At 57.1% G+C, this 139,310-nt stretch overlaps 1 protein-coding gene and 1 long non-coding RNA gene across 3 annotated transcripts; one reads left to right on the top strand and one right to left on the bottom strand.

Moving 5' to 3' along the window:
• Nucleotides 1-22,850: 22,850 nt before the first annotated feature.
• On the top strand, nucleotides 22,851-125,971 carry GRM4 (glutamate metabotropic receptor 4). Its single transcript, XM_055406877.2, has 10 exons — nucleotides 22,851-23,369; nucleotides 63,031-63,247; nucleotides 88,105-88,240; nucleotides 91,182-91,336; nucleotides 93,455-93,595; nucleotides 108,132-108,332; nucleotides 108,536-108,672; nucleotides 111,941-112,876; nucleotides 119,514-119,760; nucleotides 125,859-125,971. The coding sequence occupies exons 1-10, from the start codon at nucleotides 22,851-22,853 to the stop codon at nucleotides 125,906-125,908; spliced, it is 2,739 nt and encodes a 912-aa protein (XP_055262852.2). The 3' UTR covers nucleotides 125,909-125,971.
• On the bottom strand, nucleotides 120,161-126,829 carry LOC129543650 (uncharacterized). Of its 2 annotated transcripts, none has more exons than XR_016036042.1 (3): nucleotides 122,557-126,829; nucleotides 121,586-122,442; nucleotides 120,161-121,398 (listed from the first exon to the last, which is right to left on the bottom strand). It is a non-coding gene; the product is annotated as an uncharacterized LOC129543650 (long non-coding RNA). The 2 variants fall into 2 exon arrangements; XR_016036043.1 differs by having other exon boundaries at nucleotides 121,586-123,354; nucleotides 123,476-126,829.
• Between the last annotated feature and the right edge of the window lie 12,481 nt (nucleotides 126,830-139,310).

Genomic DNA, 139,310 nt, shown 5'->3' with positions numbered 1-139,310 from the left:
GGCAACTGAAGGTCTTGCTCATGGCAATGAAGAGCAAAGATCGCACGTGCTGCAACTTGGACCCAACACAGCCACGTAAATAAATAGTTTTTAAAAAGACAAGCAATGATGATCCAACATACCCATAATTGGAGTGCCCAAGGACCAAAAAAACAAAACGATAGAAAAGAACTGAGATCACACAAAACCGTAACTTCCCACAGAGAAAACTTTCCAGGATAAACAATATGAACATGAAAGGGCCTATCAAGTACTTAGAAAAACAGCCCTGGAATGGTCAACTCTGAAAAATTTTGTTAAACCTAGGGAAAAAGAGAAGGGTGTCCTGGTCAAGCTGGTGGTGGGGGTAGGGGCAGGGGGGCATGGTAGTGTTATTCACTCTCCCCATTGTTCTTAATGGCTTTGGGAGGATGTATGGAGAGATTTGGATTTTGGCAGCTGCCGTTATCTTGAGGGAACCTGGAACCCAGCTTGGGTCCTCTTGATGACCTGGCAGAGACCACTGGGAAGTTAAACATGAATTGTCAATTCAGTTCCTGTTACTTTAAAAAAAATTTTGCTTAAGTTGGCCAGAGTCATCTTGTTGCTTGCAACCAAAGGTTCCCAGCTGTAACATGTTTCCTTCCTTCTGGATGAGCTGGATGGCAGAGAGAAACATATGTGAGCTGGAGAGAAAGGTGAAGGAGCTTTGGAGCCCTCATTTCAACCCATTCAGAATTCTGTGTATTTACTGAAATTTTTGCTGCAGAAAAACTGACTCTCACGGAATGAGCACAGCCATGTTGTTAGCGTCCAGATAAAAGGGGGACATACAAACCTGAGAGGCCTCTCACTCCTTTAGGTCACTGCCCCCTCAAGGGCAGTCAATGTTGACTTCTCTCACTACGGTTACTGTGACCTGTCCTTATACTTTGCAGGAATGGAATCACAGAGCCACCCAATATGTATATTTGGTCTGGTTTCTTTTGCTCAATATGACATCTGTGCGTTTCACCCATGTTGTAGATTTAGGATCCATTTTGGAGGTGGAACAGACAGGACTTGCGGATTAATCTGTCCAGTGCCCATGGACAGAGCATATCATCCCTTTGAACTCAGTCCTCTCATCTGTAAAATGGGACTGAAATGCTAATTCACAGCTCTTAGTGTTTTGCTTTCCTCACTGAGCTCCTTCAAAGGGTCTAGAATAGAGCAAGGGTCCCAGGAGCCTTCTCCCTCCTCTCGTCTGAAAGAGTGTAGCTGGGATGTCAGTGGGAAGGTAAGTTGGTGGAGCCACTATGGAAAATAGTCTCACGATTCCTCAGAAAACTAAAAATAGAGTTACCATATGATCCAGCAATCCCACTCCTGGGCATATATCCAGAGAAAACTATAATTCAAAAAGATATGTGCACCCCTCTGTTTACAGCAGCACTACTCACAATATCCTAAACATGGAGACAACCGAAATGTCCGCCGACAGAGGAACGCATAAAGCAGATGTGGCACATATATGCAATGGAATACTATTCAGCCATAGAAGGAAGGAAACAATGCCATTTGCAGCAACATGGATGCAACTAGAGATGATCATGCTAAGTATGTCAGAAAGAGAAAAACAAATACCACGTGATACCACTTATATGTGGAATCTAAAATACAACACGGATGAACTTGTCTACAAGACAGACACAGAATCAGGGGCATAGAGAACAGACTGGTGGTTTCCAAGGGGGAGGGATTTGGGGGAGGGTTGGGGTGGGATTGGGGTTAGCAGATGTGAGCTTTAAATACAGAATGGATAAACAGTAAGTCCTACTGTAGAACACAAGGAACTGTATTCAGTATCCTGTGATAAACCACAATGGAAAAGAATGTATACATAAGTAGAATGCATATATGTGTGTGAGTGGGTATAACTGAATCACTTCATTGTACAGCAGTAATTAACACAGCATTGTAAATCAACTATACTTCAATTAAGAAAAAAAGTCTAGCTGTGGCTGCCAGCACTGAGGCTTGGTGGGGTCCCAGTGGGCACTGCCCACCTCCCACCCTCCCCTCATTGCACTTTCCCATTTGGAAAATCTCTTTGCCTGGGTTTCCCTCTCATCTCTTGGCTCTGTCCTCAGTCCCCGCCGTGGGAGGACGTGGCTGTACTCTCGGTAAACATGCCGGCCCAGTACTGATGCCTGTTGGGGCTGACTTTCAGTTGAGGAAGCCTCAGTTTGCACAGGCTTGTCTAGGGGGCTGGATGCTTGTTCAGCTCCAGGAGTCTCTGTGATGAGCAGGTGGTCTCTGGACCTCTCAGGGCTGTGATGGGGGTGACAGGGCGACCCTGCGCCTGTCATGCCGGCCCCGGCCCCGCGGGATCTGACGCAGCTACAAGGTGCATCCTGGGGTGACCGCACCTGGTGGTCCCACAGGTTCTAGTTTGACTGGTTTGAGGTGCGAACGCACATCAGGAGTTTTGAAAGCTCCCCAGGTGACTCTAATGCGCTATGAAGTTGGCGACCAGGGCCAGGCACACAGTGGGAGCACAGAAATGTTGACCTGGGGAGAGAGGCCACAGCTGGTTGCTAAGGCTGGACAGGGCGGCTTCAGCTGCAGGCTCTCCTCACTGCAGCCCACCCTCCTCCCTCTGCCTTCCTTGAGCCCGGGAATCTAGGACAGCCCTCACCTGATACCTCCTGTCCCTCTGCACTTGGGGAAAATGCCTCCCCCATTCCTCTCTGCTTTCAGCGCAGGTGAGCCCCGCCGCCGCAGGAATCCGAATCTGCGGAGGCGGTGGCCCAGCCAGGAGGGAGCCTCGAAATAGACCCCATCCCCCGCCGCCCCCGCTGCCTCCTCCCAGGATCTGCTCCAGTGAAAAACAGCCCTCTCGATCCGAGTGTTTCTCCAGGCGTTGGAGCGGGGAGGACTCTGAGTCCTGGGGCGGCGTAGACCCGGGCCCAGGTTCGGCTCAGGCGCGCGGACCCTCCGGGGCCGGGCCGGCGCGCAGTGCGGGCGCTCGGCCACCCGGCGGCGCTGCTGGTCCGCGATGCGAGCCGCGTGGCGGCTGAGGCTCCGCGCGCGCTGGTTCGGGAGGATCTCAGGACCCTTCGCGGGCAGGGGCGTCGGGGCTCCTCATCCTGAGGAGGTCGGGCCGGGGTTGCTGGTGCTGCACGCTTCTGCCGGGGCCGCCAGGACAGAAACCCGGCCACCATCTCCGTTCTCCGCATTCTTTTATTTTTTTGGTCTCACATTTCCCACGTGCTTCCTGAGGACTGAACTTTGGGAGGAGGGGCCGGGGGAGGTCAGGACCGTCAATCCATCTCACTGGTCATTCGTCTGTGTGGCCCTCTAGCTGTCTACCCCCAGGCTCTAAACCAGCTTCTTGTTCAGTCGCTCGGTCGTGCCCGACCCCATGCGCTGCAGCACGCCAGGCTTCCCTGTCTTTCACCATCTCCGGAAGTTTGCTCAAACTCATGTCCATCCAACCATCTCATCCTCCGTCGTCCCCTTCTCCTCCTGTCTTCTATCTTTCTCAGCATCAGGGTCTTTTCCAATGAGTCGGCTCTTAGCATTAGGTGGCCAAAGTATTGGAGCTTCAGCTTCAGCATAATTCCTTCCAACGAATATTCAGTTTATTTCCTTTAGGGTTGACTGGTTTGATCTCCTTGCAGTCCAAGGGACTCTCAAGAGTCTTCTCCAACACCACAGACTGAAGAAGTGGGAGCTAGGTAGAAGACCCCCACCCCCAATCTGGGGAACTGGGTGTCCTGGAATTGTGGACCCGGTGTGACAGTTAAGCTGGGCCTTGAAGGTCAGGGTGGTGGTTTCTGGGTGAGAAGAGCAGGTGATTCAGCCACAGAGCTGAAAGGGACCTTGGAGGATGCAAGGTCTCTGGCTGGAGGGAGCCAGGAGCTGCATACATGATCTCACCTGGCCATCTGCTGGGACCACCCTGGTGGGTCACCCTGGTGGGAGTGTCTCCTCCTGATCAGTGGGGAAATGAGGCTGCAGAGGTCAAGGTGCTGACCGTGGCCCCTCTGGTGGTGAGTGTTCAGTTGGAAATGAATGCAGGTGTATTAGGCTCAAGTGGAGAAAGAACTTTAACCACAGAGCATATTAACCGGGTATACGGGCTGGGGTTGGGCTTCCCAGGTAGTGTCTAGTGGTGAAGAACTCTACTGCCAATGCAGGAGATGCAAGAAACGCAGGGTTGATCCCTGGGTCGAGGAGATCCCCTGGAGGAGGACACGGCAACCCACTCCAGTATTCTTACCTGAAGAATCCCATGGACAGAGGAGCCTGGAGGGCTATGGTCATAGGGTCCCAAAAAGCTGGACATGACTGAAGGGACTTAGCACGCACGCACAGGCAGGTCAGCTCTGGTCAGCTCGCGGTCCTGAGCACCCCGGCATGGCCTCCTGGGAACGCAGGGGGCCTCTCCTGCTCCCAGCTTCCACTCTGTGCCCCAGAGGTTTCACCTGCTCTGCTCTCCTCCATACTCACCTCCTGCTCTTGGAGGGGTCTGTCTGCCGTCAGCCGTGGCCTCTGCAGCTGTGGGCAAAGTCTTTGCTCCTGCGAAGGCATTCAGGCTCTGCCAGCAGGTTGGGGACGCAGGGTGGGGTGGAGCCAGTGCTTCAGGAGCCCTGCTCCTCCTGTGACCACTGTGCGCTGGGGCCAGAGAAGCCGTGGGCCGAGCGGCTGTGGGCTCGGAGCCGGCTGTGCAGAACGGGGACAGGACCAGGGGGCAGACTGAGCGCTGAAGGGACGGTGCTGTGCAACCCTGGCCCGTGGCTCCCCCTGTCTGGGCCTCAGCTCCTCATCTGTACCCTCAAGGGCTGGTACAGGTCTCTGAGGTGGGGAGGGCGGGGGGGCGTCCCAGGTCTGGGAGGAAGGTGGGTGGGGGGCAGGTGGAGTGGGGCGGGCGGCGCGGGTCCTCCCGCCTGCCTCCTGCTGGTCTCCCGTGTCTCCCGTTGTGGGGGCCTCAGACCCCACTCCAGCGGGTTGGAGTTCTGTTAATATTTCAGTTGGATGAATGAAAGATTATTTTTCTCCTCCTCCTTCTGATGTCCCAGGCGGGAATTAAAAGCACATCTGACCCAATCAAATGCCATTAAAATGCAGCCCACAGGGATAGGAGATGGTGGGTGGGTGAGGGCTTTTCTTTCTTGGCACCGCTTTGTCCCCCTTGGGGGTCTAGGTGATGGTTGATCTTCGTGGGTACAGGAGGCAAGGGCAAGCTGAGGTGGAGGAAGGCGAGGGGTGGTCAGCTAACCACTGCTGCCTTAGAGGGAACAGAGCCCCCGAGTGTATGGCTCAGCTTTCCTGGATAAGTGAGGGTGTGGGGATGGGCAGGGCAGTGACCTGACCATGACTCCTCCTCTGCCATGAGGTATTTTCCGGGTCAGCTCCGCTGTCCTGGCTCTGCTTGGGGGGTTCTGCGGGCAGCCGGCTATGAGGATGAAAGCCTTGGAGACAGCAGGGGCTTGGGGATCCACCCTCCTTCAGGTGCCACTAACAAGAGGGACTGGGAGTCCTTTCCAGCGTTCTGTCCTGCCCGATGTCTGACTCCACCTTAGGGAGAAAATGCTGGGGCTTCCTTCCCCGCTGCCCAGGCAGTCCCTGAGGAGGGTGGAGGCTGGGGTGTGTGTGTTTGGGGTTGGTGGAGGGGCCTGCCAGGGATTCCCAGCCCTGCTGTAGTAAGCCAGCTGGGCTGTGTGGCCTTTGCCCCAACCCAAGGACCGGGGGCCTGTTTGGAGGACAAGGGAAAGCTTCGATCATAGGGATCCCTTAGACCTGAAAAGCTCTTCTCAGCCCCATCCTTTCCTTTTGTCCCAGAAGAGCCCCGAGTGGCTGCAGCATCGTGATCCATATTTGCTGGAAAAGGGAGCAGAGGCTCAAAGGAGGACAGCGTCATGGGACACGTGCCCTCTAGCGCAGGTGTTTGAGGCAGGGCTGCTCTGTGCATGTGTGATGATCAAGGAGGTTCGGTGGGCGAGAGGGAAGGGATTGGGAGGACGTGGAGAAGGCAGGGTGGCTGGGGGGGTGCAGCCCCCTTCCAGGCTGCCTGCCCCCGCTGCACCGTTCCCTCCCCCGCTTCCTGCCAGGCCCGCTGGGTGGCAGCCCCTCCTGCCCTGACCCCTGGCTGCTCTCCTGACACAGAGCCCTGCCATCAGTGGGAGAAGGCCCTTCACGAATCCCAGGGCGGGGCGGGAGGGGCTTTTCAAATTAATTGTATTTTGACATCCTGGCTGTGACATTCATCCTAATGACACTGGGCTCACAGCTGACAGCCCCCCGGAGGACGTGTGGAACGAGAGGGATGATAAGTAGTTTTAAATTGCAGTGTGGCAAAGAGGCCGGAAAATCCAGAGTCTTAAGAAAAAGGAGGCAGAGGGAGGAGGAGGAGAGAGTGAAAAATCAAGGAGGAGGGAAATTCCCCAGTGGTCCAGTGGCTTAGACTCCACGCTCCCTAAGCAGGGGGTTTGGTCCCTGGTCAGGAAGCTAGATCTCGCATGCCACAGCTAAGAGTGAAGATCCTGCGTGCCGCATCTAAGACCCGGCATAGCCAAATAAATAAAAAAATAGATATTAAAAAATCTGGGAGGAGGAAGCGTCCTTCTCTCTGGGGTGGGGATCAATCATTCGTTTAACAAGTGGACATTTACTGGGCACCCACTGCATGCTTGGCACAGGCTCAGCCTGTGGAAGGTCCGGTGCCCAGTCAGACTGTGTACCCCATTCCTTCACAACCTGGGTGCTCAGCCCTTCCAAAGCCTAATCCTCTTTCAGGGTCTAAGAGATGCTTCCTCTGGGGGCCCTGACCCCCAGGCTTCCCTTCCTGGGCACTGAAGATGTTGGGGTGGCCGCAGAGCACCCCCCTGCACTTTCTCTTCCACGTCCGCTCTCTCTAGCAATCTGGGGCTGACTGTCCCCTCAATCCTTACCCACCTGGTCCGGCTCCTAACAGGTCAGGTCCCCAGCACTTGGGTTTAGTAGAACCGTGTTCAGAACCCGCTCTCTGCTCCCTCTGGTCTCTTTCCTCTTCCTCTATGTCAGGAGTGGAGGTGGTGGGTGGGAGGGTGTAGACAGAGCTGTGCTTTGGACCTTGGAGACTCCTTGGTCCAAATGGGATGATTCCAGGTGCACAGGCCTCGGGGGGCTGAGTGGTTTTGGAATTGAGAGAGATAATATGGCACAAATATGATGTAGTGTGCAACATTCCCAGGGGGCCTGGGGTTAGGACCCCCAAAACAAATATGCTGGCCCGGGTTCCTGAGGTAAAAGAGACTTCTCCCACCGAGGGAGCAAGACAGGGACAATGACTCGATTTCACATCAGGTTTTGCAGCCAAATGAGTATGCTAAAAATTTATGGACAAACTGCTTTACAGAGCCTGTGGGATTTTGGAATTGTGGAAAGGGTTAGCTTTAGCCAGCTCATCAGTCCAAGTCAAAGACCTGAGAAAGTTCTAGGGGGTGTGGGAAGATTCCTGAGGTTGGAGCCATCCCAGCCTCCAAGGGGTGGTCATTCCTTGGCCTGTCTGAGAGCCTGGCCTGGGGGAATTTCCAGGTACCACATGCCCTTGAGGCTCAATATCTCTGTGGGGCAGAGGGGGAGGGCTGGGCTGGCCTGGGAGGCACAGCAGGGATGACTGACCCCAAGATGCTTGACCCAGAGCCTCACCTCTGACCCTAGCTCTCCTGAACCCCGCTGAGCCTGCAGGGTGACTCAGAACTCTCTGCAGAGCCTGGGGCTGGGCCTTCTCTTGTATTCAGCTCTTCATCCCACAAATGACCTGCCAGGGCACAGTGATTGTTTAAATAACACCCCCTCTCCCAGCAGAGACATCTCCATCTCATGGCCTGGTTGAGGGGAAACCAAAATTGAAACCCGTCAGACCTGGTGGGTGAGGCGGTGGCTTAGCCCATTCCATGTGGCAATCATTTCTCAGGTGTTTCAGGTCTGCCAGTCTCTCCACAGGACCCTGCACCCTCAAGCTCACTTTGATCTATTTCAACAAATTCTAAACTTCAGGATTTTCCAAGACAACTGTCATCTTAAAATTTTTTTGGGGGGATATACTATACAGCATGTGGGATCTCAGTTGCCTGATCAGGGATCAAATGTGCACTCCCTGCATTGGCAGGCAGAGTCTTAACCAATGATCAGCGGGGAAGTCCCAAGATTCTTCTGAAATGGAGAGGTCCTAGGGCAGCTTGGTGAGTTTGAATTGCCAACCCAGTGGGTGGGAAAAGGCTGTCAAGGTGTTTTCCCTTGCCAGGGAGGCCAGAGTGAGAGCAGGAAGGACGAGTCTGCTGCAGCAGGAGGGAGTGAGGTCAGACCTCGGGAAGAACTTCCAGATCACACTGTGCAGAACTTTGTGTGATTCTTTCCTCTAGGACTACCTGCCCCTTTCTGTCCCCTCCAAGCTGCCTGTCCTTCAGTGCTGAGATGGTGTCTCCTCTTCCCTAGGGAGGCCTGTGTATGCAGGACTGGTGGATTAGAATGCCCCCCCACCCCCACTGAGGACCCCACCAGTGTCAGTCAAGTCAGCGTCCTTAAAGGTTTCAGAATAAGACCCAACACCAAAACCCAGCATCTTAGAGAGACCGTAGCCCAGCGCGTCATGTCACTGATGGGGAAACCAATGCTCAGAGAGGTTGGGCAGCTCCCCCAGGTCACACAGCCTTAGCACTGGGAATCTGGCCTCCTGCTTTTAGCCCTGTGACCCCTCCCAGTCAGAGCACAGCTCTGAGGAGTGGGACGACTTGCTGAAGCGCAGTTTGGAATTCAGGCCCTTGTGGCTGCCCCAGGCTGGGGCCTTGCTATGCGATGCCTTGAGGTCACTTGGACTCACCCTTCTCCGGGCTCTGTAGTCCCTTTTCTCCAGGAAAGGAGACCCCAAACGACATTCCTCGAGGTGTGCATGAGGGTTTCTGCATGTGTGTCTGAGGGTCTGTGTGTGTGTGTGTGTCTGTGACTGTGTATCTGCATGTGTCACCGTGTCTGTGGCAGGGGTGAGTCTGTGTGTTTGTGTGTGTGTCTGTGTGTCTGTTGTTATAAGTCAGCCATGAGTCAGCATGAAGGAGGTGTCCCTGCTGGACCAGGATGGGGGGTCCCAGGTGAGGGCTGGGTGGCTAACCACACACAGTGAGGCTGGAGACCTGGAAGCCTGGGATGGGCCAGGACGGCTGCCCAGAAGTGCTTGGCTGGGAAACTTCAAACTGGACGAGTCCACAAACTCAGCCATCTGCCAGCCAACAGTGTTTCTTTTTTTAACCCCTGAAAAATATAGCCTGCCCAGCCTTCTGCGACACAGCTGGTGGGGGGTTGGGGGTGGGATAATTATGACCAGAGTGCAGGCAACGCTGAGGGCCAGGGGGTGGGGAGAGCGACTGAGTTCCTTTGGTTCTCAATAAACCACGGCCGTTTATGTTCCGTTTCATTCATTCATTCATTCAACAAAAGGATATTGAGGACTATATTCTATGTCAACAATGGCAGTGGCTTCCATTTCTGGGCACCTAAATACAGGACCAGGTGCCCTGTATCCATTGTTTTATTCCTTCTTCATGATGGCCTTGCCAGTAGGGCCTGGGCACTGGCCTTTGTGGACCTTGAAAGGAATCAGAAAAAAGACTCCCATCTTTTCATCAGACTTAGGCTCGAGACAGGATGTGTCACATGTCAAGCCCAAAGCAGTTTGAACTTGAACCTCCCAGCACCCCTCCCTGGGTGCATAGCATGCCAGCAGTTCCGCTGTGAGGCCAGCATCGTGGTCCTGGCTCTGGGCAGGAGGACCCAGCTATGCCTGGGGCTCGATTGGAACCCACACAGGCGGTTTCCACGGCTATGGCCTCTCCTGGGGTGACTTGAGTTTTCCTCCAAGCCCAGAGCAGTGTATATTTGGCTGGGCTAGAGCTGCCGGACAGCACAAGCTGTGGTGGCTTTAGCTCATTCATGCCTCTCCGAAATGTGTCGGGCCGAGGTGCATGTGGCTGGGTGCAGGCTTCAAGGGCAGGTTGCAGTGCTGCTCTCTGTGTATTTCTGGGACTGGGAATGGGGTGGGAGCTCGGTCAGTGCTGATTGCATTAAAAAAAAAAAAGGCATGAATGAGTCCATGATCTCGGCCCTTCCATCAGAGACTTCAGTCTGACTGGGTAAATGAGACATGTATTTGGGGCTATCACATGCGAGCTTTACAAAGACAGTTCATGCTTTGCCAACATGTATTCATTCACCAGACATTCACTGAGCTTTTGCTACGGGCCAGGCACAGTGCCAGGCCCTGGATGAACCGTGGTGAACAAGATGTGGTTCTGGCCGGGCGGTGTCTGGAATTCTGGAGGAGGGGGTGCCTGAGTGCATCTTTGGGAAGACACAGGGATATTGGATGGGGAACAGGGAGGGTAGACCTGTAGGGCAGGGTCAGGCCCTGCTATTCCCAGGCCCTCCCAGACATTCCCCTGATCTAGAAGAAGAAATCATCTGTGGAAATGAAGGGTGGGGCTGTGGGGGCACTGAGTCCCCCAGGCCTGGGCACACTGGAGCCCAGTGGTACTCTACAGGTCAGCCAGGATGACTGATATGGGGGAGGGAGGAGGCTGGTGAGCCGCTCCCCTCTCTGCACTTCCCCCCCAGCTCCCTGACACTGTGCTTAGCACCCTCCCTGGGACAAGGACAGTCACACACGTCATAGCTCTAATTGAAGACGCTTCTGCAGTCTGGGACGAGATGCTCTTGCAATCCTAAGAGGCTGTAAGGCTCCCTCCTGCTCTTCCTCCCCTGCCTGTCTCTAAGGCCAGCCTTCTGGGGGGATTTTTCACAGCATCCCCCCACCTCCACCACGGGGGAGGAGAACTAGGGCTCCAGCTTCTCCCTGCCTGAGGGTTTCTTCCCCAGGCTCCCTCCTGCCTGCTGGCTGGGCCACCTGTTACACTTTGCAGACCAGTGCTGGACAGAGACCAGTGGGCTGTGGGCCATGGGGTGGGGGTTTTCCTAGGCTGGTGGAGATCTGGGGTGGGGCCAGCCTCAGTAGGAAGGCTCCCCTGAAGGCTGTGTGACCAGGGTCAAATGGAATCCCCGCCCCCTCCCATCCTGTGTCATTTGCTCAAACCAGGAGCAGTGGGGTGTGCGAATGAACATGCCACTTGGGGGCACACGCCACGTGTGCGGTGCAGATGCGTGAGAAGCTGGCCCAGGGTGGGGGGGTCTCAGCGATGCTCCGGGAGGGTGGGAGTGGGGAGCAGTGTGACCCCGGGGCATCACTGTGTTTGTTGGACTTCTCGGGGAGTGCGTCAGGAGGCTCTGTTCCTTGATCCTCGACCTTTAGGGTCGGGAGGGGTCCCTGCTAGGTCCTCCGGGTTGAGGTGCAGACATCCGCCCCCGGGGGGAGGCGGGAGAAGGGGGCTTCCAGAAGAGGGCGCCGCGGGGCGCGGTGGGAGAGGGAGCAGAAGGCGGGGCGGGTGCGGAGGGGCGGCGGGGCGCGGGGTGAGCCCCAGCCTTGCAGCGGAGAGGTGCGGGGTTGGGGGTGGGCCCCAGGCAGCTCCCTCTTTAAAAGGCCGGCGGAAGCCGCGCGCCGGGCCCCCACCGCCGCGCAAACTTGGCGGGCCGGGCCCGCGCCTTCCCGAGCGCGGCCGCGGCCGTGGGCGCGGGGCTGAGCCGCCGCGGCGCCCTCGGCCCTCGTGCTCCCGGAGCCCGCCCCTCTCGCGTCTTCACTGCTCTCCGGTCTCCCGCTCCCTCTCTCGCTCGCTCGCTCTCCAGCGCGCTCTCTCGCTCGCTCTCCTTTTTCTCCTGCTGCCGTGCGGCTGCCGCGGCGCCGCCGGGCGCCCGCATCTCGGCCGGCGGCGCTCGCGGCTCGGCTCCCGCTCCACTGCCTTCCCAGCACGGAGCCCTCGGCCGGACGCCGCTCCCGGAGCCGCTCCCTCTCTCCCTCGCGCTCGGACGCCGGGCTCCGCGGCGGACGGAGCCGAGCCGCCCGCCGCTCCCTAGCTCGCCGGCTCGCTCTCGCCGGAGCAGCAGCCGCCCGCCGCGCGCTCGGAGGCAGCCCGGGCCGGGCGACCGCCAGCTCCTCCCCGCTGCGTCCCGGACTCCGGGCGGCTCCTCGCCGTGCTCGGTCCGCAGCGTCAGAGCCGCCCGCCGCGGCCCGGGCTCCGGCCACCGCGAGCCGCCAGCCTCCGGCCGCCGCCTCCCTGAGCCTCCGAGCGCTCGCCGGCGCGCGGTGAGTTGTGGCCCGCGGGGGACGGGCGGAGGAGACGGCGCCCTCCGGCCTCGGGGGCGCGAGCTGCGGCGGGGACTCCGGGGCTCCGAGTGGTGGCCTCTGGCTGAATCCCGCGCTCGGAGCTGCCCAGAGGAGGGCCGGTGGACCGGAGCTCTCGGGGCTGGAGGACGCGGGACCCGGGGTAGAGGGTCTCCCCTCGGGGCTGGGACCGGGAGTGGGGCAGCTGCTCTTCTGCGGGTCCGGGGGAAAGTGTCCCTGTGCCTGGGGTTGTGCCGGGTTTCCCCGGTTGGGGGGCCGAGCCCGCGCTCAGGTGGGGACGGTGGCGTCAGTGCGCCCCCTCTGCGGAGAGGCAGGGCCGGCGGGGGCAAGGGCCGTTCTGTGCCTCGGTCCCCGCGGTCTCCGGGTGAGAGGACAGCGCCAGCCGTGCGAGCTCCTTCCCGCGGGCCGGCCCCGCGTCCCGCTCCCGTGGCGCCCCAGCGTCGCCTTGGTCTCCGGCCGGCCCCTGGCGCCCGCTGGCGCTCGGCGGAGGCGGGATGGGACGGCACCCCAGGGTCTGGGGTCTCCCTAGAGACCCGGGACTTCGGGGTCAGGTGCTTCTCAGACACTCGGGACCGACCCTCTCTCGGACCCTGATGAACCTTTGCTTCTACGCGACCGCCCGGCGGGCCGCCGGCCGAGTTGTGTGTGTGTGTGTGTGGGTGTTGGGGGGTCCCCTCCGGGGTCGGGCCGAGCGTGTATGTATGTGTTGGGGGCCCCCCCTCCGGGATCGAGCCGAGTGTGTGTGTGTTGGGGGGGTCCCCTTCAGGGTCGAGCCGAGTGTGGGTGTTGGGGGGTCCCCTCCGGGGTCGAGCCGAGTGTGTATGTATGTGCTGGGGGGTCCCCTCCGGGGTCGAGCGGAATGTGTGTGTGTGTTGGGGGGTCCCCTCCGGGGTCGAGCCGAGTTTGTGTGTGTTGGGGGGTCCCCTCCGGGGTCGAGCCGAGTGTGTGTGTGTTGGGGGGTCCCCTCCGGCGTTGGGCTTTCTGATCGCCCTGGAGCTGGAGGCGTCCCCTCCCAGCGCGGGGGCGGGGCTGGAGGTGGAGGCCCGACTGAGCGAGGCGCCCCCGCACCGGGGCGGTCTGAGGCTGTTTGTGCTGAAATGGGGCGGCAGTGGCGGCGCAGGGAGTCCTGCGGCCCAACCTGGGAGCGCCGCTCCCCCAGGCCGCGAGTGACACCCCCGCCTTCAGACTTTCGGCCCTTGTTGGAGGAGGGTCCTTGTTTCTTTCCCCTCTCTGCTCACCCTCCTCGCCCTGGTGCGGGAGAAAGCTGCTCTGCGGGACTGCGCCGGGCTCGCCTAACGGGGTGCCCCCAGCCACGTGTCTCTTGGAGCCTTGGTAAGTCTGCCTGCTCCTCTGTCAGTCTGGCAGAAAGCCCGATGATGGTGGAGGGAGGATCGAGTGTGTTTGTGATCCTCACATTCTTCCCCACTCCATTCTGGGGTGAGGGTGGAGGCTGAGGGCTGCCAGTAGAGGGGCCGGTGGGGGGCTGCTCTGTAGGAGTCTCCATGCGGGGCACCCCGTCCCCACAGCCTCCCTTTGCTGGGCCAGCTCATGGTGGAAGTGAAGAATGTTCTAGTTCCCACCTCCATTCCCCAGGAGACTCCCTGGTCCCCAATTTCTCCCTGGCTCCACTTGGGGTCCTGGGCCTCATGCGCTGGGCGGGCACCTCTGCTCTTTGAAGGCTCAGAGCCTGAGGTGGTGGGAGAACTTCCATGAGAAGGTGAGGACTTGTAGGAGCTTTTCTAGGGCCTCTCCTGATGTTGCAGAGAAGTCCCACAGAACAGTTTGGAGGCCTCTGGGTGTGGTCACCCACCAGTCAGGGCAGGGGGCTTATTTCCTCTTCTGGGGCTAGTGGCAAGGAGGCGACAGTGGGGAGTAGGGATCAGAGTCCCTGCCCCTCCCCTGGGCCCCCAGAGGACCACTCCCAGAGGGCCTTCCCAGCGCCTAGAGTCCTGTCCTTGGGGTGGGTGGAAACTTTGGCAATGGTGCCTCTGAGCCTCTGCCCACCCACCTGTGAATTTGGTGACCATGGTCTTCATCTCCCCCTACCTCTGTCATCCTAGCCCTAAATCTCCCCCTAGCTGTCAACATCTTCACCCCTGTCAGGGACAAAAATATCAAAAAGTTCTCTTCTGAGGTCTGAGTCACTTCTAGGGCTCCCTTCCCAGGGGCATTTGGTTTCAAGAGTCAGAGAGGAGGAAGGCAGTGCTTAACCCAGTGGAGTGCTCTACTGGTGGTGGATTTCTAGGAGAGTGGTGATTGGGATGTTTTTTTGGGGGGGCTTGTAGTACATCCCATTAAACAGGGCCTGAGCTTGCCGAGGATGGGGAGGGCGCGTGCCGGGGGTTGCGCTAGCCTCTTGGCCTCCCCTTCCACCTGCCTCCTCCCCTTGCCTTCCTCTCTGTGGCTTTCTCCTCTCCGAGGCTGGGTGTCTCCAGGAGGGAGTGCCTGGCACAGCGGCAGGCAGGCGGCTGAGATCGGTGAGGGAGCCTTGGCAAGCAAGCCTGTGAGAGAGCAGTGTGCTGGCTGGGAGGGTCGGGGACAGCCCCCACCTGCTTCTTGAGGTGTCCTCTGCCCAGCTTCCGGGGTGCTCAGACACACCCAAATGCACCCCGCTGCAGGGGGACAGCTGGCACGGGATGGTGGGACCAGGACCAGCCTTTATAAAGGCTTCTGAGCTTTATAATTACAGCCCCTAGACATATCCTCTCCCCCAGATCAGCGTGGAGCCAGCAGCCCCTAATTACCCCCTGCCCCAAGACATCTGCCCACCGTAGCTGTCCTCCTCTGCTCAGCCTAGTGCCCCATTTTCCAGTGGGCAGGCCCCGCTGGCAGCCTGGGCAGCTGGGCCTGCTGGCCGCCGGCTGGAAGGTTATCTCACTCCTGCAGAGTGCGGCTGCCTGTGCCACCCAGAGGAGGCGTGGGGGCGCTGGCATCTGGGCGCTGGCCCGGCTCGCTGGGGCTGGCGGAGCTGCTGATGGCCCAGGCTGACCCAAGGGAGGAGGCCGGGGGGGCTTCCCCTGGTGGGCAGTGGGCCCGAGCGGAGGGCATCAGCTTCCGGTGCCTTCTGCCACTGCCCCCCCCCCACCCCTCCAGCCTGGTGCTGGCTCCTGGAAAGAGCAGGGAGGGCTTGTGTCTTGGTCCACTCTGCCCTAGTTAGCAGGGGACTATCAAAAATTAATTTCGAGATCTCACTGCCTTTGGCCCTTGCCGTTGTGCACACTGCCTTGGCTCCTGGGCGCTCTGGTTCTTTCCCTGCTGTGCAGCTTCTGGCTTCCCTCTGTCCTCTGCCCAACCCCAGGCTGCAGCTCTGCCTTCCCAACGCACTTCCTTCTCCTCACCAGGCCTGGAGTCAGGCTCTGGGCGTCTGCCTTGCGCCCACCCTTCTCTTTCTCTGCCTGAGCCTGACTCCTGGAAGGGAGGCTTAGGAACTTAGGGACTTGCTCAGGGAAGGATGCAGCCCGCCCCCCGAGCCTCCAGCCTGCAGGCCTGTCTGAGTTTCTGTTGTCTCCTTGGGAAAAACTGAGCATCACAAGGATAGTGAAAATCACCCCTTAAATTAAAGCTGATGACTTCCTTCAAAATGTTTTATTATCAGCCTCACCATTGAGCAATCTCATGGCAGCAGCGAGGCATAAATATATGTGTACACACGTATATTAAATAAATTGGGGAATGTGGTGCATAATGACATTATCTGGACCCCATTCAATTAAGGCAGATATTATCTGTGGTAATTGGGAAATGCCAGCCTATGATGACGGTCAGGCCATTCTGGGCTGAGCCTGGCTGATGGGCAGGCTGCAGTGTCCCCCTGAGCCTCCCTCTTCTCCTGGACAAAGCCCCAGCCACCTGGGGGCTCTGATGACACCCCCAGAGAACTCAGCTGGCTGCTTGTCCCAGGCTGGGCCACCCGCACAGGGATCAGGAGGTTTGGGTCCCGCCCCGTCCCCCACTCTCAACTTGCCAAGCCGCCACCGTGTCCCCCAGGGGGACAGAAACTAGCCTGTGGACCTGCGTCCTGGCTGGGCCGTGACTTCTAGTAAACACGCTGCATCGCTACATGGTTATTTTTAGATTTGGATATAGAAATAAAGGCTGGGGACTTGACCTGGATTCTGAAGTTTCTGGCGGGTGATCACTGCTCAGATGTCATGGCCCCTTCTTTGTGCCCAGCCTCAGGGTGGCTTAGGGTGGGGAGTCTCCCCCACAACTGTGGTTCTGCTCATGACTGTTCGAGGCAGGAGGAGTTGGACGTGGACTCGCCGAACTCGTGGGCCCGAGCTTCCCAGCGCAGTGCCAGGGTTCGGGAGCGGGGACCGGAAGGAGGAGGAGAGAGGAAGAAACTGCGTTAGCGGGAAGCCCTCAATAGCAGCAGCAGCAAACAAAGACACTTGCCCCTTTGGGCGCTGGGCTAGAAAGCTGGGTCGTCCTGGCAGGAGGAGGTGGGAAGGAGAGGTCAGGGTTTGCATGGAGGTGGGGGTCGCTGCAGTAGAAGACACCGAGTAAGCAGGAGCTGGAGGCTAGCCCCTCTGCCCTGGGAGAGGGGGACGGTCAAGGCTGAGCATTTTCTGGGGCCTTCCCTGGTCCAGTGGTTAAGACTGCACATTTTTAAAGCAGGAGGTGCAGGTTTGATTCCCGGTCAGGAAACTAAGATCCCACATGCTGTGCAGCACGGCCAAAAATATGTTTTTTAAAAAGGCTGGGCATTTTTTGGGCTGAACTGGTGGACCCCAGTGCCAATGAGATATGCTTGCTTAGGCCTCCAACTGATGCAAACTGCTGTGGCCTGAGCAGGTGGCTGGTGTGGAGCCTCTGAGTACAGCAGGCAGGGACTCGGGACAAGAGAAACCAAAGTGGGCCCTGCTTTCTGCATCCATACCATGGCCCACCAGGCCTTGCTTGGTTTTGTGCTTGGAGCCCCCCCAACCTCCTCTCCTGCTTCTCCGCCTTCCTACTGCCCTCCAGTCATACTGACCTCCTTGCTGTTCCTTGAATGATGATTGCTAATTGTATGCCCACCTCAGGGCCTTTGCACTTGTTGTACTCTACCTGGGATGCTTTTCTCTCAGATACATGATTCATGCTCTTCCTGTTTTTAGTCTCTGCTTGAATGCCACCTCCTCTGAGAAGCCTTCCCTGATTATCTTTTCCTTTACAAAGTCCCCGCCCCGCCATTTCCTTTCTTACCTGCCTTGTGTCTCTTCATAAGCCCTTGATCCCCATCTGTGTGTAGATGAATCTGTTGTCTCCCCTGCACCACCACTGGGATGTGGGCTTCACAGGGCAGGTGTCTGTATCTGTTTTCACTCCCAGCATTTCCCCAGTGCCCAGAGCAGAGTCTGGCACACAGCGGGAGCTCAGTACACACTCGATGGCACGTTGTGTAACTGAAGAGTCAGGGATTATGTTTCACACCTGATCATGTAAGCAAGTTGCAAGAATTCAGTGCAAGGTCTGAGTTCCACTCTGTGGACTGAAATGCTGCTGCTGACCCCTGCCCCTTGCCCTGGGTCCCCACTGGTGAGGGTGGCGCTACGCTGGCTTGGGGCAGGGACCTGGCTTTGGTTGTTGATGGAGAATTGCCTGTGTTCTGAGCCTTGAGCCAGGCCCTGGGGATGCAGAGATGAGGGTGATGCTGTCCATGTGGCCCCAGACGTGCTCCCAGGCTCCTGTGCCTGATAACCACGTTCAGAGAGAGGCTTTACAGCATTAATCGTGGAGGAGAAGGGCCCCCGCCCCCTCTGTGGCCTCCTTCTTGCTCTTAGAACATGGCTTAGGCTGGGCAAGTGCCTGCGAGCAGGGCTGCCCTTTCTATTCATCTAGAAATAGATTACCTGGGAGAGGACGGTGGGAAGGGCCCAGGGATCATCCATTCACGTCCCCACACCCAGGTGGGGGACACCAGGCGTGGTGCAGGCTGGGGTGCAGAGGCATCAAGGTGAGGATGACATGGTCCCCCCAGATGTGGTCCAGGTGGGGAGAGGGTTGTGCTGCTGGGGTTTGAGGAAGCTGGCAGAGCATCCCCCTCTCACAGGGACTCAAACAGGTGGAGGTTTGTTGCTGGTGCTGCTGGGATGGAACGGACTTCTGATGACCTGCTCCCAGTGTCTAGGCCTTGTCCATTTGAGAGGAGACTGGCTAACAAACCTCCCATCTGCCCAGCCATTGCAGCTCCCCAGGGGGACAGGAGAGACGGGGGCCTCAGAAGCGGCCTGCAGTGCAGTGGTTTGGGTCCGGACTCCCGTGGAGGTGAGGCTGCGGGCTGTGGAGGAAGGAGGGGCAGCCTCAGATTCTCTCTCACGGTTCCCTGTGGGGAGTGGAGCCAGCCCCTCCTGCCGTGGAAACGTGAGATATGGGCAACGAGGCATCTAAACAGTTCAGGAGGTTCAGTCCCGATCCCACGTATCCATTCACAGTCCCCGAATTTGCCAAGTGCCTGGGCTGGGCCAGGCACTGCAGAGGCCAAAGTGAATCCAGCCCAGGCAGGTGCTGGAGGGAACGGGGAGGTGGGGGGGCAAGCGGAGAGGGAGGGGCCACCTCAGGTCCGGAGGCTCAGGATGGTGGGGAGGGGGTGCTGGGGGCCCAGGGGAGCCTGTGGTACCCTCTCTGGGCCTGGCTGTCCTGGCTCTACCCGCTCAACGCTAGGGGCTGGTCTTCTGGCCTGCAGAGGAGCCAGAAGCCTGAGCGGGTCAGGGAGGAGCAGGGTGGGGAGCCAAGTGAGGGGTCCTTCCCTGTGCCGCTGTCCTTTATTTCATGTTTGGGAGAAGTCTGTTTCTTCTTTTGCTTCGGGAGAAGCAAAAGCAGCTCGGTGAAAACTAAATTGGAGTTTAGTAAATCGCAGCAGCTCTTCTGGTTGTCAGTTTGTGGTTTGTGGTTCTTTCTGGCCCAGGCCCTGGCTGGAGACGAAGGACTGAGGTTAGGTAGGAGAAAAGCCTGGAGTCCTGCTTGGTGAGGCCTGGAAGAGTTGGGGGTGGCCAGTGCCTCAGATGTCTGAGAGACCTATGGGTTGTGGGGTGGCTGCGCTGGAGTGGGGTAGACTGCAACCATCTGCCGAGCACCCACCTCCCGCCCCTTTCACTGAAGAGAATGTTCTGGAAAATGCCCACCGCCCAGTGAACTATTGCTTTACCCTGTGCCCCTCCTCCCTCCCTGCAGAATCTAGCAGGTGCCACGGAAGGAGGTGCTTCAGCTTCAGCGGCTGGGGAGTGGGGAGGGGGAGCGAGACTGAGCGCCCAGAGGAGACTCACCTGGGGGTGGGCGGGTGCACCTGCCATCCTGGTGATTTCACCTGGGGAGGGACCCTTCCAGCTGCCCCAGAGTTGAGCTTTCCTGGCTGTTTTGGACCTGGTGGTGGTGGGGTGGTCTGAGGGCTCCCCCCTCCCCTGCAGAGGGAAGCGCCCAGCCCTGGGGGGGAGGGCGGATCAGCTTGGCTCCCTGCCTCCCCTGCCCACCCCCAGCTTCTGTTCTGCTGGCTCCTTTCACTCACAGGTATTTTTACTTTTCCCTGGTGCCTGTTATGCAGGATCAAAGGAAGGAGGGGAGGCTGACAGAGGCAGTGGTTTGCCCGGGTCTTGGAGGAGCTCAGAAAAGGCAAGGCCTGGTGGGACCGAGGGCTGCAGAGGGCCCACTGCAGGTGGCCGGGGGCCCAGTCGGTGAAAGGTGCCCTGGGGCTTCTGACCGGCTTGGGGCCTCGATTCTCATCTCGCAAATACTTGCCTTTCTCCTCACTGCGGCCTCCTTTCCATGTGTGCCTCCTTTCTCCTGCCTGTGGTGTGTGTGTGTGTGTGTGTGTCTATTTGCTTCTGTTTGGGCTCCGCTCAGCCCAGAGGTGCTCAGGTTTCAAGAAGAAGCCCGTGTTGATCCCTCATGAAGGATCTGGGAGCCTGAGAAGGCCCGACCGGCAGAAGCTGCTGTGCACTGGGTCTCGCAGCCTGAATCTGCCCTGCTGCAGCCTTGCTCACTGCCTGTCCCTATGCCCCAAAGCCCTCTATTGAAATTTTAAAAAGCCACCCCTGACCTCCCAGGATGCCAGAGCTGGGCAGGGCCTGAGAGGCCCCTGGCAGGCCAGCGTGGTGGGGCGGGCCGGGGGTGGGTGCTAGACAAGCTCTGTGTTCCTGGCTGTCTCACCACGCGAGACCAGGTGCCCCAGCTTCATAATCTGCGCAATGGGGCTAAAAATCCCACCTGATTCAGGGATGTGTTACCTGAGACGATGTAGGCAGAGCGCTTGCCCAGGGCCTGGCACACCGCGCTGTGTCGTCCTTTGCTGTTATTTCTCCGTGGGGCACCATTGGCATTTGGACAAGACCGTGTTTCATCATGGACTGTCCCGCCCACGTCCCTGCCTGGATGCAGGCTAGTAGGTGACTCCCTCCCTTCATGGTGATGACTGAAATGCCCCCACAGGGCCAGGATGGCCTCCGGACTGTGTCTTACTCCAGCCCGTCCATTTTACAGATGTTGAAACTGAGGACTCCCTGGGGGACAAACATGGCCTCCAGCAGGGCAGCAGTAGGACTGCAGGGTGGTCTGGGACTCCTGCTCTTTCTTGTCTGAATTGCCTAGAACTGGCCTTGGCAGCCAGCACCCCACACCATCCCTCACTCCCCAGAGCCACCTGGGAGAGACCTCAGATAACTCACACGGAGGTGTGAATGCTCCTGAGGGTCCACACAGGTGTAGCTGCCCCTCGCCTGTATTTTGACAGATCTTCAGCCCTTCCCAGAGCACTGACCCCCAGCTCTAGGTCACTGGGTCCTGGCTTCCTGCTGGCCTCCCTAGGCGCTCTCAGCATGACCAGTGCTGGATTTGAGTCCTCACCCGCCTTGAGTGGGGAGTCACCTGGACCCTCTGGGAGACTGCTTCACCTGCAGAAGGCTGCTGAGGAGAATTACGAGCCCTCCTCTTGGCCTCTGAGGAGCTAATGGAGGGGGCAGCATTTGGATGAGGGGCGAGGTGTGAGGTAAGCGTCCAGGAGGCGCTCGCCAGAGAAGCCCAGGAGCCAAGGCTGGATCCTGGAGGGCGGGCCCCCCATGCTTCCCTGCCCCTTCCAGAGCCCTGGAAGCCTCTGGGGAGGGATGGTGGCTCTGAGCCTCCAACTTGGTCTTCGTGGAGGGACCAGGTCTGCAGAGAAGCCTCCCAACCCAAACACAGGCTCTTTCACACGGCTGGGGAGACCGAGGCACACAGCAGACGAGCGGCTGCTGGTCCTCATTGGACGGACGCACGGGGAGGGGCCTTGAGGTCTCTTGACTCCCGCCCTGACTCCGCTTTCAGCCTTCCTCCCCGGGCCTCCTAAACCGAGGGGAGGGAAGTTGCTGGCACTGAGGGAAGGCTGGGCCCCGGGAAGGAAGCCCTGGGGAAATTAGCCCAGATTAGCAATGAGAATGAGGAAGAGCTGGTGTTCTCTCCTCTCCCCTCGCAGATAAATATTTAATCACAACAACAATAATAATGACGGTCATCATAATAATGTGCACTAGCTCAGGCCAGAACTTGAGCCCGCTCTCAGAGGGAGGAATTGGCGAAGAGAAATGGAGAGATAAAGACCCCTGGGGTGGGGCGGGGGCCCAGCAAGAGAAAAGGAGCCCCTGCTGGGTTGACCCTCTGGCGGGGTAGCAGGGCAGCTGGGGTGGAAATGGAGGGTCCACCCTCCCCAGCTCTGCCAGCCCCAGCTTCTCTTGGCCTTCAGACTGAGCGGCTCCCAGCCTGCCTTCTTCTGAGGCCCTGTTTTCTTTCCTCATCTCTGAGTCTTAAAGGAGCCTGTGTGTGTCTGATTTCAGAACTGGGGGCTGGGCATTGGGTTCCAGGCAGCGTTCTGCTGTTTGCCCCCTGTGTGACTTGGGCCAAGTGCTCTCCTGCTTTGGGCCTCGGTGTTCCCATCTCTGAAATGGGTTGTGTCCAGTGGGCTGGTTTTTGCATGCTTGCTCCTTCCTGTGGGTGCCTGTTGAGAGGAGACCCCTCTTCTTCCTAAGCCTCCGGGGTCCCCTGGGGAGTGTGTTCTCTGAGGCCTCTGGTCTGGCAGCAGTGGGCACCAGGAACCTTCAGACATTACCCAGTTTCTGCCTTAAGTTCTCTCATTTGCACCAAAGTTGAGCGGCAGCGGAGAGGAAGCCAGGTTCAGGAGGTCTGTGGTGTCTTTGACCACAACAACCTCCAGCATCTCCTGCTCCCAGGCTCCTGATGAGAGATGCTAATAGCTAATGTCTTCTCGGGCTTCTCTGATTCTCTCTCTCTTTCTCAGGTTGATAAGAGGAGAGCACTGGAGCTGTTTTCTTCTTGATGCCAAGATCTGCCCAGCTAGGAGCACTCTCCACCTTTCACGGTTATCCAACGAGAACAGGCCTACGGGACGTGGGGACCAAGCCCAGAGCATTGCTGCACCCCAGCTACTCCCTGCTGTCTGAGTGCAGCCTGTTCCACAACTGAGCATTGCTGGGGGCTGTGGAGCACCAGCAGGGTTCCGCCTGTTGGCTGCCCTCAGCCACCCTGCTGCTGAAGCTGCCCTGGAGAGACTCGTGGGGGCCGCTGTGCCCATGCTCATCCAGGCTGTGGGGCCTGGGGCCTGCCAAGGCTAGGAGTGAGGCCTGCCATTCATGGGTCTCTAGGGATTTCCGAGATGCCTGGGAAGAGGGGCTGGGGCTGGTGGTGGGCCCAGCTGCCCCTTTGCCTGCTCCTCAGCCTTTCTGGGCCCTGGGTGCCTTCCTCCCTGGGGAAGCCCAAAGGCCACCCCCACATGAATTCCATCCGCATAGACGGGGACATCACTCTGGGAGGCCTGTTCCCAGTGCACGGCCGGGGCTCGGAGGGCAAGGCCTGCGGAGAACTCAAGAAAGAGAAGGGCATCCACCGGCTGGAGGCCATGCTGTTTGCTCTGGATCGCATCAACAATGACCCGGACCTGCTGCCCAACATCACGCTGGGCGCCCGCATTCTGGACACCTGCTCCAGGGACACCCATGCCCTGGAGCAGTCGCTGACCTTTGTGCAGGCGCTCATCGAGAAGGACGGCACAGAGGTCCGCTGTGGCAGTGGCGGCCCGCCCATCATCACGAAACCTGAGCGCGTGGTGGGCGTCATTGGTGCTTCCGGGAGTTCCGTCTCCATCATGGTAGCCAACATCCTCCGCCTCTTCAAGGTCAGTGACTGCGCAGCTCCTTTCTCCTCTTCTCCTCCTGAATCCCGGGGAGAGAGTGGATTGCCCCCCAATACCCACAGTGGTGTGTGAGAATTTGGGGCTGACCTGCGTGTGGTCAGAGAGCAGGTCCCAGCTCCGTGGTGCTGACCGTGGTGCTGAAACAGCACCTGCTGCAGGCAGCCTTTTGATCAACTCTGCTCCTCTGCGGGGAATTCTGAACCAGGAGGGAAAGGCAGTGCTGCTGAACAACAGGAGGGAGGAGGAGATGGGCGGACAGAGATATAAAAAGACCCCAGACAGATGGATGGACAGAAATATAGGTAGGTAGAAAGGTACACAGGTTAGAAGATAGACTGGAGGTGTGAATGCTGGAGCTTGCCAGGGAGAAAAAGCAAGACTTTCATTTTGACATTGTTTTCCAATAATTGCAATTCCCAAGAAAGATCTGTTTTTTTTTTCTTCTGGGTAGTTGAGAAAGCCCCGTGTGGCCCTCCCGCTCCACCTCAGGATTATAGTTAGAAGATGTGTCCTGGTTTTTTGCATGAGGCATTAGCTCTCAGCCCACAGTGACTGGAGCTGCAGATGGGAAAGGCCTGGAGGAGCGGGTGGTCCTGTCTCTGGTGCCCTGGGTCCCCAATGGAGCTTCCCCGGCTCATTCCTTTCCTTCTGCCCCTCTTCCTCGCACACCTTTCTCCCTTCTGGAGTCCCTCCCTGCCCCCTTCCTGCCGCCCCCCTTCCTCTCTTCCTGGGGCAGGAGCTGCTGATTTGCAATTCAATTGGAGCCAAGTGCTTCGCTAAGCTGCTAAAACAACTGAAAGCTACCGGGTAGAGAGAAAAACATTACAAGCGTTTTACCAATAATTATATGCCCGCTCCTCTCTGGGAGCCTCCTCGTTTGCTGTGTGTGTGTGTGTGAGAGAGAGAGAGAGGGAAAGAGAACAGGGTGAGGAGGAGGAAGGGAGGCGCAAAGGGAGCCTCTGTGCCCCTCCTTCACCCTCACGTCAGATTCTTGGCCTCTGGAGTTGTCTCCTTGTCTCCTCAAAGTCTCCAGAGTTAGGGAGTGGACTGGGAGGCTGCTTGGCCTCATGCAGGGTGGGAAGTGCTGAGGCTGGAGCCCTCTCTCCTGGGCCTTTGCCCAGTCCCATGATGCATTAGTACTTGGGGGCCTTTCTGGGGACGCCGGGGTAGAAGTGGGGTGAGTGGTGTGAGTGTCCCCGTGTTGGCTGTCCTGTCTAGCGGGGCGGGTTGGAACTTTGCCACGGGCTGGTCTGGGCCATGGGTGCTGTGCAGCCCTTGACTTCGGGTCTTCTTCCTGGAGTGCTGGTTTTGCTTAATGATCTGGATGAAAACACTATTTTAATTTAAAAAACAAATGCATCATGAAGGATGCAAAATCACGATGCAGAAGGAGACTTGAAGGAAACTTTGCCTTGGCAGTGGACAGTTTGAGCAGCCCCTGGGGAGCAGTGTTGCCTGTGGTCATTCGTTGGTGGGGTGGGATGGGGACTGGGAACCTGGTCCAGCCCCTCTGCCCAGTTCTGTAGTGAGGAGGACAGACCCAGAGGGGAGAGGGAGCAGGGCTCAGTGGTCCCAGCCCTGGGCCTACTGAGGTTTGGGCCTGCCTGCCCTGGGGTTCGGAGGGGAGGTGATCTGGGCCAGCAGGTGTCATGGAGCAGAGGCCGCCTATCTGAGTGGGCACAACCCCCCGCCTATGAGAAGGCCAGACCACAGGTGGGGCTGCTGCAGTGACTCTGGGTGATTTAGAATGTGTTTTTTAAGGACTTCCTTGGTGGTCCAGTGGCTAAGACTCTGAGCTCCCTATGCAGAAGGCCACAGTTCCATCCCTGGCCAGGGAACTAGATCCCATATGCTACAACTAAGAGTTCGCAAGTTAAAACTGAAGATTCCGGAGGCTGCAAAGATGGAAGATTCCATGTGCTACAGCCCAAACCTGGTGCAGCCAAATGAAATAAAACAGATAAAAATAAATATTAAAAAGCGTTTTGTAAAAATGTTAAAACAATGTGATCAGGCCCTTGGGGCTAGGACATCGGAGAGGGTCCCTCCCCACCGTTTCCCAGAGGAGAGCCAGTACCCACTTTATAGGGAGGTGGGAGAGATCAAAGGAGCTGAGAGGTGTCACTGAACAAAGGGTCTAAGAAGGGCTGCTGTCAGCCATCAGGCCTTGAAGCGGGTTCTGGGAGTCCACTGTGGGAGTGGGCTGCGACTTCTGAGCTGACCCCTCCTAGGATGGAAAGGTCTCGGGTGAGGAGGCCTGGGGCCAAAGGGCCTCACCTGCCAGGGGACCTCGGGTGTTCCTTTTCCCCAGACCATCCGGTCACATGGCAGTGTGACTTTGGTCTCTGTTTTGTCTGCACCTCCTGAGATCACAGGGAGATGAGCAGGTGGGAGTGGGAGTCAGGAGACCCCCAGGCTCACAGAGACTGAGATGGGACCAGGAGGGAGAGGCTTGGGAGAAGGAAGGGGGGACAGAAGGGGGCTCTTGGGAAAGGAAAGTGGGGGAGTAGTGGGGGGGATGGGGAGAGAGCCAGAAGGAGACAGCTGGCTGTGGTCCGAAGTCCCTGGGTCCCTTTTAACAGTATTAATGTTCCAGGCTGGCGACAAGAGGGCTCCTCAGTAATTAAACTGATAGAAATGAGAGGCTGGGCGAGAAACTGAAAAGCCATTTACAGAGACGAAAAGATTGAACTTTTGGGAGGGAGGTCAGGAGCAGAGCCTCGAGCAGGAGAGGGTGTGTGTGGGGCCTTTCAGGACTGGGGAAGCTGCCTGCCAGGTGTCTGTTTCAGAGGGCACTGCCGTGCCCAGCCCGCTCTGCCAAGGCTGTTAGTGGGGCCTGCCGGGAACTCCCCCAGAGGCTGTGGTTACAGCTCTCTCCTTCCTCCACGAGGTAGATTTCTGGTGCACAGCTCAGAGAGGGTGATTTCCTCCTGGGAGAATGCTAATAGGGTTCCATCAAGGCCAGGGTATGAACAAAAGTCACACCTACCAGAGCTTGGAGGGGCAACTTGCGTCCGACAGCAGCGGACACTGAGCCCTGGTTGAATGACAGGCCAGGGCTGGGGGTCAGGTTCCAGACTGCCTCTGCAGAGCCACTGGGCTGGACGTGGGCCTCGAACCTAGGCCTGCATTCGGGATCAGAAGCCCTGACTTTGGGGAGTCGTGGGTCTGACACCTTGACTCCTTCACCCTCCTATTCCCACCCCCTCTTTTATCTCATTTTGGCTCCATTCTCCTAGGACAGGGAATACTGATGGAGGTAAGGACTACATTTTGGAGGAGAGCCTAACCCAGAGGAAGTGGCTTGTGTGGTATGTTGTGGGGACAGCCCAGGTTCTGAAAGCAGTCAGGTCTGGGTTTGAATCTCTGTGCCACCAGAGTTACCGCACCATGTCCACCACATCTAACCACTGTATCAGTCATTTAAACCATAGTATGAACGAGCCAATCCGATCTTTTCCTGAGAGCAATATTTCTGGGAGGAGAAAGAACATAGGAAGTGCCCTGGAAGAAAGCAGCTTTCAAATCCTTGACCCTGTAAGAGCTCAGAAGGATCCAGAAATAATTACATTGAGTCCCTCATTTTTGAAGTGGAGAAGAAAACAACTGAGGCTTGAAGATGGGAATATGAACTAGCATGGTGATTGAGAAATTGGACACTGGAGGGACTTCCCTGGTGGTCCAGTGGCTAAGACTCTGCACCCCTCACGTGGGAACCCAGGTTTGATCCCTGGTTGTGGCACTAGATCCCGAGTGCTGCAACTAAGACCCAGCATAGCCAAATAAGTAAGTAAATAAAAAAAAAGAATCTGGACACTGGGGCCAGACAACTTTTGCCACCTTGTCAAATCGTTTAGCCTGTTTGTGCCTCAATTTCCTCCTTTGTCAAATGGGGGTGATAGTGGTCTCCTCAGCCAGATGTAGGAATTAAGGGTTAATGTCCAGAAAAGACTTGCCTGGTTGGTGCCTGGCACACAGTCAGCCCGCAGGAAATGTCACTGCACAGCTTGTAGCTGGACTTTAAATCAGCATGAGGGACTCTGTCGATGTGGAAGAGGCTGGACTGGGTGGGCAGGGACAGACGGTGACCTTTGAGGCTGATCCTGGAGAGGCCCTACCATCTGCCAGGCCTCGTGCAGTGTGGAGACTGAGTGGCCAACGTAACTTGCAGATAATGAGGGTTTTCCGCTGTCACCAGAGCGGGGCCTGGGCACTAAGGATGGGCTGGAGTGGAGGGAGGGCAGGAAGGGGCCGACAGGAGACAGGGTGGAGGGGATGCCAGCCAGCAGGTGGGGGCAAGTGCCCTGCTTCCTAGGAGAGGCTGGGCCAGGATCACGGATGTCATGCCAGCCTGGCCTGCGAGGGCCTGTCCCTCCTGGGGATGGAAATGCTGTGAGGGTTTGGGGTGCTTGGGCGTCCCAGGTGGCACAGTGGTAAAGAATCTGCTCGCCGACGCAGGAGACGTGGGTTCAACCCCTGAGTTGGGAAGATCCCTTGGAGGAGGAAATGGCAACCCACTCCAGTATTCTTGCCTGGAAAATCCCACGGACTGGGGAGCCTGGTGGGCTGCAGTGCATGGGGTCCCAAAAGAGTCAGACACGACTGAGACACACCACGAGTGTCATGGAGAAAGCTGCCTGCTGGCACTTGGCTGACCAGGCCAGCCAAGGGGAAATGTTGTGGCTCAGATGATACCGATGCTCTGCTGAGGACATGGCTTTTGTGTCTTCAAAGTTTTGCACAAGCAGGAGGAACTTTGGAGAGGGTCCGCCCCCTCCCGCAGCCTGCCTGTCTGCCGTGCAGACAGATTCATCTTTCTAGGGCCTAGGCAGAAACCTTGATGGCACTTTGACCTTCCTGTTTGCTGTCACGCACCCTGAGGGCTCTCCTTTTGAACGTGTCCTGGGGACTGCCCACCACCATTGCCTTTGCTGTCTCACCTGGACCCTGCTGAAACCTCTCTCTCCTCTCCCTGCTTCCAAACAGGTCTTCCCACAGCCAAACCTTTGCTCAGCAGCCAGAATGATCTTGTCAAGGTCAAATCCAACCAGCTCACCCCCCACTTAAACTTTTTCTTGGCTTTGTGTTGCTCTTCGATTAAAATGCAAACTTCCACACTGCTGGCCAGTCTGAGAGGCCCTGTGATACCTGATGCCCTGACCACATCTTTCAGCCTCTGCTGGGTGCACTCTGCACCAGTCCTACTGATTTATGTTCCTTGAAAACACCGTGCTGTTTTCCCACCACAGGGCCTTTGCACCTGCTTTCCCCTCTACAGCGGGACGTTGTAATATCCTCCTACTCTGATGCTGGATCCTTCTTATTCAACCCAAAGTTTAAATGGACTGTCTTCAGAGGAACACCCTCCACCCCCAAGTTATTCTATCTTATTTTCACATCTTCCCCTTCATGACCCTCACCACAGTTTGTAGTCATGTCTGTGTTTCTTTGTTTCCCTGTTTCTCTTGGCTTCTCCTCTGGCCTGCTGCCTGTTTTTGTATGATCCATGAGCTGAGAATGGTTTCCGTGTTTCAGATGGTTGAAAAAAAAAAAAAAAGCAGCAAGTCATGACACAGGAAAATTATGTGAAATTCAAATTTCAGTGTCCGTGAAGTTTTATGGACGCACAGCCGTGCCTGTTCATGTATGCGCTGTCTAGGACTGCTCTTGAGCTATGCCCTCGGAACGGAGTAGATGAGACAGACACCACCAGCTGAGCCCTGCTGGCCTGGAAGCAGCACCTGCAGGACCCCAGTGGAGGCCAGGCCCATGGGGGCCGTCAGGAAATCTTAGCTGAATGGACTCATGGAGAGCGGGGCACACGCAGCCCCCAGGCCTCCCCAGACTCTGCGATGACATCAGGGTGGCCCGGTCTGCAGAGCCTGAGTGAGCCTCTGGCTGTGGGGGTGAGTGTAGCTGAGCTGTCCTTGCTGTGGATCCAGTAACTACCCACTGTTTCCTGGCAGTGCCCGCCACTATGGTGACCCCTGGGCCTCCTAGATGTGTCTGTTGTTTAGTCACTAAGTCATGTTAGACTCTTTGTGACCCTATGGACTGTAGCGTACCAGGCTCTTCTGTCCATGGGCTTCTCCAAGCAAGAATACTGGAGTAGTTGCCATTTCCTTCTCCAGGGGATCTCTTTGACCCAGGGCTCAAACCCAGGTCTCCTGCACTGCAGGCAGATTCTTTAACCCCTGAGCATCCAGGGACACTGCACAGGACACCTGGTTGTGTTTTGTTGTTGTTACTGTTCAGTCACTCAGTTGTGTCCAACTCTGCAACCCCATGGACTGCAGCACGCCAGGCTTCCCTGTCCTTTACCATCTCCTGGAGCTTGCTCAAACTCAGGTCCATTGAGTTGGTGATGCCATCCAACCATCCCATCCTCTGTCGTCCCCTTCTCGTCCTGCTTTCAGTCTTTTCCAGCATCGGGGGCTTTTCCACCCTCCAAATACCTCCAGCTCCTCTATGGAATTCCTTTCGCTTAAGATTTTGTTTCTTATTAAAATGTGAAGAAAGCTGATCACCAAAGAATCGATGCTTTTGAACTGTAGTGTTGGAGAAGACTCTTGAGAGTCCCTTATACTGCAAGGAGATCCAACCAGTCCATTCTAAAGGAGATCAATCCTGGATGTTCATTGGAGGGACTGATGCTAAAGCTGAAGCTACAATACTTTGGCCACCTCATGCGACGAGTTGACTCACTGGAAAAGACTCTGATGCTGGGAAAGGTTGGGGGCGGGAGGAGAAGGGGACGACGGAGAATGAGATGGCTGGATGGCATCACCGACTCTGTGGACATGAGTTTGAGTGAACTCCGGGAGTTGGTGATGGACAGGGAGGCCTGGCTTGCTGTGATTCATGGGGTCACAGAGAGTCGGACACGACTGAGCAACTGAACTGAACTGAACTGAAAATGTAGCTCCATGTCCTACTGTTGGCTGTTATTAGAGATTTGTCCCAAGAAGTCTCGCTCTGCAAATGTGTGAGGAGGGAATGAGGGGTTCTCCTGAAGAGGTTGTTGGGGTACAGTAACCCCAGCAGTCACATGGCACACTTCCTGCATCAGGGTCTGCCCCAGTCCTCACAGCACCTACCCAGGGAAGGCGTGTGGTGTTTATCCTCGTTTTACAGATGCAGGACTAAGGCACAGAAAAGCTGAGCAGCTTCCCTGAGGTCACCGGCTAGTCAGTGGGGGAGCAGGGGAGGAGCCCCGGCGGCTGTGTCTTTTTACCAGTTTTACCTTTCTACTACTGCTCTCCTTTGTCTTGGCCATCAGGTAGGCTTGGTGAGACCTGGCCCCATGCTCACTGTGCAGCCCTTGCTGGGCCTCAGCTTATGCATCTGTAAAGGAGTGTGCTGGTCCTCATCTGGCAGCAGGGATAATGTAGGCAAAGCCTTTAGCAGGTGCTTGGGGGGTGCTGGTGTTGCCAGAGCAGGTTGGATGACACTGACGGGTGAAAGGGTAGGAGGTGTGGGAAGTGACCTGAAGGTCACTTGCTGAGGGTGACCGTCAGGGGCTGTTCCCCTGGGGGGAGGACCAGCCCTCCCTCTGCTGTTACAGACTCTCCTTCCCCCAAACCCTAGGTGTCCCTTTGTGGTGGGAGTCTGGGGAGGGGGCCTCAAGACCCAGGGTCAGGCCCAGGCCTGAACTGAGCGGGGAGCTGGGTGAGGAGAGGGAAAATGCAGCCCCGGGGGGCAGTGCTGACTCCTGGGCTGCCAGTTCTCTCTGTGTTCCCTGAAAGTCCCTCCCCGTGGGTCTGGTGCTGTGGTACAGGGTGCATTGTCCCGGTAGCTCTCAAGCCTGGCGGCTCATCATAGTCACCTGGGAGCACTGGACTCCTGGGCCTCCAGCTGCTGAGGAGCCCTGGGGCCCGGTCTGCACCTGCAGACCTGTTGGGAGGCTCGGCAGGCCGCTGGACAGACCTCTGAGCCGTCCTCCGTGTCCGGTGTTCCTGTCCCGTCTTGCTTCTCTAGGGAGTGCTCCCGCCCACCCTGCAGCCCCCTGGAGCCCGCTTCCTCCCCGTGCACCCTTGGGTTGCAAGCCCTGTCTGAATATGGGAAGTCTGGGGGTGGAAGCAGGATGGTTTCAGCCCTGGTCGCTGGACCGGCAAACAGGCTCATTATGAGGGCTAGAAAGGAGTGGGTGGAGGCTTTTCAGGGCATCTGGGTCGACTTGCTGGAGATGCACTGGGAGGAGGTGAGTGACGCTGTGCACTGGTTTCTGGCTCCCTGTCCCTGATCTGGACCTTGGTTGACCCATGTGGAAGAATCCATTCACTGGGGACTTCCCTGGTGGTCCAGGGTCTAAGACTTCTTGCTCCCAATACAGGGGGCCCGGGTTTGATCCCTGGGCAGGGAACTAGATCCCACATGCCGCAACTAAAGATTCCTCATGCCACAGCTGGAAAAAAAAGATCCTGCCTGCCACAACGAAGAGTGAAGATCCTGAGTGCTGCGGCTAAGACCTGGCGTGGCTAAATAAATAAGTAAATAATGCGTATTTAAAAAAGAATCCACTCACTCATTTATGCATTGATTCACTCACTGAACCTGCACTGAACATCTCCTCCGGGCCTCTCTGCTGGCACAGTGGTCTCCATCTGGCTGCACGTTGGAATCAGCTGGGGAGTGTAAAATACCCAGGTATCCAAGCATCATCGCAGGAATTCAGGTTTAATTGCTATGAGATGGGGCCTGGGCTCCCCAGCTGATACTCACGTGCAACCCAGGTGGAGAACTGCCACGCTAAGCAACTTTATCCACCAGGAAACAAAGCAGATGGGGGCCTGGCCCTTGAGGGTTTCCATGTTTGAAGGGAAGGCAGGCAGTGAACAGGTAAAACACCAAAATGTGTAATTGTCAGAGGGGAGCAGTTCCCTGCAGGACAAAGCCAGGAAGTGGCTGGAGAGCCATGGCAGGTGGGAGTGCCCATTGAGAGAGGATGGCTGGAGGTGAACTTTTTATTCTCTTTAAACTTTTTATTTTGTATTGGGGTATAGCTGATTCACAATGTTGTGATAGTTTCAGATGAACAGCAAAGGGACTCAGCCATTCTCCCCAAACCCTCTCTCCCATCCAGGCTGCCACATATCGTTAAGCAGAGTTCCATGTGCTATACAGTAGGTCCTTGTTGGTTATCCATTTTAAATATAGCAGTCTGGACATGAGGAGGTGGGCTTTTTGAAGAGGGGACATTTGTGCGTAAGCTTGAGTGGAGAGGGTTGTCCCATGGCTACCTGGAGAAAGAGTGGTACAGGGAACAGCAAGTGCAAAGGCCCTGGGGCAAGACTGTGCTTTGTTGTTGACCCAGGAGCTCAAGCAGGAGGACCCAGCAAGCTGGGGGGCAGGGAGGGGAGGACCACGTCCTGTTCCTTCTGTCTACAAAGGGTATTGTGGGGGGGGGCACCAGGACTTTGGTGACCTTGGCAAGTCACTGTTTCTTTCAGGAGTTCAGCTCGCTCACCTGTAGGACAGTAAGGTGCTTCCTGACCAGTCCTTGTGAAGCCGCAGAGGCTATGGGAGGAGACGTGGGGACACAGCCCTCCGTGTGGGAGGCGTGTGCTTCCCCTGGGCTCTCCCTTGCTGCCACTCACTGCCAAGTCCCTGGTACCTCTTCCAACTCCTGCCCCTGCATTTCCGCTCTCCCCACCCACCCCCTGCTGGCCTCAGGAGGAACAGAGCTGGAGACTAGAGGGAGGTGGGTGGGGACCCTCAGGGCAAGTAGCAGTCAGTGGTTCAGGCCTGTGCCCTGGGCCAGATGGCCTGGTTCATCCTCCTGCCCTGCCATTCGTTCCGCGAGAGGTGCCTCTCTGTGCCTGCTCCCTTGTCTATAAGGGGGAGCCCCTTGTTGCCCCCGCCTCATAGGGCCTTGTGAGGGTTACTCGGGGAATACTCAGAAAGTGCTCAGGGCAGTACCTGGCATGGAGACTCTGGATACTAGCTGAGTCCCTGGTCATGAGGGGCAGCCTACAGCAATGGCCTTAGAGGCAGCCACACAGTGGGTCCCTCAGATCCTGGCCCCCAGATCCTTCAGCCTATCTCTGGACCTCACCATCCATCTGTAAAATGGGTAGAGTCACTACCTTTCAGGGTGCAGATGTTGAGTGATAAGAACGGGCAGCTGAAAGCATGGTGGGCGCACAGTAGGGTCAATAGTTTTGTTCTCTTCTGCTGTCAGCATCCAAGGGGCCTTTGGGGGTGTGTGGTCTGAGTCACGGCAGGGTCAGGGCTCTGTGGGGTGGAAGGGCAGGTCACTGGCTTTTAGCTGAGAAATGACTGGTGACTGTACCCAGGTCTCCCCATGAGATGGCCCTGGGGTCCTCCCCCTCTCACACTATTAGGTGAGGGGGATAGTAGGGTGTCTCCAGCTCCTCCCTCAGGGGGAGGGCTGAGGGTCACCTTACCAGAAGCCTTCCACAGCTCAGGGGCCTGCGTCCTGGTCCTGGCTCACTCTGGGCCTGGCTCTGCTGCTGACTCACTGTGTGACCTTGGGTGGTTGGCTGCCCTCTCTGTGAGTCAAGGGTGTGTGATTAAGTGGTCTCTGACCCTGGTCCTTTACCTGGAGCCTTCCCTGCAGGAGCACTCAGCTCACTCCCAGGGTCCAAGCTGCCACCCTGGGCCTTCCTGGATCATGGACCAGGCTTTCCAAAGGCCACCTGTGTGACTATGCCTCGACCAGGCCCTCCTCCTCAAATGCCCTTCTTGAGATCTGATGGGCTGAGTCGAGCTGGACTCCTCCAAGCCCTGACTCAACATCCAAAGACTTTCCTGACCCCCCAAGGACTGAAATCCTGGGGTACACGGGCGGTCTCTCCTGTGGCACTTGTGGGTCTCCCCGAAGTTCACCTGCATGTCGAGGGCAGGATTAGGGTGATTCTCTCTTGGTGATCCCCTCATCCCCAGTGCCTGGCCTGAAGACAGACAGACAAATCAGGGAGCCTGCCAGCGTTGGGACCAGGTGTTGGGGAACTGACACTGCCCCCGGGGCAGGGGCGGGGCTCACCGGACTGGGCTCACCACACACACCCCTGCCCATCCTGGAATGAACTGTGTGCTTTTCAGTTTCCCCCCCCAATTTATTAAACTAGCATTTTTGTGACTGAGAAAATGAAATGAAAAGAAGGCAAATTCTGCTTTATATTCCCATTGACCTTTACGCTTGCCCCTGACTCCGAGGCCCTGGGCGGGATGAGATGCGGGCGGCCGTCGGTCGCTGGGGGAGGGGGCAGGGACGCCCTCAGTCTGAGGCCCTCTTTCTGTGCCTGTGTGCGGCTCTCCGCCGCGTCGTGTGTCTGTCCTTCTGTTTTCCTCCGTGTCCTCCTCCTCTCCCTCCGGGTCCCTTCTGGACTCTCTCTGGCTCTGTCTGGCTCTCTCACCAGGTGACCTGGGGCGGCCTCATTCCGGCGGTGTCGTTCAGGCAGGAGCTGGAAGCGGCTGCCAAGCCCACCTGCTCCTGGCCGCGCCCCCCAGCCTTGCGCCCACCCTGGACGCCCACCCACCTCACGCCCGACCCACGCAGGCTCCCCTCCCCTGACGCAGGGTGCCCCCGACAGAGCTCCAGAAAGTCCCTTGGAAGTAGGCCTGGCCACAGTCAGGGCTCCACTTTGCCGGCCTGCGGGCAACTAGGGCTGCCTCTTGGTGCTTCCCAGGGGAGACCAGGCCAGGCACAGGCGTGGGGGCCTGCTTCTGAAGGGGAATATCCCGGTTCGGCCACAGACTGCTCGGTGACCTTTGGCAGGGCACATAACCTCTCGAGCCTAGTTTCCGGTCTGTGTGATGAGTTGGAAAGCTGTAGAGCGGCCAGTACTGGGCCTTGTACCCAGAGGTGCTGGAGGGACCGTAGCCGTGGTGGGGGGTGCCCTGTGCGCATGCGTGAGGCGAGGCTGGTGGCTCTCCCTGCCCTCCCCCTCCCTCCTCTCCCCTACACCTCCCTCCTCTCCCCTCCCCTCCCCCCTCTTCTCCCCTCTCCCTCCCCCCTCCCTCCTCCCTGGGTGTCGCCTTCTCCCTGCGGTGCCAAGAAGGGCCCCAGGGTGCTCTGCTCAGCGCCGTCCCAGGGCAGGGGCAGTGATAGGGCCACAAGGCCATGACCCAGGGAGATGTAAACCATCACAGCTGAGTTGTCTGGAGGGCCGGAGCCCTGTGAGCCCCATCCCCGCCCGGGGCAGAGCGGGGAGGGCCCCGACGGTCCTTCCTGCCTCCTGTCAGGGCTGCGGAGTCAAAGAGGTGACCTTGTCCTCTGTCCCCCCGCCCCCCACCCCACCCCGGCCTGTGCCAGGACTGCTGGGCAAGTGCCTGCGGTCAGTGCCTTCCCCCACCTTGGGCCGAGCAGCGCCCCCCTCCTCGACCAGGGTCAGGTTCTGGAAGCTGCTGGAGTATCCAGGGTGACCCCCCTCAGAGGGGCAGGAAGACGGCAATGCTTAACCCTTTGGAGTGAATTCAAGTTGGGAGATTTGAGGTTTAGGCCTGGGTGGTGGGGCTCTGAGGGATGTGGCTTTCGGGGTTAGCTCAGTTCAGAGAGAAGACCAGTGGAAAGTGGGGTGCAGGGAAGTGGGATGTCCCCAGCTCGCACAAGAGCCCCGTTTATTTCATTAAAGATGAATGGCATCCTTCATGTGGGTCTGACAGGAAGGGATTTCCCTTTCTCAGCAGGCATCATATATTTTAATAAGGTACTCTTTCAAGCATATGGGAAATTACAGAGAATAAAATAATGAACTGCCCCTGGCTTGGTCAAATATTGATATTTTACTCTAATTGTGTCAAAAGTTTTCCTTTTAAGAAAGAAAAGGTTGCGAATATAATCAGAGGCCCTGGCTTATGCCTCCTCCCACTCCTCTTCTTTCTGCTCAGAGACAGCCCCCAACCTTCTCCTGGATGAGTTGTTTTTAATTCCTTTAGTCCCTGTGCAACTGAAAAAATATATATACATATGTGTGCTCAGTCACTCAGGCGTGTCTGACTCTGCGACCCACGGACTGTAGCCCACCAGGCTCCTTTGTCCTTGGGGATTCTCCAGGCAAGAGCACTGGAGTGGGTAGCATTTTCCTTCTTCAGGCTATCTTCCCAACCCAGGGGTTGAACCCAGGTCTTCCACATTGTGGGTGGATTCTTTACCACCTGAGCCACCAGGGCAGCCTAAGAATACTGGAGTGGGTAGCCTAATTCTTCTCCAGCGGATCTTCCCAACCCAGGAATTGACCGCAGTCTCCTGCATTGCAGGCGGGTTCTTTACCAGTTGAGCTACCAGGGAAGCCCATATATATGTATATATCTCTCCATAAATGATACTTGGCTCTGTTTTGCATGCGGTAGGATGATGGATACAAGATCATACTGTGTGTGTTCTATGGGTAAGTAACGTCACACTGCTCCACGGTTTGCCTGTTTTTAAAAATGTTTGTTTATTTGGCTGTGTCGGGTCTTAGTTGTGTCATGCAGGGTCTTTTGTTGAGGCACAGGGACGCTCTATTGTGGTTTAAGGGCTCTAGGGCACGCAGGCTCAGCTGCCCCATGACGTGTAGGACCTTAGTTCTCTGACCAGGGATCGAACCTGCGTCCCCTGCTTTGGAAGACAGATTCGTAACCACTGGGCCACCAGGGAAGCCCCTCTGAGGTTTGCCTTGCCCTCCTTTGTGCGTAGCTCTCCAGTGTGGCAGTGCACGCTGTCTGCCCCGTGTGGCCGCCTGGGCAAGTCCCCTGACGGTCTCTCTGTGTGACCCTCTTTGCCAGTGTCTGCTTGTGCTCTTGGAGAGTTTCTCGTGGGTCTCACCCAGGAGCGGAATTACAGACTCATGGGCAACATGCCTCTTTTACTCTGCCCTAGGCTGCCACATTGCTCTCCACATTCTGTGCCAGGACACTGGTTTTCCAAACCTGCCTCACCACTGCGATCCCCAGGACCTTGTTAACACAGGTGTTGCCGGGGTATCTGGGCCTGAACCAGCCCTGTAAGGAGACACTCAGGGTGTGGAGTCTTATTTTATCAAGTCCCTGGGGGCTTCCTGGACCTGCATGTAGAGCTGCCCCTCCTGGGTCTGCCGTGTTCTCACTGTGCGACTTTGGGCCAGTTGCTGGATCTCTCTGAGCTGGGGTACCCTCATGTATAAGACGGGGATGACGGTGATGGTGAGGAATCAGTCAGCCTGGCCCTTACCCCTTAGGGTGTGGCCTGTGGTGTGTCTGTGGTGGCCACAGCCCGGCTGCGCTCTGGCTTCATCCAGAGGAGGAGTGTCCCCTCTGACGTCACCTGTGAAGTCATGCTTGGATTCCTTGTTTAACAAACATCAGGGACCCCTGCTTTGTGCAGACTGTGCTATGCTCTAGAAACACGAAGTCTGGGCAGAGAACCCTGAGCTTGGGCATTAAATGGGCAGTGATTCAGTGATAGACACGAGTGCTCTAATGGGGGCGGGCTAGGTGCCCTGAGGGTGGGTGCGAGGGGCCCCTTGACCCGCCTGAGGGGGAGGAATCAGGGAAGGCTTCCTGTAGGAGGACAACTAGCTGAAGCGCACCAGCCAGGAGACAATTAGCTCGGTAGGGGACATGCTGGTGGGAAGGGGAGGGCATTCCAGACAGAGGGATCTGTGTCCAGAGACCTGGTGGGGAGAGTGAGAGGTGGGCGGGGGAGCCTGGTGTGCCTGTGGGGGGTGGCTCTGCTGCCCACCTGGGTGCGGGGCTGGGGCAGACCAGGCACCTGCCTTCCCTGTAGGGGCTGCTCTTGACTGCAGTGGGCGGGGTGGAACGGCCCTTGGTCGCAGCTGAAAGGGGTTTATGGGAAGCCTGAAGTGTGAGGAAATGTTAAGTGCCTTCAAAGTACTTTGATTATTTTAAATTGCTTAAGTGGTTTCTAAGATGGTCCTAAGTACCCTGGTGACACAGACACAAAATCAATTAGGAGAGCACACCACACTCGCAGGGGGAGAGAGCCCCTCCCCTGCCTCCCCTCCCCTCTCCTCGGGCCTGGACCCAGACCCCCTCCTCGCTCCTCCCAGCACCAGACCGGGGTCCCCCGCCCCCAGTGCTGGGCTCCCCTGTGAGTCCTGGCCTCTTTCCCACGCATCTCAGGTGGGGTGAGCGGGGTGGGTAGGGGGAGAGGGGGTGCAGGAGGTCCTGAGAGGGTCTCCTGTAAAGATGCTTCTCTCTCCCTAATGAGCCTCTGTCTGAGGTCCTGAGAGGGTCTCCTGTAAAGATGCTTCTCTCTCCCGAATGAGCCTCTGGCTGCGGGGCACCTGGAGCTCCCTTGGGGTGACCTCCTGGTCAGCGAGGGCATCACTGCGTGAGCGTGTCCAGTCTCCCCTGGGGACCCAAGCTGGACCCCAGCCCCGGTCTCCCCTGGGGGCCACGCCCCTCCCCATGTGCCTTCCAGAGAGCTCTCAGCCTGGGTGTGGCTGCCTTGTCAGCCTATTCCGGGTACCTCTCACCAACGTGCAGGGTATGTGTGCACACGTGTGTTCCCCACCTCCATTTTCACACACCCGCAGCCCCCACTGGGTGAGCTTATGGCGTGTGGCTCCCAGGACTGCCTGCCTGCTTCCCGTCTCCTCAGGCCTGACCCTTGGTAGTTCCTGATCTTGTACTTCTATAAAACAGCCTCGACGGGGGACTTCATGATTGGCCGCTTCGCACATCTCTGTAGGGGGATTGCTACTAATGAGTGCTGGGCCAGAGGGCAAGTGTGTGTGTATCTTCTTGCACTCTTGTCAGCAAGGGGTGAGGGCTGGACTTGGCGGTGCCTGGTGGTAGGAGCATGGCCCCAGAGCCGGCCCTGTGCCTGGTTCTGACTTGACTTCCACACAGCCTCGGGTAGCAGGTTGTGGGAGGCAGGGCCGAGCTGGCCCCTGGCCCCCAGCTCAGGAGCTGCCCGTAGGAGCCAGTGGGCTTTTGTGGCTCGGGGGGCGTGAGGTTCCTGAGCCGCCTCCTCGGCTGTGTCTGCGCACGTGCAGTGGCCCCACTTTACCAGGAGACGTGGCGGGGAAGGCTGGGGTGCTGGGTGGTGGGAAGCAGGAGGCGGGAGGGCCCTGCTTACTTGAAGCGGTTATCCTGGGAGTGACAGGTGTGCAGGTGCTCTCTGGGGGGTGGGTGGAATGGTGGGCATCGCAGGTGGAGCATGGGAGGCAGCACCGGGTGTCCTCTGGGATACTGTGGGCACAGGACATAGGGGTGGGGAGGGTTGCCCAGCAGGACTGCCCAGGGACTGTGACTTTGCTTGATTCCCGCTCAGGATGAAAACCCCTGAAGCCCAAGAAATTCAGCTCTGGGATTGCAATCCAGTGTGGAGGCTGAGGGAGGGGGCAGGCAGGGGGCCATCCCGGCAGGGAGGGGAGATGACCTCACTGGCATCATTTGCTGTGGACACGAGGGATGCACGGGGAGGGAGGCAGGAGCCCTGGGCTCCCAGGGTGGCATTGCTTTGGCAGCCTGTCTTGTCCACCTTGACTCCAGCGTCTGCCGCTGCCAGTCCACTTCTCCTGGACCCCTCCCCAATTCCCCCACCGTGTACAATCTGCCAGCCTCTGCTTCTGATGTTCCTTCAGTCCCTGAAGAATGCTCTGTCCATCTTTTCTTTACATTAAAAAAAATGAGGTATAACTTATACACAGGAAAGTACAAACTTCAAGACACTACTTGATGAGCTTCTATAAATGTATTAATGCATACCTGTATGGCATCAAGATACAGAAAGATTCAGAACATTTTCAATTCTCTAGAACATTCCTCTGAGCCCCTCCCAGTCCATATCCCTCTTTCCCCAAGCCTAATCGATAGCCTGATTTCTAACAGCATAGACTGGTTTTGCTTGGTTTTGAGCTTCACGGAACCAGAATCATACAGCCAGTCTTTTGTTTATGGCTTCTTTCACTCACATTATCTGTGAGATTCCCCCACATAGTCGGGCACATTGGCGGTTCTCTCTTCTTCATTGCTCTGCACTACTCCGCTGTGTCGGAACTATTGCAAACAACAGTTCGCTGTACAATAGCTCAGCATTCATTTACCCGTTCTGCTCCTGCTGGACGTCTGGGCTGAGGCCAGTGTTTGGCTCTTAGGAATAAAACTCTGCTGAACATTTATGTATGTGTCTTTTAGTGGACATAACTGTGCATTTATATTATATTTATAAATGTTGGTGTATATGATTGCTGACTCTTTGGCTGCCTGAATGATTAGATTTAGGAGGAACTGCCAAACATTTCCCCAAAGAGATGATGCCTTCTGGCTACATTTTATTTTGCTTTGGAAATTCCACCTTTGCTTTGAAGGCCCATCTCAAATGCCAGCTCTCCTGACATCCTGATGGATAACAGCACCGGTCACTCGGGTGTCAGCTCTGAAGACGCGTTGTGCCCCTCTTCTCTGTGCTATCTGTAGGGCCTGGAACCTCACAGGTCCTTCATAAGACGAATAGTTGAATTTACATGCCTGCCCCCCTGTCTGGAGTTTCACAAAGGTTATCTGATGTAAGTCATTGGCTGGGAAGTCGGTAATCCTGGCCCTGTTCTACAGGTGAGGAAATTGAGGCTTGTCTGGAAAGCAGGGGAAGCCCGCAGCACTGTCCCCGAAGCCTCTGTTCATTCCACAGCTCTTGGCGGCATGTGTTTGGAATTTCTTGCTCTTTTTCAGCTCGCCCACTTTGATTTCACTCGGCCTCATATTCTAGTCTGGGGGTTGTTGAATTAAATCTCATGGGTGACCTAGTTAGCTTGTGACCCAGCCAGCTCCTGAAGGATCTGTCAGCTTTTCTTCCATCCTGAGTCTGTGCCCTAGAATCAGGGCTTTCCAGGTTGGGATGGGGTGAGAAGGCCAAAGAAACCCACCCGTATGAAATTAAAGCCCTCTTCCGGCATGGCCAACATTTGTACCTTTTCAAAATCCCTTTCCATTGGGTGTGACAATCCCTGAGACTACAGGCTGGTCACCATCACTCGCATTTTCCAAGTGAAAAAACTGGAGCCCAGGGACGTGATGTGACCTGCCTAGAGTTGTCAAGGAACCAGGGGTGAGGGCCTTGACCTTCCAGGCATGTGCTGTAGTGTTGTAGGGGTGGTCTGAGAGCTGATGGAGAATGGGAGTTAGGCTGAGAATCCAGCAAGGCTTGTCGCAGGGCCGCTTTGGGGAGCTGGAAAGGCTCTTTCAGGTCATTGATTTACTAAGTACTCTTTCAGAGCGCTGAAAGCTCTGCTGGGTGTTTCAGGGGCGGATCCCCTGAGGAGCCTGGAGGCCACTGTCCATGGTCCTGAAATTAGACTTGGCTGTTGGGGAGCAGAGGAGGGCAGTCGAGGGGGCCTTGGGGGCGCTGTGGTGTCCCAGGAGGTGTTATCCTGCCAGTTTGGTGGGAGCTGAGCATGTGGCCGGGCAGACGGTGCAGGCGCCTTGATATTTTAATTGAAGCCTGGAGACACGGTTGCTCTCTCTGCTGCGCTAACAATGTACAGAATAAATAATTCAGTGGTGGCTGTGTTGTGCCTGCTGTTCCCACCCATGGGGGTGGCCACACGTGTGCCCAACATGCAAGCTGCCGGGTGAGCCAGGAGCTGCTATTATGGGCCTGTGGCTGGGCCAGAGGTGGCATGTTGCCATTCTAACAGGGCCCTGGTCACCTCTCAGCCCCTGAGAATCGGTTTCCTCCCAGGCAACTCCTGAGGAGAGGTGAGTGGAATGCAGGGCCAACTGCTCCCATGTGCTGCAGTTAAGTGGCACTTAAAGGTCGGTTTGTCCTCAGAGCAGCCTGAAATGGCAGCAACCTGGAGGAAAAGCCCCTCTTAATGGGCATTCTCCCTGGGCTGTGTTTGAACGGGTTCCATTGGATTCAGCAAATATTTATGGAGCTCTAAGTTTATGCAAAGTACTGGAGCAGGTGGTGGGGATGGGAGAGACTGCCAGTGAACAAATCTGGGTCCTTCCTGGATGGAGTGGTAGGACATGCATCTGATTTGTCACAGCTCAAGTTGGAGGTGTGGGAGTGCTGTGGTGGAGCCGCAGGTGAGGGTGTGGGGGGGCTCAGAAGAGGGAGAGGTCAGTTCTGACAGGGCATGCATAGGTGGCTGCCTGGAGGAGGTGTCCTGCAGGCAGAGAGGGAGCCATGATGGTGCTCCAGTGGAAAGGACAGGTATGGTTGGAACTTCAGGTGTGTCTGGTATGGATGCAGCAGGGCTTGTGACCTGGGAGAGGGTCACTGGAGAGAGAGTTGGGAAGGATTAGGAGCCAAGGCCAAGAGTATGGATTTGATCCAGTAGGATGGTGCCTTGGTTTGGGGTTAAAATACTCCTTTGGGTGTAGAGTGGAGGGTTGGTTGCAAGTTAAGATCTGAGGTGGAGAGAGTGGTTAGGAGACCAGTGGAACATTTCAGATCGGAAGTTATGGTGGCTTTAAATGTAGTGTTATTCACTCACTCATTCATTCCGTCATTTACCAGCCAGTGAGTCATATGTTAGACTAGGTTAGGAAAAGAACAGGGAACGAAATCACATGCAATCCTTGCCCACATGGAGCTGACCTTCTAGTAGGGGTGAAAGACAGTAAACAAGCCATAACTCATGTGGCGACAGGTGCCATGGAGGAAAACTGCAGAGGGCCAGAGGTTTTGAGAGTGACGGAGGAGGCGAAGGGCTAGTCTGTATACGGTGGTCAGGGAAGGGGCCTTTGAATATAGACCGAGGCAAGTGAGGAAGGGACCCAGGTGCCTGGCTGGTGTGGGGGTGAAGGGCACGGCCGGGGTCAGGGCCTCGAAGCTGGAGCAGCCCTGGTCCATCTGAGGAATGAGGAGACTTCTTGGAAAGAAGGAGGGTGCTGCTGAGCTGGGTCTGCAGGAGCTCTGGGTCCCGGGACAGAGAGTGACTGTCCACTCCAGGGGCATGAGCAGCCTTTGGAGGGTCTTAAGCAGCAAGTGATGGGATCAGATTTATGGTTTCAGAGGCTGCCGTGTGTGGATTGAACGTGTCGCCGTGTCCGAGGCAGGCACGGAGGAGTTTGTGTGCAACAGCCCTCCCTCCCTTTCTCCCCTCCTGCCAGGGACAATCAGCCTCCAGTCCCCCTCCCCAGAAGGCCCCTGAGGGGGTTTCCTGGAGGCCTGGCAATTCTGCAGAGCCCTGTTCTTCCTGCCCCCTGCCCCACACCCTTGGTCCCCAAACCTGAGCCGTCACAGCTGCGACCCCCAGCCTGCCTGGATGGGCCTGGTCCAGGGCCCTCTCTGAGCCCCAGGCACCATGCGTTGAGCATTGTGGCAAATGTCTCTCTCACGGAGTTGGTGTGAGGTTTAAGTGGGAGAATGTCTGTGGAAGCTGTAGAGGGAAGGCCATGCTTATTACAGATTTCAGAACTGGAGGGCAGAGCAAACGAGAATGGTCCAGGGAGGGCCCAAGAGTAGTTATTTAGGAACCTGTGACTCCAGCCCTGGCTGGAACATACGTGGGTTCAAAGCCTGCAGGGAAGATGTGTTTAGGGAAGCGGATGCTGGACAGACTGCTGAGGAGGTGGAGGGTGCGGGGCGCACCCTAGCCCTGAGGGTGAGGCAGTGACCCCTGATGTCTGTGCCCTAAGCTGGGGACTCAGTCCCATCCTTGCAGGAGGTACTGTCTCAGTTTCCCCTGTACCCTGAGTGCCTTCCAGCCCCTTCCCACCAAAAGGTGGGAGCCAGGAGGGTGTTTCCTCCTGCAGCCTGCTGTGGGCATCAGGAAGGGCAGAGTGGTCCCTGCAGTCAGGCCTGAGCTGACTGGCGGCTTGGGACTCCCCAGTTTCTCTGTGGGGTGGAAGATGGGGAGCGTTAGCAATGCCCCCCAAAATGAAGACACTCCAATGCATACAGCAGGCTCCGTCCCTTTCTGGGACAGTGGTTGAGTTAACTGTCGCTTGTATTTTGGCCCCTGGAGGAGGGCATGGCAACCCACTCTAGTATCCTTGCCTAGAGAATCCCCATGGACAGAGGAGCCTGGCGGGCTACAGTCCATGGGGTCGCAAAGAGTTGGACACAACTGAGTCACTAAGTACCCAGCATGTGTTTTTGGTAGAGAACTGGCAGTGAGGCCCAGACTGGGGGCACATTCATCGCAGGGCTGCTTCTGGGGAAAGCCATCCGATTGCCTTGGGGAGCCGCGGGCCTGCTGAGGTCCTCCAGGCGCTGCTGATAGAGCTGTGAGCAGGGAGACACTGCCTCCCTGGGGCGGGGGTGCGGGGGACTAAAAGAAAGAGCCTGTTTAATTTAATTCTGTGTTTTATTGCTCGTTGGATAAATAACCTTCATTAAGATGGAAGGTGGGGGAAGGACCGGCAAGTTTGATTAATTTCGAGCTGGTTTCTTATTTGTTAATTTTCTCCCAGTTCAGCAGGATTATTAAAACAAATTGTAGATGTTGCTTTCTCCTCCCTGGGCTGGAGGGGAGCTTGGTTCACAGGGGGGACCCTGCCCCCTTTTCTACTACAGTTATTTAGGTACAATTTGGGGTGAGGGACAAGGCTGTCTCCATCTCAAGGTCTCTGGGAAAGGCCCTCGTTTCCTGTTGGGGGTCTTCACGTCCCTCAGCCTCATGGAAGAGCTGGATACAGAGGGAATGGCAGGGGGTGCTGATTAGCCAGGGCACCCCCCCTCCAGCAGGGCCTCCCGGGGTGAGGGGCAGATCTGCCAAGTCCAGCCGCCACCCCCACCCACGGTATTCAGGGGAGCAGGGCAGGTGGGCAAGCATGGCAGTTGGACATACAGCATCTGGGCGCCCCCTGTGGTGCCCAGTGCCTTGGTCCCCCTCCACCCCCAATGACCCTGTCTAGGCCCATTAGCCCTCGCCCACCTTGATCTCTGGCCCTGCCAGACTGGATCTCCCGTTGGCTGGTTTGGCCCACAGAGAAACTGCCCCTTGCTGGGTGGTAACGGGCGACAGTGGTCAGCTCTTCCCTGCTCACTGTGGGCAGTTGAGAATTCCAGCTGCTTGATGGGCGGCTGGGCAGGTGGTGATGTATTGGGGGATGTTATGAACATTCTTTTGTGCTCCCCAAAATGAACAGTAAATGCTGCCCTTGCCGGTCCTGATTACACTGGAGTGTGTGTGTGCGCTCGCGGGCACACACACTCAGGTTTTTTTTATCACCATGAGCCACTGTCAGCTTGTGTGTGTGTATGACTCAGGGTGTGCCCGTGTGAGCTTGTGCTCCTAAACACGGGGCCTGGTGTGTGTGGAGTGCACTGGGGTGAGCGCCTCTGTGCGCGTGTGTGTGTGTGCGCCTTTCCGGGACACCCTCGGCATGTGCTTGTGAGCGGGCCCTTTGGTTTGGGTGGACTGACTGAGCCTCCCAGCCCTGGCAGGCCTGCGGGTGTGCAGGCCTGTGTGTGGTCCCTCCTTCCCGGCCCTGCTCCCATCGGCTGATACTCTGCAGCTAGTGAGGCTGGATTATCTGGAGTGTCCACCTGGCCCTCACTGCCCTGGGGGTGACCGTGGGGAGACCTCTCTCGGCCTACCTTCTGTGGCTTGGGGACCACAAGAGTCCCCTGGAGAGAGGCTGCTCCCAGTTGGCTCCTGACCCTCCACTCCCTGAGTGTGCCCTGGAGGACCACCCAGCAGTCTCATCTCCAGGCCTGAGCTGGAGGAAGGCGCGGGTGCAGGAGAGCTGCCAGGCAGGGCAGATGGCCCTCAACCGGGGCCAGGGCAGGGGGCCAGCCTGACCTCTGACCCCTGAGCTGAGGAGCGGGCGAGAGCCTCTGTCCCTGTGACTCACAGGCAGTTGGGCTGCCAGTCCTGTGAGGCACAGCTCACTTCAGATGCCACCTGCAAGAGAGAGGAGTTATATTAAGATGGTGAGAAGGGCCAAGGGTCAGGGGACAGGACGGGGTAGGGCTGCTTCAGGTGAGCTGTTCCATGACAGCTGTCTGAGAAGGTGATGTTTGATCAGAGACGTGAATGAGTGAAGGGGTGCTCCCTATGTATGAGGGGGTCGGGAGCCAGCAGGACAGTGGGCGCAGCAGGTGCAAAGGCCCTGAGGCCAGACCACGCTGGGGCTCAGGGACTGTTCCGGGAGGTCAGTGTGGCCAGAGGGAAGCGAGTCGTGGGAGGGGGTTGGTAAGAACTGAAGTCTGCGAGGCCGCAGGTGTGGGGGAGGTGTGTGGGGGACTTTATGAATTAGGTGCCTGTGGCCTGCTGGCTCCAAGGAAAGGCCTGGATGCACTGGAGGCAAGATCCCTTGTCGGGCTCTGCTCCCAGCGGGACCTGCTGGGGCCTAGCTTCATGGGCAGAACTTTGGGGACTTCCCTGGTGGCCCAGTGGCTAACTCTCCACACTCCCAATGCGGGGGCCAGGGTTCGATCCTTGGTCAGGGAACTAGATCCTGTGTGTGTTAGTTGCTCAGTTTTGTGACACCATGAACTGTAGCCCCACAGGCTCCTCTGTCCATGGAATTCTCCAGGTAAGAATTTCTGAGTGGGTTGCCAGTTCCTGCTCCAGGGGGTCTTCCCAACCCAGGGATCGAACCCAGGTCTCCTGCATTGCAGGCGGATTGTTTACCATCTGAGCCACCAGGAAAGCCCCAGATTCTGCATGCCACACGTGCCGCAGTGAGGATCAAAGATCCCGCGTACCCCAACTAAGACCCAGTGCAGCCAAATACATAGATGAGCAAATCAATATTAATAAAAAGTAGGCAGACCTTTGCTGCCTCTCTGGCTTTTACGGAGATTCTGGGGCAGGGGCCCAGGTTGTGGATGCGGTGGGAGGGACCAAGATCCACTCTGGGCTTCCCTCTCAGAGAAGTGTCAGCTCAGATCACCCGTTGCTGGAGACTAGACACATGGGCTGGGACAGGGGTAGCCTGTGGGCATGTCCTGCCTGTCTCCTCATGGTCTGGACAGGCCCCAGACATGCTGGTGGCTCTCGCCGTGGGCTCGGAGGGAGGCTGGGCAGCAGGGTGGAAGGATTCCCGCCTCTGGCATCAGTGGACCTGGGTTTCCATCAGTAGCTGAGGAATTGAGGCCAACGACTTCTTTCCCATCTGCAGGTCATTGCCTATAAAATGCAGAGAATAATGTCCGCCTGGAAGGGGTGTTGTCAGGAGTACAGGAGCAAGGTTGAAAGGCACAGTCACAGGTCAGAACCCAGAGCAGACCTGGGATGAGCATGGTGGGCGGTTCTCCTGAGAGGCACCCTCGGGATAGAGGAGAGGTTAGGAGGGAAGTGCTGGGGCCAGCGCCTCCATGATCTGGCCCATTGCTGACTGCCTGGGGCCTGCCCCTGGGGCTACTGGGGGAGAGCTGAGAGCAGGTCCTCAGTGCTGGGCAGGGCCGTGCGGTCCCCACCCTGTCCCAGTACCAGGCACTCTGGGAGCAGGATGTGGTTGCTGGGTGGAATCAGACATGTGCAGGTTTCTGCATAAATGGAGGGTCCGGGGAGAGATCCCCCCCGCCTCCGCCCAATCACACCTGTTATCCTTGGGCCCTTCCAGGGTGAGGCCGAATTTCTGGACTGAGCATCACAGAGGCAGCACAACAGAGCTGAGGGTGTCAGAGGTGAATCAGTCCCTCCTTGTGGCAGAACGCGGTGGCAGGGGGAGCCTAGCGGCGAGGGTTCAGATGCAGGTCTTCGGGCAAGTGATCCGACTCCTCCGGGCCTCAGTTCCCTCACCTGTACAGCAGGCTGAGTGCTAGTACCCTGGTGACAGGTGTCTGGTGAGGAACATGAGAGCTGAGAACAGAGCCTGGCACACAGGAGGCGCTCCTCAGTGTTAGGTATTATTATGATTGTTGTTTCACGGTTATTAGGTGAGAAACCCGGGGCTCAGGATGGAAGAGGGTCTGGTTTGAGAATACATGGTGACTTAGTGACAGGCTGGAGCTCAGGCTCTTCCATCAGGCCAGCTTCCAGAGCAGCGGAGGGTGCTGGCAGTAGGGCTGAGAGTGGGGGTGGCCGCCCCTCTGCCCTGGGCTGAGTTCCTGGCCCCTCCTCACCCTGCTGTGCCCCTGGGGCAGCTGCAGAACCCCCAGAGCCTGGCTACCTTGAAGGAATGGGCTTGGCCCAGAGGACAAGCAGGCAGCTGGCCCTGGACAACTTGCTTGCCTGGGTCCCAGCTCCAGACTCTTCCTGTGGTCTTGGCTGGGCTCAGAGTTTAGGGGAGGGCTCACTGAGAGTTTGTCACAGGAGGGAAACACTTGGAGCTGGAGGGCTTTTGGGGGAAGTTTTATGCATCTATCTCCATACACACCCGTAGGCCAGGCCACCCTCCCCTCTCAACTGGACGAGGGCAGGAACCGTCCCTCCGCACTTGGTGGCTCCCATCTTAACCTTGGATCTGTTCTTGGTCCAGCTGTGTCTCATGCTGTGTTCTCCCATCCTGTCTGTGTTTTTGCCTTTCCTCGAACCAGCCGTGGGCTCCTGGCCACAGGGCCTTCGCACCTGCCTCATCTTCTATCTGGGCTGTTTTTCCTTCTGCATCTGGGTGTTGCCTCCCTGTTCTTCAGGTGTCAACTCACGCCTCCTCCTCAGGGGGCCCTCCTTGGGTGCCCTAACCAGATTCAGGGCCTTATTCCAGGTTCTCACGGGCCCCAGACCTCTTCCCAGCACATCTCAGAGACTGGATGTGTTGCTCTGTGTATCCAGTTAGAGACCATCTCTCCCACGGGACTCTGTTCCCCACGGACAGGGGTTGGTCTGCGTTTGCTCACTGTGGCCTCCCCGGTGTCTGCCATGCCTTGGGGCAGAGCGAGTGCTCTGAATGAATGTGCGAAGGGACGAGAGGCCCGTATCACCTCCGTCCTTGCCGGGGCCCAGGGGAGCTGGAGCTGGAGCTGGAGCTGGGATTCCACAGCAAACAGCACCCAAGAGGGGCCCCTGGGGTGGCATGGCCGCCTTCCTGAGGGTGCTGGTGAGAGATGGGTCAGCGCCAGGCTCCCCCAGAGCCTGAGGACAGTGTGGGGGCGGGCAGCAGAATTGGGGGAGGTCCTTGGAGGTAGGTGGCGCCCTGCAGGCTGGGTTCTCAGCAGCTGGCTCTGCCCCAGGGCCGGTGGGGAGGCAGTGCTGGGTCTGTGCTGGGGACAGACAGCAGGGAGCAGGGAGAGGTGACGTTCTGCGAGTGGCTGCCACTAGCCTGCCTGTGGTCTTGGCTGAACGGCTGCACTTGGCCGGCCCCTTCCCCACTCTGCCCGTTACTCAGACCCCCTTGCTCCAGTGGGACCTCCTCCCTGACAGCCTGGCGGTGGCTGGGCTGTGACATAAATTACCTGGAGTGATGGTGCTGTGACTTTTATTGGCTCGTGTGTTTAATAATGTTCATACATCCCATTATATCATATTATATTAATACAGAGCCCTATATTCCACCCAGTGCAGCACGTTAACCTGACTTGGTAGGACACTGGGCAGATGCTGTGATTACTCTCTCCCCCCTAGCCACGCCCCCATCACTGCCCACTGGACAGGTCCTTCCAGGCTCCAGAGGAGGCACCCTGTTCACGAGTTTGTCCCGGCCCTGCCTGCAACTCCCACAGCTTGCGGGGTGACTCAGCGGGTTCTGTGGACCAGGCTTCAGGATGTTACCCCCACATTATGGAGGCCCCGGCCTCTGCCCTTACCGTGCAAGGTCAGTGGGTCATTAAACCCCCATGGAACAGATGTGGAAACAGACTCAGAGATGGGAGGTGTTGGGATCTAGAGATGTGATGAGGAAAGGCCCAGAGCAAGGACTCTTGGCTCCCTGTGCTGGCTGCTTCCCAGCGGGGTGGGGATAGTGTGGGCAGAGGGCAGGAGGCTGGCAACGAAAGCGGAGTGTGTGCCAGGGGTGGGAGAACCCACATGCTAGAGTCAGACAGACTCGAGTTCAGATCGCGCTTTGCCACTTGCTGTGTGATTTTCTTTCATTTTTGGCTGCACTGAGTCTTCATTTTAGCATGCGATTTCCTTGTTGTAGCACAAGGGCTTTCTCTTGTTGCAGAGCACGGGCTTAGTCACCCCCTGGCATGTGGGATCTTAGTTCCCTGACCGGGGATTGAACTCCGTGTCCTCTGCATCACAAGGCAGATTCTTAACCACTGGACCACCAGAGAAGTCCTCTTGCTGTGTGATTTTGTTTCCGTATTTTCTTGGGCCCCAGTGGTCTCATTTGAAAAATGGAGGTAATAATAGCCTTTGCGTTGTGGTATGCACATTAAATGAGAAAGTCCCCATGGGGTGCTTGGCGTGGAATGGGTGCTCCTGAAATGGTAGCCCCTGGGCCTGTTCGGATTCCACTTACACCTGTGCAGCCTCTGCCTGCTGCCACCCCGTCCGGCTTGCAGGACACCCCATCCTGGCCCAGCTTGTTCCAAGTGTTGGGTCCCTGCTGAACCTCATCCTCAGCTTGGCCCCCGGGCTACAGCAGCACCTTGGGCTGGTCCTGAGCGCCCGCCTCTTGGACACGTGGGCATGGCCTGGTACCCAGTGCTGCCCAGCTTCCTGGCTCACAGGTAGCCTCGTGGCACAGAGAGAGCCCTGCTTGGCCGTCAGGTGGGCCGGGGTGGGGTGTGACCCCTGGGCACAGGCCTCAGCTCTGAGCCGTGGCCTCTTGTGTCAATCAGGGCGAAGGTTTCCTCTCTCTGGGCGCGGGGAGAACCAATAGGAGTGTCTGTGTCAGTAGCGGCTGCACCGTCTAACTCAGATGCGTAATAGTGGCTCCCGGCAGCTTGGATATTTGTGTCTGTTTCCAAGCTTTCATGTCTATTCACTCATGTGAGCCCCACAATGAGGTTGACAGAGGCCAAGTTCTCACCACTGTGCCCACTTGACAGATGAGGAGACTGAGGCTCACAGGGGCAGTGACTGGCCTGTGGTCATGCAGTGAGGTAGTGGGTAAAGGGTGAGGTGGCCTGCTTCTCGCCTCTGGGAACCTGGGCCTTGGACCCTTCTAGATGAAGAGGGTGTAGGTGCTGTGACCCCACGGGGCTCCCCCCTCAGTCCCCACCCCTCCTCCCCGGCCTCTGGGCTCCTGCGTTCCTCTGCCTTCCCCCACGTATGGCTCTTGACAAGGTTACGGAGTCAGCATGTAAGACCTGCAGAAGTGAGTGTAATTTATTGATCTACATTTCGCTTATGAAATAGGACAAGTGCTGATTTGAGGATCTTGTTTGCTCTCGCCCTTGCGCCGCCTGCTCCCCCGCCCGCCCCCTGGGCGCTCTTATCTGCGGTAATTCCTCCGAGCCTGCATCAGAACCTGCTTCTTTGTCAGCCCTGCGAGCTCTCCACTCCACGCCCTCGATTCTTCTCCAGCCCCCATGCCTTATCAGGGGCCCCCCTTTTTCCTGGGCTCCTAAGAAAACATATAATGTTTAAAAGAGTGAGACAAGGGACTGAATAAAGCGCTTTCTGGGGAAATATTTGTTCAAAGGCCTGTTGCCTGCATCTGTCTGGTTCTCTCCTGGAAAACATAATTCAGAGCAGGCCAGGAAATTAATCCAAGTGTCTGCTTGCTTTCCTGATAAGAGGCTGGGTGGGTCCTGGGGAGGGGAGACAGGCGGGTGTGGGATGGCCCCCTGTGTGATTGCCTTCTCGGATATCAGTGTGAAATCAGGGGGACAGGACACAGCAGGCCCTGGGAAAGGCCGGAGCTGAGCCCTGGGGTGGGAGGAGGGAGCCCTCAGCACCTGTGAGCAGGGCGCTGCCGTGGAGCGGCCCCTTTCTGCAGAGCCGTGCCCTTCAGTTACCCAGATGAGGCACCGGACCACGTGAGACTCAGAACTTGGCTGTGTCTCTGTGACCTTGGCAAGGCCCCGGGGCTTTGAGTCTCGGTTTCCTCACTCATTTAGGGTGCTCAGGGGTCTGCTGGGCTTGTCCTCAGCTTGGGGTGGAGCGAGTGAAGTGTTCCCTGTGTTCATTGGGCCCGATGCTGTGCCGGGCGTCCGAGGACACAGTAGGGAATAAAGAGAGGCCCCTGGATTCATGGAGCTGACTTTTTAGGGGGAGATGGATAATAACTGAAATAAGGGACTTCCCTGGTGGTCCAGTGGCTAAGACTCCATGCTCCCAATGCGGGGACCTAGGTTCGATCCCTGGTCAGGGAACTAGCTCCCACATGCCACAATGAAGATCAAAGGTCCCCCATGCTGCAACTAAGATCCACGTGGCCAAATACATAAGTAAAATACTTAAAAATAAATGAAATAAGCAAGTAAGTATAGAGCATGTTAGAGAGCGATCATCGTCTTGGGGAAAACCAAGCCAGGCTTCCCTGGTGGCTCAGATGGTAAAGAATCTGCCTGCAATGCAGGAGACCTGGGTTCACATCCCTGGGTTGGGAAGATCCCCTGGAGAAGGAAATGACAACCCACTCCAGTTTTATTGCCTGGAGAAGTCCACGGACAGCGGAGCCTGTCAGGGTACCTATAGTCCATGGGGTCACAAAGAGTCGAACGTGACTTTCACTTTTTAAGCAGGGGAGGTGGAGATAGGGTGCAGGGAGGGGAAAGCCAGATTGGTGTTAAATAGGGGGGGTCTGAGAAGGTGATGTCTGAGTAGTCTTGAAGGGAAGGATGTAAGCGAGTGGGCCACATGCCTATCTGGGGGGGTTGTGGTCAGGTGGTGGGAACGGCCAATGCAAAGGTCTGAGGCAGAGTGTGCCTGGTGTGTTCAAGGGAACAGCAAGGAGGCTGGTGTGGCTGCGGCTGTGTGAGCGGAGGCCAAGGTGGGAGGCCAGGACGGGAGCTGGAGATGAAGTCAGAGGTAATGTGTTGAAAATGCTTTGTTCAAATGCCAAGCGTTGTTGACCATTTTGACAGCTGGCCCTAGGCTGAGCTGTAAAGGGCATTTTATTAGCACCCGGCAGGGGCTCCCCGAAGAAGGCTGCTGTGTGAATTTCGCAGGAAGAGGGGAGGGCTGTGATGTCTTCTGTCTTCCGCCACCTTAAACATTTTAGTCCTTCTGGCTGCAAGATGATACGAGCTCTTTCCAAGCTATTTCCCTGTTACGGCGCCTGCAGGAGAGAGACCCGTCGTGACTGTGGTGCCGTGCTGCAGGGGTGGGGGCGGTTAGGGACCTGGTGAGGGGCCCTGACCTGGTCAGCGGGGTCCTGGTGACAGTGGAGGGACCTGCACATGCTGACCGTGTCTGGGGTCTCAGGGCCATGAACCCACTCTTTGGCAGCCACGGGTGGGGTTGGTGATCCTAATTAAAAGCTTGGATCCAAAAGGCTTGATGAGGGAATTTCTAATTAAATAAATTTCATCTCATCTGGGAAAGAGGTTTGCATATGATAAGCATGAAATTAATAATTACGTTTAGAAATTAGCTGTTGCGCAAAGCCAAGCCATTCACACAACCCTCAGGGGCCCCTGGCCCCCGACCCCTGCCCGATCCTTTGTAATGGAGACGATGGACCGCTTCAGCCCGCGGTGTGAGGGTCAGGAGCAGAAGCGGTGGCTGAGCAGAGGGGAAGCGGGGCTGGCCCTCCCCTCTGTGGCCGTCGGCAGTGCAGGGAGCCCTCCGAGTCCCTGGAGGCTGCCAGTGTCTCTGTCAGATCCTGTGTGTGTGTGCATGTGTGTGTGTAGGCCCACTTGTGAAGCAGGGAGGCTGAGGTTTCACCTGACAGTAAAATGGGCTCTGGAGCTCGTCCCTCTGGCTTTAAATCATGGCTGTGTGTCCTGGGGCAAGTTCCTTGACCTTTCCGTACCCAAGTTTAGGGGAAATGAGGAGAAGAGGGCCTCCTTCATACAGTTATCGTAAGGCTAAAGTTGTCAGCCCTATAAAAGCACTTGGCACAATTCTTGGCACACAGTAAACACTCAATAAATGCTCATCCTCAGGAAGATGATGATTACATGTGTGCGGCTGTGTGTGTGAATTTAACTCAGTTCAGCCCAAGCTGGCCTATGATGGGTGTGAACCTGACATATCCAGGCTTTTGAGGTGGAGAAAAATAAAGCTCACTGCTTGCTCTCGGGGAGCTCGAACTTGAGCCCCTGTGTCCGTCAGCATCAGGAAGAGACACTGCAAGAACAAACAGCTCCCGCTTCTCTGCAGCTTTAAATATGTAAACTGAATATCCTTGCCGTGTTATGTGTCCATGTGGCTTGGCTGAATGCTCTGCCCACCTCCTCAGGGACCAGGCTGGCTGGGAGCGCTACCATTTATGGTAGCAGAGGGGACACATGCCCCGTAGGGTCTCACACTGGCGATGAGACACCCTGACCCTGAATTGATGGCATTTCCTTCTCGCAGCTCAGGGGCCAGAACACGTCAGGTGGCTCCGGCCAAGCATGAGGGAGCATGTCGTTGGATTTGCCAGGTGCCGTGGAGTGAGGGAGTGGACATGTCTCTAAGGACCAGCACCCACGTTAGTCCCGTGTGGGCTCACTGAACATCATCTCTCCCACTGGAGTGTCAGCTCCGTGAAGGCAGGGATTGGGCTCTGTGGGTTCGCCCCAGTGTCAGACATTCTGCAAAGCGCTTAGCAGGTGCTCAGGGAAGCACCGAGTCAGTTCAGTCGCTCAGTCATGTCCGACTCTTTGGAACCCCATGGACTGCAGCACGCCAGGCCTCCCTGTCCATCACCAACTCCCTGAGTTTACTCAAACTCATGTCCATTGAGTCGGTGATGCCATCCGGCCATCTCATTCTCTGTCGTCCCCATCTCCTCCTGCCTTCAATCTTTCCCAGCATCAGAGTCTTTTCCACAGCCTTGTCTAACTCAATGAAACTATAAGCCATGCCGAGTAGGGCCACCCAAGATGGACAGGTCATGGTGGAAAGTTCTGACATATCGTGGTCCAATGGAGAAGGGAATGGCAAACCACCTCAGTATTCTTGCCTTGAGAACCCCATGGACAGTATGAAAATGCACAGAGTAAGTGAATTCATAGTGGCATCAACAGAGTTTCTGGGGCTGGGCTGGGGTCCTCTGTGGGGAGGGGAGACTGGTGGCCATGGAGCAGCCCAGGTGAAGGGACCACATGGTGTTGTGGGCAGACTTTACTGTCTTTTTGATTTTTGGCCTCACCGTGTGGCCTAGTTCTCTGGCCAGGGATTGAACCCTCGTCCCCTGCATTGGAAGCCTGGAATCTTAACCACTGGACTGCCAGGGAAGTCCCAGATTTTACTGTCTTTTAGCATAGCACTTGCTGCCTTGGAACCTGATGTCTACTTCTCAGTCCAGGAGGGGAAAGGCTGCCAGCCTGAGGGGTCTGTGTGACCCTGGCAGAGCTCTGTGTCCAGGTCTGGGGCAGGGGCAGACAGGGGGGCAGAAGGCCAAGTCCGGGAGCACTGGGGTGGTGAGCAGGTTGATGGATCGCCTTGGGGCACAGAGCGGCGGGCCCCCAGTGACCCGACACTCGGGGGTCTGGAGCCAGTGGCCAGGCTGTGTCCACAGGTGAATGAGGTCTGGTTAATGAGGATGCCCTGAAATGAGTGCCCAGGCTGGCCTGGCCTGGATTCCCTCAGGGTCTGTAGGGCAGTGGCTGGTGGCCCCCAGCTGGCCCAGTGGGTTGGGGGCGGGGAGGGCGGAAGGTGGTCGTTTATGGGGAAGGCCTGGGACAAGGCCCAGCGTAGGGGGCAGACCATCCTTCCATCGGGGCCCACCCCAGCCCTTCTGCAGACCACCCAGATGCTGGCCCAGCCTCCCCTCAGAGGTTCCCCCACTTTCTAGGCTCTGGAAGCCTGCTTTCTCTGCTCCTGAACCCTGGGGCCCCTCTAGGAGATGGGCCCGGTCAGGACTGAAGGCAGGTGCCCTTCTGTGTGCCCCCATGCCCTCTGCCATACCCCAATTCCTCCCCCTAACGCCCTCCCCAGGCACCTTGAATGCCCCTGCCTCCCCTGTGTGCCCCGTTTCTCCTCCCCAATCTGTCTGCACCGTCGACCCACCCTGCCAGCCTCCATGCTCTCCTCGGGGTTCACAGTCCCACTTTCCCCAGTGAATCCCCGTGGCCTCCGACCCAGCCCGGAGCTTCAGCCAGAGGCATCTCACTCTGGGGAGCTCCTTTCTGGCTCCTCCAGCGGCTGGTGCTCTGAAGGTGGGTTATTTAAATCCATGTCCTCTGCGCCTGGCTGAGAGGAGGTGGTGGCTGATCCACGAGGGTGTGGGGGGTGCCCGCTGTGTGCCCAGCTCTCAGTGAGACGCCCTCTGCCCCACCAGGCTCCGGGGAGGGGAGGAGGCGGACAAGGGCATCTCTGCTCCTCCCGGTAAGGTGCTGGCTCTGCAGCAAAGGCCTCAGGGAGGGCACGCAGCTCAGCTGGTGAGGGAGGTCAGGGTGGAAGCTGGGCCCTGAGCCTTTGGAAACTGGCCTTCCCTCTTGCCGGCTCTCTGAACCACACTTTCCTGCCTGAGCAGCTTTCATGTACCCAGAAGCCTGGCTGCCTTTTTATCTGTGAAGGAAACAGCTGATGCTGAGAGCCAGGCAGTGGAGGCACCGTGCAGCCAAGATCAGAAGGGCAGGGAGCAGGCGGCCGCCCCGGGGTCTGACCGGCCTCACGCAGGGTCTCCCTCATCCCAACTGAGAGACGCTGCGGCCAGGCAGGTGGGGGTCCTGGGGTCGACCTGGGTCCTGGCTTGGACTGTACTGGTGGCCAGAGGGGGCTGCAGCCCCCAGCGGTGGCTGCCCGGCCTGGCTTGTGGGTGGAATGGAAAGAGGAGAGTCAGCTGGGAGGGTGGGCAGGGCCCCAGTCCAGGAGCTGGGTATGGGGACTTCCTCAGTGGTCCAATGGCTAAGACCTCAGAGGAGTCTTAGGGTTCGATGCCAGAGGCCCAGGTTCAGTCCTTGGGGAACTCGATTCCACATGCCGCAAGTAAGAGTTCACACACGGCATGGAGATCCCACACGCTGTGACGAAAGCCCAGTGCAGCCAAATTAAAAAAATAAGCAGCTGGGTCTGCATCTTGCTCCTGATTCCTCCTGATGGCTCTGCTGCTCATTGGGCCCTTTTTCCTCTCTGAGCCTCAGTTTCCTCACCTGAAAAATGGGCACAACGGTCCTAGTCGTGCTTCCCTGTCTAATAATATCTAGCATTTGCCGGAGGCCCCGTGCGCCAGGCGCGGTTTTCAGCCCTGTGTGTGTTCTCTCCAGCGTGGTCCTGTCTGTTGTTATTTGTGCCACTTTTTAGGGGTGGGGAGGCTGCTGCTTGTCTAAGGTGGCACAGCTGGGTAGCACAGCCCTGGGCAGGTTGGCTAGAGAGAGAGGTCTGAGGCCAGGGTTAGGGAGGCGGAGGGAGGGGGAGGGCACTGATGCACACACACTCAGGGGCTCCTGGCAGGTGGCCCTGGGTTCCCTGGTGATGGCCCCCGACATCCGGACATCCCGCTGCATGACTCAGGCTTCCCCAGGTCAGGGTGGGGCACTGACTGCTCTGAACAAAACGCTGGCCTTTTGCAGGGCCCCAGCCTTCAGAGGCCATGGGGTCTGGGTCCCTGGTGGGCTCTGAGATGCTGGGCCGCCTGTTCACCCTCTCATCCTCCTCGGGATGGGACGGGGCTGTGGCGGGGACCTGCCATTTTCAGGGGGTCCTCAGGCTATGCTGGTGTGGGAGCCAGTGGCCGCGTCTGAGTTGTTGGCACCTGGGCACCACTCACATCCCGGCCGGAGTTGCTATGCCCAGGTGGGTGTATGGGGCTGCTGGCTGGGCCTGGGGCGAGTTCAGAAGAGATTCAGGTTCCAGCACACAGACATGCATGTCTGTTCCTGGTCCCTCACACATGCACACACATACATGCATATCCCATCTGCCTGAAAACTCCCCTTCACTTCCGTGGCCCCTCCCTCACCACCTTGGGGTCCCGACTCAGTGTCGCCCTGCCAGAGGGGCATCCCCGGCCCTTCTCCCTCACACCCACCGTGTGCCCTGCTTCCTCTTTCTCCTGGCCCCCTGGCCCCATCTACCTGCTCTGCATCGTCTGCCCCCATCCACACGGGGAGCCCCATGGGGCAGTGTTCACCACCCACCCACCCCTGCTCTCGGAACTGGGCCCGGCAGGCTGTTGGTAGGAGGAATAAACCAATGAGTGTGCGGTGTGCTCGGGGCATATGCTCCAGCACATGCTCACACGTGCACACGTCTCTCACACACACACACACACACACACACGTGCACACACACACACACACGAGTGTGCTTGACATTCATCTTTATTGTTGCCCAAGCCCGGAAATGGCTTTTGTCTTCCCCATGTGGCAGGAACCTCCTTGTCACTCCAGAAGCCAGAGAGAGGAAGGGCAAGGGGTGTGTATTCAAGTGCTGCCCGCTTCAGCCCTTCAACCCTTCTGTACTTTCATAAGGGTGAGACTTGGCTGGGTGCCAGCTGCAGATGCACTCCACTCCTGGTCATCCCACCTGCCTCCTCCCCTTGCAGGGCGACCCCCAGATGCAGTGAGTGTTGGGTTTGGGGGTGGGATGAGCCCAGTTCCCGGCATCTCCCCAGTGACCTTGCCCAGCACAAGGGGGGAGCCTCAGAGTGTTTGTTGAATTGTTGGTCAGGCATCCTAACATCCGGGAGGCTGTGCTCTGTTCCCCAGAGTGGCCTGAGTGCCCACAGGGCTTGGTGCTGTGGGAAGTCTCCGCGGGCTGTCTGGAGGATGAGGCCTCCTGGGGGGCTGCCTGGAGGAGGTGACACAAGCTGGGCCTTGATGCGCTGGGAGGATTTGGATGTGGGGAGATGAGGTCATGGGCTTTGTCGGCAGAGGAAGACAGAGAGGAGGGAGAAACAGGCGGACAAATGGCCCCAGGGTAGGACGGCTGTGGTTGTCAGCTGCTGCTGAAATCTGGCTTCTGGCTGACTCTTGCCCCGGGAGGGTGAGACAGGAGGGTGTGGCGTCCCCAGTGCCTAGGACAGAGCTCAATGCACAGTGGGTTCACAGGGCATTAGGTGAGAGGAGGAGGGGCCTGGGAGAGGGAAGCGCTGGTGGTGGAGTGGGCATGGCTGTGCTGAAGGAGAGGAGTGTGCTCAGCTGGGCTGCAGGGCGGGCCTTCCCAGGGGGTGCTAGTGGTAACAGAACCTGCCTACCGGTGCAGGAGACTTGAGGAGGTGTGATCCCTGGGTCAGGAAGATCCCCTAGAGAAGGGCGTGGAAATCCACTCCAGCGTGCCTGCCTGGGGAATCCCACGGACAGAGGAGCCTGGTGGGCTACAGTCCATAGGGTCGCCAAGAGTTGGATGCGACCGAAGCGACTTTGCATGCACCGGCTGCAGGGCAATGAGAGCTGGGGAGATGCCAGAAGCTCACTGGGCCAAGTTGTCACAGGCCCCTGCCCGTGGGGTGCTCCTTGCTTTTGCCACCCAACTCCAGGCTGGGGTGGGGGTGAGAGGGAGGGGGCTTGGAGGGCCAGCCAGTCCCAGGAGGCCTGCCCACTAAGCACAGCAGTAACTCTGTGACCTCAGAGAGAGAGAGAGCTGGGGGCGGATGCCCTGGGGACAGTCTGGGGGTGAGAAACAGAGAGGGCGCTGTCCCCAGGAAGGGCAGGGCCAGACGACCGCCCTCACCAGCAGCAACCCTCGAGTGCCAACTGCCCGCCAGGCGCTGCCTGAGTTTCTCCCGTGAATTCCCGCAGGTGCCCCTCAGAAAGAAAGGGATTGGAATTGTTTCCATTTTGCAGCTGAGGAAACTGAGGTCCAGAGAGGTGACGTTACCTGCACCCAGGTTTCCCACACCTGGGGTTTGCACCTGAGCACTTTAGCTCCCAAATTGCTCCCAAATTGTCCTCCAGGGAACCTCAGGAGGGTCTGCAGCCGAGGGAGGGAGGCTGTGGGGGCGGCAGGAGGAGCTGGCAGAGCGGACCACATGTGAGAGGATGCTTATCCCCTGGACCCTGGTTGGGACACTGTCTCTACCCCATCTTCTCAGTGCAGGCTCCCTATTCCAGGCTCTCAGGAGGCTCACTGGCAGATCAGAGGCCCTTCCTGGGGCCCTGCAGGCTGGCACACACACCCTGCGGGGACCCCACACTTGATCCTCCACCCTTTATGGGAGGCCATGTGTGTGCAGGGGCAGGGCCGGGGCTCCCTGGAGAGCCGCCTGCCAGCCCGCACAGACCTCTTGGCCCTCCTCTGGGCGGGCGCTGTTAACTCCAGCCCCAGGGCCCTGTGTTGGGAGAAAATATCAAAAGCAGGAGACAGGCTGCTTCTAATTAGGAAGCAAGTGTGTTTTTGGGTGTGTGATCAGGGCCGGCAGAGGTGAGCTGGCGGACAAACAAAGCGCCGTCCTCTCTCGGGGACCCGCTGTGCTGGCCCCGCGTCTCTGCTGTCAGCTCCAGATTCAGGGCACGTCTCTTCAGAGCGATGACCCTGGGGGTGATGTTTATTTTGTTCTGTTTTATTGTCCCCAAATTTTAAATGTGGCCATTTCAGATGCGCACAAAAGTACAGCAAACAGGGTAGTGAGCCTCCATCACATCCGCGTCACCGTACGGCCGTCAGCTCTGGGCCAGCGTCATTTCTTCTTCCACACGCTCCTGCCTCGGTTCTTTTGAAGGAAATCCCAGGCTTCACCATATCACGTCATCCCTGAGTACTTTAGTATGTGCCCCTGAAGCAGGGGCAGTTCTGCCCCCAGGGGACACTTGGCAACGTCTCGAGACAGTTCTGGTTGTTACTGGGGGGGATGAGTTGCTGGCATCAGTGCGTAGGGGACGGGGTGCTGCTCAACACCCTGCAGTGCACGAGACAGCCCCCCAACAAAGTGACGCAGCCCGCTTCCCTCCACAAGCGCTAATAGTGCTGAGGCCGGGAAACCGTACTAGGAGCTAGGGACTCTTAAAAACCAACCAAGCAGCCACAGCTATAATGCCATCGTCAGACCTTAAAAATGACGATACTTGCTGAATTAATCATCAAGTGTCCAGCCAGAGTCTGCCTTGCAGGGGGTACTGCGTACATGCCGGGTGCTCTCCAGGGTTGCCGAGGACTGGGCCTGTTTTCAGACTCTGCTGACTCAGGCAGGCAGAGGGACCCAGGTGCTCTGGACTGTTCCAGTGGGGTTTGCTTTCTAAAGCAAACTGTATCTGCATGGTTCCACACGGAAAACTGGAGCAGGAGATGGCAACCCATTTCAATACTCAATCCTGTGGACAGAGGAGTCTGGTGGACTGAGGTCCACGGGGGTCACAAAGAGTCGGACACGACTGAGCGACTGACCAGCAACATGGAGAAAATGCAGAGCGCGTAAGGTGGAGCGTCCCCTCCAGCCCTGCCCGGCCCGCCTCTCCAGGGAGGCAGCGCTGCCCTGCGGAGTTTCAGGGCAGTCTGAGGATGTTCTACCATGGAAGCTGGACCCCCACTGTCCCTGGGGATGGGCACCCCCAGGCAGAGGCCAGGGGGGCAAACCCATGTGCAGGGGGCTCCCCGAGTCCTCCTGTTCTGGAATATTTTCCCACCCCCAGTTGCCATGCAGCCCAAAGTTCTGGTCATGAGGTTTTTCCAGCCAGGACTGAGTCTCAGCGATTCCCTCGGGGGGTCAGTCTTGGATGTGAGATCTGCCCAGATCGGTATGCCCACCCTTTCACCCTGTCACTGTGGCCCGCTGAGAGCAGGGCAGAGGGGATGCAGGAAGGGTATGCGTTGGTGTGGACCAAGTCAGGGGGTGGACAGCAGGGGCCACTGGCAGGCCCTGGAAGCTGGGGGCAGGCAAGGACCCTATGAAGAGGGCACAGGGCAATCAGCAGAGGTGGAGGGGGGCTCGGGAGAGCGCACGCAGCCCCTTCCAGCCCCTGTGGATGCTGGATGTCCGCCGCGGAGGAAGGGCGGCTTCGGGCCTCTGGGTCTCACCTTTGCCTGGGGGGCCAGGTGGGAAGCCTGGGGGCAGGAAGGCACCCTGTGACTGGGGGGAGCTGGGCGAGGACTACGCATGAGGCTGTGGGAGTGGCTGTGGCCCCGGGCAGGCCCTGCCCCAGGGGCTCTAGGTCCCAGGCTGTGGAGAGAGGCCCCACTCCCTCTGGCCTTCCAGGAGTCCATCCTGGGGTGGGGAGGGGACGGGGGAGCTAGAACTGGGCTCTGTGCCCTCTGAGCTGGGCAGGAGGAAGGAGCCAGGATCCAGAGGGAGCTGTGAGGACGTGGAAGGCTCCTGGGGGGCAGGGACTGGACCGGAGAAGCCCTCGGGTCCCTCATCCCCTCTCCATCCCCGGGCCAAACTCACCCATCCAGGGCTGCTCCCCAGCTGGCATCTCCCAGCTCTTTATGTCAGCCAGCTCTTTATGTCAGCCGAGGCCCCCAGAAGCGCCCACGGGGTGTGTGTCTGTGTGTGTGCACGTGTGTGTGTGCTGTCCACGATGGCTCTGGGGTGTGTATGTGTGGGTGACGGAGGGCCCACCAGCCCCAGGACTTGGTTGAGGCGAATTGGGAGACTTTCTGGAGGAGGAGGGCTTGATGCTTACCAGCCACTCCCTTCTCACCCTGGTGCCAGCCTCACTCCTGCTGGGAGTTGGGGGGCTTCTGGGGAGATGCAGGATCAGGGAGCTGAGCGGGAGGAGGGGGACAGGCATTGGGACCCTGAGCAGAGCTGGGGCAGGGCTGACCAACAGCTGGCCCAGCTCTCAGCCTCGGTTTCCTCTGTTGGATGGGGCTGGGACCTGTTCATCCCACATCAGGAGGGCTCCCCCGGGTCCAGAGGAGGCTGTACCCATGGGAAGGGCCGGGACGGTCCCTAGGCGGGTGGCTGGTTAGGGTGTAGAGGCTGACACTGGCCAGGCAGGATGGGGTGCCAGCCGCCCCCATCAGCGGCCCCTCTCGCCCCCCAGATCCCCCAGATCAGCTACGCCTCCACAGCTCCCGACCTGAGTGACAACAGCCGCTACGACTTCTTCTCCCGCGTGGTCCCCTCGGACACGTACCAGGCCCAGGCCATGGTGGACATCGTGCGTGCCCTCAAGTGGAACTACGTGTCCACGCTGGCCTCGGAGGGCAGCTACGGCGAGAGTGGCGTGGAGGCCTTCATGCAGAAGTCCCGAGAGGACGGTGAGTCTGCCCGCGCGCTCCTGCTCTGGGCTGGGCTGGGGTGTCCCCGCGGGGGTCGCTCCTGGGTCCTGTCGTGGACTCTCCTCCTGCCCCGGGGCTCTCCTCCTGGGCCTGAGCCTATGGCCTCGTGGGTGGGCGGCCGGGTGGCTCCCGGAGGCAGGGTTGGGCGCGAATGGCTCCTGTGGACTCGGCCAGGCAGATGGAGGAACCGTCCATATTCTGGGCTTGGGAGCTGATGGAACGGCCCCTGTTCTTGGACAGAGAGGAGGGGAAGGAGGTTGTTCATGGGGGTCTCAGGGGCCCAGGAGCCAGGGCCATCCTGGGAGCAAGGGTTTGTTTGCAGGACTGAGAATTAGACTCCTTACAACTGAGCCGTCTGCTCGGGTGAGGGGCAGGGGCCGCGGGTGGGGCCCTGTGGCCTCAGTGCCATAGGCATTCTGTGGGTGGCATTGGGGGGAGGATGGGAGAGTGGCTTGCTGTCCTCGGATCCTCCTCACTTACTGCCAGCTCCCCTTCCCCCATGGAGCTCCCTGCACTCCCAAATTGCTGTCCTCAAAGTGATAAAGGTTTTAGTCATCAGTGAGTAGTGAGAGGCTAAGACAGGGTTAGCTCCGGTAGGGCCACACTTGGGCCTTTGAGCCGGCCTTTCTGATGGCCCTGCCGGGGAGGGCAGCCATGTGGGACAGTGGTGAGGGGGTGCGTCCAGGGCAGCAGACTGGGCCCTGGGTTGGGAGCTCCCGCTGGGTTGTCTGACTCAGGGCAGTGGGCTGGAGGGATGGCTCCCCTAGTATGTGGGCGTGGAGGAAAGCAGGAGGGGTCCCCTCCCCTCCTGGTAGACCCCCTCCCCACAGAGGGAGCCCCTCCGCCTCCTCTCCCAAGGCCCTGTCTCTAAATAGCTCGCTGTGGCGGCCTCGACCTTGGGGATGGCGTCTATATATTTATACCCGGATAACCCCGGGACTCTAATTGCTTCTCTTAAGGACCACAGAGTGTCCAGAGGCGGGCGTTGGTAACACCCTGCGGGTATAATCCTGCTATAAATCTTGGATAAGCCCCTTTAATTGTACAGCCGAAGCCCACGGGTGGTTGTAACCTGGCGGAGAGGGCAGAAGGGTGGTGGAAGTGGGGCAGAGCTGACGGATGGCTGTGGCTCTGGGCCCCCCGCCGCCCCGCCCTCCGCTCCAGCAGCTGGGCCCCCGCGGAAGGAAGCCAGGGTGGACAGAGCCCGCTCCCACCTGCAGGCAGGCTGGGCACGTCAGACCCCCGTCCCCAGCGCCTCCCTCTGAGGGCCCCAGTCCTTGGTTCCTTTGCGCAGACTTAGGCTCCTCTCCGCACTGGCTCCATCCATCCTTCCCGGCAGGCTCCTCTCCTCCTTGATGGCTTAAATCCTTTCCCAAACAAGCCCACGGGCTGTTTCAGCTGCACCCTCGGTCAGGCTTGGGGACAGAGGTGCCGGACGAGGGCGGGACAGAGGCCCAGAATCGTAGTGTCCAGAGGGACCAGGAAGACAACCCTGGATTCACATGGTGCTCTCTATGCCCCTGCGCATGCTGAGCCCCTGTTTATGCCCAGTGTCCTGAGTCATCCTCCCTACCTGGTGAAGTAGGTACCCCCATTGTCCAGGGGAGGAAGCTGAGGGGCGGAGTGACAGAGACCACATAATAACTGGCAACAGGCCACAGAGCAAGCTGGAGGTGGAGCAAGGGTGTGACCCCAGGAGAGCTGGCTGCAGGACTTACAGGTTTTAACTGCATCGTCTTTTTGTCACTCTGTCTTCTGCCCATTTCCCAGCTGCATAAACTGAGACCCATGTGGACCAGCCCTGTGCCGGGGATGGGGGAATGACAGTCACACACACACACGCACACGCACACATGCACACACGCACACGCACACACACACATGCATGCACACACACCCCTTCGGCCTGGAGGGACACATGCTGTTGTAGGAGAGGCTTGGGATTGGGGTGAGGTCTGGGCATTGGGTTTTGGCTGAAGCTAAGGTTATTGTCTGAAGTTTCTGTGAGCATCTAATCAAGCATTGAGTGTTTTCTAGAAAATAGAAAGTCTGCTCAAGATTTTGTAAAGGACTTCTAGAAAAATAAGAGCTCAGGGCCACAGCTGAGCCTTCACAGTGCCCCCATCCCCTGCACTCCATCCTGTCACGAAAGGTCTGGCTTCCCACCGGGCCGGACCTCCTGCAGCCACAGACCCCTGCAGCCCCAGTGGGTCTCCCTGCCCTGCCTGCCAAATGAAATTTGATTTGGAGAACTGTCTTTAGCGAGTGAAAAGCAAAGGGGAGAAAAAGCCGCGCTTCAGCAGCCCAAATTGAAATAAGAATTGAGCGGCCAGTAGAAAGGGGCCGCTGTACCTTGTAGCCTAATCCCTGTGAAAGATTAAAGATGTCTCTGGCCATATATTGTATTGATTTGTCCTCTGAAGTATAAATCATCTTTGAGTTGCTCAGAGGCGCGCCGGGGAGTCGGGTGGTGGGGCGGGCTGAAGGTGCACGTCAGAGCCCCGGTGAGAGCTGGGCCAGCAAGCCCTGGGCGCCAACCGTGTGCTGGGCTCTGGGTCCTGCAGGGAGCATAATTATACCCATTTCATAGATGAGGAAACTGAGGCCAGAGAGGGTAGGTGGCTTTCCCAAGACCACATAGCCAGAATGTGGAGGAGCTGGGTTTGGAGCCAGCTCTGCCCTCTGGGTGGGGCGCTCCTGATCACCCAGCCCTGATGGGGCCTTTGGCAGAGGCCTTGGAGGAAGCCCTGATACCACACTTCCTGGTCTCCATCAACAGTGCCCTCCCACCCCAGTCACTGTGTCATGTGGATTCTGCCCTGAGCCAGCCAGTGGCCCTAGACTGAAGTCTGCCCTGTGGCAGGCACACTCATTGCACGAATCCTGGTGACAGCCTTGTGGACCTGGCGTTTCGTCCTCTTTTACAGGCGAGGACACCGAGGCTCAGAGGGGTGAGGTGCTTGCCTCGGCTTATGTAGCAAGGTGCTGGAGCAACTTGGAGCCAGGCTGTCAGATCTGGTGCCCCCACCCCAGGCTATCCGCCTCCCCCACACGGCGGTGGCAGCGTGTGGTTAGGAGAGCAGCAGACTTGGGCCCTGACTAGGCCACTCATTGGCCCCATGATCCTCGGAAGGGCACTCAGGAACTCACACCGGAGGGCTATCATTAGGGGTCCTCCCTGGTGCCTTCCGGGGGAGGCCTGGGAGTGTTGGAAGGCCTGAGGGGGCTGTGCTGGGCCCTGCGCGGGGCTGCAGGCTGTGTCCAGGGACAGGACGAGGGACAAGACCACAGGAGCCCAGGCCAGCCTGGTTCTGGAAGGAGAGCTGGTCTGGTGGTGAGAGGGCAGCGGAGTGAGCCCCAGAGGCAGCCAGGGCAGGATGCGCACACGCGTGCATGTGTGTGTGGGGTACACTAGGTGGTTCTCTGGGCTTGCGCCTGGCGGGCCTGCCCTGATAGCAGGGCCTGTGTGAGGTGTGGGTGCGTGCCCTCTCTGTGTGAGAGGCACTGCCTTCTCGCTGCAGGGCTCCCCCTCTCTGCCAGGTGGAGGCTGCCCGTGGGTGAGTTGAGTGGCCACAACCAGTCCTGGGATGAGGGGTGCAGAGATCATGTGAGTCACCCCTGGAGGGGGATGCAGGCTAGAGGGGGTGGCTGGTGGGGCGCTCTCAGGGGCTGGGCTCTGGAGGGTAAGCTTCTGTACTCCCACAGCGTTTCTGCATCTGCAGGGCCCTGTGTGAGCTTGTTTACTTGCACTGGTGCGCCATTTCACAGATGAGGGCAACCGAGGCTCAGGAACGTTGAGGAGCCTGTCTAAGGTCACAGGGAAGTGGAGAGTCAGAGCCCAGGGCTCCTGTGTGGGTGACAGGTGAAGGGGCGATTAGTAGGTAACAGGTACGAAGCCTCACTGTGAACCAGACCCTGTTTTATGGGTTTCACAACTCATTTATCTTTCAGGACAACTCTGTTATGTGGAGGGCCATACTGAGGCTCAGAGAGGTTAAGTAACTCCCCTGAGGCTGCACAGCTGGCGGGTAGCAGGAGGGGAATCTGAATCCAGCCTAGCCGCCCCGTCTCTGGTGCACGTGACAGTGAGGACACAGGTCTGCTCTCGGCAGGGGCCTCTCCGTGGGGTCCCCTGGGGAGTCTGGTACTCCAGTGAGTGATTCCAGCTCCCTGGCACATCTAGGCCTGTGCTCCTAGGGTGGGAAGGAGATGGCCTTCCTGAGTGTGGCAGGAGGAGGCGTGGGGGCCTTAGGAGGATGCCTTGTCCCTCGCACGGTGGAAAATTCTAAAGCCTCCGCTCCCTGATGTGTCCCCGCGTGCCCCATTGGTATTCCAGAGACACGGGTGCGTCAAGCTGTTGCTGCTCTGACCTCCAGCTCCCCAGGAGGAGCGTCAGACCTGCATTTAGATGGCCCCTGTCCACGCGGCTGGCTTGCAGGGCTGGCAGCTGGAGGCCCAAGGCTGGGGCACCTCTTCCCTCTGGCTCTGCGACATCTCTAGACTCAGCTTCTTGGGCTGTAAATGGAGGCTCTGAGGGGCTAAGGGAAGAGCTCAGCCAGCTGGAAAAAGCTGTACTGCCTGGGGGCTAGGGGGACCTGGTGCTGCTCATTTTTCTGGGAAAGCAGAGGAGGTTTGCCCCAGGACACCCCCAGGATCCAGAACCCCCAAAGAGGAGGCCTCTGGAAGTGCCTGCTCCCCTTTCTGCTGCCCACCATGCCCCCCCCAACCTTGTCTCCTTCCGCTCTACTTCCAGTCTCTGCTGCAGTCACACCAACCTTCTCGTGGCCCCTCTGACACTCCAGGCACAAGCTGACCTCAGGGCCTTTGCACTGGCTGCTCCCTCAGCCCGGAAAGCTCTGTCCCCGGCGGCCTAGGTGACCTCCTCCTCAGGGCATTTGGCTGCCTTCTCAGCTGCCCGCTTCAGAGGGGCCTCCCTGTGTCCCAGTGTGCCCCCAGCTCAAAACTCTCTATTTCCTCTTTCCTGCTCCGTTTTTGTTTTTTTTTAAAGACTTGTTCTTTGTCTTCTTTCTTTGATTTGCCTGTGTTGGGTCTTAGTCCCGGCACGCAGGATCTTCACTGTGTCATGGGAGATCTTTAGTGGCGAAGCATGGACTATGGTTTTGGCTCACGGGCTTAGCTGCCCTGCAGCATGTGGGATCCTGGTTCCCTGACCAGGGATTGAACCCACGTCCCCTGCATTGCAAGCCAGACTCTCAACCACTGGACCACCAGGGAAGTCCCCTGTTTTTCTTTATAGCACTTGACAAGTACACTTTTATTTGTTTATGGTCCGTGACAGCAGAGCTTTTTTTTCGCCTGTTTTGTTCTCTGGTGCTTCCCCAGCCTTTAGCACAGTCCCTGGCACATAGTATTCACATAGTATTCACATTCATAGTAAATGTTGGTGGGATGGGTGATTGATTGGGAAATTCAGCCAGCTACTCACTTCGTAAGCCCTTCTTCCTATCCAGACCTGAAAGGTTGCTCTCCCAATCCACCGGAAGGCAGACTGGGCTGACAGAGCACGGGCTTCTGGGGTCAGGCTGCCTTGGGACCCTCTCCTCCCCTCTGCATTCCGGCTGCCCCCAACCCTATCCTGACCCGAGGACAGAAATCCTTCCCAGTGCAGTGCCTGCCTTGGGATGCTTCATCGTGGCGTGCTGCATGCCCCAGAAGGCAGGAATGGGAAGAAGCTCAGCCTTCCAGAGCCCGCTCGAGTCTCCCCGCTGGCCTGGACTTCATGAATCTATCTCACATCCGCTGAGTACTCAGCCCCCGTGCGAGGAGAGGAGCGAGGCTGTGGGCCCTGCCGGCTCCCAGCGGGCGTGGGAAGAGCAGTGCCCAGTCAGACCTGGCACCCTGCCCTCCTGCAGGAGGGGCCGGGGAGAGTCTGGTTGAATAAGTGAATGAAGGGATGTGATGATGCCTGTGTGGAGGTGAAGAGATAAGTTTCAGGGCTGCAGGGGGCCCCTGCCCAGCCCGGCCTGGATCACTGGGGAGGAAGGAGGGGGCGTGTCAGGTGGGGGAACAGCGGCCTGAGGAGGCCTGGAGGAGGAGGGAGCAGGCAGATGGGACCCCAGTGAGGGGCCTGGCCTGGTCCTAGTGGCAGTGGAACGGGGACCCATGTGAGGCGGAGCTGAGCAGTTTCTTTCAGACCAACCTTGCCTTTAACAATTTTTTTGGCCCTTGGAGTTGGTGTGTCCACCTGCCATGTCCAAACTCCTTAGGGCCCTAGGGAGTCTTCTCTGCCTATCGCAGCAGCTCTGAGCCAAGGCTCCCTGCAGACTCACTGACCCACGGAGGCCTGTGATCTTCCCCTGGGGTTGGCTTCCTGGGAACCCCAGTTACTCCCGCCCCAGTGCCTGCTGAATTTCCCCTCTTCCTCTCCTACTTGGCTGGGCCCCTTGAGGCCGGGGAAGGGTAGGACCCCTCCCTCCTTGGCTGTGTGCCCCTTGCCCTCCCTTACACACTGCGGGGCCTCAGCAGATGTTTGTAGGATGAAAAGATGAGCAGCCCTGTGCTCTCAGGCAGGTCACTGCCCTTCTGAGGCCTCCATCTCTCATCTGTAACAGGAGTGGCATGTCAGCTCACCTGCAGGGTTGGCTCTGACACCCGGCAGGCTGGGTGCCCCTAGTCCGAGGTCTATGGCTCCAGGCATCCTTCTTGTAAGTGAAGGCTCATCATGGGGGCACTTCGGGCTTAGTCTTTTGGTTCAGGGATAATTGGGGCCAATTGCACGGAGCAGAGCCTGGAGCATGTGACCTTCTCACCCTCAGTCAGGGGAAATGGGTTGAGATTAGCCGAGGTTGGTGGGAGCCGGAGGCAGGGAGGGGTCCTGCCATTGGCTTTTTGGGTTGGTATATTTGATGGCTGGTAGCATCTTCCTGCGGGGAGAACTCAGCCTTGCCACCCAGGGATATGCAGCTGGGGCCCAGCATCCCCTGCCCGCTGACCATGCATTTTCCAAGGATGTGGGAGGGGGGCAGGCCCTTCTTTGGAGTCAGTCCCCACCATTCTAGCTTATCAACCAGGTTGCCCCAAACCTGAGACCAATTGCATCTTCTGCCCGTCACCATACTGTGGGTGGAAATTAAGTGGACCTGGGCACTTCGCTGTGAGCCATCCGGCCTCCCATGTGCCAGCTCTGTCTCCTGGCCTCCTGGGAGATTGGCAAGGTGCTGGCGCCAGTGTGACTGCTCTGTGATGGCCACGTCAGTCTCTGTCCTGTTATGAGGATGAACCCTGAGCTGCCTAGCCTGCCGTGGGACTTCGCCTGTCCACTTTAATTCCTCTGCCCTCTGGCCTTTGGTGCGAGGCTGGCACCTCTTGATTTTGTGAGTCCTGTGTTTGCCCTGACTTATCACGACAGGGACATGCTCCTATCTGAGTTCGCCTCTAAGCTTGACGGGACTGGCAAGAGGAAGATGGTAGACGCCGAGCCCTTTTTGCTCTGAGTTTGCACCCCTTCCCTCTTGGACAGTTCAGTTCAGTTCAGTTCAGTCCCTCAGTCGTGTCCAACTCTTTGCGACCCCACGGACTACAGCACGCCAGGCGTCCCTGTCCATTGACAGGAAGCAACTTTTTCTTTCACTGGCCTTTTCTGTGGAACGTTTGAAGATTTCTTCTGGGTCTAACATTTCCCTTTGCTGGTTGCAGCCCCTTCGTGGCTTTGACCTTCTTCATGATGTCTTCCCCAGATGGTGCGGTAGGGTGGGGGGCTTAAGAGCCACCGTGAACCGTGCCACCTTGAGCAATCACTTAGGGGCTCTGGGCCTCAGTTTCCACCTCATTCATTAGGAAAGTTAAGTTAGCACTTCCCTTCTGGCTTGCCATGAGCGTTAAATGAGTTAATCCACGTAAAGCACTAGCTCAGTCGGGGCCCTGCACTGAGCACTGAGCTGCTGGAGGTGTCCCTGTCACAATTATTCATCAGAGTGGGGATTGCGGATCGGGTCCCAGTTCTAGTCCTGGCTCTGCCTTTGGGTGGCTGCGTAACCCTGGGCTGGTTGCCTTCCGTCTCTGAGCCTCAGCTTCATCCCCATGTGAAGGTGATGCGTCAGAGGAAACCCCCGTGATCTGGGTCTTCATGTGCCCACCCACCTCTCTTGGTTTTTCCATCCTCACCATGTGGAGGCCGGGTATCACTGGGTTGGCCTCTGGCTTCCCCTCTGCCTGTGCTCCTGGGCCCAGATCTGAGCCCACAGAGTAGCCACACACACAGCACCTGTTTCCTCAGCTCATTTGGTCTCTTTGGTTGTGTTTCCTCTGAGCCTTTGACGAATGAATCTCTCAGTCTGGTCTGAACCCCATTGTCTTTGAGTTCATTTCCTGCCCTTGTTTCTTCCTCCTCCCTTTCTCTGAGCCTCTGCACTGGGAGCATTCTGGGTTCTGTCCTCCAAGGCTCCCATGTTTAGGGATCCCTTCTGACTTTTCCCCCTTTGTTAAAGAGCAGGTGGCAAAGGCATTGACTTTTCCCTGCCCCCACCCAGTTTGGGCCTTGACTTCCAGAAAGCCCTCTTGACCTCCTTGCTGACTACTGAGGTTGAGCCTGTTTTCCTATCTGAGGTCCCAGTACCCCCAGCCCCCTACTCTGGGCTTCTTAGGGGTGTCATCAAAGCAAGCCCCAGCCCCCATTTCCCTGCAGCCCCGGGACACTGTGAGCTCATGGCTTCCTTCCCTCCTGTCCTGAGACTCCTTCTTCAGGGGCTGCTGAATGTCCCAGGAGGGCGCTGGTCTCAGTGTCACCCCCTACTCCTGTGTGACTTTAGACAAGTCACTGCCCCTCCCTGAGCTTTTCAGTTCTTCATGAGACCAGGTAGGGGCTGTGTACCTTCTTCAGTGGGCGCGTTCACGTCATGGACACACAGAGGGATTTCTGCAGCTATTTCTTCCCCTTGATACCCTGTGTCATCCACCTGGTCCTCTTCCCAGAGCCTCTGAGCCCCAGGCTCTGCCTCCTGCACCGGCCCCTCAGCCAGCGCAGCCCGGCCTGTGTGAAGCCTGCTGGACCTCCTTGTGTTTTAACATGCAATTTTCCAGGGAGCATTTCATTAACCATACCCACTGCAGCAGCCGGGCCCTGGCCCCAGCCCCAACATAGGCACCCTGAGAATTGTGTCCGTTTTATCGAGGAGGTGGCTGAGGCCCAGGCTGCCTGCAGGCTGGCCTTCACAGCGTGTCAGAGGCAGAACTTTGCATTTAGGTCTGTGTGACTCCAGAGCCCGAGGGAAGGAAGGAGGGAGGGGCCCTCCTTTCGATGACCTATGGGATGTCTCATCCAGCTTCTTCAGGGAAGCACTGCTGGGTCAGTCAGATGGATAGACCTCAGAGGACGACCCCGCCCCCTCAACACACACAGGCCAGAGGTTCTCTCAGGACCAGGGAAGGGACGGGTGGGGAGCAGTTTCTATGACACGGAATGTGAGTGTGACGGAAGTTACCGAGTCACATGTGGCTGTGGATGAGCCTGCGAGGGGCTCTATCTAAAAGTGGGCGTCACAGGGCCTGGAGGTCAGGAGGAACACATCCTCTTTTTAGTGATGGCTTCCTTCAGGCTCCTGGGGTTTTTGAGGACTTAGAAGAAGGGAGTCCAGGCCTCCAGATCACAGAGCCTGCTCTGCGGGGATGTGGCTGGCAAGGAGGGCAGTAGGGGCACTTCTTCAGCCCTTTCACCCCTCACTTCTATACAGCAATTTATTCATTTGCTGGAAAGATATTTCTTGAGACCCTACTGTGTGCTGGGCATTGAGCCAGGACATGGGGGGTACAGCAGTGGACTACAGAGATGAGGACCCCTGATCTTGTGAGCTCGCGTTTGGGGAGAGGGATGGAAGCAACTTACTGTAAACAAGTGAAGACTTCACCATGTAATAGACTTTCAGATAGGAGCCGATAGGCATTACTCTAAAGGAGAAGAAATCCACATAAGTAGACAGAGGGGGCAGGAAGGGGAGACTGTCATACGGGTGGTCAAGGAAGGCTTTTCTGCAGAGGCAAACTTGGGGCAGAGCCCTAAATACAGTGAGGGAGTGAGCCACGCAGAGAGGTGTGGGAAGAGCGCCCCAGGCAGGGCTACTGACAAGTGCAAAGGCCCTGAGAGCCTTCCTGGTACTTGGAGGATAGCCAGGAGGCACGAGCAGAGTGAGTGGAAGAGCGGGGGGAGATGGTGGGGGCCTTCTGGCCTCTCTGAGGACTTTGGCTTTTGATTTGAGTGAGATGGGAGCTGTGGGAGGGTTGTGAACAGAGAAGAGATGTGGATGGGCTTGGGTTTACTAGGATCCCTCTGGCCATTGTGTAGGGAAGAGACTGTGGGCCTGCGGCAAGAAGGCCAGTGAGGAGGACACTGCTGTCTTCCGGCGAGGTGTGATGACCAAGAAGTGGGAGTGGTGAGAAGGGACAGGTCTGGGGTGTGTTGTGAAGCACTAGCCCGCACTTCTTGCTCCCAGCTTGTGTGTGGGCAGAGGGGAGGAGAATGGCCCAGGTGCCCCTTGATTCAGCACCTCGGACAGCGCCAGTGCCAGACCTGGGGGAAGCCCTGGTTGGCTCGGGTCCCCAGGAATGGCCAATCCCTGGATGCTGCTTGGAGCCTCATCTGTAAAGTGCTGGTCCCTTCCCCCCAGTTTTGTTATAAATTCCTCTTTTAGCCAAATATGTTTATTTCTGGGCATTGCTGTGAATCCATTTTATGATGAGGCAGGTCTGAATGCAGTTATATAGCTGGGATGAGGTTTGGAAGCAGTTGTTTCCAAAAATCTTTGCATCTGGCCAAATTGTTCTTGTACGGGTGGGGGTTGGGGTGGGGTGGGGGGTGCAGAAAGATAACTGGGGGAAAGGGGAAGGGGAGCTTCCTTGAAGAGTGGATGGTAAGAGGAGAGCCTTGAAGAACCGTGGGCTAGTCCCAGAGGAGGAGCAGGGTGCTCTGGGTAGGGGAGCTGAGTGACTAAACTTGGTTCTTCATGATGCCTTCCTTCTGAGAGTGAGGAGGGGCCTGCATTCGTGACAATAAGGTGGGTGGGCCGCCTCACGGCAGACAGTGCTGACCCCAGGCCTGCCGTGGACTTGCTGTGTGTCTGGAGAAGCCACCATTCTTTGGATCTCAGTTTCTCCATCTGTAAATTGGGGGTAATTGCAGTCCTTACTGTGCTGGTTATTGTATGACAAAAAAGGGTGGATTAGCCATCAGAAAGGCCAAGAAAGGGCTGGAGGGGTGAGGGGCTGCCTCTGCGGCCTCAGACCCCAAGGGTGAGCACTTGGCCTTTCCCTGGTTGGTCGCTCCCCCGCCCCTTGTGACCATCCTCCTCGTTTTCCCTGGTTTGCATGGTGCGTTCCATCTGTGCCCCGTTTTGCTGTAGACAGAGTGATCATATGGATATTCTATGCAAATTCTCATTTTTAATGAGCCAGAAGGAAAGCTAACGACCATCTTGCAACGTCTTCTGGCTCAAGGGAGGCCTTGGGATGGGGAAGAAGCAGGACAAAGTGACAAGCGCGAGGAGAGAGGGGGGAGGGAGTAGGAAGGGGATGGAGCGGGGTGGGGGGACGCAGTAGGGCTGTGGGTGGGGTGAGGGGCGGGGTCTCTCAAAACCACGCTGCCTGCCCTGTTTTAAGATGGGGAAACAGGCTCGGAGAGAGGTGGCAACTCACCAGACACCCTAGAAACTGGGAGAGAGACACACACACAAAGGCAGGGGAGAGGGAGCAGAGGGGCTGGAGAAAGGGAAGGTGGAGGCATCCGGGACTGAGCTCTGGCTTATGGGGCTCGGTTTCCTCGTCTGTATAATGGTCACAGCGCCTAAGCCATGGGCTGATTGGGAGGAGTTAGTGAGAGAACTGGTGCAGACATTGCATGACTGAAGAATGCTGCCAGAATGCGCGCGGGCCATGGAGTGGGGGGAGGAGGAGGCAGGGGACTGGGTGGGGAGGCAGGGAAAGGAGGGCAGGGGGGGCGGGAGCTGGAGATGGGGTACGAGGCCTTCTGCACAACAGGCCAGCTCCTAGTTAGTCCGTTTGCTCAATTGTACATTCATTCCTCAGCATCTGTGGTCTAATTCATAGACGGAAGTCAGCTCCCCGCGGGCTGGATTCTTGTCTGTCCTATTCGTGGCTGTCCCCACAGCATCCAGGGCAGCACCCGGCACTGGGAGGACCTTAGGGAATCAGTGCTGAATCAGTGGATGCTCTGTGCTCAGCAGTGGGCCCAGCAGTGGGCCAGGCAGTGTGCCCGGCTGTGGCCACTCCCTGGAGGCATCTAGTCCAAAATTTCCCGTCCCTGTGCTACATGCAGTATCCGAGTTATTGGGGTGGTTACGGGCACCCAGCAGAGAGGGAGCCTGGGGACACCTATGAAGACTCCCTGGAGGAGGAGGCCTGAGCTGAATCTTCAAGAACTGATGGGAGCTGACTTGAAGGAATCTGGGAATGGGAACTGGGCATAAAGCAGAGGGAACAGTCTGGGGTTGGGAACTGCAGGTCCTGTTGGAGGTGGAGAGCGCGGAAGATGAGGCCGCAGGGCTTCGGGACCCAAGGGAGGTGAGGTGAGAGCCAGTGAAGGTGGGAGGGAAGGGCATGCTGGGGTGGGATGGGCTTTGGTGGGGTGTTGGGTGATCGGACTGTGCAGGCTGAGGTTGGCATGCTGGCATGGGGCTCTGGTCTGGTCAGGTGGAGTCGGGGATAGGGCACATGGGATTAGAGCCTGAGAGGTCAGCTGGCTGCTGCCTCAGGTGACGCTGGACCTGTCCCCGGGGCATGGAGCCAGCCTGGAGAGGGGCCAGGACGGCATCTCTGTGACTGCCTTGAGCAGGTCACGAGCCTCTCTGGGCTCTGGTTTAGATTTTAGAAAGGACCTCTCAACTGTAGGCAGTTCTACCCGGGCCAGAGTGCCTGGGGTGTGTTTAAATGTCAGTGTAAATATCACAGTGGCTCAAGTCCCCTCTCATACTTAGTGCCCAGAGTCCCAGGATGTCCTTTTGTATTATAGCGCGGGACCATCTCTTACTATGAAAAATGTCTAGCCCCAAAGGCCTGCTGAGAAAAATCAGTCGACTGCTGGGTCCTTTGGCCCAGCTCTGGTGTTCCACAGAAAGGGCACAATCAGCCGAGCACCTCTCCCCACGTCCCCTCCCCAGGTACCCTCCTGAGACCCACTTAGGGCTGCTCCTGGGATCCAGGCTTGGAGTCCCCTTTCCATCCCTCCCTGATCCCTGTCTCCCCACTCCCAGATCTGGCCAAGCAGGCTCGCAGGCTATGGGGCTCCAAGGTTTTCCCCAACATCATCGGGAGAGCCTGGGACAGGTTTTGGGGGGGTGGGGTGAGCACTTCTCCAGCTCAGGGCCACATCTGGGCCTCTGGCCCTGACCTTTGTCCATCAGCTCTTGCTAACCCGAGTCACAGGCAGCTCAGAGCCTAAGGAGAGCCTCTGATGGTCCACAGGGCCGTCTGGGGTCTGCTCTGTCCTTGCCACAGCCCTCCACCGCGGCCAGTCTCAGGGGCACACTCACACCCACTGTCTGTCCTTCTTCCCAGTCGAGGGGTCAGCAGCCCCGTTTTCTGTCTGAGGAAGCTGGAGCCTCACCCCGGGTACATCCAGAGCTGAGGCTGGGCTCAGCCCCCCATTTCTTCCATGTCCTGCTGTTCTGCCATCAGAAGGGTTGGCTTGAAGAGCCCGAGTCAGGCTCCTGTCGGGGAGGGGGCGAGGGCTGGTGTGGGGGGTCCGGGAGGACTTCATTACCCAGTGCCTGCTTGGGGCACCTTGGGAGGGCCTGAGCCCACCGCCGGCAGGGAGACATGCTTGGTCTGCCTGGGTAATTACATCTCAACATTTCATTTTGCTTGTCAGTTTCCACTTCCTGGGGATGTGGGCTCCTAAATATTTCATCCCAGTCTGCAGCCTCCTGTTCCTCTCCTGCCAAACCTCAGCTGCCGGGCTGGAGCTGGCCAGAGGTCATCTTCTGCATGCCCCTGCCTCTCAACAGGTGTCCCCACCACCAGCCCAGAGCCGGCTCCTCTTCCCAAGGGGTCTGGGGTGAAGAGGCCAGGCAGACAGCATTGCCAGAAACTAGTCGGTTCAACCAACACTGAACACCTGCTGTGCTGGAAACCAGGCAGTGAGGAAAGAGAAAAACATAGTCTGCCCTTGAAGGGGTTTACGGGCTGATGGAGAAAATGATCAAGTGTTACAAGAGCAAACATTTATGAGTAGTTGTGTGCCGGGCACTGCTACATATATTAATTCAGTTGTTCTTCATGCTTTACTATGAGGAGACAAAGCTGAGAGAGGTGAATAACTTGTCCAGAGTCACAGCTAGGAAGCAGCAGAGCAGGATCTGAACTCGGGCAGCCTGGCTCTAGCCCTCATGCCTTAAAGCGCAGGAGTTACTAAACCAGCAGCCTGGGCAGAGGATGGCAGGTTCCAGGGGCCAGGGGTGTGATGAGAGCCTGGGTGGGCAGTGGCACATCCCCACTGAGGGAGGATCTGGGGTGTTTTGTGGGGGAGAGGGGGAGAAGCAGAGCTCCGAGTCAGGGCTGGGCAGGTGGGAAAGCAGGAGGGGCTTTTCCTGCAGGGGGACCAGCCAAGGCTCCAGGGCAGGGACGTTTGAGTTGCCTTGGAGAAAGTGGTCTCGCTGTGGAGTGTGGAGTTGTGAGGCCAGGGAAGGGGCTGAAAAGCTGCTCTGTGACCTCACCCTCCAGGTGTGTCGCTGAAACTGGGGGTCTTGTTCTAAAAGGGGTTATTCAGCGGAGGACTCTGAACTAGCGCTCAGGAGTGCTGGGTCTGACTGCTGACCAGCCCGACTTGCCATGTGAAGCTTGGGCAGACTCCTTTCCCTCTCTAAACCAACTCTGAGAAGTCGGTGGGATTCCCTCAGCTGAGGAATACTGGGGAATTCCTCAGTATTAGGAACTCAGAATAGGTGAGGACTTCCCTGGTGGTCCAGTGGCTATGACTCCATGCTCCCAAAGTAGGGGGCCACGGGTTTGATCCCTGGCCAGGGAACTAGATCCTGCGTGCTGCAATTGAGACTTATCACTGCTAAATACATAAATTAAAAAATTAATTATTATTGTATATCAAATAAGAAGAATGCCCAGGAGGCCACTGAGAGTAGAGGAAGGTTGGCCCAGGGGGCTGGGTGGGCGCAGGGGTCTCCCGCTGGTGGTCTGGAGCAGGCCTGGGCCGGACCCAGACACCTCCCTGTGCCTTCCCCCACAGCCCCTGCCCTCCACCACCTGCCTCCAAACACCCTCGCTTTCTTCTCTCTGTCTCTTTTTTCTCCCAGCTTTTCTCGCTTCAAAGGTGTTTTGCCTAAATGGGTTTGTGTTAAGATATTAGGTCGATCACTCAGCAAATTTCTCTCTGCTCAGAGCTGCACACCATGAATAATGTAGCTCTGAACAGCCCTCGCTGCCCAGCGGCCTCCCAGGGAGGGGGCAGCAGTGCTCAGTTTGAGGGCTGTGAGCCCCACAGCTGCCCTCGCTGGTCCCCCCGCAGCCTGCCTCTTCCTGGTCCCCAAAATATCCGCCCAGGGGCCGGGCTGTCCATGGGTGAGCCCTTTAATCCTCACAACACCCCTGCCGCGTCCGGAGGGTGGTGTGCATGCTGTCCCATTTTACAGATGTGGACGCGGAGGTTCAGAGAGGCTGGGCAACTTGGCTTTCATCATCACGAAGGGGCCGGACGTGGGACGAGGGCCTGTCTGCGCCCAGCCTCGGCCCACCATGTCACAGCAGGCCGGCTGTCTGATGGCGGTGTCCCTGCACCCGCAGGTCCAGCCCGGGTCTCCCCAGGGGCAGGTGGGTGTGAGTGGATGACCTGGTTGCAGAGGGAAGATGTGAATTTCGCCCAGAACCGGGCACTGAGGCGGCCGGACGGGTAGTTGCTGGATGACAGAGGTTCTGTCCCCCTCTACGCAGGGGCCACCCCAGCCCCTGCCAGCACCCCCCAGCCAGGCCCCTGTGCACCGGTGGCAGAGGTGCGGTGTTGATGGTGCTAAGGGTTGGCTGGTGGCTCCAAGGAGGTGTGGGTGGCTGACCTGTGTGTCTGGGTCTGTGGCTGTGTGTAGGGTGTGACTTGCGGAGGTTGGGTGTGGTGAGTGTGGTTGTGTGAGGCGGTGTGGTTACTGTGTGAGCTTGTGTTGCTGTGATCTTGTGTGGGGTGGCAGTGATGTGTGGTTTGTGACTTTGTGAGGGTGTGTGTTACCACGTGTACGGGCAGGGTGGGGAGATGAGCTGAGAGTGTTCGGGAAAGGAGGGATGTGTGTCCTGCCTTGGAGAGTCCCTGGGCCTCTAGGCTCAGGCCACAGGTTCTGCCCAGCAGGTTCTGTCCCTAGAGACAGTGCTCAGTGTCACCCAGTGTCTCTGGCCCCCAGAGCATCCTCACAGCCCTGGGTCTTGACATGACATCCTGACGAGGTCCCTGCCCCTCTGCCTTTGCAGCCCCACCCCCACTAGGACTCGCTCACTCCCCAGAGGCTTTGGCTCCCGGAGGCTGACCCAGGCTTTCACAAATACCATTTGACCCTCACTCTAGCTCCGCCAGGTGGAGTTTTTTTTAAGTCCTGCCCTATTTTACTGATGGGAAGCCTGATGCTCAGAGAGGCTAAGTAACTTGTCCAAAGTCACACAGCCAAGGTCTTCCCTGGTGGTCCAGTGGCTAAGAATCTTCCCTCCAGTACAGGGGACATGGGTTCGATTCCTGGTTGGGAAACCAGGATCCCACATGCCTTGGGGTGACTATGCCCGCACACCGCAACTACTGAGCCTGTGCACGCAGTAAAGACCCAGCACAGCCGAAAAACAAGCAAACTCCAAAAAGAACAAAGTCACACAGCCAGGAAGCAGCGGAGTGGACACTTCCCTTCTGTCTCACAGTGGCGGGGAAGAGGAAGCTGAGAGCAGGTGTGAGATCCACACTTTGTACAAACCTTTGGTGGGGTGCATCATGGGGACCTTGAAGGTGGGAAAGCAGGTGACTGTGTCCCCTCCAGTGTCCCTTGGTACCTGGGTCTTCCTGGCTCCAGCCAAATCTCTCCTAGTGAGTGCACTGTGTCCCTTCTGGCTGGAGTCGCCCTGCCCGCTCCCCCCACCCCGGTCTTCTCTACTGGCGCAGCTGTCTTTGGTCCTGGGCCTTTGGAGCCCTGCCAGTTTGCACAGCTATCTTATACTTTTCCACTTGTTCTTTTGCACGTGCATTTCTTGAGCACTCAACAAGGAATTTGTATCTAGGTGCAAAGGTAAATTCCCAGCAGAAGACAGGGCTGAGAGAGAGGTCCCAGCGTGCATGACGCCCATGTGGACTTGGAACTTGCCAGTACGTCCTACAGGGCAGGCCCTGTGCCTGGATGACCTTTGCAGCCAGAACCTGGCACAAAGTGGCTGCTCAGTGCCGGTAGACACGTAGACATCCGGGCACTCCGTGTGACCAGGTGGTGCTCAGAAGGGAGGGCACAGTGCGCTGCAGGGGTCAGGGAGGTTCCTAGAGGAAGTGGGCGGGTTTGAGCAGGTGGCCGCTTCAGATTCCTGCAGCGCCCCTGCCCCCATGCCAATGCCAGCAGCTCCTGCCCCGCTGGCCCTCCCATGCCTGGTGCTCGGTGGCCCGTTCATCTGGCAAGCGTGGGTCACGGCCTGTTGCGAGCAAGTGCAGCGTGTGTGCTGGGCACCGTGAGGGCCGGAGCAGAGACAGACTGGAAGGAGATACGATAAGTGAGGGAGGCGGGCTGAGGGGGCAGCCTCTGCAGAGGAAGGCCTGATGTGGTCAGATGGCGGATTTTGTTGGGACCAGACCTGAGGGGGAGACGCAGGCCTGGCATGCCACTTGTACACATGCACACGCGTGCACACGCATGCACACGCACACATGCACACACACATGCACACGCATGCACACGCACATGCACACGCACGCACACGCACATGTACACGCACGCACGCGCGCACGTGTGAGGGGAAGGAGGCTGGAGTGCACACTGGATGGTGGGGAGAAGGGCTGGGAGTGGGAGCAGACGGGGTGCCGGCCGTGAGCCAGGCTCACCCCACTCCCCCACCCCGGAGAGCCCTCGAGCCTTGCTGGAGCCAGAGCCTCCCCTCACTGCCCGCCCCCAGCCCCAGCCCCCCTGGACAGCTGCGGGTTAGGGGGCTTCTCCAGGGCCTGGACGTCTCCCTGACCTCAGATGCCCTTTCAGCCACAGCTCCACTTCCTGGACTCTGCTGCACGGCTCCGTTTCCTTAGACCAGGGCTTCGTTCCTGGTTGAAAGCAAAAGTAACAAGATGTTGGTCACTGATGCCTCTGAATAGCTCCCTCTCCTGAGAGCAGGTGTAGGGAGAGGGCCTGACTTTGGAGAGGGCGGGGGAGAAGAGAGAAGAACTCTGTGTGTGTGTGCGTGTGTGTGTCTGTGTGTGACTGTGTGATCCCATATAGTCCAGGGTCTCCCCCAGCCTCCCTCCTGCCTTTCCCCTTACCTCTGTCTCTGCCAGGAACCCAGGGAAGCTGAGGAGGGGACCCCCTCCTTGGGTTGTTTAACAACCCCCGTTTTCTCTGTAATTGTAATTTGCTGCCTTCACATTTTGCCTTAATATAGATTTTTTCCACTTGATTTCCTAGCATTGGTCTCTCATTGTTTTTCTCCATTTTTATATTTGAAAGGCCAGGAAAAGAAAAGGAGAGACAGAGAGAGGAGACGAGCCCAGCGTCCCTGGGCTCCTGTGCTGTTGGGCTGCAGGGAAGTTTCTCGACTCCCTGGAGGGGATTTTTCCCCAGCCTAGTCTGGAGCCCAGAGCCCGGGGTGCTGTTTGGGATGAGGGATCAGCCTGGCTTGGGGAATGGCACCCCCGGGCTCTGGGTGCCAGAACAGGAGGGCACAGGTGCTGGGTCCCCCGGGATCTGTAGGCACAGTGCAAGTCTTGGTCACCGCGCTGCCCACTGCCTCTGGGCTGGCTGCTTAGCTGCTTCCTGGCAGGGGCGGGCCTCCTGAGATAAGGAAGGAAGAGGGGGCGGTGAGAGGATTCCCAAGCCTGGAGGATGTGACGGACGGCTCTGCAGAGGCACAGGGGAGCCCAGGTCCTCAGCTGCCCCATACCTGGGTGAGCCTGGGCAGAAGCAGGCCACTCTAGGGTGAGGCCCCTTCTTTCTACCTTCTCTGGGCCGCCAGGGTAGTCCACAAGTTGGTGGGCCCTGAAGGCAGGGGGTCTGGGGGCTGCTTGGAGTGACTGGGGAGGACTTTGCAGATGGGTGCAGTAGAGAGAGCCCCATCCTGTGGGGGGCAGGGAGGTGCCCAGGAGAGAAGGGAGCTGAGCCCAGTGAGTCAGACAGTGATCAGACTGTGTAACCCACGTCCACTGGGGCATTAGGAGTGCGGCTGGAGGCAGACACTAACTCAGACATATCAGCTGGACCCGAAGAATACCGGGAAAGGTCACCAGACCACAAACAGGAAGGGTACAGAGACCACAAAATACAACAGGAAACCCGTATCAAGTTTCACTAGTGGAAGTTCCTTGTCACGTTCAAGTCAGGGCAGGTGTGTGGAGCCTGGTGGAGGGGCAGGGTTCCAGCGCCAGGGGAGGGCTGGCCAGGAAAGAGCCTGTCCTCAGGGGGAGGTGGGATTTCAGAACCAGGAAGCCGGCCCCATGTGCCTTCCCCCCAGCGTCCTGTGGAGGCCACTGGCCTGGGAGTGGCCAGGCGGTCCCGTGTCATGGATGAACAGAGAGGCTCAGGGCGGCACATGTGGGGACTAGGATTGTGTCTGCACGCTTGGTCTGGCTTGGGCCCTGAAGTGCACATTTACCAAGCATTTACATGTTGCCGTATTTGCTTCTGATTATTTCCAAGAAATAAAACAGGGATCATGCCTGGGAGCCCTCCTATGGAGCCCTCAGGCTTGTCCCATCCCTGCCTCCCTTGAGGTACCCACACCCTGCAGGGATTGGGTTTCCTTCTTGTCTTAGTCATTCAGCAAGCGTTTATGGAGAACTTGTGTGTGCCAGACACTGGGGAGATCGTAGTGCATACAACGGAAAGTCTCCTGCCTTCTTGGAGCGTTTGCTCATATCTATGTGTGTGTCCATATATAAGACAGTGTACTATTTGTGGCCTTTAATTTTGACATGAAAGGGACAGAGAGTGGTGCACCTTGCTTTATCAGTCAACTTTGCAGTTTCAGGGTTTTGTCATGCTGATACATGAGAGCTGTTTTACATATCTCAGCTACATAATACTCCATTCTTCCTTTGGAAAGTATATAGGTAGTTTCCATGTTTTCACTGTTTCAAACATTGCTGCAGTGACCATCTTTGGGCGAATCTCCTTGCTCCCGTGTGTGAGTTTCTCTGGGAAGAATGTGGAAGGGGACATGCTGGCTTGCAGGGTTCTAGACTCCCTGGCCAAGTCTGCCTTCAGTCTCCTCCCTCCCCTAGTGCTTGGGCCGGGAGCTCTCCAAGGTCCTGACTGCCCCCTTGCGCTCAGAAGATCCTGGCATGAGCTTGTGGCTTCCTGCCCCTGGCCCTGCTCTGAGGCACTGGCTGGGCGGACGGTGGAGCTTGCAGCTGGCACAGGGCAACTGGTGCCTGCCAGGGGGCTGGGGCTGTGTGTGGGGTGAGGGGCTTGCCAAGGGTGACCCAGAAGGGCCTAAGTGGGCCATGGGGAGCACCAGACTCCTCCATACCCCTCTTTTTATGATCCTGTTCCTGGAGCCTGGGAGAGGTGAAGCATTGCAGCCTCTGTGCAGAAATAGGACTTGGGCATGTTCCTTGATGCTTGGGTTTAATTTGATTACATTTGCTCTCAGTACAGACTCATGGATTCTTATTTTATCCAAGGAGAGAGACCATGGTACACAGGAGTGGGGATGCAAAAAATTGCCCCCACCCTGGTAGAAGGGTTTGGAGAGGACTTCCCAGGGCTGTGCTAGCCATGGTCCCCACAGTGATGGGGCTTCAGAAGCAAGGGCTGGACACAGGACTGATGTGTGTGGTGTAGGACTTGGGGTCTTCCCAGAAGTGGGGACGGGCTGCAGGGGATGGGGTTAACAGAGACCCAGCGACTGGAGCCTTTCCTTTCTCTGTCCAAGGGAGACTCTCGACACAGACCTGGATTACAGACCCACCAGCTGGCTATGTGGCCTCCATCAGGCTACTTAGCACCTCTGAGCCTCAGTTTCTGCATCTGTAAGATGGGGCCATTAGTACCTGCTCCAGACACTCAATGAGTGCCAGGCATGCAGTTGGTGCTCAGTAAATGTGGGTCCCTCTTGGGCCACACAGTCCTCTCTGGCTGTGGCAGGGGACAGGAGCTCTGTGGAGCCAGATACTGTGCTACTTACTCCTGGAAGCTTGTGTCACCCTGGGAGAGCCTTGGTCCTGTGCTGTGGTCCCCTGAGCAGCCAAACTGACAATCAGACAGTGATGTCAAGGGGCTCAGAGGGCACTTGGTTCCTCCTTGTGGGGCCAGTGACACCACTGGGTACTTAGACTGGGGCAGGCCCTGCGCCCAGACATGTGCGTGGGCCCTCGGTGTCCCCTGACCTGGGTGTGGCCAGTTGTGACACACTGGACTGGGTGAAAGGGTGATCTCTGGAGCCAGATGGCCTGCATTGAAACCCTACTCTGTGCCTGACTGTGTGACCTGGGGGAAGTCACTCAGCCGCCCTGTGCCTCAGCGTCCCCATCTCTAAAGTGGAGCTGTGCTGACTTCCCTCGCAGCCCAGTGGTCAAGACTCTATGCTTCCAATGAGCATAAGATCTCATAGACCACATGGTGTGGCCAAAAAATAAAAAAAAAATAAATAATAAGCTGGAGTTTTGCTGATGATACTGACTTCAGATGGGTGAATCTAAGCAAAATGTGCAGCGTGATACTCAAAGGCACTCACTGTCGCTGAGCTCTGTTTGAAACCCCCCAGACCCTGCTCAAGTCCCCCCACTCTTGTGGTTATAGGAACATTGCTTCCCGCTTAGACTGTCTCTCATCTTGACTACCTTGTGACTTGCTGACCGGGCTGTGGTCACCTGAATCTTCTTTCGAAGGAGCTAAACGAAGCCAGCAACATGTACTGCAGGGTGGAACCTCTTAGGGGAGCATCACCCAGAAATATGACTTAACCTAAGAGTCTCTGCCTCTTTGAGGACAATGAAATCCCATTCTGTGCCTCCCTCCCCTCTGCCCTCTGGCCCCCTCCTCCCTCCTGGAGCCAGGTGGCTCATCATACCCCCCTGTCCAGCCTCCTCCTCTTGTCCATCTGTCTCCCCAGATGGGGGGAGAAATGTAGCAATTGGCCCACTTTCTAACTGGAAAGGAACCATATGGAGGATTTAGCTGGAAGCTGAGTGTCTGCCCGGCCGCTGTTAGGGCAGGGCCAGTGCTAGGGGAAGGAGACTGGCTCCCCTCGGTTCTCTTTGTGAGCTGGGACTGGGGGGTCCCGGTCCTGCCCCCAGGCCCCCCTCCCCCCCTCCCCCAAGAGTCACTCTAGCTATGCTCTTCTGTGCTTGGCACCTCTGTGGGCATCCTAGGAGGACCTGAGGGTCTTGTTCTGCCTGGAAGGGGCAGAAAGTAAAGGAGGTGGGTGCTGGTCAGGGTGAGGGACAGAGGCCGTGGCTGCCTTACCTGTACATAGAACCAGGGGGTCCACTTCCTGGCGACATGAGAGCGAGCCTGTGTCAGGTGGCTCTGGGCCTTGTGGGCTCCTGGCACAGACAACCCCATTCTAGAGTGAGTGCCTTGTTTCCTCAGCATGCCCCCTCCCCGCCCCCGGCTGCTTGGGCCTCCTGCCACTAAAACTCAGCCACTCAGCTCAGGGCCACCACCCTTGGGCAGCCTTCTCTGGTTGCCACCTACGCCCCTGAATAGAGGGCCCTCCCTGGGTGGAGCTGGGTGCTGGTCCCTCTTCCTCTGGGTAAAATAGGTGGGTGGTGTCTCACATTGGGGACCCTTGCAGCCCACCTTCCACACAGAGGTGCGTGGAGTCTGCTCAGAAGGCTGAGGTGACCCCGGCCTGGACTGAGAAGATGTACGGAGGCTCAGGGGTGCCCAGCCAAGGTGGGTAGTTTGGCTGCGACCCAATAGGATCCCGTGTGAGATGGAGCTGGGCTGAGGTCCTTGAGTGAGGCCCGGAGGAAGGCAATGGTCTCAGATAAAGGATTCGCCTTCATCAAGAATACTCCTTCAAACTTTTCCATCAACAGAGCCCTGACTCTGCCACCAGAGGTGTTGGAAGTCTTATTCCCTGGGGGGCCCCCACTCTGTATCCCAGTGGGGTAAGGGACTGTGTGGCTTTGGGCAAATCGCTTCTCTTTGCCGAGCCTCAGTTTCCTCATCTGTCAAACGCAGTTGATACTAGAAACGGGCCCACGAGTGCTTTTGTAGCAGGCGGTAAGGGGAGACTGAGCTAACGTGAATGGTGCCGGCCCCCCCGCCAGCAGTGGGGAGACACGGCTGAGGCCGGGGACTGCCCGGGTGAGGTGCACAGTGCTCCCAGGGTTTCTGTGAGCCACGCGGCCTGGCTGTGAACCCCGGGTGTGTTGACTGCATCCTGGTGGTGCCTGCAGGCTTGGGGGCTTCTTGTAGAGGAATAAGTTTGAGAGGTAGGCAGGCCTTGGGTCCCCTCCCCCAGGATCCAGCCAGGTAGGAAGTGGCCAGAGAGAAAGGAATGACAGGAGGCCCCTAAAGACCTTCTGATCCCAATCAGAGCTCCTCCAGCCCATCCGCCAAAGCAGTCCCTTAAGAATGGCCTTCCTGGGCTCTTCTAAGCTCCCTGCTGGGAATTTGGTCCTAAATAAGATGGAGGGAGGCTGGGCATCATCGCACCCTGTTGGGTCAGGGAGGAAGCTGGAAAGCCTGCATACTGAGTGGCCTGTGAGTGCCCAGAGGGGAACTTAGGAACACCCACATATGGGCAGTAGCTGGGTTTACAGCACCACGGCCTTGGATGTATGGGCACAAGTCAGCAACCCTGCATGCTACCCTTACAAAGGGGCCTGATGGTGAACATGGGACCCAGGGTCAAGAGCCCTGGTATGTGTGTGTGGATGTGGCTACCAGAGTCTCTAATGGCTCAAGGGGGGCCATTTGTTCTCATCCTCAGATTTGCACCTCCAAAAAGTCTTATGAAGTAGTTACATCAAAAAAGAACCAATGTTTACTAAGCACTTACTGTGTGGCAGATGTTACTATATATGCATGAACTCCCTTAGCTTTATAACAACCCTATGAAATAGGTGGTATTATTATGTTTACAGATGATGTATTTGAGACAACAGAGAAGTTCAGTAACTAACCTGAGATCACACAGCAGTAAGCAGCAGAACTGAGATGTGTACCCAGGCAGTCTAGCTTTAAGCCCGATACTACATTGCTTCTTGCTGCTGCTGCTGCTGCTAAGTCACTTCAGTCGTGTCCGACTCTGTGTGACCCCATAGACGGAAGCCCACCAGGCTCCCCCATCCCTGGGATTCTCCAGGCAAGAACACTGGAGTGGGTTGCCATTTCCTTCTCCAATGTGTAAAAGTGAAAAGTGAAAGTCAAGTCGCTCAGTCGTGTCCGACCCTTAGCGACCCCACGGACTGCAGCCTACCAGGCTCCTCCATCCATGGGATTTTCTAGGCAAGAGTACTGGAGTGGCTTGCCATTGCCTTCCTATTTTATAAAGAGAGTCACAGAGAACTTAAGTGACGTCTCCATGGTCACTCAGCTTGGTGGAGCCAAAATTTGCACTGTGGCTGTTCTGACTGCACAGCCCATGCCGGATCGGGACCTGGGAACAAGTCAGGCCAGGGGACCGTGAGTAGCCCCCAGGAGTGTGGGTCTCAGGGGAAGACCCTGTCTGCCCTAGGCCGACCGCTGCCCTTCCTGCAGGGGGTGTGTGCATTGCCCAGTCCGTCAAGATACCTCGGGAGCCCAAGCCTGGGGAGTTCGACAAGATTATCCGGAGGCTCCTGGAGACGTCAAACGCCAGGGCGGTCATCATCTTTGCCAACGAGGATGACATCAGGTGAGGATGGGCGGCAGTGGGGCAGGGCTGGGGAGCCAAGAACCCCTGCTGGAGACCTTCCTGGGAAGCCTGACCCACCCTGGGGTCCAGAGAGGTGGGGTGAGCCAACGAGGCAGTGGTGGGGATACCCCTCTGGCTGGGGCACAGGCTATGGCTCTCGGACTCCCCTTCCTTTCCCCCTCCCTGTTTCCTATATCCATTCTACCAACTCAGGATGGTTAGCAGGTCCTTTTACAGAGGGGCTAAGGCCATGGGCTTGGGGTGAGAGCCCCTGGGTGGGAATCTTGCTCTCCCTCCAACTAGCTGTGTGACCTCAGTCAAGTTTCTCAACTTCTCTGGGCTTCTTTTCTGCTTAAAAAAAAAAAAAATGGCGCTAATGAAGCCTGCATGATAGTGTTGCTGGAGCACTGAATGCAGGAATGTGCGTAACGGAAGGAGCAGAGGCTGGCAGGAGGGAGGGGTGGCCGTCTCTCAGCCCGTCCGTCCTCCCTTCGGTGAGCTCAGGGTAGTGGGAAGAGGCCTGGGCTGTGGTTCTAGTCCTGATCTGGGCACACACTCATGTGGGCAGTATCATCCCCTCCCTGGACCTCAGTCTCTGCATTTGCTGAGTGGGGGCAGGTGGACTCCAGGTACCAGAACCATGCAGTAGACACCCTGGAGCAGTTCGCCTCCCTGCACACCTGCCCCCGGGTCCTGAGTCACAGGTCAGAGTCTCAGGTGCCCTTAAAAGATGACCCCTGAGCACCCTTCCTAATGCCCTTCCCTTCTTCCTGCTCTTTCTCCCCCTTCCATCTCTTTAAGACTGGATGTCACGGCCAAGAAGGGCCAGCCTTCTTGATTCCCTAGATTGAGGGGGAGGCACAGCTCCTGCTGAGAATCTGGTTGGGGAGTCATGCCCCGTGTTTGCAGAGGAGATGTGGTCTCCCCAGACCACCTTCCTCAAACAGCTGGCCCACCTGCCCACCTGCCCACCTGCCCAGCCCAGCCCAGCTTGCGCAGTCCACCCTGCCTCCATGCGGCCCCCTCCCCATTGCTAACCAGCATCCACTCTGGGTCCACTCTTCTTTCCAACACTCTTTCCCACTTGGAAAGACCTCATCCTGGACTCCTGAGTTGCAGCAAAACAGATTCTCTCCCAGGAGATATTGCTGGGTGCCGGCGGGGATGGAGGGGAATGTTCTGGAAGGTCATTAAGGCCTCCAAAGCCACAAGTGCAAGCTCTAACGGGTGTTTCTCAGGCAGCAAAGGCCCAGGGTGTGGGAGTCCTCAGGGTCCACCTGGCACCTCTGAGCTGCTCCTGGTCCCCACAAAGCTTTCAGGGTCCCTAAACTCTGGCCCTGGGTGTCCCTGTTGCTGGTCAGCTGGCACCTGGAGCAGGAGGAGCTCCTTCTGAGCTCTTCGCCTCCCTTCAGTCACAGCCCCCGCCCCTGCCCCCACTCCCATGTCAAAGCCCAGCACTACTCGGGGCCCCCACCCCATCCAGGGACAACCTCACTCGCGGCCTCCTAAGCGGTTCTGATGTACCCACACGTGGGGAGGGGAGATGAGGGCACCGGGTCAAGGGTCCCAGAGAAGGGTCACCTGGGGGAGAGGGGGGAGGGCCTTAGACTGACTCCCTGAGCAGCTGGGCGGGGTATGTGGGAAGAGGGGCGGCTTTCTGGAAATCCACATGCGTTTTCAGAAGCAAACAGAGGTAAAAATAAACCCAGGTGACTTTGCATAGATGGAGCCTTGGGAGCTCCGGTCATCTCTGGCTGGCCGGATGCAGGCGGTATTAATAGGGCTGCAGTGTGGGTTCTGAGAGCAGCCTCGTCTACAATTAGGGGGCTCTGCGGGGGCTGCAGCAGCCTTGGGGGGCTAGGAGAGTCAGGAGATGGTGATGAGGGCAGGTGTGGGCCCTGAGGTGAAGAAACATGTTTCTCCCCGGCAGCCCGAGGCTTCCTGCCCCAGCTGGCTGCCTCCTGCACAGGTCTGGCAGTTGCCCCAAGCCCCGCCGTCTGTCCTGGCCTCGTCTGTGGGACAGGCTGGCCAGTTTCTAGTATCCTGGCCTCTCACTTGCTGTGTGATCTTGGGCAAGTTGCTTGCCTCCTCTCTGCTCCCATCTGTTCCCATGGGATGAGATACATGGTGCGGAATTCTGCCCAGTCCTTCCTGTTTTTCTCCTTCTGGAAGATGTCTCTGAGGGGCCACTTAGTTCAAGCATCCATTAGCACCGACCGAGCACCATTGTGGGCTGGACCCTGCGCGGGGCTCCGGGCCCCTGACTTGACTAGGACCACTGTCACTGTGGCCTGGGTGGCGGTGGGGAGCCCCTGGCTGCCATCACCCTTTCATCCATCTGCGAGGGCAGTGGGGGGCGGTTCTTTGAAGCAGCTGGGCTTTTGGCACAGAAGGGTGGGTGCAGAGGGGGATAGGTGTTGGGGGGTGTGTGTGTGTGTGTGTGTGTGTGTGTGACAGTGGATATAAATGTGACAAAGGGCCAGTGGGTGTGGGTCTGGGAGCCTCAGAGGACAGAGCTTGGGCAGATGTGTTTTTGGGGATCCGAGTCAGACATGGGGCAGGTCCAACCAGAGGGAAACAGGCATGGTCTTGGCAGGACAGAGGCAGCCCCAGGGGTAGGAGTGGCTCTGGGAGACCACACTGGGCCTGAAGGCAGCTCTGGGCCCAGGGCACAGGCAGGCATAGGGGTGCAGTGTGGGTGAAGGGCAGCCATGGGCCTGTAGGCAGGTGTGGGTCAGGGCAGCAGGGAACCAGGGGCCTGGGAGTCCAGGCGTGGGTGCCAGGGTGGCTGTGGGCCCTGGGCTCCTGTGGGTCGGGACGGGGAATCCAGGCACAGGCTGCGAGAGGGACAGGAATGAGCCTGGGGGAAGGGCAGGTGTGGCCAGGGCCGCGGAGCCCGTGGACAGACACGGCTAGGCTGGGCTGGTGCGTGTCCCCACAGGCGTGTGCTGGAGGCGGCACGGAAGGCCAACCAGACCGGCCACTTCTTCTGGATGGGCTCGGACAGCTGGGGCTCCAAGATCGCCCCTGTGCTGCACCTGGAGGAGGTGGCCGAGGGCGCCGTTACCATCCTCCCCAAGAGGATGTCCGTGCGAGGTAGGCCCGGCGGCCGCAGTGACACACCCACTGCCCACCCCCCTCCGTGCGCACCGCTGTCAGCGTCACTCTGACGGGTCCTTCTTACCGTGCCTCCCCACTGTCCTTCTCCAGCTCCTCGTCTTCACACACCCTGTCTCTCTTCTTCCTTGGCTCCCAGCTTCTTTGTGCTCAGGTTCTGGGCTGGGAGGCCTTCTTGGCCACACTCGTCCCAGTGGGGTTAGAAGCCACACTCAGGGTCCTTCTTTCTCCCGTCTCAGATACTCATGGGTGTTGGGGGTGGTGGCAAGTACAGGAGGCTCATTTATCAAGACTTCTCCTTCACCCCATACACTCTCATCCCTTCTCCCATCTGGGACAGAAGTGAGACCCCTGCCCCACTGGGGGCGTGTCCTCTGCTAGAAGGGCCCTGGGAGCTGCCAGCAGGCTACCTGAAAAGGGTGCCAGGCTGGGGGCAGGGGCCGCCCTGCAGAGTCCTGGTGGGCCCTGGGTGGGCTGGGGGTGGGGGTGGGCCTGGCATCCCTTACTCCTGGGACAGAACTCAGTCACCCAGGGCAGGAACAGATTGCTGTGGCTGGAGCCTCGCTGTGAGTGAGGTGCGAAGTTCCTATTAAAGGTCCAGTTTGGCAGGGACCTCACTGTCCTTCCCACGGTGGTGGCAGGCTCCCAGGGCCTCCTCCCCTGCCCTTGCTGAGGTCAACAGACATCAGCGTTGATGGAGCTGGGAAGCCTGCAGACATCTACCTCCACGAAACTTTCCAAGAGACTGAGGTCTAAGTAGGGGAGGGACATGGGTCACATGGCCATGTCCTCGATTCACCCTGAGGCAGAAGGAACACAGGTGCCAGAAGCTTCCACACCGCCCCTCTCAGCTTCAAGCCATAATAAACACAAAATAACAAAACTATGGCTCTTGGTACCCACAAATGCCAGGCCCCATACAGACATCTCATTTAGTCTTTCCAGCAACCCCACATTTAGTAAGTGAATACATTAAGACTCAGAGAGGTTAAGTGACATTTGGTGGCAGTAAGTCACACATACTTGCTATTAAGTGGCAGAACTAGGATCTGAACCCAGGACTTGCCAGACAAAGCCCTGTTTTCTCTGGGGCACCAGAGAAACCATGAAAGCAGTGGTTGTCAGCAGGGGGTGATTTTGATCCCCAGGGACATTTGGCACGGTTTGGAGACACTTTTAGTTGTCATGATTTAGTGGTGCTTCTAGTGGGTGGGGGCCAGGGATGCCGCTCAACATTCTGCAATGCCCAGGACAGCCTCCCCCAGCCATCAGCCCCCCACCACCATCAAAGAGTGAACTGGCCCAGTGTCAATAGTGTCAAGGTTGAGAAACAGCGTTCGACCAGTGCCAGCACCTCCCTGACAGCTCCAACAGACAGTCACTGAGCCTCCACTGGGCCCTGCCACCAGCGGGAACTCGTTGCTGGGTGAACTTTTAGGCTTTTGGGTCTGTTCCCAGCAGCTTGGTCAACTGTGAATGTGATATGGAATGGTCATGGGGCAGAAGGCAGGGGGAGGAGAGAAGGCCTCATTCACCCACCAGCCTGCCACCCTGGGTCCGGTTTTCTGGGCTTAGAGCAGAGTTGATAAGTCCTCTGGAGCATTCGGAGAAGGAGGCTGGCTCAGTGAGTGATGGGGAAGTTCTGGACTGGAAGGAGGACGATTCAGGCCCCTGTCTTGGTGGGTGACCTGGGCCAGTCCCTACACTCTCTGGTTCTGTCTCCTCTTCAGAACCAGAGAGCTCATGTACTCCCAGGACTGGGTGCCGACCCCCCGCCCCCACCAGCCTCTCTGCTCTCGTCTCAGGACCTCCAGGTGGTTCCTTCTCCAAGAAGCCCCATATTAGCATTTCGGTAGTTAAGCGCAAACACCCTCATCCTGTACTTCTTCCATAAAGACAACCGTTGTTTGATGACACAGGCTCCCCCTGGAATTTAACCCAGCTGTTTTCACCAGGAAGGAAATGGGTCCTGGATCAGAGGGTGCGCTCTTCCTCCCCTCCTCGCCCGGTCTAAGGGTCTAAGCGGCGGGAAGAGCGAAGGGCTGGGGGCGGGTGGAAAGAGGGGCGCCGGGTCCTGACATCTTGGTTCCCCGCCAGGCTTTGACCGCTACTTCTCCAGCCGCACGCTGGACAACAACCGGCGCAACATATGGTTTGCCGAGTTCTGGGAGGACAACTTCCACTGCAAGCTCAGCCGCCACGCGCTCAAGAAGGGCAGCCACGTCAAGAAGTGCACCAGTGAGCACGCGCGGGGGGCGGGGGCCAGGGGCGGGGCCGGGAGGCACGGGGCTAGGGGCGGGGCCAGGAGGAGGCGGGGTCACCAGGGGCGGGGCCGGGAGGAGTCAGGAGAGGCGGGCCCAGGAACGGTGGGGCCCTGGGGCGGGGGCCTGGGGTGGGGGCCTGGACTGATTCCAGGTCCAGTGGGTGGGCTTTCTCAGGCCACAAGCCGTCGGTGACGCTGCTTATAGGGGAAGGGGCTCCTGGATCTGGGCAGAACCGCCCTCTGGCTGACCACCTTGGGCTTCATCCAGACGTCCCTATGGCGAGCCCACAGAACTGACAGACCTCAGCTGCCCCGTGCACCCTGCCACTCACTGGTCTGAGCGTCTCTAACTCCTTGAGGGTTTAGCTGTCACTCTACAGACATCAGTTTGACTCCCAGAGCTTGGCCCTTTTCTAAGCATCCATTCTAAAGGAGATCAATCCTGGATGTTCATTGGAGGAACTGATGCTGAGGCTGAAACTGCAATACTTTGGCCACCTCATGCGAAGAGTTGACTCACTGGAAAAGACTCTGATGCTGGGAAAGGTTGGGGGTTGGAGGAGAAGGGGACGACGGAGAATGAGATGGCTGGATGGCATCACCGACTCTGTGGACATGAGTTTGAGTGTACTCCGGGAGTTGGTGATGGACAGGGAGGCCTGGCGTGCTGTGATTCATGGGGTTGCGGAGAGTCGGACACGACTGAGCGACTGAACTGAACTGAAGCATCGTGGATGTAGCAGGGAATGAAAGCCAAAAAGCTCTTGGCGTTTTTATTCTAATGGGGAGACAGACAATAAACAAGATTAAAAAAAGTAAACTATAGACTTATGTCAGAAGGAAAATGTGCAGTAGAAACAACATAGATAAGAGTCTGGCTTCCCTGCAAGGTAATGTTTCAACAGAGTCCTGAAAAGGACAGGGAATGAGCTGTGGGAGGATGGGACGATGGGTCTCTTACAGATTGGAAACAGAGGCTCAGAGAAGGTATGTAAAGTGACCTGAGTTCCCACAGGTGGAAGGCAGTAGAGCAAGATGTGGACCTAGAACTGAGCTCTCAATCCTCAGCCCCCTACTGTGGCTGCCTTGGCGTGTCCACATTAGATATGGTTGGATGTGTGTCCTTGTGAGTTCTTGGTCTGGGTAACTCTGCAGCAGGACCTGGTGTCAGGGACCCTGGGAGGGCTCTGGGTACCCCTCAACCTGAGCCAGCTGTGCCCTTCGGGCCTTGACTTTCTCATCTGAAAGATGGGATAGATGATGAGCCAGCCCAGAAGGTGTCTGGGGATGCAGGTGAGAAGGCTGATGGGAGGCACTTCGCAAGATGGTGGCTCTCAAACCTGGCTGTGCATCAGCATCACCTGGAGCTTTAAAAACTCTCCCAGGTCAGAATGGCCGTCACCAAAGATCTACAGACAGTAAATGCTGGAGAGGGTGTGGAGAAAAGCGAACCCTCTTGCACTGTTGGTGGGAGTGCAAATTGATACAGCCACTATGGAGAACAGTATGGAGATTCCTTAAAAAAAAAACTAGGATAAAACTACTATCAGTTCAGTCAGTTCAGTTCAGTCGCTCAGTCATGTCCGACTCTTTGCGACCCCATGAATCACAGCACGCCAGGCCTCCCTGTCCATCATCAACTCCTGGAGTTCACTCAAACTCATGGCCATCGAGTTGGTGATGCCATCCAGCCATCTCATTCTGTCGTCCCCTTCTCCTCCCGCCCCCAATCCTTCCCAGCGTCAGAGTCTTTTCCAGTGAGTCAACTAGTCGCATGAGGTGGCCAAAGTATTGGAGTTTCAGCTCTAGCATCAGTCCTTCTAATGAACACCCAGGATTGATCTCCTTTAGATATGACCTAGCAATCCCCCTACTGGGCATATACCCTGAGAAAACCACAATTCAAAAAGATGCATATAACCCAGTGTTCATTGCGGCGCTATTTACGATAGTCAGAACATAGAAGCAACCTAGATGTCCATCAGCAGATGAATGGATAAAGAAGTTATGGTACATATATACAGTAGAATATTAGTCATAAAAAAGAACAAATTTGAGTCAGTTCTAGTGAGATGGATGAACCTAGAGCATGTTATACAGAGAAAAGTAAGTCAGAAAAACAAATATCGTACATTAACACATATATATGGAATATAGAAGAATGGTACTGATGAACCTATTTGCAGGGCAGGAATAGAGATGTGGACACAGAGAACAGACTTGTAGACACAGCAGGGGAAGGAGAGGGTGGGACAAGCTCAGAGAGTAGCATTGAAACATACATTATCATATATAAAATAGACAGCCAGTGGCAAGTTGTATGTAACACAGGGAGCTCAACCCAGTGCTCTGTGACAACCTAAAGGGGTAGGGGGGTGGGAGAGAGGTTCAAGAGGCAGGGGATGGATATGTACTTATAGCTGATACACATTGTATGGCAGAGACCAACACAACATTGTAAAGCAATTATTCTCCAATTAAAAAAAAAAAACAAACCTCTACCAGGGCCTCACCCCCAGATCCACTAAGCAAAACTTTGGGGGTGGATTATTTCTCAAGCTCTCCCAGTGTGTATTTAGGGCTGGGAATATCGGGCAAGAGCAGCTTTGTTTGCATGCAGTCACTTGGGGCTCTTTTCAAGTGCTGGTGCTTGGCTTCTCCCCCAGACATTCTGATGGAACTGGCCCTGTGTCACCAGGGCACGGGGACTTTTAAAAGGTGCCCCAGTCTATGGCCATACCACCCTGAACGTGCCCGATCTCGTCTAAAAGGTGCCCCAGGTGGGTTACTGTGCAGCCAAATGCGGGAACCACTGGCTTAGAAGGAGAGGTAGGTGATGGGGGGAATGGTGTGTGCCCCAGGTGAGGGGAAGGCTTGAGCAGAGCAGGAGAGCCTGGAGTGAACTCGGGGTGGCCAGGAAGGACTGAAGGACAGCGTGTTCCAGCTGACCTGGATCCTTCCTGCTGCCTCGGAAGCCCCAGCAGAGGCTGGTGAGGATCCTTGTGTGGCCTCAGGCCAGGCACAGTGAACTCACCCATGTTTGGGTGACGTGAGGGGTGGGGGAGCTGTGGGAACGTTTGTGGAAGCTGAGACCACCCTGGATGAGGGGAGGCAGCCCTGTCTTCCCGTGGCCCCGCCCAGGTTTGAGCTGAGCTGGTCCCTTGGAAGAACATCTCAGGCCAGGAGGGCTGGGGTGACACCCATGGACTATGGGCTTGGAACTCGGCACCTGTCAGTATGTCAGGGACTGGGTCTGACTCTGCTTCCTTCTGGCTCTGTGACCTGGGACAAGTTATTTAACCTGTCTGAGTCCCGGAGAGGGCAGGGAAGCTACCACCCATCTCAACAGGTTGTTGGGAGGATAGGTGATGTGTTTGAAGGGTATGAAGAAACTGGCTGAAAAATGATGCATATGGTAAGTGCAAATGGTGATTGTTGGGGACTTCCCTGGTGGTCCAGTGGTTAGGACTCTGCATTACGAATGCAGGGGGGCGAGGATTTGATCCCTGGTGTGGGAACTAAGACCCTTTATGCCTCAGGTGGAGCCAAAAAAATAAAATAGCCTACTTCCAAACTTTCTTTAAAAAAAATTGGTGGTAGTTGTTGATAGAGAGGAAAGGGGAGAGATGGGATTTAGATGCAACTGGGTAATTTAACAGCTCACGTCTGTCGTAAGGATTCTGTTAGCTGTGGGGTCCCCAATGACGGAGGACAGCATCATAATAGTTGCACCCATTTTACAGAAGAGGACGCTGAGGTGACTGGTGAACATCACAGTGCTGGAGAACGGGCAGAACTGGATTGGTACCCAGGCGGTTTGGCTCTCCCGCCTGCCTCTCCTGCCGCCTTCCCTTCCATGCTCCTAGCCCCTCTCGCTGGCCCTCCGCCAGCCCTGTTATCCACCTGCCTCACTCTCTCTCCCAAGCCTAGCTTCCCACTCACCTCTCCCCGGATGCTGGCTGTCCACGCTGGTGGCGTTGGGTGGGTCCACTCTGGTCCCCGGGATGCTAACGGTTTGGGTAGTTGGCCTCTGCCTGTCTGCCATGGGCCCTGCTGCCCTGCCCACGATCTTACTGGGAGCTCCTGTGTTCCCCTGCCCTGTGCTCTGCCAAGTCCACGCCTTCCCGCCCCAGGACGAGAACGGGCCTGGTGACCTTCCGAGAGGATGGGAAGGACCATCTCATGCTGGGGTCTTACACTTGGGAAGATCTGATTCATCCTTCAGGGTCTGAAGGTGTTAAATTGAATTCCCCTCCAGACTAGGATTTGATGGCCAGTTGTTATTTGGGAGGGGATCCCAGGAAACTTTGGTTGCAGAGGTAAGGCAGCCATTAAGGGTGTGATACCAAGCAGGTCACCCCCGCGAACAGCTGGAGCTTTACTCCCCTAGGGTCTCTGGGGACAGAAGGAAGCATGCCTGCCAGTCATCCCACTGGAGATGTGAGGGAGCCGGGGTGTGTGTACACCAACTCTCGTCAATTGTTTTTTAAAAAATTGATCAATTTTAAATTATTTTTTGGCTGCACCATGTGACTTGTGGGCTCTTAGTTCCCCAACCAGGGATTGAACCTGGGCCCTGGCAGTGAAAGTCCCAAGTCCTAACCACTGGACCTGCCAGGGCATTCCCTCCTGTCAATCATTATTAAAAAAAAAAACTGATTATTTAATATTTTTTTGGTTGCACTGTGTGGCTTGTGGGATCTTAGTACTCCAACCAGGGATTGAACCTGGGCCCCAGCAACAACAGTGCCGAGTCCTAACCTGGCAGGGAAGACCCTCCTGTCAATCATTGCTGGCTCTCCCTGGAGGATGTTAACTCTTCAGTGCCTCATCCAAATGGCAAAGAGGGCTTCTGTGGCCAGAGAGACTCAGAAGAGCCGCAGATACTGGCAGTTGGAGATTGGGCTGTGTGTGTTAGACGCTTAGTCATGTCCGACTTTTTGTGACCCCATGGACTGTAGCCCGCCAAACTTCTGTAGTCCATGTGGATTCTCCAGGCAAGAATACTGGAGTGGGTTGCTATTTCCTTCTCTAGGAGATTGGGCTGGTGTGTCTCAAAATGCAAGGGGTCATGGGCACCCATTCTTTCTCAAATGCACAGCTGTGAGAGTCCCCCTTAGCCGGGTGTGAATCCTAGTGCTGCCACTTTCCTAGCCATGTGACCTTGGGCAGGTCATCTCTTGAGGCCTCAGTTTCCTCATCTGTAAAATGGGAATTGTACTACCCACTCCCATCCCTTGATCCCCATCCTGAGCAGTGCTGCCTTGCTTATAGTTTCTTGGGGAAGGCGGGGGAAGTGGTCTGCAGGAAGCACAGGAAGGTGGCCTGCGGCCTGCCCCCCACCTGAGCGAGACAGGGGTCACTGAGCGGGCATCTCTGCAGCTGTCAAGGCCTGTGGGAGGGCAGCGCCTGCCTCCCTCCTCTTCTCCTGGCCCCTCCCTGGGAGGCTGCAGAACAGGTTTTGGGGATTAAAGCTATAAACAAGGCAGATGTGGCATCTGTCTTCTTGACAGCTCTGCCAGCCAGGTGATGGCTGAGCGGAGGAAGGTCTGGTTTATGAGAAGATAGGAGAATTTACTGCCTGCTGCTCCTAGGGGCTGGGAGCTGTGAGAGGGAGGGCGGCCGTGTGGCCGCTGGAGATGTATGAGGAGATGCCAATCACCTAGCCTGTGTTAGCAGCAGTAACAATAGTAACAGCTGATATTTATATAGCATGTATTACATGTCAATTTCTGCTCTGATATTTTGCATTTACTCTTCACAGCAACCCATTTTACAGATGAGGAAAGTGAAAGTGTAGCCTCTCAGTCGTGTCCGCCTCTGGGACCCCATGGACTATAGCCTGCCAGGGTCCTCTGTCCATGGAATTCTCTAGGCAAAAATACTAGAGTGGATTGCCATTCGCTTCTCCAGGGGAGCTTTCCAACCCAGCTATCGAACCTGGGCCTACCACATTGCAGACAGATTCTTCACCATTTGAGCCACAGTGGAAGCAAAGGAAAAGTGAGGTGCGGAGAGGCTAAAGATTTTCCCAAGATCATTCAGGAGTAAATAGCAGAGCTGGGATTTGAACCCTGGCCATCTGGCTCCAGGGATGTCCTGCATCAGCCAGCTGCTGTCCCATCCCCAGGGCCCTCCTGGTTATTCCAGCCTGGCTTTGACAGTTTTTTTCACCTCTACACTCCCAAGGGAACTGGGGAGAGGAAGGAAGACCCACATTTGGGATTACCTACTATGCGCCAGGCTGTGCCACGCATTAGGGGAGCTCACGTTTGCTCAAGCCATCGCCATGTGGTGGCCAGAGGGGTCCTGAGCCCTTTCCTGTGCTGTTGCTCACTTGTTCAACGGGCGTTTACTCAGGCTGGCTGTGTCCCCAGCCTTGTGCTGGGCTCTGGGAAGGGAACAGACCTGCCCCACGGAGCTCCTCCTGCAGGTGGGAGACTGCGTGGCAACATGGTACACGATGGTGCAGTCCCAGTAGTCAGAGCCGAGGGCCTTCGGAGAGCTTAATCCTGAGACAGGAGAAGACAGATCCAGGAGGCCTCCTCCTGCAGAGAAATTGAGAGTGCTGGGAGACCAGGGCTGTGGCATTTTTAAATCAGGAGGTCCGAAGTCCTCACTGAGAAAGTGACTGGGAAAGAACTTGCCAGGCAGAAGGTACGGCATGTGCAAAGGCCCTGAGGTAGGCTCAGGCCTGGCAAATTGGGGGAGCAGTGAGGAGGCCCACGTGGCTAAAACAGAGGGCAACAGGTAGCAGCTGAAGTCAGAGGGATAGGGTGGGGTGACACAGGGTGTGTGTGGGGCCTGGTTGGCCATTAGTAAGGTTTTAGTCATTATTAACACAGAAGGAGACAAAGCCATGGCAGGGTTTGAAAAAGGATTAGCGTGATAAGATTTATGTAATAATGGGCTCATTCTTGCTGCCTTCTGGAGCAGAGCCAGAGATGAGTTCGGGGCTGTAGGCTGGGGTGGGAGGTGATGGGAACCTGGAGCAGGTGGCCATGGAGATGGTGAGGAGTCTGATTCTTTATCCATTTTGCAGTGTGGCTGCAGAGTTTGCTAAAGGATTTGCGGTGAGAGAAAGATGACAGAAAATCAAGGAGAACTCTGAGGTTCTTGGCTGTACTTTGAGATAGGGGGGAGCATGGAGAGTCGGGCTGAGTCATGGGGAGATTCCTTGGAGAGGGGGGTGCAAAACCCAGGCTGAAGTTGGTCAGGAGGAAAACGGAGGAGAGAAATTGATGACAAGTAAGTGAGTGAGGACCACTCTTCTGAGAAGTTTTGTTGGAAATAGAGAGAGGGAGATGCTAGCTGGGGAAAAAGTGAGGTCAGGAGAGGGTTTTGTTTGTTTTCATGGGAGAAATTAGAGCATATTTGAATGTTGCCAGCAAAGATCCAGCAGAGAAAAATCTAGAAGCTGCTGGCGGGAGAGGGAGCATGGCTGGGTGATGGGGAAGAAGTGACATCCACGTGAGGGGCTGGCTGTGACTGTGGCCCCCTCCCTGGAGAGCTCTTGGGCTGGGGGGTGATGTTGGGGTCTCAGAACCAGAGAGGGGCAGAGAAGGGCCTTCCCTGGAAGCTGGCCTGTCCAGGTGCCAAGTGTGGACTCTGCTACACATGTTACTCTATTCTAATGGTCCCTGGAGCTACCCTCATTTCAGACAAGCCAAATAAAGCCCAGAGACACTATGCAACTCAGCCCATACGAGGCTGTATTGGGGTGGGGAAGGGGACAGGGTTTCAAGCTGCTCCCATCTGGCTGGATGTCCACATCCTGTTTCTGGAACTTGGGTCTGTGGACATCTGGGGATACATTCTTTCATTTGTTTGCTTTTTAAAAGTCATTTCTTTGGTGGTGCAGGGTCTTAGTTGTGGTAGGTGAGGTCCTTTAGTTGCAGCACATGGGATCCAGTTCCCTGACCCGGGATCGAACCTGGGTCCCCTCCACTGGGAGCTCAAAGTCTTAACCACTGGAACACCAGGGAAGACCCTGGGGATACATTATTTGTTCTGTTTGTTTGCTTTTTAAAAATCATTTATTTGGCAGTACTGGGTCTTAGCTGTGGCATGTGGGGTCCTTTAGTTGCAGCATGTGGGTCTGGTTCCCTGACCCGGGATTGAACCTCTCTCCACTGGGAGCTTGGAGTCTTAACCACTGGACCGCCAGGGAAGACCCTGGGGATACATTCTTGAGGTCAGACTCTCAGGGACCCAGGAGTTCCTCGACGATTCCTGAACTTTGCATTTTCATTCAATGGCCATCCAGAAGTGGTCTTTACTGATTGTGAAGACAGCTTCTCTGCTCCTGTGATTATTTGCAGTTGGAAGCCAGTGTCACTGCTAGGATTTCAGCTTCTGATGTGTTTTCACCCTGGGATCTTCCTGGGACAGAACCACCTTCCCTCAGAAGGGGACTGGAGCTGGCTCAAGGTCGGGGAGCCCTGGGCTGTACCACCCGTGAGAGCCCAAAGGGGAGCACCTGGGAGGGAATCAGGAGCTCCCCCTCCCTCCTCATCTCCCTGCCCCGAAGGTGCTGATCGTTAAGGGCCCGTGAGGCACCGGGGTAGCTCAGGGTTCCCCGGGATGAGAGCTGACACAGAGCTGAGGCCAAGTTTGGGAGAACAGACCTGGGGTAGAGGGGACCAGGCTGAGTTGTTTAGAGGTCCCCTAACCAGAAAGCCCCTTTGACAGCAAGGAGATCAAACCAGTCAATCTTAAGGGAGGTCAACCTTGAATATTCACTGGAAGGACTGATGCTAGAACGAAATTCCAGTATTTTGATCTCTGATCCCAATAGACAGTTCAGTTCAGTTCAGTTCAGTTGCTCAGTCGTGTCCGACTCTCTGCAACCCCATGAATCACAGCACTCCAGGCCTCCCTGTCCATCACCAACTCCTGGAGTTCACTCAAACTCATGTCCACAGAGTCAGTGATGCCATCCAGCCATAGACAACTCACTGGTAAAACCCCTGATGCTGGGAAAGATTGAGGGTAGAAGGAGAGGAGGTTGTTGGGATGAGATGGCTGGGCAGCATCACCGATGCAATGAACATGAACTTGGGCAAACTCCGGGAGATGGTGAGGGACAGGGAGGCCTTGCGTGCTGCAGTCCGTGGGGTTGCAAAGAGCTGGACACGATTGGGTGACTGAACAACAGCAACACCCGGGAAAGCAGGTGGCTTGATGGAGGTTGAGAATTCAAGCGAGGGGCTGGCAGAGCACGGGTAGGGTGGGTGGGGCTGAAGAGCATGGGTGCTACCGCAGACGAGGACGGGGAGCCGGCTATGTGACCTGGGGGTGCCGAGCAGACCCAGGTGATGGAGCAGGACATGGGGGTAGGACTTGGGGACCCTAAAAAAAGCCTGCGTGTTCCAGGGAGGTGGCTCAGCCACAGGTGGGGTCAGGAAAGAGGGGGAGTGGCCAGAAAGGACAGGTGTCAGCTTCCTCCCCTACCCCTGTATCAGTGGAGAAGCTGACCTGAGCCCTGTCCGTGGGGTGGGCACCCCATTCTCATCTCGTGAGGGGGCGGAGAGAGTCAGCACATGCATGCAGAGGGGCAGCCGGGCTGGGTGGAGGCCTCGGGAGTTATCCCTTGGGGGTGTGTTAGGGGGGGAGAGGAAAAGGGAAGCTTAGAGAATAGTACGTAATGGTATGACGTTGTGTGTCTTATTGATACATCCGTGTCTCCTTGAATCCTATCAGCGGCCCCACAAAGTAAGCATGATTACCCTGGATTCTCATCTAGGGATGTAAGCATTGCTTAACCCGGTCGTAGGGCTGGGCCAGGGCAGAGCCACGCACCAGCTTTCCCTAGGGGGATCCTGGGACCCTCCTATCCCGCTCCCTGGAAGTTTGCTCGACGGATGAAAACCTGTGAGGATGTTGGCCTGTCTGTTTGTAGATGCCAGTTTACAGATCTGTAGATACGTGCGGTATGTCCACACACCTATGTCAACTACCCGTGTGGACTTGAGCCTGGGGGTGCGGACCCTGAGGTGTCCCCCGGCGGCCCCCCAGCATCACTTTGCCAGTGGGATGAACGCCCCGGGAGCAGCCTTCAGCCTTCAGCTGGCAGGGGTGGGGCTGTGTGTTCCCTCAGATGGGCCTCCCTGAGGCCTTGGCCCTGCCGTTCTCTGGAGCCCCCCGTGGGCGAGCCTCACACCTGGCATTAGTGCCTTCCCGTCACACCCTCGTCTCACTTCCTTACCCCTGACTTGTGCTTTCATCGTCACCTCCAGATAAAAATGCTTGTGCTCACATCCTTGTCAGGACCTGTTTGTGGGGCTTCCCCGCCCGGCAGTGAATCTGAATAACCACGTGCGTGTGGAAGTGCTGTGCTAATCGTGTGGCTGTGTCTATGGAGCATGCGTTTATGTGGCCACTTCTGTTTCCGTGTGTTTGGGCGTGGATGTGTGTACAGAGATGTGTATAAATGCAGCCACGTTTGTGTTGTGACTCTACATGTGCAGATGTGAAAATGTGTGAGTGTGTATGTGGTTGATTTTCCATACCTTTCTGTGAGGAAATGTGTGTGTGTGTGTGCGTGTGTGTGTGTGTATACACGTGAGCCTAGACCTCAGGAGGAATGTGGCTGGGTGGGGCGAGTTTTGAGGAGGTGAGGGGGGAGACCGGGAGGAGCTGTGGTTATTTCAACCTTGAAAACTCATTTCAATTACAATTTACAACCTGCAGACAAAGGCTGCAGTCGCCGTAGTAACCGCAGCTGTGGGGGTTTTGACGCGGGGAAAATCCTTTCGCTGATGGTTCCGGGGCTGGCTGTCACCCGTGGCCGAGCCAAACGCCTCTCTGGCTCACTGTGCCTCGGGACACAATTAGGACATCTTCAAACTGTTGCTGCTGTCATTGCTGCCATGTGTCCAGAATTGATCTCCTCCAGGAGCTCTCGGAAACCTGTGTCTTGCTTCCTCCCAGAACTGCGATTCCCCCGCCTTGGCCTGAGGGTCCCTCCCTTCCACAAGAGGGGGTTCTCTGACCCCAGCTTCCCTCCACGGCACCCTGCCTCCTCTAGCCCTGTAGACGGGGATGCTTAGCTCCTGGTTAGTCCTGGCCAGATGCCCCAAAGAAGGGGACGGAGGCAAATCAGGGTGGATGGAGGGAGAAGGAGGGGACAGTTCAGGGTGGCTGACACTCTTTGGGAGCCAAGAAATCTAGGTTCAAATCCCAGCCATTCACCGGCCAGGCCAGTCCCCAGGTGTGTAGGAACACCTGCCGGTGGTCAGGATTCCCGCAAGCCTCGGTACTGCCCTCCACTACCTGCGAACCTCCTCCTCTGTGAGGGCGGCCGGTCTGGCCTGCCTCTCAGAGGCTCAGGGCAAAGGAAGCATCGGCCATGCTGCAGGGTTATTTGCTGGAGTCAAGAGTGTACAGACAGCCTCACTGGTTATGGGCGCAGCTTCCAACATTCAGGACAGCGTGTCTTGACCTTGTTGACCTTGTGTTTGTGATCCCTGCTCCCTCGCTTAGGCTCTGTCATTGTTGCTTTTTGTGGGGCTTAGGGGAGGAGCCTGTGTGTGTGAGATGGAGTGTGCGTAGGGGGCGGACTCAACGCCTGCCACTCCCTTACAAATAAAGACCCTTTGCAGGGCGCCTCACTGCCCTGTTATCTCATTTGTCATTGGGTGCAGACTTGAGACAAATGTCAACCATGTGAAAGTGTGTTGTGGAATCTCCAGAAATCGATGGCTGGCCCTGTGGCAACTCTTGTTGGGGGGGTGTGGATCCCGAGGGACTGTGGTCCAGGGCCGCTGACAGCCCACAGGACCCTGGAACCAGGCAGAGGTGGGCCCTTCTGGTGAGGGGCTCCCGTGAGGCCGTCTGCACTCCATGTGTGACCCCAGTGAGATCACGTGGTCTTGGACCTGTGTGGCCCAGGGATGCATGCTTCAGCTGGACCACTAAGGGGGACCCCTGGGAAGCCGGAAGCAGAGAGGCAGAGGGCAGCTCTGCCAGGGTGTCTTACCCAGCGTGTCCTTGACCTGGGGAGAGCCCTGCCCCTTCTCTGCAGAGGCCACAGCCGCCCCCTCCATCCCAGTTAATAATTCAGTCTCTCATCCATATGAAATGAAGGCGTGATGGGAGCTCTGGGGGTGTGAAATGGGATGCAGACAGAGGACAGGACCTGGGGGCTAGGGGTGAGGGAGGGGCCCGCGGCTGGGGCTTTCTGCACAACCCTGCCCCAGCCTCTTCTGTCACCCTCTGGGAGCTAGATTGTCCTTTGAGCTTCTCTCCTGGTACCAGAACCTGTGATCAGAAGCCTTGAACAAGAGGGCAGGCTGCTGAGGCCGGAGAACCTGCCCCTCCCATCCATTCACCTGTTGTGCCGTGGCTGAGACAGCTTTGCCTGTTGGCACAGTTCTGCCTTCCCTGGAGCTCCAAGGCAGGCGGGGCTTAGACCTCTCTGTGCCCTCATGTTTAACGCACTTCTGCAGTGCTTGGCAAGCACTGGGCCTCTCTGTGACCTGTGGTGAACGCAGACCCATTTATCCTCATGGGGGCCCTCTCCCGACCCTATGAGCTCGACACCATCAGCATCCTCATCCTGCAGTCTAGGAAACTGAAGCCCACCAGGTAAGGTGGCAGGTCCAAGGTCATAGGTAGATGATGTGTTAGAGCTGGGGTTCCTGCCCAGACAGTCTGGTGCGAGTGCAGTGCGGTGGGTAGCCAAGGGCTCAGCCTTGAAGACCACCCCATTTCCAGCCCCAAGGCCACGCTGCAGAAGCTGTGGCATGTCTGGAGCCAGCAGTTCCCCCAGAGCCAACTGGGAATCTTCCCCTAAACTGTCCAGTCTGGGTACTGGGGGCCTCTGATCTGTGACCCCGAGGTTAGGGTACTGGAGTCAGGCTTTGACCTCGGTCACAGTGTCTTGGTGGCCAGCACAGGGACAGGAGATGAGCCACCAGCTCCTTGGGAGCCCTGGGCAGCAGGGCGCAGTGACCATGCATTAGCTAAAAGTAGAGGAATTTAGGGGAGACCTGTGGATCCCTGAGGCCTCAACCTGGCTCCCACGTGACATCCATTGAAGTCGCAGGCCTGTGGCCCCTTGGGGTGCCACTCACGCTGCTGGCTGCTGGGGAATTACCTCTGTAAGGTGTGGCCCTGGCCCTCTAGCAGGGAGGCAGGGGTGTGTGTCTGTGTGTGTTTAAGCGTTAATTTCATCGTCCTGGCGGTGAGAGAGGAAGCTGCCAGGCAGGCTGTGTGCAGGGCTGTGGGCTTGGGAGGGGAAGCGGGGGTCCCTGGCACTCTGCCCATCTCCCCCTTCCTCTCCTCTGCCATCGCCCTGTCCTCAGCTCAGAGCTCCTGCCCCTCCGACACTCTCCTGCCCTCCCCGCTGCGATCCGCCTCTTACGGTCACTCAGCTGTGCAGGCTGGGGGCCGGAGCACCTGGTCAAGTCCAGCTCTGCATGGTCCTGGAATGCCAGCCAGCTTTTCTGTGCCTCAGTGTTTTCATCTCTGTAAAATGAATGGGGATCATTACCTCATAGCATTGCTGTGATTATCTGATGACTTCCATACATAAAGAGCTTAGAACAGCGCCTGACACAGAGTAGACGCTCCTTAGAAGTTAGCAGCCCATATTCTCCTTTATGACCCAGGCCTGGGGCTCCTCCTCCTCCAGAAAGTCTTGCCGGCCTGCTCTAGCCCCGCGGCCTCTGTGCCCAACTCAGAAACCCGGTCTTCTGAGCACTTAAGCACCGTAATAACGTGGCTTGGTCAACTCCGCTGTGCCCTGGGTTTTCTGTAGCTCGTCTCGTATACAGCACTTCTGTGGGGCAAGATGATGGTCTTTTTACTGACAAGACATCGAGACCTCAGGTAGCCAGAGAGTTTGTACAGGACTCAGAGCAGAGGGCTTGGGCGTGGCCAGCGCCCAGGGGGTGAGGACAGGAGGCTTGGTGCCCTAGGGAGCCACTGCTGTTTGCAGTGAGGAGGCGGTGTGGTAGGTTCCCCATTTTGCAAAGCTCACTCACCGTGGCCAAGGAGGGGGTCACTGACAAGGGGGAGGGGTGGGGGGGGTCACTGACGGGCGGAGGGGTGGCTGATGATGATGGTGGCTTCTGACGTCTGGAACATCTGGAAGCCACTGAGGGCATTGGGTGTCCTGAAGCCTGAGGGACCTGCAGCCAGCCCCTCACCCTCTCTGGGCCTCAGTTTCCCCCCCATACCCCGTGGTGGGGCAGCAGCCCCTGGCTGGTGACTGCCCATGGCTGAACTGCTGTAGGATGTCACTGCCTTCATCCACAGACACAGTTTCTGCCCTGGCGACTACCCAGCTCACACAGGGTCCAGTCGTACAGTCACGAGGGCAGTGGGCCCTCAGGACCATCCCCCAGGCACCCCCATGAGACCATCTCCTGGGGTGATGAAGCCAGCCCTGGGCCCGGGGCACAGAGACCCGGCTGTATCCCGGGGGTGCCGCTGTGGTTCCCACCGTGCATCTGTGAGTGCTCATGGGCCTCGTGGGCGCTCCCGCTCTGAACGTTTTCGTTGCAGACCGGGAGCGCATCGGGCAGGACTCCACGTATGAGCAGGAGGGGAAGGTGCAATTTGTGATCGACGCTGTGTACGCCATGGGCCACGCGCTGCACGCCATGCACCGAGACCTGTGTCCGGGCCGCGTGGGGCTCTGCCCGCGCATGGACCCCGTAGACGGCACCCAGCTGCTCAAGTACATCCGCAATGTCAATTTCTCAGGTGGGGGCACCACCCAACCCTGGGGAAGCAGTCCCGGGGCTCCATGGGGTGGAAGTGGGGGAACCTCTTCGGATGCTTCCAGGGAGTAAACCCCCCCTGAGATGTTCCATGCAGAGGTGTTGTTGCCCAGGGCTCATGCTCCTCCCTGTCTCTGGGCAAAGGCTCAGCAAAGAAATGGAGTGTGTGACCCCATGGCCCCCCAGGCATTGCGGGGAACCCTGTGACTTTCAATGAAAACGGAGACGCGCCCGGGCGCTACGACATCTACCAGTACCAGCTGCGTAACGGCTCTGCCGAGTACAAGGTCATCGGCTCCTGGACAGACCACCTGCACCTCCGAGTGAGTGCCCAGAGGGAGGGCAGGGTGGGGGCAGGAGGGCACCCAGCCCTGGGAGGGGAGCCCTGACGCCCGGGTTTGGGGCTGCTGAGTTGGGGCTTCCTTCCATCAGGGGGCCCTGAGCCCCCAAACTACAGAACAGATGAGCAGGGAGCTGGGCTCCCGCCCTCCCTGCCCCTGTCCTTCCCCGTGGCCTGGGCCCTCCTGCCTGCTTCCCTCACAGGGCAAACCCTGCAGACAGATGAGTTCACACTGGGGTGCAGGGGCTCAGAGTCTTGGGGGTGGGGGGTGGGGATGGGGAGCAAAGGTGAGGAGGGAGAGGGCTATGTCTAGACAGAGGAGGATGACAGAGCTCAGTCACGCAGTGGGGTTCTGCTGGAGGGTAGTGTTTGAGAATGACTCCATCAAACCACACGGGAAGGCCATCATCTTTCTCGGTGGTGTGAAGGGGCTTCTCCTAGGTCCCATAGCCACGCTGTTCCAGGTAATGGCTGTCCCAGGGACTCGGGATCGCCCTCCTGCCTTCAATGTCCCTGGCTACAAATAATGCCATGTTTTGGGGATAAAAGGGACCTGTGGTTGGTGCCCTGAGGAGGTGCCTGTGGACTGGTCCCCTTGCTGGGTGGAGGGTGAGCCACACGGGGTAGGCACAGTGTGATGTCCAGATGGACCGGACAGGCCTGGGAGGCCTAGATTCTGGGAGAGTCACATCACGTCCCTGCCATCCGCTCCTGTAAGCTTCTCTTCCGACCGCAAGCCCTGGAGCTCTTCAGGTCACTCTCTGCCCATATCTCGTTTATTCCCAACAATCTTCTAAATCAGAAGGAACATCTTGGGAAACCCAGCCCTAGGGACGTTCCAAAGGCCACACAGCGTGATGGGGATAGAGCCCGTTCCTACAGAGATGCTCCTTGGGTTGCTGAGCGGAGACAGATGAACAGAACAGAGCGGGTGGGAGCAGTGTGGGTAGGGTAGGACCCCAGCCCAGATGGAGGCCTGTCTTGTTCAGATTCAGCATAGCAGGGAGGGGCAGGGCCTCCATTCACTGGCAGTGGTAGGCAGCTCATCCTTATGGAGCCCCCGCTGTGACAGCTCCTGTTCTCAGCAAGTGAGAACCTTACTGTGGGGATGCCAGACCTGTGGGGTAGGCCCTGTTATCACCCCATTCTGCAGGTATAGTAAGTGAAGTCAGGCCTCGTGGGTGGGAGTGATAATGGTCCCCTCTCCAGGAGTACAAGCCCCTCCACCAGCGTGGAGCTGGGGAGAGGGAGGAGGTGACACAGGACTCGTCCTCAACCGCCACACCTTCCCCGTCCCTCCCGAGGGCTCTTGCTCCAGTGGCCAGACCTCACTGCTTCTTGGAGACTCCACTGCGATTCACTGGCCCCACCTTGGGCCAGCCCTGGGCTGGGGGCTGCAGACAGCAGGGAAGTAACTCAAAGGTCCTATCCTCCTGGGGCTGATGCTTTGGAGAAGCAGACAGAACTTCCAAGTGGAAGCCACCGTAAGTCACAGAGGGCTCTGGTGGCCTTGCATCTGCTGTCTTTGAATCAGGCGGAACAACAAAGGCTCAGAGAGGCTGAGGTGTTTGCTCAAGGGCACACAGCCAGCTAGCGACAGAACTGTGATCCCAACATTTGACCTCATTCACTGCTCTTTCCACTGGAGCCACAGTTTTCTGGAATACCCCCTGGATCCCTGGGTCCCCCTGCAGCGTCACAGGTCTGGTGCCCAGAGATTGTCCTGCCCCCTTGTTCCTGCAGGATGGTAGTTGGCCCTGGTCACTGCTGTGCTCGTTAGCTTTTAGGGGACGGTCATGCCCAGAGCCACAATGCGAATTTCCTCCTTGAGGTTTTTGTCCCCATCTACCATGAAGCCATCTTTGGATTCTCCACCCTGCCTACTCCAGCCCACCTCACTCACCCTTTTTCTCAGTTCTAAAACCCTCCCTTCAGCCCCAAACCAACTGGCTATTCCTTCTCCTGGGGTGAGCTCCCAGAACAAAGGGCTGCTGTTCTCTAAGGGTGAAAGTGAAAGTATTAGTCGCTCAGTGGTGTCCGACTCTGTGACCCTCTGGACTGTAACCCACCAGGCTCCTCTGTCCATGGGGATTCTCCAGGCAAGAATACTGGAGTGGGTTGCCGTGCCCTCCTCCAGGGGGTCTGCCCAACCCAGGGATCGAACCCAGGTCTCCTGGATTGCAGATACTTTACCTTCTGAGCCACAGGGAGAAGTCCCAAAGCCATTCTCTAAGCATGACCCTTCCTAAGAGCTGATGCTTGGAATATGGCTCCCAAGTGTGGCCAGGCTCCCTTTGCCCAAGGCCTGGACCTCTTGGGGGCTCTCGCTTACTTTCCAGAACTTCGTGACACACTCAGTAGGGCATGCCAGCTTCTGCGGCTCCTTTGCTCGCAGCAGTCGTGTCTTCAGAGGCGTGTAACAGAATGCGCTCATTCAAAGCAAGAGGCAAAGAAACACTCACCCCTGGGCACACGTTACAGGTTCTCTGATTGAACCTTTGTTCACTGTTCTCTGCTGAACCTGACTGCCTGTGCCACCTGGAGGCCCTGGGGGCTGAGCCACAGGGCAGAGCTTCTCCCCTTTGTGTGCGCACACCAGTCACCTGTGGGGTTTTGTTAACACTCAGATTCTGGGACTTCCCTGGCAGTCCGGTGGTTAAGATTTCACTTTCCAACGCAGCGGATGAGGGTGCAGTCCCTGGTCAGGGAGCTAAGATCCTTCATGCCTCATGGCCAAAAAAGCCAGGACATGAAACAATAGAAGCAATTGTAACAAGTTCAATAAAGACTTTACAAATGATCCACATTAAAAAACATATATTAAAAGAAAAAAATAAAAAACCAACTCGGATTCTGAGTCAGTAGGTCTGGGGTGGCCAAACATTTACATTTCCAGCCCGCTCCTTGGTGATGCTGATGCGCTGGTCCAGGTTCACCGTTGAGTAGCGAGGCCTCACAGGGCTGGGGGTCCTGTGACTCTAGGCTGTCACTGCTGGCCTCTGTGCGACCCTTGGGGGTTTTGTATTGGAGCAGGATCCCCCGCAGGTCATATCGGTCTAAATTGTGGCCGGGAGCTTATTTAAATGCAGCTGTTGGATTCGGTTGATCCTGGCAGGGCCAGCCGGGCAGCTGGGTTTTAGCCATCTGATGGAGCTATTCGGACGTGAGGTTCCAGGGTGCCAGCCAGCGGGGCAGTCCAGGGCCCCGGGCGGCGTGTCCTGAGGCCGGCTCCCCTGCGCTGTCGTTGACAGATAGAGCGGATGCTCTGGCCAGGGAGTGGCCAGCAGCTGCCCCGCTCCGTGTGCAGCCTGCCCTGCCAGCCGGGAGAGCGGAAGAAAACGGTGAAGGGCATGCCCTGCTGCTGGCACTGCGAGCCCTGCACGGGGTACCAGTATCAGGTGGACCGCTACACCTGCAAGACCTGTCCCTACGACATGCGGCCCACGGAGAACCGCACGGGCTGCCGGCCCATCCCCATCATCAAGCTCGAGTGGGGCTCACCCTGGGCCGTGCTGCCCCTCTTCCTGGCTGTGGCGGGCATCGCCGCCACGCTCTTCGTGGTGGCCACCTTCGTGCGCTACAACGACACGCCCATCGTCAAGGCTTCGGGCCGCGAGCTGAGCTATGTGCTTCTGGCCGGCATCTTCCTGTGCTACGCCACCACCTTCCTCATGATCGCCGAGCCGGACCTGGGTACCTGCTCTCTGCGCCGCATCTTCCTGGGGCTCGGCATGAGCATCAGCTACGCGGCCCTGCTCACCAAGACCAACCGCATCTACCGCATCTTCGAGCAGGGCAAGCGGTCGGTCAGCGCCCCGCGCTTCATCAGCCCCGCCTCGCAGCTGGCCATCACCTTCAGCCTCATCTCCCTGCAGCTGCTGGGCATCTGCGTGTGGTTCGTGGTGGACCCGTCCCACTCGGTGGTGGACTTCCAGGACCAGCGGACACTGGACCCCCGCTTCGCCAGGGGGGTGCTCAAGTGCGACATTTCGGACCTGTCGCTCATCTGCCTGCTGGGCTACAGCATGCTGCTGATGGTCACGTGCACCGTGTACGCCATCAAGACGCGCGGCGTGCCCGAGACCTTCAACGAGGCCAAGCCCATCGGCTTCACCATGTACACCACCTGCATCGTCTGGCTCGCCTTCATCCCCATCTTCTTCGGCACCTCGCAGTCGGCCGACAAGGTGGGTCAGGGGGCGGGCCGGGGGGCGGGGGGCGAGCAGGGGCAGCCTCCGGGGGCGGCCGGCCCCTCTGGACCTGCCTTCCTTCCCCGGCTCAGTTTTCTCTCCAGCGTTTGCGCCTCTCTTGCCCCTCTCCCCTCTCTTCTCCTGTCCTCTCCCTTTTCTCTCTGAGCGCCCACCCGGCCTCGTCTCTGTCCTTCCTGCTCCTTCCCACCCTCTCTCCACCCTCCACCTTCCCTGAGTCTTCATCCCTGCCTCTCCTGCGCATCTCATTCCCCTGTGCATTTCCTGCGCATTTCCTCCTCCCCATCTCATTCCCCTCTTCCTCTCTCCTCTCTGCCCCCCTGGGATGCTGCCCGCTCTTTTATTCTTCATTTTCTTTTTTTTTTCTTTTCTGGTTGTGCCGCCTGACTTATGGGATTTTAGTTCCCTGACCGGGGATTGAACCCAAGCCCTTGGCAATGAGAGTGTGGAGTTCTGACCATTGGACGCTCAGGGAATTCGCACTCATTTTTAGGCTCTCCCTTTCTCTTTCCCTGCTCAGCCCAGCTTCCTTTCTGTCCACACATTTCTTCTTCGCCCTCTCTCCACCCTCCTTGCTGCCCTTGAGGAGCCCCAGGGGTCCATGGGGTGGGTGACATATTGGGTGCTGGTTCCCTCTCTTTCCAGCTCCAATGCTGCCCCAAAGCCTGGGATCAGGAGGCCTGGCAGCGTCAGCTCAGGGCCCTCGCTCCGCCTGCTGGAGCTGCCGAAGGGCCGCCATCTGCTGGCTCCGCCAGGCTCTCGGGTCAGTCACACACACCCCAAGGGCCCTGTGGACTCTGCCCATGTCATAGCCCCAGTGCTGCCTGGTTCTGGGGTTTTATCTTGGAGGACTGGGAGTCCCTGAAGTCAGAGGCCAGAGATGGGGCAAATCAGGGGAACTGAGGACCCTGCTCCTTGTCTGACTGTGGGATCCTGGGCAAGCCAGTTGGCCTCCACCTCAGCGTCTTCATCGCAGAGTGGGCCATGACCCCTTGTCTGCAGTCCTCACAGGTGTTGTAATAATCGCTCGGCACAAGGGGTGTAGAAGCCACTTGCCCACTGTTAGGACACTGGGGCTGGGAAGTTGGGGGGAGGGTGGGGACAAGGTTTGGGGGGGGGAGATGGCACAGATGGCCTAGGAAACAGAGGCCCAAGGGTGCTGGCTTTTCCCGGGAGTGAGAAGGGAGCCACCGCAGGCTCTGAGCGGGAGGGCCGCGGTGGGGTGTAGGACCCCTCTGGGGTGAGCCCTGCGGAGGGCGAGCAGGGAGCAGGGCGGAGGCGGTGTGATGGTGCCTGCAGGAGGTGAGGAGCGGGCGTCCGCAGGTGCAGGGGCTGAGATCCTGGTGGAGTGCGTGAGTGAGAAGCACAGAGGGGGTCCCTGGTTGACCCCCCGATGCCCCGGGTGTTGGTGTGAGCAGTGGGAAGGGAGAAGCCTCCACACGTGGGGGCAGGGCTGGGGAGGCAGTGGAGGAGCCTATGGGGCAGAGATGGGGAATTCCTGCGGACGGGCTGAGTTTAGGAGGCCCCGGAAACGGCCCGGTGCAGCGGCACCGGACAGTGGTTGACTCAGTGGTTGACGTGTGAGTCTGGGGTTCAGAGGCGAGGGCCAGGCTCGACCTGCACCCGGAGAAGTCACCATCCTCTGGACGGCATTTAAAGGGTGAGCCTGCGTTTGAGCTCCGAGGGACGCTGGGCCCCATTGAGGCTGTGCTTACAGCCACCACGGCTGGCTGCTTGTCATGTGCCAGGCACTTGGCCTGGTGGTCAGCAGGTGCCACACGATGGGCCAGGGTACATTCACCATCTGTGTTTACAGATGAGGCGCAGGGAGGTGGAGCGACTTGTCTAAGGTCACCCAGCCGGACGTGTGGCTACATCTGACGGTGCTCTAGCCCAGGAGCCCCTCCCCAACCCACCCCTGCAGCTCCGGGGCAGCTCCCCGAGCCTGGGCCTCCCTCAGGGTGCACCCTCCTCTTTCCCAGCAGCTCCTCGAAGGCAGAAGCCTCTGCCCTGTGTCCCTTGGGCCTGGCACAGGGACGCCTGTGGCCCTTCTTCTAATGGTGGCCTGGGGACTGGGGGTTCTGAGACGCAGACCCTGGGGCTGGCAGTGAGTGCCCCGAGGCCCGAGAGCAGGCCTGGCTCCTGGCCACCCCGCACACTTGAGCCAAAGCTGCTGCCGCTGGGGAGCAGCTCGCATTGCGGGCCGGGTCTAGATCTCCTGTCCTGGGGGCCTGCAGGAGGCCCCCCCACTGCAAACAGGTGCAGGCAGAGGCCCCCGGGCTCCTCAGCGCCCAGTGAGCCTGTGGAGCCAGCAGGGGAGGCCGCCCACACCCCAGGAAGCTGGCAGCTTGAGAAATTACTCTCAACAATCCCAGGAGGCCCCTTCCCTCACCTCCCTGGGGAGTAAGGCACGCAGCTGGGAGGCTGCCAGCAGGGTGGTCTGGGCCCTGACTCTGCCTTCCTGTAACTCCCCCAGCTGGCGGCCGGCGCACAGCTCCCTGTGTGTTCCTGCCTCCTAGCCCCAGCCCCTCCGCCACCCAGCCCTCTCTCAGCACCCCAGGCCACCCCACCTGCCTCTGATTTCTCCCTTTGTAGGAGGCGCCCCTCAGTATTGATTGTGAAGAGGAGCCTCTGAAATGATCTCCTCTGAGGCCCAGAGAGGGACAGGGACCTGCCCTGGGTCACATAGCAGGCTGGCCCACACCAACATGTGGCCGTGACACCCAGGTCTGCCCCTGGTGGCATCAACGTGGGATTTGCCCCCTCCTCCTCTGGGCTTCTGCATGAGGCACTGAAGTCCCTCCAGCTCAGAACACCAGTCTTCTTAGAGGCTGAGGCAACCTGGGTTTGGATCTGTGCTGTGTCACGTCTGAGCTACAAATGGCCCCAGTGAAAGCTGCAGGCCCGGCTGCTAGATGCTGGGTGTGTGTGTGTGTGTTTGTGTGTACATGAATGCACACGTGTGTATATGGGGTGGAGTGGAGTGGGGCTGCTGTGGGGAGTTGTGTTATGTGTATATGGGTACAGAAGTGTGTATGTATAGTGTGTGTGTATATGCGCTTCTGTACCTGTAACACAGCTCCCCACAGTAGCCCCACTCCACTGTCCACCCTGTCTTCTTGTGCACACTGAGCAGTGTGTGCGTGTGTGCGTGTGTGTGTGTGTACGCGCACAGATTGAGTGGGGATGGGCAGGTGTATGTACGGAGGGTTCGTGGCTGTACGCGTGTGTCTGAGTGTGCAGATAAAGTGTGTGTGGCCAGCAGTATGTGTGCAGGTGTGTAGGTGCTGCTGTGTGTTTAAGTGTGTGCACAGATTATGTGAGTGCGTTGTGTGTGTAGACAGGTATGGACCCAGGTACGTGAAGGAGTGTGTGTGAGAGAGCCCAGGTGTATCTGAGTCAGGAGTGTGTGGCTGTGAGTTTGGGTGTGTGAATGAATGCGGCGTCGTTTGGGGACATGGGTGTGGATCTGTGAGCATGTGTGTGTCCAGTAGCGTGTGCACTCATGGATGCTTGGCCGCGCCCATCCCCCAGGCTACTGGTGTCGCTCTGGTGAGCAGGCAGCCGGATTTCCGGGGCTCACCTCCACAGCCACGTGCCATCACCCTGAGCTGACCGGGGTGTGGCCCTCCACCCAGTGGGGTTACTGCTCCAGCAGGTCGGGGTGGGCCTCAGAGGCCAGCCGGGTTGTGGGGAAGTTCATTTGTCTGGTTTGCAGATTCTGACAATCTCAGGACCCACCACGGTCCAAAGTGGGAGGAACTCCTCAGAGCCTCCCACCGGGCTGAGGGCAAAACCAGGAAATCCACCGTCCACCTCCACAGCGGCTCCTGTTTGCGCCCTTTGCCCCACCCCAGGGGACCTCTGTCCTCCCCCATCAGACTGGCTCTGACAGCCTCGTTCACTCTGGGAGCAGGGACCTGGGAGGCTGGTGCAGGGCTCCTTGCAGAGGATCGAGAGGAGCAAGGGCCTGACCAAAGTCAAAGAGGGGAGCAGGAAGGGGGGCAGCTTGGCTGGGGGGTGGGCGGAGGGGAGAGAAAGTGCCAGAACATCCCAGAAGCCGCCTCTCATTCTGCCTGCCTGGGAGACTTGCATCTGTGCAGGGCCCCAGCCCTGCAGGCTAGAGGTTCAGAGGATAGCTGCTTTTCTGATCGGGTTAACATGCTATCGCCTCCTGGTGACCATGTGTACCTTCACCTGGGGGCTCCCGATCGATGCTGGAGCCAGTGGTGGGGTGCCAACCCCACTTTTGTGCACAGGGCTGGCCACCCCCAGCCTGGGGACAGCTAGAGGAGCCCCAGGGGAGGGATTCCAACAGATGGGGGCAGCTTTGTTCAGGTTTGGTCTGTTTCTACCCCTTCTTGTATTTTGTGTGCTGAAAGGTTCCTGGGCTGAAAACACTGAGGCCTATGTGCCGGGCTGGCTCCATAGTTCTCAGGGCCTGGTGCAAAATGAGAATGAAGGCCCCTTGTTCAAAAATTACTCAGAACTCAACGTGTTAAACCGTGTGTGCATGCCCATGGAGCAAGCTCTGCCTGTGTTGGGGCAGGGGACCCAGCATCCCTCAGTGGGTTCAGGGCAGAGTGGAGTCCAGAACCCAGTCCCCAGACCCCGACACAGGACTGTGTCCACTGTAGGCCTCACTCCACCCAGAGGGGGGTCCTCGAGCCCTGTCCCACCAACCTCATTTTGGCCCAACCGTACCTCCCCCCATCACCAAGGTGGGGCCAAATGACCTAAGATGAATCTACCCTGGAAATACACTCAAGAATCCCCAGTGTGAAAGAAAAGACACCCCTACCCTCAGGGACCCCCAGATCTAATGACAGAGGCATGCCTTGCCCCTAGGGAACCCCCAGTCAATGGTGACGACCCAGATGACATGCCTGTTGTTGCTAAATTCAAACCTCCACTGTCTTCTCCAAGGGTCTGTTATGATACTCTGGAGCCTGGACCCCTCCACCCCTTCCACCCTGGAGCCCCAGTGCCATCTCTGGGGTGGGAGAGGTGGCTGGCACCCTCCACTGGCTTGTCATGACCTTTCCCGTCCACATGCTGGGGGGTAGTGCTGTGCCCGTGGGTGAGAGTGTGGGTTGTGTGTGAGGACAGAGGCGTGTGTACTCACTGGGGAACAGGCTCTTATTTTCCTGGGTCTGTGACATTTTCTGAATGGTGGCCTCTCCACACTCCCAGCCTCCTCCTCCGCACCCCCTTTTGGTGCCCTGTAAATTTCATGTGACCTTATAATCTGTGCTTGGGTATCCTCGTGGTTTGGGTGAGGTAGGTGCTATCATCCCATTGTGCTGATGAGAAAATTGAGGACTGGAGAGGGGATGAGACTTCCCCAGGGTCACACAACTCTTTCCTCTCAGACCCTCCAGCTTCTCCAGTCCCGTTCCAAAGGCAAGAACCCCGGGGAAGGGTGGCTGAGATGCAGGCCTTCAGATTCAGGTCATGAGGTATTTATGGAGAGGGGAAGGGGATGGGGAGAATATGAGAACAGGAGGACCTGGCCCCTCCCTTCAGGAGACTTTCCAGTGAGGCCAGGACCCCTGTGACCTCAGGACTCAAGTCTAGACCTGGGTCCCCCACTGCTGGGCTGGGTGCAAGGAGTGAAGGCTGTCTTGGGGGATTGGCTAGGATCTGGGAGTCAGGGAGAGCTTCCTGGAGGAGGTGGTACATTAACCATGCCCCAGGGGAGGGATCCCAGGCTCAGAAACGGCAGATCTAGGAGGCAGAGAGCATTTTCTGCTTTCCCATACCCAGACCTGGGGGCCATAGCCTGGGCTTCCCCTGGCCCCACCCTGGCTGAGGAGGCTAGAGAGGCAGCTGAGACCTGGAGGCCCAGGAAGGAAGGAGGAGGTGGGGAGCGGATCCCAGGCTGGGGCGGTGGGAATTGTTGGGCCCTTCCTGGAAGGCCCCACTATTGAAGAATGGATTACCCGACACCCAGATTAATGGGCTTTCATTTTGCTAAACATCTGTCACTGTTAGTGCTGGCGAGTGAGCGTGAAATGAGCTTTGACTGGGCTGCCGTCAGCGGATCACGACGGGTGCCATGGCTCCTGTGCCAGCTGCCTGCTCTGTACAGAGTGGCGTTGGGGGAGACAGTCACTGAATGGGGGTCCTGGCCACAGCTGTGCCATGGCCATGGGCAGCTCCTGCAGGGCACCTCCCGAAGTTCACCTCACTCCCAGCCCTGTGCAGGGGGCTGCTTCAGGGGAGGGCCAGCTGTCCCCTGAGAGCCCCGACCCTGCGCCTCTCCCGAATAGCACATACAGTGGTGAACACGTGCACCGACCACATACCAGATATTTTACATGCTTTTGCCATTTATTAAGTAATTTCAAACTCACAACAACCCTATGAGGTAAGGACTAGAACTCTCCTGCCCGAGGAAACGGAGGCCCAAAGGATGTGGCTTGTCCAAATCACGTAGTGACAGTGTTGGAGCCAGGCTGAATCCAGGCTCTACCCCATGGCTCCCTTCCGCCCGAAACCAGCAAGACACAGGGCGGGGTCCCTAGCTGGGTCTGTCTGAAGGGTGGGCTTCGGACAGGGCCCCCGCGAGCCCGGGGCAGAGCGCGCTCTGACGCCGCCCCCGGCCCGCCCCCAGCTGTACATCCAGACTACGACGCTGACGGTCTCGGTGAGTCTGAGCGCCTCGGTGTCCCTGGGGATGCTCTACATGCCCAAGGTCTACATCATCCTCTTCCACCCGGAGCAGAACGTGCCCAAGCGCAAGCGCAGTCTCAAAGCCGTCGTCACCGCCGCCACCATGTCCAACAAGTTCACGCAGAAAGGCAGCTTCCGGCCCAATGGCGAGGCCAAGTCCGAGCTCTGCGAGAACCTGGAAGCCCCCGGTGAGTGCCCGGCCCTGCCCCTCTCCTCTGGACCAGCCCGGGCCCCGCCCCTCTCCTCTGGACCAGCCCAGGCCCCGCCCCTCTCACTCTGGACCAGCCCGGGCCCCGCCCCTCTCCCTCTGGACAAGCCCGGGCCCCGCCCCTCTCCTCTGGACCAGCCCAGGCCCCGCCCCTCTCCTCTGGACCAGCCCGGGCCCCTCCCCTCTCCCTCTGGACCAGCCCAGGCCCCGCCCTTCTCCCTCTGGACCAGCCCAGGCCCCGCCCCTCTCCTCTGGACCAGCCCGGGCCCCGCCCCTCTCCTCTGGACCAGCCCAGGCCCCACCCCTCTCCCTCTGGACCAGCCCAGGCCCCACCCCTCTCCCTCTGGACCAACCCAGGCCCCGCCCCTCTGCCACTGGACCAGCCCAGGCCCCACCCTCTTCCTGAGCAGGTCCCCGCTTCCCTGCTCCCAACGAAGTCTGGTCCAATGGGGTCACAGGGAGAGCCCTGAGGCCAACGTGCGGGGTTCCCACCCAGAGGAGAGCCTTGAGGAACCTGCTCAACCCACTCTGCCCCGCCCTGTCCTGGGAGGGGAGACTCTTGCCTCTCCCTTCCAGGGAACTATGCCCACTTAGGAAGAGGCCATGGGGGTCCTGGTTAGGCAGGGTGACCTGAGACTCTGGGATTTCCCCACCTTGGCGCCCACATCCGGGCCTGTGCCCTTTCAGTCTCCCTGGGGAGGGGGGCACTGTCTGGAAGCAGTTGAAATCCCTCAGCTTGGCTTTGTCCAGCTGCGCCAAGGCAGGGTCCTGAGAGAAGGGGACTCAGGACACCGGTTCTGGGATGGGTAAGTGAGGCCTGGGGTGGGGAGCAGGGCCTGGATAGTGGTTGGTAGGGGGATGTCCAAGGAGAGAGAGATAGGGCATGGGAGGGACAGGTTGGGTGATCATTTCTTGAACCCTGACTGTGGGCCACACCTGCCGGGAACCAGTTTTCATCTTCACAGCAACCCTGAAAGCAGTGATTTTTAATTATTTGAGGCTACAGATGAGGAAGGGCTTTCCTGGTGGCTCAGATGGTAAAGAATTTGCCTACAATGCAGGAGACCCGGATTTGATCCCTGGGTGGGGAAGATCCCCTGGAGAAGAAAATGGCAACCCACTCCAGGATTCTGGCCTGGGAAATCCCATGGAGAGAGGAGCCTGGAGGGCTACAGCACATGGGATCACCAAAGAGCTGGACACAACTGAGCGATTAAACAACAGATGAGAAAAGAAAGGCTCAGATAGGCGAGGGACTCCCTGGGGCCACATGGCAGCAGGTGATGTCCCGCTGCCTCTAAGCAGAGACCAAGGCCTCTGACCTGTGGGTGGGACTGTATGGGCCTCGCTTCTGACTGCTCCCGGGTGGACAGGGTGGAGGGGAGCTTGTGGTCCCACTGCAGACCTTGACTCCCTCCCTGGACCTCCTGTAAATGTCCAAATGGTTAAAATAGCAGCCCCTCCTGCCTCCCCCCTTTCTGGGAGTCTTGGGGGCCTTCTGTTGGTGGCGGCAGAGATGAAGAACTGCTTTCCCAGGAGAGTTTCAGATCCGGGTGGCCCCTCGGGTCAGCGCTCTGCTTCCTCCCTCTAGTCCTGGGGGAAAGGCCGCAAGTGAACACTGTTGGGAACAGCAGGAGGGAGACTGGTGAGCACAGGCTCCAGAAAGGGGCCCCTTTGTCACCCACCAAGAGATCAGGAGAAACAGGAGACCTCCCTAGCAGGTGTTTGGGCTGGGATAACCCCTCCTACAGGCTCCCCGCCCTGGGGCTCTGGCTGAAGCATCTTCCGTTATCAGTCATTCCCACCTGTAGAAGAAGTATCAGCCGTAGAAAGGAGGAAAGTCCCTCTCCACATCCAAACAGGACTTTTCACTTCCCAGAGATCTCGCCCCTTTGAGTGGTCTTCACAGCAGTCCTGTGAGGCCTGGTTTGGGCTGGATCCCCAGCTGAGGCCCAGGGAGGGTGAGTGATTCTCCTGAGATCACAGAGCACGGTTGTGACTAGCTGGCCCCCTGTGTCTTTCTCTTGGCTCTGACTCCGTCCAGTCTCCCCGTCTCTCTGTGCAGAGCCGAGTACCTGGCTTCCAGCACACCCCTCCTTTGCTCGACACCCCTGATAACTCTTGGCCACACCCTCCACCAAATGACATTTTATTCTCTACGGTCGTATTCTTTCCAGGGCAACAGCTTCCCTGTACCTACACACAGCCTGGGGCTCCCTTCAGATGCCACATGGACCCTCCACCTGTGATGGGAAGGGGTGGTGTCCTCATGGGCCTTCCCGCCTCTGGTCTTTCATGTCTATTCAGATGTGCAGCCCCTAACTAGGTCCTTCTGTCCTGAGCAGGGACCCCTCGCTGCTTCCCACCCCACACTCCTGACTTCCTTTTCCTCCTTCCCAGGGAGACTCACCCTTCTTGGGTCCCATCCCTCCAGGCCCCACTTTGCTCCAGGGCTCATGAGAGCAAGTGGGTATCAGCCCGCTCAGACCCCTGTGCTAACAGGAGAGAGCACCCCGACCCTGGAGGATGGCGCACATAGCGCTGTGACCGGCCAGAGGGAGCCCTGGGGTGGGACTGATGGCACCTCGTTGACACTGTTGCCTCTGCCTCTACTCAGACTGGCACGTGGGGACTGGAGACAAGGAGGGGTCCCTGTGCGGGCCTGGCAAGGGCGACAGCTTTCTCAGCCTCCTGCTTCCCGAGAGGGCAGGGTGAGAGCTGGTCTTCCCCACCGCCCCCTGCACTGAGGACTGGAGGCCAGCTCCCTCGCCCCCACCTTCTCAGCTCGGGGACAGTAGCGGCCATGGAGGCGCTGGGTGGGAGCCGGGTGATTAATTCTGGGAACAGCCAGATCGTGGGGGTGTGAGCCGGAGGAGTGGGGAGGTGTCATTCTGTGGAGCAGGGACATTTTTCACTCTGTCACTGGCAGGCCACGTATCTTTAAACAAACAACAGAATAAATAATTCAGGGGCCCGATTGCTGGCAGATTAGGCGAGAAAACACGGGGACGACAAATGGGGGCTGACAGCTCGTGCAGCCACTGCCCAGCTAATTGTTAGCTAAGGCAGGGACTCTGAAAGCCAGCAGCTGGGCGTCATCAGTGAGGGATGGGCTGGGGCCCTTGGTCCACACCTCTGCCCCTCCCCCCCCACCCCGCTACGCTGCTGCCACCCCTGGAGTGTCGCTAGCCCCATCCTGTCCTCATTGATATCTTAGCCCAGCCCCTTCACCTACCATTTTTCAGGGTTTAGTGAGTATTTCTATCTACCCAGTTTCTGAGAGCAGGTAAGGGCTTATGATCACCCCATTTTACAGATGAGGGAGTTGAGGTTCTAAGAGGTTCAATTTGTTAGAAAGTCCACATGGCAGGGTCTGAGATCCCCTACACCAGCGAGGGCAGGGCTGGACCTCAAGTGTCCTGTCTCGTGGCCAGAGCTCTTCCTTTTGAGCCTCAGCTCCTGGAGGCCGTGGGCAGAATCATTGCTCCCATTTTCCAGACGGTCAGACTGAGGCTCTGTTGAAGGACTCTGGGGCTGCTGGCTTATAGTGGAGGGTTGAAGGCTCTTCCAGACCCTGAAACCCACGGATTGGGTTTTCTAGAGGAGGCAGCTCTGGTCTTGGAGGGAGAGGAGGGGCCCAGCTGTCCCTCCCCTCCCCGCCACTTTCTCTGTCCCCGCGCCCCCACCGCCCCCACCTCAGGCTCTGGGTCCCTGCAGTCAGAGGCGATCTTGCTGTGGAGGTTTTCCTTCCCCTCTGAGCCAGGAGCTGCCAGTGGGTTTACAGGTTTGGAAATTCAGTTTTATCAGTTCACCCAAGGGGTGGTGGAGCCATGGGGAATTGGTGCTCAGCAGCCTGGTCCGTGACATAAGAGTCACAGTCAGCGGCCGGCTCTTTTTCTGAGGTTGGGGGAGAGAGTGGGTGGGGAGGCGGGGGCGGCTGAAGGGAAGGAAGTCTCAGCGAAAAGGGCCGCTCCCCTCCTGCTGTAGGCCCGGAGACCTCACGGGGTGGGGGAGGAACTGCCTGAGGTCACAGCGTGCTCCTTCTCCACCCTTGGTCCTCCAGCCTCCCAGAGGGACTAGGCCGTTTTAGAAATGAAGGTGGGTGCTGTGCTGGGTTCTTATTGCTGTCCTGGGTGTCGTGGACACCACTGCCTTCCAGTAGCACCTGTCCAGGTGGCACCTAAAACCTGAATTTCCTTGCCCTTGCCCAGTGATGGTTAATCTTCTGCTTGGATATTTCCGCTGACAGGGACTAGTTCAGCTCACCTGCCTCACAAGGCCACTCTCAGCCTGGGCCAGGAGAGAGTTCTTCCTTTAGCCTCCCCACTGGTCGCCTGGTGTACCCCCTGCTCACCCCATCCTGGCAACCTTGCTTCTTTCCACACCTGGGGGACCCTCTGAGAGAGGGTCATAGCGGTCTCGCCTGTATGAGTGAGCTTCTGGTCATGCTGCTATGACAAAGAGGCCCCAGGACAGAGCGGCTCAAATCAGATTGGTTTCTCTCTGATCTCGTAGTGCATGGTGGGTAACAGCAGGGACCTGGGTTCTTTCTGGAAGGTCCTAGAGGGTTGTCATCGTCCTCATGCCTGGGGCTACTCGGCCTCGATGTCTCTTCTGGCCACAGAACAGAAAAGAGAGGAAGTAGGGAGGAAACAATCTTTTTTTTTTTTTCCCAAAGAATGAGCTTGATCATTTTATGGTAACAAATAATTCTGCCAAATCTCAGTGGTTTAAAACAATAAAGGTCCATTTCCCACTCCTTGTGCATGGGAACAGTCTATTTTCATCAAATGGTATGGACGCTGCGCACAGCCCTTGACACTTGTCATTAGCAGGAATGTGGTCACATGAGGCCACTCTGGGCTGCAAGGGAGTCTGGGAAATATGGTCATTAATTTGGCAGTGAAAACTGCTAGATAGATGGCTGGGGGTGGTCAGGGTGCCGCCCACCATCCTGCCATCTTCCACGTCACCTTCTCCAGGCAGATGCCCCTGGCTGTGCCCGGTAGATGCTCCCCCCTGTTCTGAGCTGTTAGGGTCCTGACAGAATCAAAGCAGTTTTATGACCGAGGGCACTGCGATGTCCCCCATCCAGTCTGCTCTCTCGGCAGAGAGAGCACAGAGCAGCCTCCCCGACTCCCCGCAAGCTGTTCGCAGGTCATGGAGGGAGACCCTGAACCCTGGCAGGACAGGAAAAACCCCAGGAGGCTGGGCTCCTCACCCATCTGGCCTCAGCTCCTCAGTGTTCCAAGAGGGTGATGCTTACCTGGCCTCTTCCTGAGGCTTCTGTGAGGTGTGAACTCTAGCGGGGTGGCAGTGGAGGCACTCGGGATGTCCGGGTTGGGGTGGGGGGCTGGCATGGTCCCCTGACCATGGCTGGGGGGAGGGGAGACACCCAGAGAGGCAGCCCTGGGCCCCGGGGCGGATGAACAGAAGCCGGAGTGGCGCATGCAGATACGAGGGGCTCAGGGCTGGGGTGAGACAGGACCCCTGGAGGGGGAGACGAGGCTGAGGGGCCGAGGACTTCCATCCCTCACCAGTTCCCCGGGGAGGGGGGGGAGTCGGGCCGAGTCAGGCACACGGCCCAGTGCCCAGCCCCCTGCGGCCCCTTGCTGGTTCCCTTCTCTCTGTCTGCATTTCTGCTCATGCCCCCAAGGCGGTGTGTCTGTGTATATTCTTTCCATGTGCATTTCCGAAGTGTGTGTTGCATGTCTGAAAAGCTCTCCCCTGGTCATACTTGAAGGCTGTATCATATCAGAAATAAACACGATCCTCTTAAAGCCTGGTGGGGTTAGGAGGACGCAGGGACTCCATGGGGTGGGGGTGTGGGGGGGCGACACTCACAGAGGGATGGCATCAGCAGGGACAGCTCCAAGGAGGATCCGCCTAGGGGGACCAGGTGAAGACGGTTGGGCCCGCCAGGCTGGCAGCGCAGGTGTGGGGGTGGGCGGGATGGGTCTGGGGGAAGTGCTCAGTGGGCGGGGTGGGTGCTGATGCCCGGCCAGGGCCATGTCTGTGGAAGGGGTGTTGGATGAAGACAGCCCCTGACTCCTCGCTCCCCGGTCTCTCTCCTTCCAGCGCTGGCCACCAAACAGACCTACGTCACCTACACCAACCATGCCATCTAGCTCGGCCCCCGGAGCCGCCCAGGAGGAGGAGGAGGACGAAGACCCTTGTGGATGGTGCGTCGGACCAGGGCCACGCCCAGGGGCCCAGCCGATGTCCTCCCCACCTGTGGGCGCCCGCGGACGTGGCTTGGTGCTGCTGACAGCGGGACCCCCGGCGGTCACTGCTGGGTGGCCTGGACAAGCCGGGCCGGGGCCAGGAGGAGGCTGGGGGGCTGGGAAGCCTCAGGCCACCCCGCGCGCCCGCGTCCTGCACCACGGCCCCTCCCCGCCCCAAACCACCGCGGCTCAGGTCGGGAGGCCCCCGGCGCTGGTTTTCTCCGTCTCTGCCTGCCTGCCCTGTCGGTGGCTCTCAGCCTCCATGCCAGCCTCGAGTCCGCCTCGCTCTGTGTGTCACCTTTTCTCGCCGTGTGTCTCCGTCTGCGTGCTCTCTGCTTTTCCTGTGTCTCCTTTCTGTCTGTCTCTGCCTTTTCTCTGCCATCTCCAGCACTCTCCCGTCTTTTCTCCTGCGCTCCGCCCACCTCTCCTCTTGTTCCTTTTTTGTTTCCTGTCCTCAGCCTCCTCCTCGCCTTCATTTCCCTCTCCCTGCCATCTCTTGCCGATTCACCAAATCCTACATGTCGCTAAAGAGAAAAAAAAGGAAAAAAAAATCAAAACACAAAAAAGCCAAAACAAAAACAAATCTCGAGTGTGTTGCCAAGTGCTGCGTCCTCCTGGTGGCCTCTGTGTGCGTCCCCGTGGCCCGCAGCCTGCCCGCCTGCCCCCCGCCCGTCTGCCGTGTGTCCTGCCCGCCTGCCCGCCTGCCCCTCCTGCCGATGACACGGAGTTCAGTGCCTGGGTGTCTGGTGATGGTTATTGATGACAATGTGTAGCGCATGATTGTTTTTATACCAAGAACATTTCTAATAAAGATAAACACATGGTTTTGCACCCCGGCTCCACATCCACTGAGGGGCCTGAGGTCGGACCCCTGGCTCAGCCCAAAGCTGGAGGGCCTGTGGTTACAGGGAGGGAGGAACTGGGTGACAGGGACGCAGGGCTGGAGGGCGGTGGAGGCTGCTTCCTGGGTTGGCCTCAGGTGGGGTCTTGGCGAGTCCCTGGGCAGGGAGGGGCCAACCATAACTTGATCCCTCCTTCCCTCCCAGCCAGGAAACGCTCCTCTTGAGACACTGGGTCCAGGGTTCCCAGCACCCAGAGCCCTCCCCTCCTGCCCGTCCTGTCCCCAGGTCACAGGTGCTGGGATGATGTGTGGCTGTCCTGGAGATACGTGTGTGGCACGTGGCCAGGTGGGCCAGGTGCGTGGCACAGGTGTATATGTGTGTCTCCCCCCATCCCTGTGCGTCTGTCCGTTTTGTCTGTGTGTGTGTGTGTGTGTGTGTGTGTGCACTCCTGTACCTCCTTGGGCAAGCTTATTTGTCTTGTGGGAGTGTCTGTCTGCTTAGGCTCCAGTGGGTGTGTGTCCATACCACCCCCATGTCACGAGGATGCTGTCCCTGGCAAGTGGGAGCGTGTGTTCACAACAGCCGGCTCCGTGGCAGATTGGGAGGTGGGGAGTGAGCTGCTCGGGGGCTGGGCCCTGCCGGGGTAAATTACAGAGCCAGCGACACAGCAACACAGCAAGGCCCCAGGAGGACGCTGCCTGAGCCGCCCCTTCCTGCCCGCCCCTCCTGCCTCCTCTGATACCTGGCGGGGCGCAGGAGGGGCCCGGGTTGGGGCTGGTGAGGCCCAGGTGTGGAGCAGGTGTGGGCGTGTGTGAGAGGTGAGGTGGGGTGTTCAGTCCCGTGTCAGGCCCCTCTGTCCGCCTGGGGGGCTACTCCTGGAAGCTGGGCTGTGCTCGGGAGTCTGTTCTCCTGAGGGTCCGTGTGAGACTGTGCGTGTGTGGGCAGTGCCTACTACATGCTCAATAAATATGTGTGTAAGGGAGGGAGGGGGGAAAGGGGTCTCACACCACCATCTTGCTTTTGCAGGGTGGTCCCTGAGGCTGCCACCCAGGATAGATTCTACCCAGTGCCCAGTGTAATCAGGCAAAACTAGGCCGTCAGTCCAATAGCGCCTTCCAGAAGCTTCCAGGCAGTGCATGCAGGGGTGGAGTGAGGGATCTGGATGGGAGAGGCAGCTCTCTGCCCCTGCCTGGCCACCTTGTCCCTTCAGTGGTCTCGGTCCCTCTGCAGTGATTGTTGGGCTGGGTCTGGACCGAGGGCCTGGCCTGGAACCCAAGGGCTTGACACTTAACCTGAGACGTCCCCAGGTGCCCCCGTATCTGTGGAGCCCCCTTCTAGGTTCCAGGGAGAGTCATGTTCCTTCCAAGGCGGGTGCTGTCCCCTCTGTCCACCTAGCACTCAGGAGAGGTCAGTGGGACCCAAGGGCAGTTCAAGGCCTCCTAGAAGGAGGAGGAGGCTGAGGGTCAGAGCCGGGTGGGCTCTGCGTGGGCCTTAGGCCAGCCTGCCTGGGGCTCTAGACATGTTGATGACCCAAAGAAACAAGACAGTGGGGGTGAGTGGGTTCAGTGGGGAAGCCTTGGGTGGGGTGTGCATTCCCAGCAGGGGTCTGGTGTACAGAGGAGAGGTGAGTGGGCTCTGTGGTCCAGAGATGAGGAGGAGGGACCCGCTCCCAGCAGGGCTTTTGGGAGGCGGGCTTGCTGCAGCCCTGTGGAATGGTGGGCATCCCAGGGCCCATCACGATGGAGGCCTAGGCCCGTGAGGCTGAGGCTGGGGCTGGGGCCCCACAGGTGCGTGCGGATGGGGCCTGCCCTGACACACATGGTGGGGAGAACTTCCCCGGCCAGCTGGCTGCTCATCTTTGCTCTCCATCCCATATTATTAATTCCCAGGCTCAAGGGACACCCAAGAAATGTGGACAGATATTTGTGTCTTCAGAATTTTCTATTTCAGTAAGATGCGGGGATTTGCAGTGTTCTTGACCCCCTGGAGACCTTTTCTCTGCTCTCTGCTCAGCCCTCCCTTAGGGCCTCAGCCTCTGAGAGGCCCCGGGGTGAGGTCAGAGGCAGCCCCCACCCTGCCCAGGGCAAGATAACAGGATTACCTAGTGGAGATTCTACCCCCACCAGAACTTTAGACCATGGAGATGGTGGATGGTCATTCAGAAGGACTCGATCAGAGGTCCCATGGGTGGGGCTGGCACAGGTCTGTTTTACACGCTCCCCAGGGGATCAGGGACAGCTCAGTGGGCCAGGGAAATCAGTGTTCTGGCAGAAGAATCTTAAATCAACATCAGCATCTCTGAGAACTTGTTAGAAAATCAAATTATGGGGAACTTCCCTGGCGGTCCAGTGGCTAAGACTTTGTGCTCCCAATGCAGGGGGCATGGGTTCGATCCCTGGTCGGGGAACTAAGATCCTGCCTGCTGCATGACATGGCCATGGGCAAAAAAAAAAAAAAAAGGAGGAAATCAAATTATGGGTTTCTCCCCACCCCAGGCTGACTGGACCAGAAGCTCTGGGGGTAGGGTCCTTAAGTCCATTTACAGGCCCTGTAGTTCACTCCAGTGCAAGGCCAAGCTACCTAAAACTAGCTGTTTGTTAAAAGGCCAACATGTGGGATTGAAATATGTTTATGTGAGGCAGATGGAAGGTGGAGTTCAAACCTAGGGTTTCTGGGGTCTCAGAGAGTTCCTGGACTGTTGGACTTTCAGTGCTAAAACCAAGAAAGTCTGGGGAAACTAGACAAACCTGGTAAGAACCCTTTCCTTATTCATTCAACAGATATTCAGTTCAGTTCAGTTCAGTTCAGTCGCTCAGTCGTGTCCGACTCTCCGCGACCCCATAAATCACAGCACGCCAGGCCTCCCTGTCCAACAGATATTAAGTACCTATTATGTATTATGTGGGCTTCCCTGGTGACTCAGACAGTAAAGAATCTGCCTGCAATGGAGAGACCTGGGTTCGGTCCCTGGGTTGGGAAGATCCCCTGGAGGAGAGCATGGCAACCCACTCCAGTATTCTTGCCTGGAGAGTCCCATGGACAGAGGATCCTGGCGGGCTACAGTCCACAGGGCAGCAGAGAGTCAGACGAGACTGAAGGGAGTGGGCACGCGTGCACTCATGCACGTATAAGCCAGGCCTCAGTATGCAGCAGTGAGCAAGCCAGGGGCGGCACCAGCCCTTGGGGTTTCTGTAGCCAGGGTGGGGACAATGCCACTAAAAAGCTTTCTGAGGCTCAAAACGAAGACTAAGCTGCTAACTGCCCTGAGCAGGAGTCCACTGGGCTCCCAGGTAGGCACATGGGCCACCTCTGTGGAACTCCCAGGACCCTGGGGGCTAAGCTTCAGGAGCAGTATTCAAGCTCGGATCCCTTCCAGCTCAGATGGGCTGGTTCTGAGTTCCAATGCCCTAGGGTCTGTTTCTCCGATCCTGCATTCTCGGTCCCTGGAAGCAGAGGCAGGGGGGCCAGAGAGTTGTCTCTTAGCCCCACTCCAGAAGCACCACCCCACTTCAACCTCCAGGCCCAGGGAAGGGTCCTTGGGAGCTCACAGGAGGATGCTTATCTTCCAGGGGACTGTGGGACCCCTCCCCAGCCAGAGGTAAGACTATGGTCCCTATTTTTTAAAAAAGATTTTTTCCTTTTTTTGATGTGGACCATTTTTGGACTTTCTGGGTGGCTCAGCGGTAAAGAATCCACCTGCAATGCAGGATCCGCAAGAAATGCAGTTTCAATTCCTGGGTTAGGAAGATCCCATGAAGGAGGGCATGGGAACCCACTCCAGTATTCCTGCCTGGAGAATCTCATGGACAGGTGAGCCTGGGAGGCTACAGTCCATGAGGTCGTAAAGAGTTGGACACGACTGAAGTGACTTAGCATGCATGGACCAATAAAGACAAAAAAGTCTTTATTGACCAACCTAGACAGCATATTAAAAACCAGAGACATGTCTCTGTCGACAAAGCTAGTCAAAGCTATGATTTTTCCACTAGTCATGTATGGATGTGAGAGCTGGATTGTAAAGAAAGCTGAGTGCTGAAGAATTGATGCTTTTGAACTGTGGTGTTGGAGAAGACTCTTGACAGTCCCTTGGACTTCAAGGAGAGCCAACCAGTCCATCCAAAAGGAAGTCAGTCCTGAATATTCATTGGAAGAACTGATGCTGAAGTTGAAACTCCAATACTTTGGCCACCTGATGCAAAGAGCTGACTCATTTGAAAAGACCCTTATGCTGGGAAAGAGTGAAGGCAGGAGGAAAAGGGGGCAACAGAGGATGACATGGTTGGATGGCATCACTGACTCGATGGACATGAGTTTGAGCAAGCTCTGGAAGTTGGCACAGGGAAGCTTGGTTTGCTGCAGTCCATGGGGTTGCAGAGTCAGACATGACTGAGTGACTGAACTGAACCAAATTGAATTTGTTACAGTATTGTTTCTGGTTTTTTTGGGCCATGAGGCACGTGGGATCTTAGTTCTCTGACCAGGGATCAAACCCGCACCCCTTGCATCAGAAAGCAAAATCTTAACCACTGGACCACCAGGGAAGTCCTGAGGGCCCTTTTCTTTTGTTGGTGCCCTGCCCCCAGCCTGGGCTTTCCATCCAGCCACTGAGCATTGAGGGGAGACTGAGGGGCTGTCCCTGGCATGAGAGCCCCACCCCCGCCCCTGTGGCTGCCCTGCCCTGCCCCAATGCCCCACAGGGCTTGACCCTGGCACTCTGAGCTTCCCAGGGTTTGGACCTCTCTGCAGACACCCCAGGGCTGAATGGTGCACGGTGCCAAAATCTCACTTCAGTTGGCAAAAGCAGCAATTAACATCTAATGAGGCTCCTTGCTTTATTTTTAGGTAACCTCCAGGGCCCTGCCTGTGTAATTCAGCCCACCATTGCTTGGCAGATAATTAAAGCATGTCACCATAATTTGCCTTTTTTTTTAATAAAGCCCATAATTATGTTTTTATTGTGAGTTGGGGGGGAAAGAGGAGGGAAAGAAAACAAAGAGATGAAGTTGGGGCAGGAAATGGGACTTGGCTCCCTCGGTCAGGACCCTCTGCTCCATCAGAGGACTAGGAGCCCTATCCTCGGGGCAGGTACCCCAGGGCCCCCCTAACTTCATGGTCTGCCCTGACTACTTTCTGCCCAAGACTCCCCTGCGCCCTCACTTCTGGAGTCCTCCTCTTTCAGGTTAGGTTTGGGGAAGGGGAGCTTCCTGTTCTTAAAGTTCTTTCTTTATAAAACCAGTTCCAGTATTCCAGAAAAACCAGAGGTTTCCAGTGGGCAGAAAGGGCATGGAGCTGAAACCAGAGTGACCCTGAGTTGATAATTTTTGGGGGGCTGTTCTGGGTCTTCATTGCTGCATGCTTGGGCTCTTTCTGTGTGATCAGTCGTGTCCGACTCTTTGCAACCCCATGGACTGTAGCCCACCAGGCTCCTCTGTCCATGGAATTTTCCAGGCAGGAACACTGGAGTGGGCTGCCATTTCCTACTCCAGGGATCTTCCCGTCCCAGGGACTGAACCCGTATCTCTTGCGTCTCCTGCATTGGCAGGCAGATTCTTTACCACAGCGCCACCCGGGAAGCCCCTTAATTCCCTAACCAGGTATCAAACCTGTGTGTCCCTTGTACTGGAAAGCAGATTAATAACCACTGGACCACCAGAGAAATCCCGAGTTGATGATTCTTGAGCTGTGCTCAGGCTTGATACTATTCTGCTACGTATGTTTGAAAATTTCCTTAATAAATCAACAAAACTCCTTCCGCAGAAAGGGGTCTACCAGCCAAGCTGGGCACCTGGCTCTCTCTCAGGAACTTGTGACTTGGTGTTCCCTCTAGCTCTGAGCTCTTTATCTTCCATTTACTGCACTTTAGTCTTTATTTTGGTGCCCATGAGTGGTGGTGGGGCGATCCTTTCTAGGAATCTGAACTCCAACTCTGGAGTCTGCAGGCCGTGCTGGGAACGGACAGGGCAGCTGCTCTGTCATTTCAGGGAGGCCCCTGCCCCCAAACGTCTTCCAGTCTGTCATCTGAGCTACTGCAAAGTCTACCACCAAAGCCTCAGGCTTCGGGTCAAAGCACATTCTCCCGAAACACAGCAATGTTTGGTCATCATATAGGAGTCATGTTTCAAGGCATCAGCTGCTCTGAGGTGTGGAATGGGGACAGGTAGGTTTTGAAAGGACTTCCCAGATTACCCTCAGTCTAAGTAGCAAGCATTCCCCCCACTGCTTTATCTCAGACGTTATCCTAACATGCCTGTGGCCTGTTCCCTGTCTTCATCCTCCTGCCAGAAGGTCAGCCTCACCAGGGCAGGGATTTTTTGTTAGCTTGATCACAAATCACAAATGTCAGTTTAAGCTGAATCTAGAACAGTCGCCAGCACACAGCATATAATGAATATTGTTGAATGACTGGATTGGGGGGAGGGGGTTGGACCAGAGACCCAGAGGGACCTGTTTAGCTGAATCGCCACCTCCACAGCCTCACCCCCACCCCCCGCGCTCAGTTCTATCACCGAGTCTCTGCCCAAAGTCCAATGGCTCATTTCTTTATTGCAGCTTCTCGAGGTCTTCCCTGGAGGCCCGAGGGGAGCATGGTTGTAGCATTCTGGTCATTGGATATGGGACTAGCCCCCATCTGCCCCCCCAGTCTCCCCCACCCTGGGATGTTGGGCAGCCTGGATTTGGAACCAGGAGACCTGGGTTCTAAGTATAGGCTTGGCTGCTGACTTGACGTGTACCGCTGGGCAAGTTGCTTTCCCTCTCTGGGCCCCAGTTTCTTCATTCATTAACGGAAGTACTGAGCTCTGAGCCCCCAGAGCCCGGGTAGGCAGCCAGCATTCCAGCGGTACAGAAAGGGGAGGTGACTGCAGAGAAGAGTCTTTTGGGGCTGGTTGCTATGGCAACTGTGCACACACTAAGGGTGGGGGAGGGGCTTGAGTATGCAAATCAGGCCCTTGGTTGGCATCCCCAGCCCCGGCGGGCCTGTGTGTGATTGGAGGGAGAGGTTTTATTGGTGTTGCGGGGCTGTGGAAGGGGATGGAGAAACGGGGGTGGCCGGGGAGCCGGGGGCCAGGCCTGGGTGGGCCTGCCAGCCCTGCCCTCTGCCACGGGGTGGGAGATGGACTCACTGCTGAAGTAGGTATAGAACTGATGTCTAAGTGGGGCAGGACCCGAACAAGCATCCTCTCTGCCCCCTCACGCATACAGCAGCCGAGGAGGAAACTGAGGCCTGGAGAGTCAAGAGGTTAGTCAAGATTTGAAAGGCCCCAGAAAGACCCCCCCACACACACAGCCATCCTGGTCAACCTAGGAAGTTAGGGGAGGCGTGGTTTTCCGAGAGCCCTGAAAAGCATCTCCCTGGTAAACACTGTCCCTTCTGAGCTTGCGCTTGGGAAAGTTGGGGCGATGGGGGGCGGTGGTCCGAGTTTGGAGGGCAGGGGCAGTCTGTGCACACCATCCAGGGAGGCGGACGGCTGTGCCCAGGCTGGCGGGGGCCGGGGGTGAGCAGAGGCCTACTGAGGGGCCTGGAGCTAGAACCCCGGCTCTGGCCCCTGTGACGCAGGCGCCCAAGGCACTCGGCTCTCCCAGCTTCAGTGTCTGCACCTGTGAAACGAGAGAACGTCTCCTGAAGGTGATTTCAGGACGACAGAAGCATCGGGAAAGCACGGGCGGTCAGAAGGGGACCCGGGCCCACCCTGGAGTCTTGGCTGCCTCGCCCTCCAGGACAGCGCGCCCTCCTCTCCTCTGCCCACCCGCCCAGCCTCCTCTGGGGCTTCTTTCCTTCCACCTGCCCCTCAAACGCAGGGCTCCCTCTGGGGCTCCAGGCCAGGATCCATTTGCTCCTTTCTTCTTCTTCCTCCTCAGCGCTTTCCCAACATGCTGTGTCCTCCTCTGCACACCCCAGCCACCCCTGCGGTTGGGCTGAGGCCATGTGACCAGGTCTGGTCAATGAACTGTGGGCAGCAACTGTGCCTGTCGCTTCCGGAAGCTCACAGGTCTGCCTCCTCCGGGCCTTCCTTCTCTTGCTGTGGCAAGCTTAGAAATTGGGTGCTGAGATGGCGGCACGTACGACGGAGGTCACCTAGCTCTCTGAATCACTGGTTGGAGGAGAGCCTCTGTCGTCCCATGGTGAACTTTGTATGCACAGGAGATAAATCTCCTTTTTGCTAGGATGCTGGGATATTAAGATTGGTTTCTTTTCTTTTTTGGCCGTGCCACATGTGAGATCTTAGTGCCCCGACTGGGGATCGCACCTGTGCCCCCTGCATTGGCAGCATGGAGTCTTAACCACTGTACTCCCAGAGAAGTCCCAAGATCATTTTTTAAGTTATAGCTTTTCCTATCCTGCCTAATAGATCATCAAATAAATGCCACATTTATCTCTTTTAGCTTCCAAACCTCCTTCTGAGCACTCCACTGGCTGCAGCTCTACAGGATTCTCCCTGTGAGTGGTCCACAGTGGAACTTGTCTTCTGGATTTCCCCTTCCCACGGTTCATCTGTGGCTGAGTTCTCAGCACCCTCTCTGCCCTCTCCCACGCCCACCGCCACCCCTGGACCTCACTTCCTCACCGCCTGTCACCCCTGGGTGGCGAGCACAGTCTCCCAGCTCCTCTCCCAGCTTTCAGCCTTTATCTTTGTTCTTTAAAGGTGTTGCTCCCTGTCTCCTGGTTTCTGTTGTTTTCAGGGAGAAATGTGCCATCATCCTTACCTTTGTCCCTCTGTGTGTAATGTCACTTTCCTCTGGCTGCTTTTACTTTTTCTCTTTATCACTGGTTTTAAGCTGTTTGATTATGACATGGCCCGATGTGGTTTTCTTTGCATTTCTTGTGCTTGCATTTTGTTGACATTCTTAGATCTGCAGGTTAATAGTCTTTGCTCTTTTTGGAAAGATTTTGGTCATTATTTCTTCAGAACTGTTTCTGTCCTCCTTATATATTCCCTCCTTGGGGACTCCCGTTACATGTATGCGAGACCTGTTCCAATAACTCAGGGAGGCTCCATTCCTTCTTTTTATCCCCATCTTTTTTCTCTCTACATTTCATTTTCTATAATTTCTATTTTTTTAACTTAAAATTATTTATTTAAGTAAAACTGACTTACAATATTTTTTAGTTTCAGGCACAGAACATAGTGAGTTGATATTTTTATACATTACAAAATGATCACCATAGTGTGTCTAGTTACCATCTGTCACCGTGCAAAGTTGTTATATTATTAACTAGACTCTGTATGCTGTCTATTACATCCCTATGGCTTAGTTATTCTATAACTGGAAGATTATACCTCTTAATCTTCCTCACCTATTTCACTCATCCCCTGATCCCTCTCCAGTCTGGCAATCACATTTGTTCTCTGTATCTGTGAGTGTGGTTCTGTTATGGGCATTCATTTGTTTTATATTTTTAGACTTCACATACATGTGAAATCATACAGTACTTGTCTTTCTGTCTGACTTATCTTATTTAGTTTAACACACTCCAGGTCCATCCACTTGTCTCAGGTGGCAAGAGTTCATTCCTTTTTATGGCTAAGTAATATTCCGTTATACATATATATGCCACACCTTCTTTGTCCATTCATCCCTTGATGGGCACTTCAGTTGCTTCTAAATCTTGGCTTTAGTACACAATATTGCAGTGATATATGGGTGCATATATATTTTCACATTAATGTTTCTGTTTTCTTTGGAAAGAATACCCAGAAGCGGAATTACTAGACTGTATGGTGGCTCTACTTTTAATTTTTCCATAGTGGTTGCACCAACTGGCATACACACCAATAGTGTACAAGGGTTCCCTTTTCTCTCTCTGCTTTTACAAGTGTCTCTTTTTAGTTTTTTTTTTTTTTTGCTATTTTAATGATAATGTGTCTTGGTGGAGACTTCTGAAGGCTAATCTTGTTGGGACTCTGTGATTCCTAGACCTGGATGTCTGTTTCCTTCTCCAGGCTAGGGAAGTTTTCAGCTATTATTTCTTTGAATAAATTCTTTGCCCCTTTCTTACTTTTTTCTCCTTCTAGGACCCCTACAATTCAAATGTTAGGCTACTTCATGTTGTTCCAGAGGTCTCCTAGGCTATCCTCATTGAAAAAAGTGTTAGTCAATCAGTCGTTTCTGATTCTTTGTGACTCCATGGACTGTAGCCCACCAGGCTCCTGTGACCATGGGATTTTCCAGGCAAGAACACTGAAGTGGGTTGCCATTCCCTTCTCTGGAAGATCTTCCCAACTCAGGGATCAAACCTGGGTTTCCTGCATTCCAGGCAGATTCTTTACCGTCTGAGTCATTCCTTCAAATGCATTTTTTATCTGTTATTGTATTCTTCACCTCTGCTTGGTTCTACTTTGTATTTTTTTAACTCTTTGTTAAGCTTCTCCTTGTATTCATCCATTCCTCTCCTGGGTTCTTTGAGCATTTTTATTTTATTTATTTATTTATTGGCCATGCTGTGTGACATGTGGGATCTTAGTTCCCCGACCAGGGACTGAACCTGGGTCCCGTGCAGTGGAAGTGCCAAGTCCCAACCCCTGGACCACCTGGGAAGTCCCTTTTGAGCATCTTTGCGACAATTACCTTGAACTCTTTATCAGGTGAATTGCCTATCTCCACTTTGCTTAGTTCTTCCAGGATTTTGTCTTGTTTCTTCATTCGGAACATATTCCTCTGTTTCCTAATTTTGCCCAGTTTTCTGTGTTTATGTATTAGTAGGTCAGTTACACTTCCTAATCTTGGCAAAGTGGCTTTGTGTAGGAAATGCCCAGTGAGGCCCAGCAGCATACCTCCCCTCTGGTCACCAGACCTATATGCTCAAGGGGTGCCCCCTATGTGGACCTTGTCTTGTGGCAGAGCTGGTTATTGTGGGTGCACAAGTAGGTAGGGCTGATCCCTGGCCTGGTTGACTGCTGCCTGCTGGTGGGTAGGGCCAGGTCCTGGAGCTGGGGCCAGCCCATTGATGGGGTGGGGTGGGTGGGCAGGTCCCAGTGTGGCTGTCTCTTTGGTTCAGGGGGGGCCTGGAAATAGCGCTGGCCAGCTGGTTGGTAGGTAAGCTCCTGGCACTAATAGAATAGATGGAAGACTCCAAAATGGTGCTTGCCAGCACCAGTGTCCTTGAGGTAGAACAAGCCCCCCCAAATGACTTGTGCAATTATAAGAACTATTTGAATATCCTTGTCTACTAATTCTGTCATTGTGTCATTTTGTGTTGGTTTCAACCGATTGATTTATTTCCTTATTATGCATCGCATTTTCCTCCTCTTTGTATACCTGGTAATTTCTCATTGGATGCCAGATTGTGAATTTTACCTCCTAGGGTGCAGGTAATTTTTGTATACATAGAAATATTCTTGAGGTTTGTCCAGAATGTGGTTAAGTTACTTGAAAATGGTTCAATCTTTTTGTCTTGCTTTTAGGCTTTGTTAAACAAGAGCAGGGGCAGCATTTAGTCAGAGACCCCAAATGGAGATCATCTAGGACCTGGCAGCATGCAGCCAGAGGGCCACTGGGAAGCTTTAAGCAGGATGGGCCCCCTCTAATGACCGCTGGATGTTTGCGTGTCCAGGGCTCAGACCACAGCCTCCTTTACTTCTCCGGCTGTACCCTCTCCCTAGAGGCTTGTTCTGTGGCTTTGGCTCCCAGTCGTGCATCTCCAGCTTTCAGCTCTTGCACTTGAACTTGACTTGTGTGGCCCCCTCCCCAGTCCCCAGTTCTGCCATAAGAGGGAAGGGAAAAGTTTTCCATGACCCTCTTAGGACCCTGAATGGGTCTGATAATTAAGCTGACAGATTCCCAGGAGAAAAGTATACACATTTAATTCACATAAGTTTTACATGATGACACAGGAGCCTTCATAAGGAACAAAAAATTGAAAAGACAGTTAGACCTGAGTGTTTTTGTGCTAGGTTTGATGAAGAGTAGCCAGTTGCATAGAAATATGACAGGTTAGAGTGAAAGGTAAGTGTAATTAACTAGGGGAACTTGGCAAGGCCATCATCCATCTTGTCATCATTTTGTCTTTGGAGATAAGGAAGCTCCTTTCCTCCGGGTGACCTTCCTGCTTCTGCTATTTTTAAACACGCTCAGCTTAAAATATTTACTATCCAAGGTGTCATATTTGGGGGTAGCACATTCTGAACCCCATCACCAGGCAGCTCCACCTTAGCATGTGCAGATCCAGACGTTTGACCACCTCCTAACCTGCCCCTCTCTCCTCTCAATAAGAGGCCCCACCAGCCTCAAGGTCAGAAACCATAGGATCAGCTTTGATCCCTAATCGTCACCCTGCATCCAACATGTCAGCCAGTCCTTAGTGACTTGCCCATAGGAGTTTCAAAATCCAACCGCTTCTTCCCACCTGGTGCAAACCACCATTATCCTTATGAACCTGCACAGCTCAGATGGGCCTCGAATCCAGCCAAAAACCAGACTTGAACTCATGGGCTGGGACACGAACCTACTGTCTTTTAATTGAGATT

Source organism: Moschus berezovskii, chromosome 23 (genome assembly GCF_049115385.1).
Source record: "Moschus berezovskii isolate FMDL1 chromosome 23, NW_MosBer_1.0, whole genome shotgun sequence".
Taxonomy (NCBI): domain Eukaryota; kingdom Metazoa; phylum Chordata; class Mammalia; order Artiodactyla; family Moschidae; genus Moschus; species Moschus berezovskii.
This window is presented reverse-complemented; position numbering and strand designations above follow the sequence as displayed.

Excerpts from the sequence above, each read along its gene's own strand:
- GRM4 (XM_055406877.2), top strand. The coding sequence starts at position 22,851 with ATGCCTGGGAAGAGGGGCTGGGGCTGGTGGTGGGCCCAGCTGCCCCTT. Across the intron at positions 93,596-108,131 it reads CCACGTCAAGAAGTGCACCA|ACCGGGAGCGCATCGGGCAG; the intron begins GTGAGCACGCGC and ends TTTTCGTTGCAG. Across the intron at positions 119,761-125,858 it reads CGAGAACCTGGAAGCCCCCG|CGCTGGCCACCAAACAGACC; the intron begins GTGAGTGCCCGG and ends CTCTCCTTCCAG.